The following is a 144179-nucleotide window of genomic DNA, read 5'->3' on the forward strand; positions in this document are numbered from 1 at the left end:
GTAATTACTTTTGTCTCAGAAGCGACTTCCGTAATAAGGACCTACATTCACCTCACTTGGTTTTCACTGTGAAGTGATACCCATAATAAGGGTCACAGTCACTTCACTTGGTTTTCACCGTGTAGTGACATCGGTAATAAGGGCCACTATTTTTCTTGCGTAACTCTCATCTTGTGATTGAAAGAGCTATCAAAAGTATTGGTTTTGTTTTTTAGCCATGCATTGATTGTGGCACAACGAATTAGATGATGATTAGTACAGTTGCTTTGAATACGAAAAATTTTTATAGAAAAAAACATAACGTGGAATTTAAAAGTTGCTTATGTTTCCTTTTTATTTATTTTACTTTCTTTTTCATAAAAATATTGATATTATAAATCCGTCTTCTGAGCTTTGCTTCTGTAATGACTGTTAATGTCCCACTTCAGGAACACTGCAATGAACAGAAATGAATCTGAATAAAAAAAAATATGCAATAAACAGGTTATTCAAGATAATGTTTGGAGTGTTTTGATAGTATGTTTACATACAAAAGAATTAATGCTCTCAAAACACAGAAATTTTGAGGCACTCACTTTAATCGTACTGATGATGGCTGTAGCATTTCATTGGTCTACATCCTCGAGTTGTTCTCAGGAATTCACTGCACTGGCGCAGAGGGAATCAAATTAAAAACTTATGGAACGATTCGACAACTTCCTCAAAATGTTTGTTTATTTATACTTGGGATCCCTGGTAACTAGTTCATAGCAACTTAAGCAGTGTTGCTCGAGTACATTATTTTTATCTTTATCAGGGGGTCGCTATATTTTTGGTAACTGGCGGTAAATCGTTAACGGACAATTTTAATGCAAATTTTTATTCGGAGTGCCTGATCGTGTCGTCGGCTTGTTGATCCACATTCTGCAAGAAATATTCGTTCAGTTTGCTGGAACGGTTTGTTGTTGTTTTTTGTGTGAAAGATAGGTGTTGCCTTCATATAGAAAGAAAATGTGTTGTTATTCTATGTGAAGTAGAAGTATTGTACAGGTATGTAGTGTTAGTTTAAAAAAATAAGTGGAAAAACCTTCGAAAATTCTCCAGTAAACCTAGTCCAACGGGGCTCCAACTCCTCATATTAAAAAATGGGCCTCTGTCTGCCGGATTTCTTGAGCGAAAAATGGCGTTCGGTACAACGGTCTGTTTCAAAATCGGCAAACGAAGGTCCCATGTTGGCCTCCCGTTGAACGATTGATTCGACTTTCATTGGACCAATGATCTAACGTATTGGAGTAACGTAGGACCACTTTTAGCCTTTTTTTGCTAAGAGAGAATCCACAAATATATTATCATGCTTTGAAAATCCACAAGGTAACAAGATCCACACTTGGAAACCGGAGTAACAGGCTGTTGAAAAATGTAAAATGAAAATAACAATTGCAGTGAGTAACGAACGTGACATGTCCGATGAATTTGGATGTCCCATGGCCGACACCGAAATGTCCGCTGGATTTGGTATTCCGATGGTAAACAACGGCGAAAAAACTTCGGCTGATACAATGGGGCTACGAAAACGGACTCGAAAGAAATCCTCACCTTCCTTTGAAAAGTGAAAGCTTAGTCAGTTTCTCTATATATTCAACCCAACAAAAATAATTTCATTGCTGCATAACCAAAGGCGCATTCGATTTCGGTGTACAGTTTTCGTTTATTTCGTATAACCGTCTAGACTTCTAATGTATCGATATCTTGCAGCTTCTCGCTAGCATGCTTGTTAAATGTTAGCACACATAATCGAACATCGTTTTATTCGTCATCTAGTTACTACAGAGCTAACGTGTCTAGCTCACTACGGAACTTGCCATATCTATATCACGCATATGCCTAATTCTAACGTGATTTGTTTTGTGATTCGATCAGTCAGTGTTGGCGCTAATCGCCGTATTCTTCAACATTTCGCTAAACTACTGTATAAAATAAATAAAAAAAAACTTCGCGCTCTCCCAACTGCACATTAAAAACAAGTGACTGGAAGTTCCGCTTCCATTCGATACTCCTTGTCGGGGAACTGAGGCGCTCCTAAATGTTCAGCTGGGACGTGAGAATCGATGCTTTGCTACTCCCGGTTAGCACACTTGACTCTTCGGCTTCGATGTCTCGCATCTGTTGGGAGATTCGCTTGGTTCGCGGCGGTGGCACCGGAGGTTTCTCCACGCTTGGTGCATTTGCTTCCGTGTGTTGAGCGCATTTTTGGTTCTTGTTCCGGTTCCAGCGCATCAGCGCCTTTATCCGACCCCCATGATAGTGGTAAATATAGAGTGCAGCAAATCCACATAGGACCAGAAAAAGCGACAGAATGGCGACCAATGGTCCCATGTACTTGACTCCCGGCTGTAGCTCATCGTCTGCGTTCTGTTCGTCGGTACCATTGCCACCGGATGAACCTTGCTCGGGATTGATAGCGGGTATTCTCGTCGGAAGAGGACGTTGTCCCGGTCGGATCGGAGTACGGTTGCCACCGTCGCTGGTATCGCCAACATAAACATCCGCACAGGCTCTGAATTCCTCCTGTGGCCCACAACCAACGGCTCCGTTCCCATCCGGGCAGACGCCCCAGTTGTTGCCGGCAACGTACTTCCACTGAATAACGCAATTCGAACACTGCAGATCTACAAGTAAACATTTTGTTAGCGATTGTGATAGAGTACTATGGACAAACACTACCTTCTGGAAGTTCTGCCTTCATGTCGTAAATTCGGCTACCGTTGCGAGGATAAAACCGAGTTTTAAGATCATTGGGATTCGTTACACTTGGGGTACCACTGAGAATCTTCATCAAATGTTTGTCCAAACAGTCCTGCTGGGCTTTCACGCTATCGCAGATTCGGAACTCGAAATAGCTGAAATATGTTAGGTTTTTCAATAAATATTTTCCATGATTCATATCCTTTCTAGAAAAAAAAAAAACTACCAGGCACCTGCGCCAGTTCCATGCGCAATGCGGACAAAATATTTATTTTACGTACCCCATGTGACTGGCTGTCAGTTCGACCCTCAACGTAATGACCGATCCTGGCCGGTAGCGTCTAACAATAACACCTTGACCCCATTTGCCACCGTACTCGTGGGGCCGTGGTTTCGGGACATCGTATGCATCGCCACATTCGCCACATTTTCCATCATTCTTTTGCCACTGCCGGTTGAACCCACCGCAGTACAGCTCGTGGTCGTTGTAGTTCGGCGGAGTGGAAAATCCATACCGCCACGCCGAAGCCCGACTGGGTGGTTCGATTAATCTTCCATGGCCGCTACTGGGGGTCACCAAGGAAAGCAACATCACCAGTGTTCCTCCTGTCACGCATTTCACCAACAACCAGGCGTTCGCATTTCGCCGCCTAGTCATTGCTGGTGTTGATTAGACAAGTCAGCTTCTGCAACGAGAGATAACATAATTTGAATTATAATGATCATGTTCATGGGAAAACGAAGCATAACACCTAAACCGAACTGGCAGAACGTTCGTTAGCGAATGAGTAGGGCTAATAATTTAATGATTGGTCTCGGGTTGCGTGGCATGTCGTGGATACCCCTCACTCTCACGAAGAGTATGGTAAAGTAATCAAAGAAGGGAAAGTACGGTGAGAAAGAGCTCGAGGCGTGCGAAGAGGTTTGATGCGGAAGATGCGGCCGGCGTCAAGCCAAAACAATACTTCGTTGCAAAAGTAAGAAAAAGAAAAAAATGGTAATGATACGAGGTGCAACCATTAGGGGACTGAACGAACGATATTGGGGGCGTACTGATAAACAAGCCGTTATGAACAGTGAAAAACTGTTGCTTCATTATACAAGCGGTTGCAACTTGCAATTTGGCATGCGTTTTTCAACGACGGAGTAAGAAATTCAAACACATTCGTTGTGTTCATTAGAATGTGGTCTTGTTACATCTATACACGTAAAACCTAATTTAAATTTCGTTAGAAAAAAGCCCGAGTTCAGCGACATTTCACCAGAAACTAATCCGAAAAAGAATTTGTTTTCCAGAATATTTCAATACTATATTCTCGATAAATAGTTTCGTAAATTACCGTGTATCTTACCGACATCAAAGGGCTGGTGTCTACTAGAGATGGTCGAGTTTCGGGTGTTTATGTTTATCGTACTCGAGTATCCCAATCAGATGTGATTACCGAAGGCAAAGTCTTGGCATTACATTCCTTCTGTGGAATTTGGCCTTTCTGTTTCAACAGATTTCGCAGGCGATTCTTAGCGTACAGAATCAATTAGCATGGCTAGTACTACGATCCTACTGACACTATGAATCCATCCAGATCGGAACTCGAACATATGACAATTGGCATGTACACACTTAAATTTTTTAGCTGAGTCTCGTCAAAAAAATGCCGAGATTCGCACAGCCGAGTAATCAGCAATCATCTCGGCAAAAATAAAATTACTGAGCGTCTCGGCACCCTCAAATTTGACAAACGTCAAATATTGCCGAAATCGTCAGCATAAGATTTACTGTTTGCTCAGTGAAACGTGCACTGGATATTCGGCAATCCAATAAAACGAAAAAATAAATTACCGAATCATCAGTAATTAAAAATCTAGTCAATTAATTTTGTTTGTGATTTCTCAACATTATAAACACGCCATTCAGGATCAAAAATTCATTTTATTAACACTTAAAGGAGGCTTACAAATTTGTTGCCAGTAGTGCTTAAAGCCTCTACCTGAAAACATGTAGCATAAAAAAAATTTAAAAAAAGTTTGTCGGAAGGCTCGCATTTGATACCGAATACTGTAAAAACCATGCAAAGAGTTTTAATTGCTAACAGTATTTCCGGTCCTATGGGAATTATTACATCTCTCCAAACTAATGAGCAGTCTGCTTCGCCAAATTCCTCAGACATCACTACCAATAGCGGCGTTTCCGGATGCGGCCACCTTGAGTCGAGCTGGAAATATGAAAATAAAAACTTACTTTGATCTATTGAATTATTCCATGCATTGGGTTATTTTTTCGCATATACCCCTAAGTTTTGTCTCGAGGACGCTTTGAGTCCCGTGTTGGGTGTTTTTCCCTTATAATCGCGAGTGCTCTGATAAAGTCGCTTTTTATAAAGCGAAACATGTCACTATATTTATTCAATATTTTTACTTGCAAGTGGTTCCACGCTTCTTCGAAGATTATCCATTTTTTTCACTAGAGAATTTCATCAGAAAATAATCACGCAATGCGAAGCGAAAATGTAACGCGGCAATAAATGACAGCTGTCGTGCTGAATCTCGGCAACAGCTAGCGCGTATTCCGAAATCTCGGCAAACGTCTCTGCTGATGTCGGCATATCTGTTGTTTACTGATAAATTCAGCAAGCAATTATGCCAAATTTCGTCAAAGTGAAGCATTTTAACGAAATATCAGTGAATGCATTTAACGAAGTTCAGAAACATGCGTATTGATTACTGAGCAATCAGCAAATTTACGTGTTGCTGATCAGTTTCGGCATTTTATTATGCCGAGCTCAAGAAATGGTTCTAAGTGTGTAAGACCAGCGCCGTCGGCATTGAACCGCCAACCCGGGTTCGTGATTACCGAAGTTGTAATAAATTTTCTTTCAAATTATATTTGATATAAATTCACTTTGGACAGTTGTTAAAATATCAAGATATTATATCGAACATTTGTATTGGTTGAATCTGGTTATAACGTTTGCATTAAAAAAATTTTTTTCGGATGATGCTAAAAAAAGCTAAGACATAATTGCTTTTGACAAATTCCCCCTTGCGAGCGGCCTTCCGGCAGTTAACCGGAACATCCGCCATGGCGAAAAAAAGGATTCGTGTTGTGTTCGTTTTATTTACCAATTCCTCCTCAGATTTCGCGACAAAATTGTTGGAGTAGATCTAATAGAGTAGTGCATCCTTTAGAGCTTCCCTTCAGCTTCTTTCGGAGCTTCTTGTTACTCAGGGTCGCGCGCCATCTGGAACCAGGATTCTTTCGACGCTCTGATTGTTTTCAAAAAATACCAAGATTTGTAGAATACGCCAGAACGGGCGTATCTGTTGTTCACCGAGTGCCGCAAGATGTCTGTTTTCGATGCGGAGAGGTGCCGTTCTTTAAACGCATTCGTTTTTGAACGGAGTTGCTTCACTGTTTTTGCCATCATGGTTGGAGTTTGACTGATAGAGTTTTGTCTGTTCAATCATGGGTTACTATTGCTGCATGGATAGTTTCGTCAGTGCGGGTGAAAAATCGGCAATGTTTGTCAATTTTTTTTTAATACAAACATTAGATTATTTTTATGTAAAATATTATGATTGTATCTTAATTGGTTCAAAATCGTGTGTCGTAAATTGTAGCGCATTTGCATTTTCTTTTAATAAGAAAAAAACAAATTATACTTTCTCCATAATGTTTAAAACACCAAATTAGTCGATCATATTTCTATACAGGGCTTTTTATTTGTCAGTTCTCCGTAAGGGACACGCTAGTACAGGGCAGTTTTTTACCAACTCCAAAATGTTTTACGTAGAAAATTGAAGTCATTTCTTATTTCATTGGTGAAAAACATAATATTTTAGTAAAACCTAATAGCTGCTTATTATACTTTTATTTAGGTTTTATTGTTATAAAATATTAACCTTTGTTCACAATATTCACAGTCAGATAAGGCACGACTTAGAAAAGTAACGAAATGTTCCGATCCGATCTTGAATCTTTTCGAAATTCTAGTTTTGTGAATTGTAGGATGATGGTTGCTAAAAATCCCAATCTCCATATGCATGATGACGCAAAAACTGTGACGGTATCATCAAGATTCCCGAAAGGATGCTGAACAATCTGCTGGTGCCAAAATGCACGGTTAATAAAACATCCAACCCCCGAGAGGATTTAGAGATTTTATAAAAACGATGCCATCCTTCATTAGCGGAAGAATGCAGAACGATTCGCAGTATGTATGAGTAGAAGTAAATTCGGCACCCCATAAAGGATGCCAAACAATCTGCTAAAAACCTATTTAAGGTGAATACAGAAAGGATTCATTCACCCCAGGAAGAACGATGAACCCTTCTGACTACAGCTCCTTACCACACAGGGTGAGAAACGAGAGAATATCCTTTAATTTTAGCTCCGCATACACAGACTCAACCATGTATGAAGAACCAAAAACCCGGATACGTAGTTGCGTCAATGCGGGACAGTCACATATCAGATGATATGAAGTACCGTAATCGCAATCACACAAATCACACGAACAATACTCAGCACGTTGAATAGTAGCCATGTGATAATTGAGTTTGCAATGTCAAGTTAGAGCTCAGACCAGAATACTGCCTTGATGGTTGGAGAATTGCAGTGGATACTTTGACATTTTTAGATTCAAATCTGTTAAAAATGCTTTTATCTGAGCGCAAGTTTGCAAGCTGCGCCAGTTGCTGGCATGTTTGGATGCAGCCCAAGAACGAATCTTGTGCTTTATCTAACTAGTTGAAAGTGGTAAAGCTGATTAAGGACCAACGAAATCATTCGTTGCACCAGCTCTAGTCAACTCATCAGCCCATTCATTTCCAGTAATACCAGAATGGCCGGGTACCCATAAGAAGTAAACAGCATTTGAGATGCTAAGGTCTTCAGTTTGAGTTCGACATACGATCACCAGATTCGACCTTGAATCATTCGAACTGAGTACTTTTAAAGCTGCCTGACTGTCGGAACAAAAATAAAAACGGTTATGTGCCCAAAGCACAAACATAGGATAACCCCTAAATGACCATACCTGAATCGGCCAGTATTAGTCGAAAAAGACGTTTTCGTTCGGCATGTCAAAAAAGACATGGCACTTCGGTGCCAATTTGAAAAAGTGTTTTGCAAGTAGCATTAACTTTACGTCTGCTTAGCGGTTCAAGTTGAATTGTTTAAGTTTGCTCTGAGCAGTTCAATTTGAACTGCTCTGCACTGACGAGTCTAAGACGAAACGTAAAGAAAAGTAAAAACGGTTATGTGCCAAAAGCACAAACATAGGATAACCCCTAAATGAAAAATAAATTCGTTTACCACAGATCCTCTGCTGAAGTGCCGATTGTATTCCACACAGAATCGCGTAGATTGCTGCTTGGAACACAGTACAGTATTTACCAAGTAAATGAGACTGCACTAGCCTCATTTCACGACAGTAGACGCCAGCACCAGCACGACCATTCAACAGAGAACCGTACGTATAACAAACTATGTGTTCATCAAGTTGTCGTTCCAAAGAACCAGTCAACCATTCTTCACGAGGAGGATAGCACACATTGAATGTTTTGAAAGGAAACCTGCATGTGAGAGTTAGGTCACTAGGAGCCATTAAATACTCATCCCAGGTAATCATTTGAGACCACAAGCGACTGTGGCTAGTAGCATAGTCAATAGGGATACTGTTCCAAAGCCCTGTAACCTTAAGATGGTATGCACAAGATAATGCTTCTTGTTTAATAACAACACATGTAGTGGTTTAATGCACAGTAGCGCCTCTATAGCAGCAGTAGGAGTTGTCGTGAATGCTCCTGTCATCGCCATTAGGACCATCCTTGATGATTTAGCTTTGACTGAACTGTCACCACTTCTCCTTTCTGCCACCATACAAGACATCCATGCTAGAATTGGTCTAACAATAGTTGTGTAGATCCAATGAATGTATCTGGGTTTGAGTCCCCACCTTCAAATGAGGTTCATGTAAACATTCAAATTGGTTCGAGATAATAGATGAAAGACAAACCAGATAGCTGAAATATCAATTACAGAATACACATAAATTAATAGTTTCCTCCTTCAGTTTTCAGTTTTAATACCTTACTGCATGTATATTTCTATTCATTCGAGCTTGCTCACTACCAACAGTGAAGAAAGCAGCTAAAGTACTTGGCACTTGAAACTGAGATAAGATATGAATCGATCGTGCAAATTTTTATCAGTGTGTTATTCAATGAAAAATGAAATAAACAACAAACAAATATATCTCGTGTCGTAGTAACTAAATTCCTTCGATGTTGCGTTGCCAGATATTTCGTTTTTCCCGATACATATGGGCAAGGCTAACTTGCTCATTCGGTGAACCAAACATTGGCGATCTCTTTGTATGGGACCTAGGAGTAATTGGGTAACAGAGGTATTTTGGCCCGCTTTAGGATCGATTTTATTTTGACCCACTTTGTAAAAATATCCACCAAATGTTTTAATATCTTTGAAAATCCTTCCGCAATAGGTAATTTAATGTGATTAGCTTCAAACTGATGCAACATGGGTTACCTAAGATCGATTGAATCCATATAGTTTGTTAGGTGGGCCAAAATATATGAAGTGGCCAAAATACCTCTGTTACCCTATTATTTGTATTTGGTTCAAATAGAACCAAATTTTCTTAAAGGTAATAAAGTTGCTAGAAAAAACGGATTCCGAACGGATCCTCGGGAACCCATAGTGTTATGCATCACTTCTGGTTCCAGAGATATAATGGTATAAGTCACGTAAGCGACAAAACGCATTGTTTTTTACCGCTCAATTTTCTCAAGAGATCGCTGAGCCGATTTTAACACACTAAGCTTGTTTGAAAGGTAAAGACTTTTACTTAAAGAAGTATGGACGCACTTTGATTTCGCTGTAAATAATTCACAAGTAATAGATATTCAAATTTTATTCGATAAACTGATAATATCAGACTACAACAACAGAATATTATCCTCAACATTTGCTACTTAGCCATTGTAGACTAGCTGGCGCACCTTCTTACGAACGTTACTCATTAAATTCCGTACAGACTTCTTGGCGACAAGTTTTGACACTTTTCCAATCTTTTTCGAACTGTTGAATGGTTTCGGCTGCCGAGACATGTTTCCTAAGATGTGCCTTCGTTAATGCCCAAAATTCCTCAATTGGTCGAAGTTGTGGGCAATTTGGTGGATTCATGTCTTTTGGGATGAAAGTGACATTTTTGGTAGTATACTATTCTACCGTTGATTTCGAGTAGTGGCAAGAAGCAAGATCTGGCCAGAAGACAACAGGATCCTTGTGGCTTCGAATCATGGGTAGAAGTCGTTTTTGTAAACATTTTTTTATGTATATTTCGCTGTTCATTGAAGCAGTGGTGATGAAGGGTTTCGAAATCTTACCGCAGCTACAAATTGCTTGCCAGACCATAGCTTTTTTACCAAATTTTTCGACTTCAATCGATGTCTCGGACTGGTTTAACACTTGCCTTTCTCGCACCGTATAATATTGTGGTCCCGGCAAGGATTTGTAATCGAGTTTCACGTAGGTTTCGTCGTCCATGATTATGCAGTTCAAATTTCGAGCAAGAATCGTATTGTACAGCTTTCGAACCCTCGGCCTGATCGATGCTCCTTGTTTCGGACTACGTTTTGGGTGTTTCTGCTTCTTATAGGTTCGAAGATTCAAACGTTCTTTAGCACGAAGAACATTTGACTTCGAAGTGCCCACTTTTTTGGCCACATCCCGAACTGAAACCTCCTTCTTTTGCTCGAACGCCTTCAGTATACGTTTATCCAACTGAGGGTTAGTAGGACATTTTTTTCGACCCGTTTTCGGTTTATCCTCAAAGGCATTTCGCACGGCTTTTTCACGTACTCCTTCCATTTTTGCTCAGTGACAGTCCGCGCTCTGTGCACCATTTGTACACAATTTTTCGACGATGTTCTGACGTTGAAGTCCACGCATTTCGAAACAAACTAATGAAAACGAATAAACAACTGCACAAGTGGTTAGAGAAGAGTGTAAACAACAGGACGCAGCCATAAAAATTTACAGATTCTGAACCATTGCGAAATGGCAGCGGTTTCTGGGTGGGTCCATACTTTCTGGGACAGTCTTTATTATAGAATCGGGGATCAAGTTCGAAGATCAAACGGTTGCCACTTCCGGTTCCGGAAATATAATGGTACTTTTTCTTGGGCTAAATTTTCTCGAAGATGACTAAACGAATTTCGATATTATTTTATATTATAGGCTTATTTGAATGTTACAATGGCAAATATTTCCGGTTTGGGATATGGAAGCTTTTAATGCGCCAAATTTTTCTCGGAGATGCCTGAATCGATTTCAAAAAAGTTAGACAGGTTCGAAAGTTTCTATTAGCATATTCAAAAAATCTCACAATAACAATGACCGAGGAGAGGATCTTATAAATATACTAATGAGAGAATTAAAATGGCAAGAAAAAGACATTATCACACTACTAAATGTAATAAGAAGGGTTTCATGTTTTGCACTAACTTCAATCATCAATCTACCGTCTCTGCTCCCATAAAAAAAATATTTGCCCCCTCCAAGATTTTTGGCATTTGCCGCCCCCATAAAAAAGGAAAGGAATGTTAGTTCAAGAGGAGTTTGAGTAGAAAACCCAAGTGAATCGTAAACAAAATGTAACTGCAGGTATATTGAACTATGAGCTTTCGAATGTGAATTTGCGCATAACGTAACTTCAGCTTCATTCACTGTAGGTCGATCTTGACAATACTTGAAATCAATGTAGATTGATTTGAATCGCGTTGGTTCCAGTATCGGGTTATAAAATTTGATTATATTGAAATCTAAGACTTGGTTATATTGAAATCTGAATAAGACACGAATGTTAACCGAATATTCGGATATGTATGAAAGCCTATAAGGCAATTCAGCATGTTGTAATAAAAACAAACAGAGTATTTGATTTTTATTCTTTTATACTGATTTTTAACAACCGAATTTTCATATAATAACACGTACGCTGCACGTAGGTTCAGAAGAAAACCTTTCAAAAATTTTTTCTTTTAAAACCAGCATATAAGTATAATACGAAAATATAAGCCTGATTCAAGGAAGTGATTTCTATCTTTTATACTCTGATTTCTCACTGAATGAATTTACCTGTAAAATGCTGAATGGTGTAGTATATTTCCTTACGGTGAATTATGTTCATAGCCCATGTCATTGTGCGAGCGTTGGGACGGTGAAGATGAGTAAACTCGATCAGGAAGAGAGTCTCAATTGTTGTAAGTCCACGTACATGCCACGCATAACACTTATTTGTTTTTATAATCACGTTAGAAGATCAGTCACACAGTGTTAATCAGTTAACTATTTAACCATTGTTGTTCACCGTATATCTTGACATCACCAAGTAGATTTAATTAGATGCATTTATCGCGTTGTAATTGCATAGGTACAGTCGTTACATAATTTGCATATGCTTCCAACAAGTACAAGACTGCTTCTCCTCACGCAAACCTAAGCATTCATCTTTAGTACGGCCAGGATGGAGAAAGGTAAATTGAGTGTTACGCAAAATCGAAAATCGAACACACAACAAAAACCTGATTGTTATAGCGTCACCAAGCAACCGCTTTTGCTCGAATCGCGTGCCGCCGCCTCGGTTTAAGTGACTCAATTCGGACCGTTAATACACCACATCCAAAGACTACCGTCAATTATGTCTACCTGTCAACATGCCGGTCTGTCTGTTCGTCTGAAAAGAAGCCGCTCAATTTCATTCATGCCATTACCCTGCGTCATTCGGGGTCCGACTGGCGTTAGATTGGTTTTCAAGTTGCAGTGAGACCTCGAGTGGCGTTGAAGTGAAACCAAGTGAAATAGGAATGACCCGATTCCCAGCGGAAAACTGCATCGAGCGTAAACCACTGGCTATTACTGTGAACAGCCTAACCAATCTGGCCTCAAGTGCAGTTCAGTCAAGCCACGGTCAACGTTGGGAAAGGAAAATTGGCATTTTTTCCTCTCTCTCTTTTCGGAAGAGCTCTAATAGCAATGACCAAACAACAATGGCTTGCTGCTGAGGCACTGATTGATGGACGTTGCAGATTAATAAACTTTTGCTCATGGTTTGCTGAGAACATTCGTGACCGGTGGTGCTTCCCAAGGCCGCTGATCATTATCACTATTAGGGCATATTCAGGAGTGTTCTAGTTCTCGATGCATAATTTATGTCAGTTTTAAAATTTAAATCTAGAAATTATAACAAAATAAACTGGCAGCCCCAGCAGCGTTTCATCTGTGTTTCAAATATAGAAAAAATAGAACGGCAATGTATACCAGTTTTAAATTTGACAGTAGAACTGGTCGAATAAATAAAACTAAAACGGATTGCTGGGGATACGTTTGTTTCAGTTTCATTTACATTATAGACCACCCATATGAATCTTGCAGCTGCTGAATTTGCTCTTAGTAGGGTAGGAAATGTAGGACATTGATTTTCAAATTGATCACAAAATCGGCTGTGTCAAAACGGAATATCAAATTCGAAAGAGAAAAGAAACACACTCAAAATGTGTATCGCAAATAGTTAGTTTAATGAACCTGAGCCACGAGTATGGGAGGTTTTTTTTTCAATAAAAGTTGCATTGTTCCGAAGAGTTTACACGAGATTTTTCAATTCGGAACATGTTTGAGCAATTGAATGGAACTTAATTCATAGTCTATCAATTGCGTAATGTATCATTGCTTCTCCTGGCATGAAGTGACATGCGAAACAAAAATTACCGTCATACGAATAAGTACACCCTTTGCAGTAGTACCTAATGAACCGCTATCCATCGAACCCAGGCCCGCCGGTCGAGAACCTTGACCAAGTCAAGACATCGGCATAGCCATTGCATCTATGGTTATGATTGCTTCGCACATAAAGCAAAGTGGCGAAACATGCAAAATAATTGATATGCGTCACAACATATGCGGGGGCGTTTCGGTACAATCTAACACAATAAAAGACAAACTCATGTGACACAGCGCGATACGTGCCGTGTCATACTTACTATCAGGGGTACTTACATTATATGCATTGTAATGCTTTTTATAACGCAGTGATAACGAAAATGACCTTACGATTTCTTAGGAGTTCGAGCTGCTAACCTATTCATGTTCGACATGCACTGAAACATGATTGAATTCGAAATGTTTTAAAAAATATTTGCTTTAAGACCTAAAAATTATCTGATAAAATCCAAGAATTCTCTGAAAAAAGGAATCAATATATGAACGCGTGACTGGTGCTTTTGCATAACATTTGAGTGCAGTATTATATTCAAGAAATTGACTGGAAGTTCTTGTCCATCCATAACTACCTTGGAATATAGGCCTTGAGGTCTACCAACGAAACCGATGACATTAGTGAGTTTCTATTTTGTGGTCCATGCTCGTGGTATCACATTCTATTAATTGGATCATTGTGATGAGTCATGAGGTAGTGCTTTTTCATCCAAAAACTACTTGGAATATAGGCCTTAAGATCTACCAGCGTAACCAAGATCCTTGTATACGGTTCACGATAGTAATAGCACATGCAAATCGTTTGCACATAGTGAATATTCAAGGTCATCCAAAAACTACCTGGAGTTCTGCCCTTAAGATGTACCAGTATAAAAAACGACAATAGAGAACTTATTGATCACGATCTATACTCGTGATTCCACTTACAATTTAGAGGTTTATTGTAGATATTATGGGTCAACCAAAAACTGCATGGAACTCAGACCCTAAGATCTACCAGCACAAGAAATTGTGTTAATGAACTGTGATACCAAATGCAATTAATTGTTAGGCCTATGGTGAATGAACTACGCCAACCAAAAACTGCTTGCAGTTCAGACCGTAAAATTTACCATAATAACAAAGTGCATTAAAAAACTTAATTTTCACACTCTACACGGAGAACCCTTCGATCATAAAATTGCGATATCGCAGTTTTTGATTTTTGCGATAGTTGATTTAACTAATTTGTTTTTGATTCAACCAAAATGGTTTTTGATTTGCATATATTCAAGTAGTTGAAAAATATGTTGTTTTGAATGCTGTCAAATGCCGGAGACAGTTGAAAGCAAAACAATAATCGCAATGCAAAATCAACAACTTTTTTAGTTGAAATCTGTTCGCGTCGCTTCAAAATGTCAATGAAAACAACATCGATGGTTAAAGCGTTTGGTGAAATTGTGTTCATTCGATTTGAGAATTTTATGATGACAAGTGTTTATCTAACAGCGGTGTTGTGATAAAGTTAACCTTGTTTGAGATGAAAAAGATTTGGTGACAAATGAAAATGTTAATGAATGATCATCTCGTAATCTTTCAGGTATGCGCAAAAATTTTATGCTTCAAATTCGATCATTATTTACTTCCAGCAGACTGTTTTACTTCCAGCTGTTTGATACCGATGATGATGTTCATACATTAGCAAAAAAACGCTTTTTGACATGAATTTAATTTATAAAAGTAACAGGAGCGAAGGGTTTCAAACACACAGAACGGTTGAATGGCGCGTTTAAATTGCCGTCGCAAAATTCCAATTCCCAGCAGTTGATGCACTCAAGCTCATATAAATTGACTAAAATTATCAGTGCATAACTTTAGTTCAACCGTTTGAAGGCATCATTTTAGGTAAATTTAATAATTTCGTTAGTTTACTCGCCCCTTTGGGCACTTTTGCTGATTAAAAACGTTTTTCTACACCAATCATTTCCGATCGAATAAGAAGTATTTTTTTAGAATTTAGATCTTTACTGATCTCAAAACAAACAAACAAATAAAACCGATTTATTTTTCAACTAACAGAATTTTGTTTCAATAACAACACCAGTTATTTCAACTAAAATATTTGTTGAAATTGAAAGGTATGTGTCCTCACTAATTGACAGCATTTTTTTTTTTCAAACAGTTGAATTAGTTGTTTCAACCATCGTTTCTGCTAATCGAAAAACAAAAATGACAGTTTAGTTAAAACAACAATCGATTAGTTGTACCAAATTTTAACCAATCGAATTCAGAAAATCAACTAATATTCTGGTTGAAATGGGATCGCGGGTGGTTCCGTGTATACTCGCGATTCACTGAAGTAAGCAATATGTAGTTCCGCGACTATGAACATCATTGAAAAAATATTCATAAGAAGTGTATCGAAAATAAGCTATCCACAATTTTTTTTTCAAATTATGATAAAAAACGATATTTTACTCAAACTAAAAATGTATCCTTTATTGAACGAGATTAAACTTGAGCGTAATGATAACCGGATGAAATTTAAGTTATTCCTTCACGAGTTTTCGAACTTTTGATCGAGCCCAAATTTTTTTTGAACTCCTGCATGTTCCCAGTTGCCTTGCCAGTCTTCTTGAAGACCCTCTTCACGATTGCCCAGTAACGTTCGATGGGTCGAAGCTGAAGCAATTTGGTGGATTGATATGTTTCTCAACGAAATTCATACCCTTTTCCGCAAGCCAATTGAGAGTGGTTTTGGCATAGTGAGCCGACGCTAAATCCTGCCAAAACAGTGGAGGTGTACTATGCTTCTTATATAAAGGCAGCAATCTCTTCTGGAGACACTCAGATCGATAGATTTCTGCATTTATAGTTCCGGTAGTGTAAAAAATGGTTGACTTCAAACCACAGGAACATATTGCTTGCCATACCAGTATCTTTCGACCGAATTTCTTCACTTGAATCGACCTGGCCGCATCGCTCACATCCTCCTCAACGACGACAGTAAAGTATTGTGGACCTGGAAGGATTTTTGAGTCCTCCTCTACATAAGTCTCATCTTCCATCAAAACGCATGCATCCGGACACTGCAAAAGACGCGAATACAATTCCCGGGCCCTTGTTGCTGCTCGCTTCTTTTGTTCTACACTTTGTATCGAGATTTTCTACTTCTTGTAGGCCTTCAGGTGACTTCGCCTCTTGATACGCTGGATCATTCCGACACTCGTTCCTGCTTTTTTGGCGAAATCACGTATTGACATTGATTTGTTCTTCATGATTAGAGATACCACTTTCTGGTCCATTTTCGGATTGGAAGAACCGGGTTTTCTACCTCTTCCTGGTAACTCATTCAAAGAATAGTGTTTACCAAATTTAATCATGATGGTTTTAACACCGGCATGATGAATTCCAAACCATTTCGCCAATTTTCGCATAGTAATACCCTTCTCACTTAGCCATGTGTCCAGAACTTTAATTTTCGTTTCCTTTTCAATACGCGATATTTTGAAAACGCAGAATTTCAACCGCACAAATAAGTAAACAAACGAAAGCTGACAGCCAAACGCACAGCATGCTGTGATCTGAGCATGAAAAATCACCACAAATACATGCGTACAACCCAAATGTACGGGATAGCTTATTTTCGATACACTCCTTAAACTGCTGATTTCTCGTATAGATCTCACAGGTTCACTGAAGTTCGTGGATTACTGAGAATATATCTGGAACAGCAATTAATGGACAAGTGAGCAATGTGAATCTAAAAATATAAACAGCAAACAAAAAATCGATATTAGCCGTTGTAGTTCTTGCTGTGTCACAGTGTAGTCTCTAAGGACAATATTCCAAGTAGATCTTGGATCTTGGAATATCTCTTACGGATTTCCGTAGTCTCAGAATATACTCAGATGGTCCTGGATGATTTTGCATATGAACGTAGTTAGATCCTTTGTAAAGGGTGATTTTTTAAGAGCTTGAGAACTTTTTTAAACAATAAAACGCATAAAATTTGCAAAATCTCATCGGGTCTTTATTTTAAACGTTAGATTGGTACATGACATTTACTTTTTGAAGATAATTTCATTTAAATGTTGACCGCGGCTGTGTCTTAGGTGGTCCATTCGGAAAATCCGCTTTTTTATCGACAAATTTTGTTCAGCGATGAGGCTCATTTCTGGTTGAATGGCTACGTAAATAAGCAAAATTGCCGCATTTGGAGTGAAGAGCAACCAGAAGCCGTTCAAGAACTGCCCATGCATCCCGAAAAATGCACTGTTTGGTGTGGTTTGTACGCTGGTGGAATCATTGGACCGTATTTTTTCAAAGATGCTGTTGGACGCAACGTTACAGTGAATGGCGATCGCTATCGCTCGATGCTAACAAACTTTTTGTTGCCAAAAATGGAAGAACTGAACTTGGTTGACATGTGGTTTCAACAAGATGGCGCTACATGCCACACAGCTCGCGATTCTATGGCCATTTTGAGGGAAAACTTCGGAGAACAATTCATCTCAAGAAATGGACCGGTAAGTTGGCCACCAAGATCATGCGATTTGACGCCTTTAGACTATTTTTTGTGGGGCTACGTCAAGTCTAAAGTCTACAGAAATAAGCCAGTAACTATTCCAGCTTTGGAAGACAACATTTCCGAAGAAATTCGGGCTATTCCGGCCGAAATGCTCGAAAAAGTTGCCCAAAATTGGACTTTCCGAATGGACCACCTAAGACGCAGCCGCGGTCAACATTTAAATGAAATTATCTTCAAAAAGTAAATGTCATGTACCAATCTAACGTTTAAAATAAAGAACCGATGAGATTTTGCAAATTTTATGCGTTTTATTGTTTAAAAAAGTTCTCAAGCTCTTAAAAAATCACCCTTTATTATTTACACTAAAATCGAATGGAATTGAAAAATCTTTTTTATGGGGAAAATGGGAAAGAACGCAATGTTTTATTTAATTTACGCGAAATTTCATATACGCACCCCCGACTTTGCGCGTAAATTGAGGGTTCAGTGTATTGTATTTTTGATTCCTCGCATAATTACTATTACTGGATGACGGCCGAAACGACAGAAACAAAGAACAAAGTGTTGTGAATAAAAATAACCATGTCAAAAAAAACCAACATAACGAACGCTGTTGACTTCAAGTTGCATTCATCCTTCACATCAGGAACTGGAAACGTTGCATGAGGAACAAATGCACATCAATCTAAAGCAAGTACATTTGCTGTCTGAAAAAAAGTGTTTATTGAAAGTTTTTGTTTCGAATTTCACAGATTTTTTACTAGTTGCTGATGCTCATTCTGATGTATTAATTATCTAATGTCGTTTTCGCTTGATGCCAAACCGACGACCAAACCTAACCCTGTTTCCACCCTAACTGCTGTCAAACCATTTGTTGGAAGCAAGTTGCGAACCTAGTTTCAACGTTGTTGAACTAAAAATCGAGTCAGTTTCGAACCTGAGGCCGCATTATGGAACTCAAAACAAAAGGCTTTTTGTACGAGCGTTTGTACGAAAAAGCCGATTCGACTTAGTTACATAATGCCATCCCTGCTTTTTACATCAGGTTTGCTCAAATTGTCCCGGGTTGGCGGTTGCATAGGACACTGGTCTTACAAGCCAGTTGTCGTATGTTCGAGCCCCGACCTGGAAGGATTCTTTGTGTCAGTAGGATCCATAGTACTAGCCATGCAATGATTCTGTACACTAAGAATCGGCTGCGAAGTCTGTTGAAACAGAAAGGCCAAATTCCACAAAAGGAATGTAATGCCAGGACTTTGCTTTGCTCAAATCCCCGTTGCTAAGTGCGAACCCAACACAGTTTCGTGAAAAGTTTTTGTTTGATGAAACTACCCTGGCTCAGTTTCAGTTTTTTAAACGAAAACGACATAAGTAGACTCATTTTGCAGTTCACCACGCAAAATGTGTTTTGTTCGTGTACAAACAGGTTTGAGCTCGAGCATCAGTCCCATCTTAGCAGGCTGTGTTTTAGAGTTCCACATGGAATTCTGAATAAAAAATTTTCGCCAACTCGTTTTGATTCGAAATTTATTCCGAACTGACAATATGGCCCACCTTTTCCAAAATATGGCCAGCTGACTTTCATATGTGACCATCGATTTACATGAAATTCTTGTGTCCTTACAGAGGATTATATAAGAAGCATGAAAATTCATTTGTAAGGATCTCATATTTAACAATTTTATGTTCGACAGTTTTAACTCAGACTAACAGACAGGACACTCAAATTAGATTTTTCAATCATTTTAACGGTCGTTTTCGAATATTCCTTTAGTTGGGACAGTACTCGCATATGGCATGATGGTCAAATCAAAAACTATCAAAAACATCCTGTCTGTCATCTAGACTGTGTTTATTTTTTTCATTTACCAACAGAGTTGCCATTCATACAGAATTACTTGTAGTGTATTGATTTGTATACATCCATGCGAATTTCATGCAAGATACAGATTTAATACATATTGCCAAAACTATATACAGAATTGTGCCAACTTCTCATCCTTCAACGCATTACCAAATCGAACCCGTTCGGTTACAACATTTACTTACTTCTGGTCTGCCGCCACTTAATTTCGGGTGAAAATTACCAACACAATCAAAAATAGTCTAGATGAACAACGTTGAGAAAAATAAATGGTTACCTTCCAACATCGCTAAAAATGTTAAATATATTATCAACGTAATCCAATAATTTATTGTGACGATTCATTTTCAAATATTATGATGAAATCAGGCATCCCTGCTAGCAGCTGATCGGTGTTGACAAACGAGGGGGAATCAACCAGTAAAAAAACTTATACGTAACACAAGGGGTGTGCCGATAGTAAATAGTTCGCGCAGTACAATTGACTTCTAGTCAATTGTGCTGTCTCTTCATGTGTTTCCATATGCAGGGTAGTTTAATGAAAACAAAACAATTTCTCCGGTTAGAAGCTACGTGTTCGAGTTCCGTCTCTGCGGTAACATTTTCGCAGTTTTCATTACATAGTTGCATTCGCATATCATTTTTCCAATCTTTTTTTTTCGTTAGATACTGATCAAATTCAAAAACTAGCTCAAGACGGCTCTACATCTTCACAAGACTAAAACAAATCAACTTTTCTTTACTTTTCGTCTTTGACTAGCGTCTAAGACGAAACGCAAACAAAAGCAAAAACGGTTGTGTGCCCTAAGCACAAACATAGTATAACCAATCAATGAACTTTTAATATGTAAATTTTAGATTTAACCCGATGAAAGACCGTAACTTGGTTAAAGCCGGGTATAAAAAACCAATATTAATAATAATTGTTTCCAAACGATTTTTTCGTTGGGCATACGTTCCTATTCTGTTTTCTACACCCAATGTTTTTATCCGGTGTTTGTATATAAAAATATATAAACATTCCATGTTATAAATTGAAAAGGTTATACCAAATACCAATTATTTGAATGTATTTTCATATGCAGGGTAGTTTAATTGTTAAAACAATTTCCCCGGTTAGGAGTTCGAGCCCCATCTCTGCGGTAACATTTTCGCTGTTTTCATTACATAATTGCATTCGCATGTCAATTTTCCAACCTGCTTCCCCGTTAGATACTGATCATAATTAAAACTAGCTCAAGACGTCTTAACAAAGACTAAAACACAAATCGTTGAACATAATTCATTTGAGCATATTCTAAAGTAAGCTTTGAAGTTTTCGTAGACGATCATAAAAAATATATTACAAATTTTAATTGTAATACTTCAGAAAGCTTCGGTTCGCACTAATCGCTACTTCTCCCCTATCTACTACATCTTTTTGCCTTTCTGATATAGAAAAAGCTATGCAAGCGCTGTAAAAACCGACTTTACAAACGAGGCGTCACCGAGTTTTACCAACTACAAATGAAATTAAAGTTTTACTATAACAATTGCATTCCAATAGTGTGAATGAGTTTACATGATTTTCTCTATGAGTGCATGATGTAAGATTCCCAGGGTTAAATCATGATGTTAATACCACAGACTAACAGACATGACAGTATGAGTAAATTCTTATAAAAATAATTTTTCGTGATGCACTAGTTCCACCCATATTGTACTGCGCGAACTATTTACTATCGGCACACCCCTTGTGTTACGTATAAGTTTTTTTTACTAGTTGATTCCCTTTCGTTTGTCAACACCGATCAGCTGCTAGCAGGGATGCCTGATTTCATCATAATATTTGAAAATGAATCGTCACAATAAATTATTGGATTACGTTGATAATATATTTAACATTTTTAGCGATGTTGGAAGGTAACCATTTATTTTTCTCAACGTTGTTCATCTAGACCAGGGGTTCCCAAAGTGGTCGATATAGACCCCTTGGGGTCGATATCCTTTTTGCGGGGGTCGACGTAAACGAAAACTGACTATGGGGGTCGACGAGGTCTAGAAATCGACCCCCTATTGCTTGATATAAGTTGTTATTTGAAATATTCTCGCTAAAAACTTGTGTTTATTTGACCATCCGCAAAAATTGGTAAGTATTTTATTTTAACATTAAAAATACAAGAAATTGAATTTTCAAAGAAATTTGTTGATGGGGGTCTGAGGCCTAAGTTAATTGTAGTAAAGGGGTCCATAACCCAAAATAGTTTGGGAACCCCTGATCTAGACTATTTTTGATTGTGTTGGTAATTTTCACCCGAAATTAAGTGGCGGCAGACCAGAAGTAAGTAAATATTGTAACAAAACGGGTTCGATTTTGTATTGCGTTGAAGGATGAGAAGTAGGTACAATTCTGTATATAGTTTTGGCAATATGTATTAAATCTGTATCTTGCATGAAATTCGCATGGACGTATACAAATCAATACACTACAGGTAATTCTGTATGAATGGCAACTCTGTTGGTAAATGAAAAAAATAAACACAGTCTAGATGACAGACAGGATGTTTTTGATAGTTTTTGATTTGACCATCATGCCATATGCGAGTACTGTCCCAACTAAAGGAATATTCGAAAACGACCGTTAAAATGATTGAAAAATCTAATTTGAGTGTCCTGTCTGTTAGTCTGTGTTAAAACTGTCGAACATAAAATTGTTAAATATGAGATCCTTACAAATGAATTTTCATGCTTCTTATATAATCCTCTGTAAGGACACAAGAATTTCATGTAAATCGATGGTCACATATGAAAGTCAGCTGGCCATATTTTGGAAAAGGTGGGCCATATTGTCAGTTCGGATTAAATTTCGAATCAAAACGAGTTTTCGAAAATTTTTTATTCAGAATTCCATGTGGAACTCTGAAACACAGCCTGCTAAGATGGGACTGATGCTCGAGCTCAAACCTATTTGTACACGAACAAAACACATTTTGCGTGGTGAACTGCAAAATGAGTCTACTTATGTCGTTTTCGTTTAAAAAACTGAAACTGAGCCAGGGTAGTTTCATCAAACAAAAACTTTTCACGAAGCTGTGTTGGGTTCGCACTTAGCAACGGGGATTTGAGCAAAGCAAAGTCCTGGCATTACATTCCTTTTGTGGAATTTGGCCTTTCTGTTTCAACAGACTTCGCAGCCGATTCTTAGTGTACAGAATCATTGCATGGCTAGTACTATGGATCCTACTGACACAAAGAATCCTTCCAGGTCGGGGCTCGAACATACGACAACTGGCTTGTAAGACCAGTGTCCTATGCATTGAACCGCCAACCCGGGACAATTTGAGCAAACCTGATGTAAAAAGCAGGGATGGCATTATGTAACTAAGTCGAATCGGCTTTTTCGTACAAACGCTCGTACAAAAAGCCTTTTGTTTTGAGTTCCATAATGCGGCCTGCTTCCCCGTTAGATACTGATCATAATTAAAACTAGCTCAAGACGTCTTAACAAAGACTAAAACACAAATCGTTGAACATAATAAATGAACGATTCATTTGAGCATATTCTAAAGTAAGCTTTGAAGTTTTCGTAGACGATCATAAAAAAAATATTACAAATTTTATTTGTAATACTTCAGAAAGCTTCGGTGCGCACTAATCGCTACTTCTCCCCTATCTTCTACATCTTTTTGCCTTTCTGATATAGAAAAAGCTATGCAAGCGCTGTAAAAACCGACTTTACAAACGAGGCCTCGTTTGTAAAGTCGGTTTTCACGGACGGCTCCGTTCGTCGAGATCACAAAATGTCTGTGTGTGTATGTGACAAATAATGAGACTCAATTTTCTCAGAGATGGCGAACCAAACTCAGACTCAAATGCAAAGTCTTAAGGTCCAGGTACAAAGTTCCTAGGTTTCATTTGGATCCGACTTCCTGTTCCGGAATTACAGGGTGATATGCACCAAAAAGGAAAAAAATTGTCACACACGTTTCTCCGAGATGGCTTAACCGATTTTCACCAACTTAGATTCAAATGAAAGGTCTTATAGCCTCATACAATTTTCATGAATTTCATTTGGATCCGACTTCCGGTTCCAGAATTACAAGAAAATATGTGCAAATTTCTTAAAAAATGTGCACTCCATTTTTCGGAAATTTCTTAACCGATTTTCACAAACTAAGAAGCAAATGAAAGGTCTTGAAATTCTTTAAAAAACCTCGAAATGTTGATGCAGATCCGACTTCCGGTTCCGGTATTACAGAGCGAATTGTGAAAATTTCCGATTTCATGAGTATTTTTTCATAAGCGATAGCGAAACAAGGTACACATTTTTATAAATACTGCCAAATTCATCGAGTTGGTAGATCTTGTTAGTTAGTGAATATATAAAACTACTTTGGGACTACTAGTCTTCGGCTTCCGCTTCCGAAAGCACCGACGACAATAATGAGGAAAATCTCCTAAAACGGAACTCATTCCGATTTCTCAGCAACGGTTAAGCCGGTTTTCACGAATCATGATTCAAGTAAAAGCTCTCGTTCTCTTTCAATATACTGTGCAATTTCACCCTAATCGGTTCCGAAATTATAGGGCGTCATTCAAAATGATGATGCAAAACTAGGCAGAAGTACCGGAAATAGTGGTCAAAAAGTTTAAAACGAGACTCACTCAATTTTCTCAGAGATGATTTGATCGATTTCCACAAACAGGTTCAAATAAAAGTTTCTATAGTCCAAGAAGAGGACGCTTAGAACAATGTGCCAGTCACACATTAACATAATGCGTTGGCGCATTTATCAATATTGGCACTTTCGTTTTTATACAGTTGCCCAGTTGCGGCACACAAAGAGCTCAGTTTTGACAAGTAGCTGTGTCATGGGGCAAAGCATGGCACACTAAGACTCACAGTATATCACGTGTTTTTTTAGAGGCACAATATAGTTTGTGTTAAGCGACACTCACCTTGCTATAATCTCATAGTTTGCTGTTTAATTTAATATGAATCCGACTTCCGGTTCCAGAACTTTAAAGAAAAATTCTTATTAACTTGACATAACTGTTTACAAATTGAAAAGATTATGTTAGTTTATACCCAAATAAAATTTTTTTATTTCGTTCAAGATTGAAAAAAAATTTCTCCACAGAATCTTCTAGTGATATTTTTGAAAATATAAGTAATATGAGAAAGGCATCATTACACCACTAGGTGGATTAAAAAAGATTTTAAGAAATCGATCAACCAACCAAAAGCTTATTTTCCAGCAACCTTCATAAATGCATAGCGTTTCCCAGTGTCAGACCGTTCTCGGTTTCCAATATCCGCAATCGAAAGTGAATCCGACGAAATATGGCAAAACGAAAACAAAGTTAATTGCCACAAATAATGGACCAATTCTGTATGGGAAAAAATCCAAATGCAATGCAAACCTCCATACGAGTCTGCGCACGGATCTGCACGGATTTTGTTGTTGTCGAAAATTACTTCAATGTTACCTCAGTTGAACTTTGACGCGCGAAGTCCGTTTTATTCCGCCGCTTTTTCGTCGGATCTCTTGCTTCAAACTGACGGCTCCATCTCGACGGTTCGGAAAATCGTAAGCTCGTGTTGGTCTGTGCATCACGCACGCGGATTGGTCCATCGTTCAGAATGGTGTTGAATTACGATATCGTAGTATGCTGTGCTGAGATGAGAACGCCGCTAAGAGTTGGTCTCGCCTTCGTTGATGCATTTATTGTTTGGACTGTTTTGGTTATCAACCGATGTCGAAATTGATCTTTTACGTTTAAGAGAGCTTTCAATTAAGGGCTGATGTGCATCACTTGTACGTTTAAATTAAATTTTCATGAATGGAAAAAATAATTAGCAAATTTCTTTAGAGCTGTTGATTAATATCTCCAGTGTAATATTTCTGTGAGACACGTACCAAAACACATGATACACGCAATTTTCACCTGTTAATTTAAGATTGAAACTAAATTGTTAGCGTATAATAGATGTAGGTTTTTCTCTTCTTTCAAAGCTACAATTTGTATATTTGCCATTCTAGTGAAGCACAGTAAGTTGTATCATTTACCGTTGACTGACACAGATGAAGGTATTATCTGTGGGAACAGGAAATAGCGGTGTTATGTATAATGGTTTTTTTTCTTTCTTATGCGTGGCTAGCGCTAGGTTGAAAAAAAAACCTTTAATGTTGCTGAGTAACGACAACTTCGTTAGTCATTACCAGACCAACCACAATGTTTGTGGTGAAGCAGTTTTAACCGCAGCTTCCACTCGACAAAAAGTGAAAGGGAAGAACTATAGCTTTCGAGAGGTTAAATAAACCGGTAATTGTGGTTGACCCGATATACAAAATGAAAACCGAGAAGGTTTAGGGTTAGCCATCAATTGAACCTAACTTGTTGTTTTATAAAGGTTTCAAAACAATTTAAACAATTCGAATGTACTAAATAACACTCATCCTTTGCGTTTAGTGGTTTGCATAATCAGCGGGTCACGCATGATTTTCGACGTAGTATATTAATATCTCAAGCACTTCCTATCTTACATCAGCTAACATAACCCGATCCAGCGTAATTTTTAAATTGAAACAATTTCGAACCATTCAAAATGTGATCGCTCTCTATGGCGTCGCTAGAAGACAACCTCATTGTCCAAATTGCTGACCACATAACCTATTGTGCATTCCGAGCTTTAAAGGTATCGACGGTTTTCACTTAACCCATGCCAACGCCACCCGCTCTCAAAAGTCGGCATGTTTTTAAAGCAACCGACTGAACATTCAATCATTCACAGAGTGTTGTCTCCTTGAGCTGACACCAGCAGATGTCGAGTGGTAGCATTTTCGAACGTATGTACATATGTAGGCTATTTAGCATTGAAAATTACGGTCGCACTTTGGTTCAAGTTCGGAAAACGAAAGTCAATTCAGAGCTAATGTCTGTTACATGAAACCTGTCTTCAAATTCATGTTTCGTTTTGTTTTTTCAAGCAAAGTGGCAACTTTTCTTTGGAAAATCTGAATAATAAGATTCATCTACTTCTCGCGTTCACACGTGGCTGTGGGGATAAAATAAGATTTTATTGTTATGGTAATAACAGCTCCATTATTCATTCAGCTTTACTTTCCTTCTGGTGAGAAAAAAATTAGCCAGCGTGTGCATGCTAAATCAACCGGTTTAGCGGTTATCTACTCGAACGGTGAGCGTGAAATAATCGGACCCAACATCCTCTCACGGTCGCTAGCAAGCTTCCGAGCCTGTCTGATCTTAGTTGGCGCTGACACCCACGAAGCGTGCTATGAAATCCTATTGTTACTTCAAAGGTTTGGGTAAAGTGGCGATATGATATCAACATGTTTTGTTTTGAAGTTGAGGTTCCTATTAGTCTCCGCTAGACAAATGTCACAAATGTCAAAAGCGTTTATTTTGGTAAACATTGATAATATCGAATAAAATGCTCCGAGATTCTGTCAACCTTGACTATGGAAAAAAATCGATGACTCAAATTTGTTTATGATTCATACCAAGGAAGTGACGCTTTACTTGGAATTGGGCACACGTTTAGCAGTTCATAATCAGGTTCTAATTCTACCGAACTGTGACTTGTCCCGAATGGATGTTAATTCTAAACTTTTCAATTCAAGAAATTTCCTGCTTAAAACATAGCTGTTAAATCAACGTTTCTTAGAAATGGATGATTGAAAGAGTATTATAGACATTTGATCCTGAAGATATGATTATTTAATACTTGACATGAGTAATTCACTCTATCTCGGGATTGTTTGTAGTTGAGCAGCCAAAATAGCCCCAAATAAATATTAAACATACTTCATTCTGTTGTCTCGGAAGCTGAAGTCGCATCCTAACAAAAGTCCATAGCAGTCTATGAGACCATAAAACATATCATTTGAGTCTAACATTGGGAGTCCGCTTGGCGAAAATGAATGAGAGTTCAGATTTTGAGTTTTTGACAGCTATTCCCGGTACTTTCGAAACCGGAAATTGGGAACTGGCATTACTGAAATCGGTTCGTTTGACCAGAAACTAACACAAGATTTTGAGCCAGATTTAGAATATTTTTTCTTTTTACCTAAATTATATATTCATATATAAAAAATAGGTATAGAATTTACTCAAACTTTAGAAAAAATTTCCGAGATCCTGAGAGCCGAGTGTCATATACCAATCGATTCAGAGTGACGAACTGAGCAAATGTTCAAGTGTGTGTGTTGTTTACGAAGTGGTCGAGATCTCAGAGATGATTGCAACGTTTTTGATGAAATTAATTGCAATTCGAAACCAATTAAATGGTCTCCTCTTCACTCTGAACGCTATTGATTATTTATGAGATCGGACGTTTACTTTCTGAGTTGTACGAAGTTTTATGTCAAAAATTTTTTTTAACTATATATGTCTAAATTGTCCTTGTAAACAAAATTTGTTGTGAAATTTAGATTTCACATGGTAATAGCTATTCATCAAGCCATTGGTTGTTAAAATCCAACAAATTTTACCAGAGATATCGATATTTTTGTGTTAGCGACTTTTCCCACTATTTCAGTAGTAGGACTGGTGAATTTTATCCGACTCCGTCTTCCGATTATAAAATTACAGGATGATGAGTTTTTAAAATTCTAACCATCATAGAAGAAAAAAAAATCTTCAAAGTTTGGCTCAAAACTATACGGAACCCCTCGCGATCGTAAAACAACCAAAATATTAATTGTTTTTCTGAATTTGATTGGTTAAAATTTGGTACAACTAATCGATTGTTGTTTTTTTTTAAACTGTCATTTTTGTTTTTCGATCAAAAGAAACGATGGTTGAAATAGCAAAATTTTTAGCTGAAAAAAAAAGATGCTGTCAGTTAGTCAAGACACACACCTTCCAATTTCAATGAAGATTTTAGTTACAACAACCGACCTTGTTTTTGATTTAACAGTTATGTGAGTTGAAAAACAAATCGGTTTTAGTTGTTTTAGACATTACGATTAGTTATTTCAACTTAAGCAAAATTATTTATTTTGAATGATAATAAAATATTCCTTATTGATATACGATCTGATTTTTTAAATGAAAGTTCGGTATGTTAAGATATATAAAAAATATGTAATATTTCATATAAATAATATATTATATTATGACGTTATAAATAAAAGTTAATGTTGTTGTAGTTCTGCGCGTAGTGCTTCTGCGCACTGAAACCGGCGGTCATGTACAGAAGTAACACATCAAATTAATTGATTTCTATGATTGGTAACTGATTTGCGAACAAACTAGTATATCAATTCAAAGTCTAATGAGATCCTATGTTCCTAAAATTATTTTTAATTTTTAGTTTTCGGTAAAGGATCACACTCATATCCTATCAAGCCAAGTATTATTTTTAATGAAGCTGAGAAATGATATTACCTTCCATCTATCGGTATGATAAAACCTTTCTCAGCCCTTACTTTATATTAAATGAATTATTCACTGAAACCATTTTTATTTTTGTTATTAATATACTGTCTTTTAGTAGTGCTGGTGTCAACGAAACTTTCTAATTGCGACAACTATATTACTTACGAACAAAAAGTCGCACCGAATGCACTGATTTTTATTTTTTGAGCCATTGCAACTTGCAGTGTCAACAGATTATATGAATGAATATTAAACATTTTCAATTTAATCACTTTGTTCATACAATTTTTGTACATGACTTGAAGATAACATGATGCTTATTCATTAACATGCATTTCACGATGGAGAATCAAGTTGATTGTGAAACCAAAATTCAAACGCATACAGTTCACTGGGTTCTAGTTTTGGTTAAACACGTTTTGTCAATTGCAATATCTCTAACGGCTATCAGTTCTGTGCATTGCACTTTTATATCAATCGTTTCTTCTTGTATCACCAGAGCAGTAAAGATATAGATAATTTATCATCACATTAATATTCTGACAACTAGTGTTATGATAAACATTAATTTACTGTCATTCAAAAATTACTCTTCACGAGTTTTACAAACGTATGATAAGCGAATTTCGTTTGCATGGAAATATTTAAGAAACGCTTTCGAATTTCAACTAAAGTAATGGTTGATTTTCCATTATGATTTTTGTTTTGCTTTGTGCTGTTTTTGACATAAGGCAGCATTAAAAACAACATATTTTTCAACTACCTCAATATGTGCAAATCAAATAGCAAATTGGTTGAATCAACTAATTATTAGTTGAAACAACAACTGCAAAAATCAAAAATTGCGAGATCGTAATTTTTTGATTGGAGGGTTTTCCGTGTATTGGAATCTATTCGTCATGTTAATTCATGGCCAAACAAATCGTTTTGGGTCCCTGAATAACGCTTCCAAAAGCGTAGATCTAAGATTTGGCTGAATCGAAATTGAGCAAACTAGTTGCAAATGAAAAGGTCTTCTTGGAAGTGTTTACGCCATTACTTTTGTTTACTTTCTGAGTTATATGTCAAAATTATGAGTTTTTATGTCAAAATTTGCATTATTTTGAAAATATCTGTCACAATTGATCTTGAAAACTAAATGTGGTTTCAAATTTAGATACCTAATCGTAATACCAATTAAACAAGTCATAGATTGTAAAAATCCGTGAACTATTCACGGAGATATTGATATTTTTGTGTACACGGAGATCTTTTTTACGCGTTTTTTTCATTCGGTTTTTTTTCATGCGATTTTTTTATGCGAATTTCCCAAGTTACGTGGTTTTCTTGTTTTGTCTTAGAAATGCATGACACGTCGGGATTTGATGTTATCCCGAAATTCAACTCTCTGACACGATTTTTTTTCGAAAAAATTTTTATTTCAGATTTGCATTTTCATGCATTTCTAAAACATTTGACATGGAAAAAATTTCTTCCATTCGTTTTTTCCTAAAGTAAAATTTCACAAAAAAAAATTGTTTTTGAAATTACACCAGATCTGGACGTTTCATGCATTGCTAAGATATTTGGTATCAGAAAAAGACCTCAGTAGAAAGAGACCTCAGTATAGTCGATTTTTCCGAAAAAATCACAGAAGTAGGGGTTATGAACGAAGTACAATGAAATGACGATTGGAATCAAAATTAGACCCAATTTTCAATACAATCGTTTCTGAGTGATTTGAAGATGGAGCACAGTAGTAGTAGTTCAGCATAGTATTTTGGCTCGATTTATTTTTAGCACGGTTGGTGTTTATATTGAAAATTTTGCATTATTTTCAAATTCAAAGTTATAACCCTTGCGTTTTTATAGCTAAAGAGGCTGCAATTGTCTTCAACTTCAACCACCGAATAAATGAAATCTTTATCTTGCGGTGAATAATTAAAAAAAAAATGAACAGTTGAAATATTAAAATATTTTATAAATTCTTTGCAACAACTTAAGAGCTAGTTTATGTTGATGAAAATGATAACACTGAAAATCAAATTTTTCATTTGAATCTCAGTTCTAGAAAATCGGTTACGCGCTCTCTGGGTTTTTTAATACCTCCTTTCATACTGCGCATCCCTGATGTGAACGACATGTGACTTTTGTATTTAGCATGCGAGAAAAAAGTTGCTGTCAAAATTTTAAGTGCTAGAGTTCAAAAATTTACAGCATTTGCAATATTCTAGAAACAAACATAAACCGTAGACGTAGACTTTAACGAGTCCTCTTCCTTTTCACAACGAGTTCATGTGATTTATTTAAAATTGACAAAACTGCCTAACTGCAAATGACAATCTCTCTTTGTTTACTTTTTCTTTCACGATTTACCGGTTTGATTTTATATTTGACGCCTTACTCCTTGAAAAACTTTCAAGTTAAAACCACAAGCTTTCGAATTATGGTGGAAGCTTTCAAGAAATTCCAGTGATAATCAAAAGAGAGAGTAAACTCATTTTCAGTTTGGCCCTTTTGTAGTGGGACTATCGAATTTATTGTATGAATTCACCGACATATCTGCAAACTGCAACTGTCGAAATTTGGTTCATCCAAGTAGTCTTTTTTTTTCAATACAAAACTGTGCGATGACAATTAGGTTTTGCACGATGACGCCACAAATGAGCTGCCGATGTCATTTTCGTGCAAGAACTAATAAGAGACGTTTTGTAAAATGAAAACAAGTAATGTATTTCATGGTTTCAGTCGACGTGAAAATTCACGACATAATCAGTAAGGATTGATAAATCAATTGCAGGCAACAGAAATAATAAATGTAATATGCTTCTACTATGTTACAAGGAAGCTGCTATTGAACATGTTAACGATTTGCAATGCACTGATTGGATTCGGGCATACAAATTTTCCTAAATGATAAGGTCGTCAAAAGGTGAGATAACTAAGTGCTTACAAGTTCCTATCTCATGCCACCCCGTGTGTCTATGATGAGCTTTTGTCAACAGATCGGCGTCGACTGGGTGCTATCGCCTTCTGCGTTAGTTAGCGATATGAGAAAGTGCGGATTGGTTTGTATGTAATAATTCATTTGAAACGCGAAAATTATTGCAAATCCTCAAATAGGTCAAGTATTCCACTTTGATGTCTTATTGCAGAAGTGTGTTAAACCCCTTAATGTAACTTTCAATTGTCAACTTTTTTTCAAAAAAAAAAACGTCTGAAGCATTCCTTATAATTCAGAAATTAGCACTTTGAATATCATCATTAAAAAATTTGACGCATAAAGCAACATTAAGATGTAAGACGTTTATGTATAAATAATAATTCTATTCTTATGATAAGTGTTTATTGCAGGTGCGTCTATAAAAAAAAATATGCAGAAGTGTGCAATTTCATACCATATTCCAAGGGTGCAATTAGCTGGTTCAGAAGACTGAAGGTTTGTAAGGTTTCGATACGGTAACAAATGAAACATTGAATTCGAGTATTGGTAAGATTAGAAAATGTTAATTATTCATGCAAAACTGTAGAACATAAACTAAATATGCATCGCAAACATTTCATTTAGGCGGAGCTGGTCGATTTAACGGCGACCTCGGAACATGATTTGCTCTTTATACCAAATGGGTCTTCGGAAATCGATTGAATTAACACCTCCCTGAGTTCTGAACTAAAGTTATTCGCATGTATAAACAAAACACATGAAACATCTTTTTTCTGTAAACCGCTGCCAGACAGTAGTGCTTGGAATAGGTTTATCACACACACTCAAATTTACCTAAATGATGAATACCTTATTCATTCTTTAAATATTCAAATTTTATACTATGTACATTTGTTCGATTTTTGTTTGTATATGACGAGTTGAAAAATGTCAAGCATATCGTTTCGTTACGTTAAATCCTGGGTTGTTACGAAAAAATTTAAAATAGAAAGCCACGAAATCCGCGCAAAGTCGAAAACTAAAACGCGCGAAATCCGCGCAAAAGTTGGAATATGCAACGGGCAATATTCTTAAATATAATTCAAACATCTGCATAAGTTTGTCATATAAACACAATAAATAAGTTCGCATACAACACGTCACTTTGAGAAACCCCATGAAAACGAATTTTTATTCTCCATCTTTTTTCGATGTCCTTAGTTAAATTCTACTCTCTGATGTACGAAAATCTTAAAGTCAAAATAAAATTGCTTACAATTGTGATTTTGAAAGAAGTTATACAAATCTACAGACCATTTTTTTTTTGCTGCAACATCTTCTTGCTCGGCAAGTTTTTTCTCTCGGTAAAAAGAACTTTGAGGTAGGTGATTTCGTCTTTTTATTTTCAGCTTCAATTATTTATCGCCTTCTGATTAGCTTTTGTTTTCTGAGACAGCGCCTTCGTTTGTTGTCAGATTTTATGTCTTTCTTTTCTTACTTATCTTTTATTCTTTTCATTGGAGCAAGAAGAAGCCCATTGGAGCAGTGTTGGCATTATCATTCTCAAAATATCAAAAATCAGTTATTATCGCCGATAATAATTGTTGGTGATTATCACTTACAAAATCATCGCCGAACATCATGAAGAAAATCATTTGATATTCTGAGAATGATATTAGAAAACGATTATCACTTAATATCGGTGTGCGAAATTTTCAAAACATCAAATATCACCGCTGAGTATGGGGGAAATCATCACCAGTTCAATCTCACTTTAGCGATGTTTCGTAAACTCACACATGATTATCATTCAAAAGCATTATCACGATTATCACCCATGCGCGATTTTCACTACCACATGGTGATATTCCGTGAGGTGAGTGTGGTATTGAAAATCAATTTCAACCAAATCTTAACATGCAGTATGATTATTTTTGGAACGGGTGGTGTCGAAAATCGTTGTCTGAAGTTATTTGAAATTGATGATAGTGAATTTCGGTTCGTGAAATTTTATCAAAACCCATGCAATATGGGTATTTTTGGAACGGGTATGATGAGTAGATGTTGAATATCGATGTCTGGAGTCATTTTGAAATCCAACATGGCGGCTCTCGGTTCATGAAAATTCAACTAAACCCATGCAATATGGGTATTTTTGGAACGGGTATGATGAGTAGGTGTTGAATATTGATGTCTGGAGTCATTTTGAAATCCAACATGGCGGCTCTCGGTTCATGAAAATTCAACTAAACCCATGCAATATGGGTATTTTTGGAATGGGTATGATGAGTAGATGTTGAATATTGATGTCTGGAGTCATTTTGAAATCCAAGATGGCGGCTCTCGGTTTATGAAAATTCAACTAAACCCATGCAATATGGGTATTTTTGGAACGGGTATGATGAGTAGATGTTGAATATTGGTGTCTGAAGTCATTTTGAAATCCAAGATGGCGGCTTTCGGTTCATGAAAATTCATCTGAAACCATGCAATATGGGTATTTTTGGAACGGGTATGATGAGTAGATGTTGAATATTGGTGTCTGAAGTGATTTTGAAATCCAAGATGGCGGCTTTCGGTTCATGAAAATTCATCTAAACCCATGCAATATGGGTATTTTTGGAACGGGTATGATGAGTAGATGTTGAATATTGGTGTCTGAAGTCATTTTGAAATCCAACATGGCGGCTCTCGGTTCATGAAAATTCAACTAAACCCATGCAATATGGGTATTTTTGGAACGGGTATGATGAGTAGGTGTTGAATATTGATGTCTGGAGTCATTTTGAAATCCAACATGGCGGCTCTCGGTTCATGAAAATTCAACTAAACCCATGCAATATGGGTATTTTTGGAATGGGTATGATGAGTAGATGTTGAATATTGATGTCTGGAGTCATTTTGAAATCCTAGATGGCGGCTTTCGGTTCATGAAAATTCATCTGAAACCATGCAATATGGGTATTTTTGGAACGGGTATGATGAGTAGATGTTGAATATTGGTGTCTGAAGTCATTTTGAAATCCAAGATGGCGGCTCTTGGTTCATGAAAATTCATCTGAAACCATGCAATATGAGTATTTTTGGAACGGGTACGATGAGTAGATGTTGAATATGGGTGTCTAGAGTCATTTTGAAATCCAACATGGTGGCTCTCGGTTCATGAAAATTCAACTAAACCCATGCAATATGGGTATTTTTGGAACCGGTATGATGAGTAGATGTTGAATATGGGTGTCTAGAGTCATTTTGAAATCCAACATGGCGGCTCTCGGTTCATGAAAATTCAACTAAACCCATGCAATATGGGTATTTTTGGAATGGGTATGATGAGTAGATGTTGAATATTGGTGTCTGAAGTGATTTTGAAATCCAAGATGGCGGCTTTCGGTTCATGAAAATTCATCTAAACCCATGCAATATGGGTATTTTTGGAACGGGTATGATGAGTAGATGTTGAATATTGGTGTCTGAAGTCATTTTGAAATCCAAGATGGCGGCTCTTGGTTCATGAAAATTCATCTGAAACCATGCAATATGAGTATTTTTGGAACGGGTACGATGAGTAGATGTTGAATATGGGTGTCTAGAGTCATTTTGAAATCCAACATGGTGGCTCTCGGTTCATGAAAATTCAACTAAACCCATGCAATATGGGTATTTTTGGAACCGGTATGATGAGTAGATGTTGAATATCGATGTCTGGAGTCATTTTGAAATCCAACATGGCGGCTCTCGGTTCATGAAAATTCAACTAAACCCATGCAATATGGGTATTTTTGGAACGGGTATGATGAGTAGATGTTGAATATTGGTGTCTGAAGTTATTTTGAAATCCAAGATGGCGGCTTTCGGTTCATGAAAATTCATCTGAAACCATGCAATATGGGTATTTTTGGAACGGGTCTGATGAGTAGATGTTGAATATTGGTGTCTGAAGTGATTTTGAAATCCAAGATGGCGGCTTTCGGTTCATGAAAATTCATCTAAACCCATGCAATATGGGTTTTTTTTGGAACGGGTATGATGAGTAGATGTGTAATATCGATGTCTAGAGTTCAAGATGGTAGATGTTGCTGTTTAAATGCATTAGAAAATATGGGAAATAATCGTAAATTTAATTTAGAAAATCGCCAATGAGATATTTAGTACAAAAGGCATATGAAATAACTTATTATTAACGTTTTAATTAAACAACACAACGGTCAGGCTCACGAAAAAAATTATAGTTTTAGTAAATGTAGTAAAAAATATTTTAACTTTTATGACACATTTCACAATAAATATGTATGCATTTACATATTAAAATCTTTCAGTTCTAAAGCTATTTTTGGTATAAGATCTGAGTTCAACTTCAACACCATCAAATCTTGTATTTTTTTGTCTCCCAAGCGTTGGCGATGATCGGTAAGTACAAGTTTTAATGCACTGAACGCGCGTTCTACTGTTACCTGAGTAGATGGGGCAGAAAGAACCACCATCGCCAAAAGATACATCTCTGGTCTTCTGAGCTTTTCACCGACCCAAAAGTGCAATACATTGAAAATTTCTTTATGTTGAAGCGCATCATAACACTGGATTGTTGACGAGGACGAAGGTTCATTAGTGCACTGATGATGGTAAATACTCGGAATTGCAATCGGAACCTTTGGACGGAATTCCAATTCTTTGATTAGTTGGAATATTTTGTCATTTTCTGACTTAAGCTCCGGAACTTCAAAATTTGTTGAATCTTTTTGAAAGTATTCGTTTAAATACTCATCAATAAAACTTGTCTTAGGAAGTGGATATTCTTGCTCATATTTTATCTCTGTATGATTGTTCAATTGTTCGAGCCGTTTCCACAGTTCGAGTAGGTAGCACTATAAATGTATAATATGCAATTTAAAATTTTTTACACTTTATTTGTAAACAAATAATACCTGAATGCCAGCTTACATGCCGAATAAAATTGCCATGGACTAGTTTTTCTTGTGAATAAGTACATTCTCGGCTCGCGATACATTTAAATTTACCATCCGTGGTCGATTCAATTGCCTTCATGATTTTATCTTGTAATTTACTCATTTTTATTTAACAATCCAACAATAACTGTCTAGTTCGAAAACTTCCTAATGGTAAAAACAATCATAACAAATTGTTTGCGCTTGTTTCACACAACTACAATATAGAACTACGTAGAAATGATGAAAGCAAAATTTGCCGAGATCAAATGGAAAAGCACACGAATATACATAGCCGATCAACAGCGTTGCCGGGCTTGTTTTATCAATTTAATGTTCAATAAATCGCTTTTAGAGTCGTTGATTTACCAACTTAAAATAACAAAGAATACAGGGAATATTTTCAATTTCCGTTTGAGATGTCAGTGATTACAGTGTGTAACGTCGCTACTTTATAAATACCACTCAATTAGTGTTAAACTTTAAGTCTATGTTGCACTTTAAGATGCACAGATATGCTACTTTAACACATCAATTCGAACTCCTAATGCAGGTCGAAAATGGAACTTTCATTATTAATACATGAGAGATTTTCAGAATTATTCTTTCACTAAAAGCTTAATATTTTTAACTTTTAGCATCACTGTCTCTCAATAAGCCCGATGGCAACTCCAGCAAGTTTTTTGTACCCAACATCTCGGGCGATCGGTGGTCAATCAGAGCGCTCAAAATATAGTAAACAAACAATCGAGCACGAAAAGATGAGCAACAATCTGAATTTCGGTATCATGGCGAATAAATTCGGAAAGGTAATCTGTGAAGGAGTCTCATTAACAGGACTGAATCATTCAGTAATAGCCGTTCAACCGAGAAGGTTGTGTATAGAAGCGTACAGTTTAATAACGCTGGTTAGTTTACACGCGTTAAATACGACAACGGTTGAACTACAGGTAGAGACCTGTTGGCAGCAGCCGTTAAAACGTAAAATCGTGCTGCATAAGAGAGCCCTAGTGCTGGGCCAAGCTGGTGAAGGAAACAACAAAGGGCGTTTCCCAAGCTCTACCCAGGCCACAATATACAGCCACAAGTGCTGAGCAGGAGAGTGCAAAGGCACATTGAAGAAGAAGAGTGCAAAGGCACACAGAAGCAGGAGAGTGCAAAAGCACACCGGTGCGAAGGCACTTCGGTGCAGAAGCATATCGGTGCGGAGCACAAGGAAGAAGGAGACAAGACAACTCGGTCTTTCCACTGCCATACAACACGCAGGTATACACCGGTGACCTGCGCTGGTTGCAGCTGGCGAAGACAAAAGTAAATCGGAAATCGAGTGGTGCTGGATGTCAGGTAGCAGTAGCATCACATCCAACAATCAGCATCCAACAAGAACATCTAGAGCAACGAGGATCTACACGGCAGTGCAACGGAGATAGACAACAATTTCAAGGTAGAAGTTTTTTCTTTTCCTTTTGATTGAGTACTGTGTAGTGTTGGTTTCATTTGTTATTTTAAAGTTTGATTAAAAAATTTTTAATGTGATGGATGAATCCATGGACGTAAATCCTAGCATGAATCCTATACCCCCACGAACGAAAAAATATCAGGAGAGCTCTTCTGGGCCTTGGATAGTCTTTTTTAGACGTATATCAAAGCCATTAAACATTTACCAAATTTCTAAAGGTTTGACATCACGATACTCTTCAATCAAAGAGATCATAAAAGTAAATAACGATAAAATTCGTGTTGTGGTAAATAATTTGAAACACGCGAATGATATTGTCTCTTCGGAACATTTCATTAAAGAGTATAAAGTTTACATACCCTCCAAAGATGTCGAAATTGACGGTGTTGTTACCGAAGCGAGTCTTTCGGTAGATGATTTACTCAAGCATGGTGTTGGTCGTTTCAAGAACTCTATGCTTGAGGGTGTGAAAATACTGGAGTGCAAACAACTGTACTCAGTAGTTTATGAAGAGGGAAAAAAAGTTTATCGCCCATCAGACTCGTTTCGAGTGACATTTGCCGGATCTGCGTTGCCGTCCCATGTCTATGTCGATAAAATTCGCCTCCCTGTTCGGCTTTTTGTTCCAAATGTAATGAATTGTACGAACTGCAAAAAATTCGGACACACAGCTACTTACTGTAGCAATAAACCAAAATGTATTAAGTGTGAAGGACCTCATAAAGATAATGATTGCAACAAGGAAATTGAAAAATGTATTTATTGTGGGAATAGTCCTCTTGATGATATTTCAGTATGCACTGCATTTAAAGTGCACAAAGACAAAATTAAGCTTTCTTTAAAAGCACGATCTAAGCGCACATATGCAGAAATGCTTAAAACGGTCATTGATGTCCCCCCTTTGGAAACCGAAAACGGGTTTTCAAATCTAGAGGAAACAGAGGACTCTGACTCTGACGAAAATAGTGAAGGTAATTCGTTTATCACTACCCAAGGGTCAGTTAAGAGAAAGAAGTCTTCTTCCAAATTACGAAAAAAGACACCTAAAGTTTCATCTTCAAAAAAAGATCCCCGTGTTAAACAAAAAAAAGTCAAAACCAAAGACTGTGCCTCCTGGTTTGTCAAATTCACAAACCAATCCAGGATCTAGCACAGAAAAAGGTAATAATCCTGTGGGCTCCATTTCACAGCCACCAACAGGATTACTGAAGTTTTCGGAAATTGTTGAATGGATTTTCTCAGCATTCAATATATCTGAACCCTTAAAGACCCTCATAATGGCATTCCTTCCAATAGCTAGAAATTTTTTGAAGCAGTTATCAGCTCAATGGCCAATTGTCTCAGGTTTTGTATCTTTTGATGGATAATTTATCACCCGCCGCAAATGATACAATCACTGTCCTGCAGTGGAATTGTCGAAGCATCATGCCAAAACTTGATTCATTTAAAATTTTATTGCAAAGTCAAAAATGTGATGTATTTGCTTTATGCGAAACATGGCTTACTTCAAACATAGCTTTAAATTTCAATGATTTTAACATTATACGTCTCGATAGAGACTCTCCGTATGGTGGAGTGCTTTTGGGAATTAAGAAATGCTATTCCTTTTATAGATTAAACATCCCTTCAACTTCTAGTATAGAAGTTGTTGCTTGCCAAATAAACATTAAAGGCAAAGATATTTGCATAGCTTCGGTTTATATTCCTCCAAAAGCACAAGTTGGACAGCGACAGCTTAATGAAATGGTTGAAGCCCTTCCTGCTCCACGATTGATTCTGGGGGATTTAAATTCGCACGGAATGATGTGGGGTTCCGTTTACAATGATAGCAGATCATCTTTAATACAAAACATTTGTGACAATTTTAGCATGACGGTATTAAATATGGGTAGCATGACACGGATCCCAAGACCTCCTGCACGCCCAAGTGCATTAGATCTATCTCTTTGCTCAACATCAATTCGACTAGATTGCACCTGGAAAATATTGCCTGATTTACACGGTAGCGATCATTTACCAATCATCATCTCAATTAGCTGCAACAAATGTATTGCTAATTCAGCTAGTATTCCATATGATTTGACAAAAAATATCGACTGGATTAAATACCAAAGTAGAATCTCTAGTATTTTGAATTCAATGAAAGAGCTCCCTCCACTTGAAGAATATGACTTCCTCATTTGTTCGATTCTGGAGGCAGCAGAACAATCCCAAACTAAACGCTTTCCTGGGCCAACGACTAACAGAAGGCCTCCCAACCCCTGGTGGGACAAAGAGTGCTCAGAGGCTAAACTCGCAAAACAAAATGCTTGCAAGTCGTTTCTAAAACGGGGAGGAAGAACTCCTCAGAATTTTGAAAAACTTATGGTTTTAGAAACCAAGTACAAGAGCATACTTCGAGCCAAAAAATGTAGCTATTGGAGACATTTTGTCGAAGGTTTGTCAAGAGAAACCTCAATGAGCACTCTTTGGAATACGGCCAGACGAATGAGGAATCGTAACGTGGGCAATGAGAGTGATGAATACTCGAACCGATGGATATTTGACTTTGCTAGGAAAGTTTGCCCAGATTCTGTTCCTACGCAAAGCATTATACGGGAATCTCCTCCAAATAATGGTTTTATTAATAACCCATTTTCAATGATGGAATTTTCTATAGCACTCTTGTCTTGTAACAATAACGCCCCTGGGTTGGACAGAATTAAATTCAACTTGGTGAAGAATCTGCCCGACCTCGCAAAAAGACGTCTGTTGGAATTGTTCAACAAGTTTCTTGAGCAAAATATTGTTCCGCCTGACTGGAGACAAGTGAAAGTTATCGCCATTCAAAAGCCGGGGAAACCAGCTTCCAATCACAACTCATATAGACCCATTGCAATGTTGTCCTGCATCAGAAAATTGTTCGAAAAAATTATTCTACGACGTCTCGACACTTGGGTCGAGACGAACGGTTTGTTGTCAGATACTCAGTTTGGCTTCCGTAGAAATAAAGGGACGAATGATTGCCTTGCATTACTTTCGTCTGACATCCAAATTGCCTTCGCTCAAAAACAACAAATGGCATCTGTATTTTTAGACATTAAAGGAGCATTTGATTCAGTTTCCATTGATGTTCTTTCAGACAAGCTCCACCAACATGGACTTCCAGCGGTTATAAATAATTATTTGCACAACCTTTTTTCAGAGAAGTGCATGTATTTTTCACATGGCGATTTGGCAACATTCAGAATTAGCTACATGGGTCTCCCGCAAGGCTCATGCCTCAGTCCGCTCCTCTATAATTTTTATGTGAATGACATTGACAGCTGTCTACGAACCCCATGTACACTAAGGCAATTGGCAGATGATGGCGTGGTTTCAGTTACTGGGCCCAAAGCTATTGATCTGCATAAACCATTGCAAGATACCTTAGATAACTTGTCCGTTTGGGCTGTTCATCTGGGTATCGAATTCTCTGCGGAGAAAACAGAGTTAGTCGTCTTTTCAAGAAAGCATGATCCCGCGCAGCTTCAGCTCCATATGATGGGAAGAATGATCCAACAGGTTTTAACTTTTAAATACCTCGGGGTGTGGTTTGATTCCAAATGCACGTGGGGAGGACACATTAGGTATCTGATAACGAAATGCCAACAAAGAGTAAATTTTCTTCGAACAATAACAGGATCTTGGTGGGGTTCTCATCCGCAAGATCTAATAAAATTGTATCAAACAACGATACTTTCAGTGATGGAATATGGATGCGTTTGTTTTCGTTCCGCTGCAAACTCTCATTTTATCAAACTTGAGCGAATTCAGTACCGTTGTTTGCGAATTGCCTTAGGCTGGATGCATTCGACACATACAATGAGTCTTGAAGTTCTGGCGGGAGTTCTTCCATTAAAAGATCGATTTTGGGAGCTTTCATCACGCCTGCTAATAAGATGTGAGGTGCTGAATCCCATGGTAATTAATAATTTCGAACGACTAGTCGAGCTTCGATCTCAAACAAAATTTATGACAGTATATTTTAACCATATGTCACAGGAAATCAACCCTTCAAGATATATTCCTATCCGTGTCAGCATCCTAAGTGCCCCTGACTCAACTTTATTTTTCGATACATCCATGCAGCGTGAAGTGCGTGGAATCCCGGATCATCTACGCTCGACGGAAATCCCAAAAATATTTTCAAGTAAGTTCAGGCATATTGACTCTGAGAAAATGTTTTACACGGACGGATCGCGAATTGAAGAAGCGACAGGGTTTGGTATGTTCAACAATAATGTTTCGGCCTCATTTAGGCTTCAAGAACCTGCATCTGTTTATATAGCAGAGCTAGCAGCAGTTCATTATAGTTTGAGTGTAATCGTCACATTATATCCAAACCATTATTTCCTCTTCACAGATAGTCTGAGTGCAATTGAAGCCATTCGCTCAATCGCTGCTGGCAAAAATGAACCGTTTTTCTTGGGTAAAATAAAACAGTGTCTGAACGACATATTGAATAATAATTATCTAATCACTATAGTCTGGGTCCCGGCTCATTGCTCCATTCCAGGCAATGAAAGAGCCGATAATTTAGCCAAACGTGGTGCTATTGAAGGTGAAATTTATGAACGACCGATTGCTTTCAACGAATTCTATAGTTCGTCTCGCCAAAGAACACTTGCCAGCTGGCAAGCATCTTGGGATAGAGATGATCTGGGTCGGTGGATGCACTCAATTATTCCGAAAATATCGACAAAGGCATGGTTCAGGGGACTGGATGTGAGTAGGGATTTCATTCATGTGATGTCCAGACTCATGTCCAATCACTACACGTTAGATGCACATCTCCTTCGAATTGGGCTCTCCGAGACTAATCATTGTGCTTGCGACGAAGGTTATCGGGATATTGATCATGTCGTTTGGACATGCGTGGAGTATCGTGATGTCAGATCTCAACTAATAAATTCTTTGCGTACCCAAGGTAAACTATCCAATATCCCAGTTCGAGACATTCTTGCTTGTCGTGACCTTTCATACATGAAACTTATTTATCATTTCATAAAGAAAATTGGAGTTTCAATTTAATAAAGGCCCCTTTTAAGACTTAGTTCTGATCCCAGCTGCGTCCATGAGTTCAACCAATAGCTAAATTAGAATAAAAATTATGTAATGATACAAACAAACTCGAAACAGTTTATGAAATTGTCAACAAAATGTCTGAAAATAACAGCTTATTTTATAATTTATAGAAGTTAATCGTTTGGTTCAAATAATATTTCCGAGTAGATTTCATAATTAATGACGAGTTACCTAAGATGATATATAAGCTATAAGAGAATATGTTTTAATAAATTCAAAACGTTGTGACCATGTTAGAATTAAATTAGGATAAGAATATTATGTAAAAGTGATGCTACGGCGAAGAAAAACTTATGTAAACTGCCTTAAGAAATAAACGTATTTATGGAAAAAAAACAGGACTGAATAAATAATTGCTCAGTTTACTTAGTCATATAAAAGTTTTGTGTAAGCCACTCTTCTTTATTGTTTTGATTTTTGCCGAAAGATGCAGACCACAGTAACATGGCCTCCCGCCAGGAGGCCGGGTGGCAAGCAGTTTAGTAACATTTCATTTCAAATGAATTTGAATCGATACAGCCAAACAGCCAGCAGTTAAAAGTTTCTCAGTCATCATACACGCATCTCTCGTTCACGCACTGAATGAATAGTACATTCGATCCACTTTAAATTAGAACGCACAATCTGTCATTCGATGGCTTGAATTCAGATATATGCCTATCAATTGAATTAAAGAGCATCTTTCATGGGTGAATATTTTACTTGGCTTATTGGCATTTTACCACAAATTTGATTACCAGCTGTAACACTTATTAAAACGATGATCCTTCTGTAATTTTTCATGTCTGCAGTTGTGATTTGCATTGTTTTTTTCGTTTAATTTATAAAGCAAATATGTATATATATATATATATATATATATATATATATATATATATATATATATATATATATATATATATATATATATATATATATATATATATATATATATCAGCAATAAAAATATACTACGAAAGTAAGAAAATTGTTTGAAGTGATAGATTAAACATAGCAAATCTTCGAAAATATGTATAATTGGATTGTGTTAGTTTTCAATCGCCAAACATTTGGTTGGCAGCAACCAATTTGATGTCAACAATTCGACTACCAGAATGCTCAACAAACGAGTTCCTTACTTTTCCCAAGCTTTAGAACAGTAGTATTGGTTCAAGTGCAATATTTGCAGAACTGTCGATGATAAATTTTTGATAGTGATTTTTAAATAAATGTTTGCTTTCGCACAATGAATTCAAATCTACAATACCGTCTCGAAGTGTTGCAATAATTTTTCAAAGAAAATTGTCCGTTTTTATCCGAAATTTGAAAAAAATTACCTCTATAAACAAACGGTAAGTAATGTCGGAAACATTACTGCAAAATCGACGTTGATGCGCAATAGCCTGCACAGTTGTCTTCTAGTAGACCTACAAGCTTATGAAATTAGAATTTAGAGATGCAGATTATAGCGACAAAATTACAAGGTTGTGTAGCAGATACTACCAATCACGGTGACGTTTAATATTTTCAATTCACACTTAATGCCTTTTAATATATAGTAAATGGTTAATTGATGAGTGTTACTTGCCGCTAGATGACACTCAACTCCTGAAAAAGTTAAAACTCCGTGGTTTTCACTTCAATTTTGGTGGGTAAAACACGGTGATAGATTGCATTCACGAGAATAAAATACCAACACCAAAAAAGAACTTTCATGCACTGTCCACCCTTCTGGCATCAGTTGTAGTTTCTTTCCTCTTTCAAATTCATCATTTCTCCGTTTTAAACAACAAAAATATTGAATGCAACACTGGAACCTGCAGAAAAATCCGACCGAAACACAGCGAAACAACGCAGAGCAACAAAGAAATACAATCGCACGCGACGAGCGTTCTACACAAACTAAGTTCAAATTTTTCGAAAAATTTTCATAAACTAGAAGTTCACATTTTGGATATCAAAATGACTCCAGACATCGATAATCGACACCTACTCATCATACCCGATCCAAAAATACCCGTATTGCATGGGTTTAGATGAATTTTCATGAACCGAGAGCCGCCATCTTGAATTTTAAAAGCTCCAGACATCGATATTCAACATCTACTCATCATACCCTTTCCAAAAATACCCATATTGCATGGGTTTAGTTGAATTTTCATGAACCGAGAGCCGCCATCTTGGATTTCAAAATGACTCCAGACATCAATATTCAACACTTACTTATCATACCCGTTCCAAAAATACCCATATTGCATGAGTTTAGATGAATTTTCATGAATCGAAAGCCGCCATCTTGGATTTCAAAATGACTCCAGACACCAATATTCAACAGCTACTCATCATACCCGTTCCAAAAATACCCATATTGCATGGGTTTAGTTGAATTTTCATGAACCGAGAGCCGCCATCTTGGATTTCAAAATGACTCCAGACATCAATATTCAACACCTACTCATCATACCCGTTCCAAAAATACCCATATTGCATGGGTTTAGATGAGTTTTCATGAACCGAAAGCCGCCATCTTGGACTTCAAAATGGCTCCAGACACCAATATTCAACATCTACTCATCATACCCGTTCCAAAAATACCCATATTGCATGGTTTCAGATAAATTTTCATGATCCGAAAGCCGCCATCTTGGATTTCTAAATTACTCCAGACATCGATATTCAACATCTACTCATCACACCCGTTACAAAAATACCCATATTGCATGGGTTTAGTTGAATTTTCATGAACCGAGAGCCGCCATCTTGGATTTCAAAATGACTCCAGACATCGATATTCAACATCTACTCATCATACCCGTTCCAAAAATACCCATATTGCATGGGTTTAGATGAATTTTCATGATCCGAGAGCCGCCATCTTGGATTTCAAAATGACTCCAGACATCGATATTTAACATCTACTCATCATACCCGTTTCAAAAATATCCATATTGCCATGGGTTTAGATGAATTTTTACGAACCGAATTTCACTATCAACAATTTCAAATGACTTCAGACATCGAGATTCGATACCACCCATTCCAAAAATAATCATACTGCATGATAAGATTTGGTTGAAATTGATTTTCAAAACCTCACTCACCTCATTGAATATCACCATGTGATAGTGAAAATCTTTGCATGGCTGATAATTTTGAGAATGATTTTCAATGATGATAATTTATAATCATGTGTGAGTTTACGAAACATCACTATGGTGATATTGGACTGGGTGTGATATTTTCCATACTCACTTCGAGTGATCACAATTATCATTGATATTGTAGATAGTGATAATCGCTGTCGAAAATCGCGCATGATTTTCTGCAGCGGTGAGATTTGATTATTTGATATTTTCGCAACACTGCATTGGAGTTAATTTCTGTCAAGCTTGCTCTCCAGCAGGTAATGATACATTTCCTTAAATTCTCTTCAAATCAAAGCTCAGTTTAACCACCGTCAGTTGATCTCTTGAAGTAACAAAATATCTCTTTCAAGAGTGTGAGAGCGGCCTTCAAATGAGGTTTATGTAAAAATTGGAATTGGTTTACGATAATGTATTTCTATCGATATGCTGACAGTTAGTGGCCATAAATTTCATTTTCATCTGATATCATTCAATTGAAAATGAAGTTTTACCGCACTGGTAGAGATACAATAAAATTATAAATGGTCCAAGGTGACTTCCTTGAGATAATCCAGATGTTACATCAAATGGTGAGGTTGCACAGTCTCCTATTTTCACTACCACTTCATGACCAGTTAGATATTATTGATGTCAGTTCGAAAGTGATCCGTTAAAACCCAGTCTACTTAACTTGGAGATCGTTATGTGATTATTGATTTTGTCGAACGCAGCAGCCAAATCGGTGTACATTGAATCTACTTTTAGTCGTGTTTGTAAAGAAGGTACGATAAAGGAAATGTAAGTTACTAAGTTTTGGGAAGTTGCACGCTTTGGCATGAATCCATTATGAGTCTCAGATATGTAGTCAGAGCAACTATGTGTTATAAAATCTAGAACTATAATTTCAAACAGCTTCAATGCCGCGTAAAGCAGCAATTCCACGATCCGCGATTTTTATTACACACAACATTTGTGAACATATTATCGAAGAATAACATTCTATTTATTACGTTCTTTGCATTATTGAATGTGTTTTCACTGAGACGATATCTTCCATCAGACATCAATATCTTTGAGTGCAAAAGCGAAACGTTAATTATAGTTTTATCAAGGTGAAAACTCACCAATTCGGCCAGCTTGACCAATTTCTGAAACGTTCGCCCATCTTTAATTTTTTGGTGTTTCATAAAACTCATAAGCTTCAAAAATTTGCAAAGAACTTATTTGATGTTTCTTGAAATTCGCGCAAAATCCGCGCCATCGCATCAAAATCTGAGCCGAAACCGCGCTTAATCCGCGAAATCCGCGATAACCGCGCGACCGTAACAACCCTGTAATTCTGAATAACCCTACGTTTCGTCTTTGACTCGCCAGTACAAAACAGTTTAGCTAATGCAAATGAGCCAATAAGTAACCCAATATATCAAATTTGCTCATGCTACATTTTTATTTTAAAATACCGACCACTTTGAAGCGTTCGGATATTCAAATTACGACCAAATTTTACCAAAAACTAGGACAAAAAATCTAAGCGTGTATACTGTCGATCAATCAAAAACCGCGGTTATGTGGTTATAAGAATGTTCGGTGTAACGAAATAAATCTTTAGGTATAAAACCTTCTTCGTACATTCGGTTACGAACTGGTCCTCCGTTGGTTCTAAGGTGACCGTTTCTAGTAATCACCTCATATACTTTATTCAAAAGTGAGAGTGAAATCTGCTGTCTTTGGCCTGCCTCTAAGGGTAAGATTAAAATATGTGCATTCGCTCCAACTTTTCGTGGGGCTATAACATCAGCATCGCACAATTGGGGAACTATTTTTGCAACGTAAATCTTTCTTAGAGCCGGAGCGAGCACATTATATTCTTTTTCAAGGTTATAGAGGTTTCAACCTTAAGATTATTCGCTTCTTCGGACCAGAAAAACTTTCTGATTATATATGCGGGGTTGGGAATCGAACCCAGGTGGGCTGCGTGAAAGGCGTCGACTTACCCATCACACTATAGCCGGCCCACATTATATTCTATTTTATCAATATTCATCGATTCAAAGTCGACATGGCGACTTTACTAATGAGATGAATATTGGTACAATAACTAGAAGTTTTTCCGGGATTACAATTGTTAAAACTTAGACTACACGGATAAAACTTCATTGACGCTACCATGATTCAAAATCATGAAATCATGAAACATGGCTATCGTGAATAATAAGGTATGACTTCATGCGCAAAATGACTGCTATCACGAACAATTACCAACACCAGCAAAGGATTTTTATCCGTGTATAACCAATAGCCGATGCAATATGAAAATAAAAGATCAACTCAATACAAAATAGTCAATTAAATAGGATAATTAAAGTTGCGCTTATATATAAAACCATTTACAATCTGCGTGATCCATCCAGTTCGCTTTTGTTTCTCGTTCTACACTGTCAAAAGCAGATTTCGGAGAGGGAAACTCTAACAAATAACCGTTGCCTGGGAACAAATTTATTTTATTCTTGATCGCGCTAACGTCAAATGTTCGGTTCAAAAAGAAGCCTAGAAAAGGAAAAATAAAAAAAATGCAATTCTTAAAAAACGCATTCGTTTTTTCTCCGATGCACATTGTTTCTAGAGTGCTTATTCTTGTTCTAAAAAATTCGATCAAGAGTTTCTGTAAGATCGTGTCCCAAACCCGGTTATTACCCATTAATCATACTTCATTCTACGCGGTACAAACAAAACAACTGCGTGAGCAAGTTAACCTTGTCAGCACCGTTATTACATTTGACTCGCAGCTCAGATATTAGCCGGCGCCAACCGTAAGTTTGGTGTGGAGTAAATATGTTTCCGTTTTCATCGTAACACTATAGTTAATCAGGTAACCGAGGGTGTGTGCTTCAATTTCTACGATAATGAAAGAGTTACCTATTCGATTAACATCTTACATCAAAATTGCTATTTTTTAATATTCTCTTTGCTATCTGCTGCGTGGTGAAATCGTATCATAATTAGCAGCACACACCTCCAATTGGCGTGGATCAAAATAAGCTTAAAAAAGTAAACAAAACCATTCCACGAACACCAATCGTTATCTCACTGTAGCGCGATGATGCTAGACCAAAATTCAGTGGGTCATCTCTGCAGAGGAAATAATCATCGATTCGATTGAAATAATAAGATTGACAAACAGCCTACTAGATGAAATTGCATCCGTTACTTTGAAAACAAGGCGGTAGCGGACACTCGCTGCCAATACATTGACATAATACAGTGGGTTAATCATAATCCGTTAAAATTTTTTGAAAAACCTGTTTTAGAAATGCTATGAAACGAGCGAATGTAGATCATTGCATTTGATCTTCGTTTCGCTTCAATGGTATTACGACATTTGACATTTGAATATTGAAACACAGTTTTTTTTGTTTATAACGATTGGTATCAGATATTGTTTGAAACCATTATAAATTACCAAAATTATTTCACTGGATTATTTCAGGAGATATCTGCAATTGATATGTTGGGATTTGTTCCTTTGTTACCCCGAGCCGGTAGATCCGGTTTGGCTAACCAAGATTTACAGCAACTTACTGTACCAACTCTCACAATGACACAACACTCAATCAAAAATTCATCAGGAAACTGTTAATTTTGCTTTCGAAGCTTAACCGGATGGAACGGTTTACTGGCTGGTAGATAATAGTTTGTTGATGAGAGAAAAAACAGACGGTTCGGCACAAGTTTTCACCTTTCATTTACCGCGATGTACATCTTGTAGAAATAATGTCAAGTGGTGTGAGCTGAGATGGACGATTCCTCCGCTTGGCTCAGATTGTGAATATGGCTAACTGATGGTTTCGTTAGTCATTCGGACAACAATTTATGGTGTGATACACCGAAAAGCTTGTACTTTTTACTGCTAAGTCGTTGTTAATGAGGCGAATTCTCAGGCTTGTCCCACAATAGTTGTAGATCAATTCAATTAAAACCACCACTTTTTGTTGATTCATACATTTTGAAACATTTACCCAATACGCGATGAAAATGACGATTACAATCATCAAATTTGACTAATAATTCTTATCTATACCAACGAGACCGATCGTTTCCTCGCTAGTGTTCCATCGTTCAGGTAAACCATCACATTTCACACGAACACAAGACAACCGATCGCACATGCCGACGCGCCGGTTACGACTCGTTGGTTGCGAGGCTCGTTTCGGCTTCGAACCGTACCTCTTTTAATGGGCGCGTAATGGCCGGCTACTTCCGATCTGCATATCAAATTGCAATTTTCGATCCAACCACACATGGATGACGTGATCATCGTCGTGAATTACGGAGCTAGCGTTACCGCGCTAATTCGCTTCTAACGATAAAAAAAGGTAAATATATGCCTATAGCGATAGGAATCAGCCGCAGGTTGGCACATTTCTGATTATGAAATCAGTTTGTGACGGTTAAACTACTTTCGATCTTTGTCTCAAGCCGTGCCTGTTTTATCACGTTCTCAAGACTAATTCATTCAATTATTGAGCAAGTTGTGTTTTTATTAAATCAAGTCAGATTTGAATACTAATAACAAGACAACATAAAGTTTGACAAAATTTTAAGCGGCAGAGAGTATTTAAGACTAGATAAAAAAAAGTACGGGTGTGTAATGTCAGAGACATAACTGGATGTCGTGAATACGAATATGACACGCTTTATTTATGCTTCCGAATTCGAATTGGTAGTTCATCGATTGTTTGAATTGTGCAACTTTCCCCTCTTTCATTACTAGAAATTTACAGATTAGTTACATTCAACGCAATTAAATATTATGAAATAAGCAGTATAGTTCTTTATAATAAAAAAAATGGTGACGATTTGAGTTAGTTCAGCACGCAGACTAAATTCTAAACCCATATTCCAGAATTAAGCTCTAAAACATGAAGACGATTTTTCGCCATGACTACCAGAATGGGTGTTATAGAGTACAGTAAAGTAAATTTCCGCATAATTCTTTAGGAGTATTATTATGGTTCTAAAAAGAACCGAATAGAAGAAGTCTGGAATAAAGAACTGGATCCTGAGTTCAAGAACTAAATTTAGAACCAATAACAGACTCAGAATCCAGTTTCAATCCTAGAATTGCAATTTCGAAACTCAAATTAGTTCCGGAATACAGTTCCAGAATACAGTTTCAGCACGCAGGCTCTGAATTCTAAACCTATATTGCGGAACTAAAATCTGAAAATTGAACTTCTCGTTACGACTACCGAAAACCAAATGATGGCAGGTGCTCTCTCCGTCGCTGCTGGTTTGACTCCCGCGATAGCAGTCTTCTCGCCTTGATGGCCAGCAAGCGAATGAAAGTTGCTACCTGAGCGTTTGAGGTTTTAACCACGCAGAAGGCGCTCTCTCCGTCGCTGCTGGTTGATGGTTTAACTCTCGCGATGGCAGTCTGCTCGCCTTGAAGGCCAGCAAGCGAATGAAAGTTGCTACCTGAGCGTTTGAGGTTTTAACCACGCAGAAGGCGCTCTCTCCGTCGCTGCTGGTTGAAGGTTTAACTCCAACGACGTCTGCTTCTATCGAACGCACGAGAAGAAATGATCGATTTTCACCACGGTTCCCCTTTTATACGCATTCAGTTGAAGATATGTGCCTGACTACCTCAAAATCGTCGTCCTTGCGCGAAAAACCCAAGCGAAAGTAAAGAGTTTTCCGCATTATTTTGAAATTTTGAGAAAACTTAATTTTTGTGTTGTTTGTGGTTATCTCACACTGTTCAAAATATTATCCTAAATTCCTGATCATATTTTTGATGAAATGGTGAAAGAATTATGTTGCTACCATTAATACAAGTCGAGATATTCACGATTAAGTTCTGCCCATTTTTCCATATGGCTAATTTTGAAAAGGCACCCCATAGTAAAGTAAGTCGTATTCACGACAAAAATACTAAACAGATTCGGAGCAATTATCCGACACCGACGAAGCTAGGTGAAAATATCGTTCAAGAAACGAATATTGATTAATTAAAACGCTTTCCTTGTATAAAAAAATTGCGGCACAATTTTAAATTAAATGTCTTAAGATGCCATAAAAAGATCCTGTTTTTCATTCGGATCCAACTTTCGGTTCCGGAGATACAGGGAGGAGTTTTAAATCCAAGATTATTTTGTCTTTCTCTATAAAAAAGATAGTAAAAATGATGGAAAACCTGACATTTGATCGGAGCTCCGAAAAAGCTTAGTGTTATATATCATTCGAATCAGCTCGACGAGATCGGAAAATGTCTGTGTCTGCATCTTTAAAAAATCCTTCTTACCGCTCAATCAATCTCGGAGATGGCCCAACCGATATAAACAAGCTTACGCGGGTAGAAAAGATTTGCAAACTAAAGATTGTCCCAGAAAGTATGGACGCAACCAAAAACCGCTGCCAATTCGCAATAGTTCAGAATCTGTCAATTTTTATGGCTGCGTCCTGTTGTTTACACTCTTCTCTAACCACTTGTGCAGTTGTTTATTCGTTTTCATTAGTTTGTTTCGACTTTCAGCAGAACAACGTCGAAAAATTGTGTACAGAACGCGGACTGTCACTGAGAAATATAGCAGAAATGGAAGGAGTAAGTGAAAAGGCCGTGCGAAACGCAATCAGGAAGTTCGGTAAGGATAACACCTTTGAGGATAAACCGAAAACGGATTGAAAAAAAGGTCCTGCTAACCCTCAGTTGGATAAACGTATACTGAAGGCGTTCGAGCAAATGGAGTAGGTTTCAGTTCGGGATGTGGCCAAAAAAGTGGGCACTTCGAAGTCAAAAGTTCTTCGTGCTAAAGAACGTTTGAATCTTCGAACCTATAAGAAGCAGAAAAAACCAAAACGTAGTCCGAAACAAGAAGCATCGATCAGGCCGAGGGTTCGAAATCTGTACAATACGATTCTTGCTGGAAATTTGAATTGCATAATCATGGACGACGAAGCCTACGTGAAACTCGAATACAAATCCTTGCCGGGACCACAATATTATACGGTGCGAGAAGGGCAAGTGTTAAACCAGTCCGAGACATCGATTGAAGTCGAAAAATTTGGTAAGAAAGCTAGCAATTTGTAGCTGCGGTAAGATTTCGAAACCCTTCATCACCACTGCTTCAATGAACAGCGAAATATACATCAAGGAATGTTTACAAAAACGACTTCTACCCATGAATCGAAGCCACAATGATCCTGTTGTCTTCTGGCCAGATCTTGCTTCTTGCCACTACTCGAGATCAACGGTAGAATGGTATACTACCAAAAATGTGACTTTCGTCCCAAAAGACATGAATCCACCAAATTGCCCACAACTTCGACCAATTGAGGAATTTTGAGCATTAACGAAGGCACATCTTAGGAAACATGTCTCGGCAGCCGAAACCATTCAACAGTTCGAAAAAGATTGGAAAAAAGTGTCAAAACTTGTCGCAAAGAAGTCTGTATGAAATTCAATGAGGAATTGAGGATTGGCCGCCCCATCGTTGTTTTAGTGAGCAAAAAAAAGTTAACTCCATCTCCGGAGAAATTGGTTAGGTGAGGGAAAAAGACGGGTGGGTAATGTCACAGATACAACTGGAGGACGTGAATATGAATAAAACTAACATAATTATTGTTATTACACTTCCGTATATCGATAATCGTTCATATTAGTTGATTGATTGTGAAAATTCCGCAACTTTGACTGCTTCGCTTCCGGAATTGTGACGGTGCAGATATACTAAATTATGACTTATTGATGACAAACAGATTCTACCACACCACTGAATAAAAAAGAATAAAAAAGCACAACAAACAATGTTATTTTTTGACGATTTGCATACTCAGTACAGTAAAACTTCGCATAATTCTTTGATAATATTCAAATTGATCTAAAAAAACGAATTTATCCAGTATTTACAATTTATTTAGGAACTGGGACTGGGTTCAATTAAATTCGGAACCTGAGAATGGATCAGAATTCTGTAGCCAATTCAGGTTCAAAATCCAGATGAAGAATTCACTTCATGAATTTAGTTCTAGACCTTTGCTGAATTGCTTTCAGGACTCATGTTCCGAATTTAATTCTAGAACTGAATTATGAGTTTGTATTCCGAACCTGAATTCAGTTTCAAAATCTATTTCCATAATTCAAATTCTGAATTTGTATTCTGGAAATGAATTCTAAAACTGAGTTCTGTAAACGGATCAGCCATTTCGCCGAATGCCATTTCGCCGAAAGTGTCATTTAGCCGAAAGTCATTTCGCCGAAAGGGTCATTTCGCCGAAAATCATTTCGCCGAAAGCTATTTCGCCGAAAGGGTAATTTTGCCGAATTCGTCATTAGTCTTAATATCGTGATTGGAATTGATAAAAAAAGACAATTAAAAAATGATTATTTTTACTCCCGTTTTGTTGACCTATAATCGTACTTCTGATATGATCCAGAGACTTGAACAATTTTTGTAGGTTTATTCATGATCCTCAGAATGGAATTCCCAAAATAACTTGTTGACTTTATTAGTGTAGCTATTAGGCAATTGTTTGCGGAATTTTCCGATAACTGAGTGCAGATGGAAAAATATCTAATGCGGCTTCGCCACATCGTTTTCGCTTGTTCGGACCTAACTGAAGCAAATAAACCCAGCTTTGAGTAGACCGGGCAAACGAGGCGGTTAGAGGTTTGTATGCAAGAGGCCGCCGCTTCCGACGGCGGGTCGGCGGCCAACTCAGCTGGTGTCGCCTCGGCGGCTTTGTGCCGCCGAGCCATCTTGACATCGTTTATGTGGCTGCGCCACATGCGGAGATATAAAAGCAAAAACATTTTTTTGACCCAAAAAAAATGTTACCTTTTCGGTGAAATGGCTTTTCGGCGAAATGACCCTTTCGGCGAAACGATTTTCGGCAAAATGATCGATTCGGCAAAACGACTTTCGTCGAAATGGCATTCGGCGAAACGACTTTCGGCGAAATGACCCGCTCCCCTGGAAAACTGAAACTCAGAACTCAGGTTCGGAGTCGAGATTTCAATTTCGAGCCAGAACCCTGAATTTTGTTCCTGTGTTCTGGAATTGAATTCCTGAATCCGAATGAATTCCGTTCAGTTAAACATCAGTTGCCTGACTACCTCAAAACCGTCGTACGTGTGCGAAAACGGCAAGCAAGCAAAAGTTTTACCCATTGTTTTCAAGAGTTTGAGTGAACCTAATTTTTGACATATATATGGTTATCTCACATTGTTGAAAATTGAATAATAAATTGCTGATCATCATGATTAAAAAATCACTTTTTATGCTCTAACTTTTTTGAGAGTGGTTTTATGAGAAAATTGTTCTCCGAAGAGTTGTTAAGCTAATTATTGAGCTCAATTTTGATTTTCAATATAAGCTACCATTCAAAAGTTATGACTGTTTTTTTAATCAAAAACTAGTCAACCTTCAAATATCGATATTCAACAGATGCCAGATCGATGAAAATTTATCCTATACGGTTTCTGAAAGAATTTTTTCGATTTTTTATGAGACAATTTTAACACTAATTTAAATGAGTAACACCCTCTTAGATTACTCTACAAACTTTATTCGTATTGTATAACCTTTCATACACCGTTTAGGATAAATTTTTACAAATTTGGATCTATTGAAAATTGATCTTAGAATTAGTTGAGCAAAATTGTGCGCAATAATTAGCTTGACAACTCTTCGGAAAACGATTTTCTCATAAAACTGCAGAGTTTTTAAGAGTCACCCTACTTGCGCTCCGAAAAATTGATGTAGCTCGATCAAATGGAGAGCTAGGAAGGTGGTTTTTTCAGCAAAGTTGCTCAATATAAAATTTACTGCAACCTTGCAGTAAAGTGCAATAATTTTAAAATTCGAATAAGAACATTAGATTCCAGTTTTCACTCCAAACATGGACCACCCTAATGATTCGATTCGATAACAAACAAATTGTGTGTAGACACCAATTACAAAAACATAATATTTACTAGCGAAAATATTGCAATGAACTGTGCAATGAATGAAAGAAATCGTGTTTTTCACTTTTCATATTCTATATCATTCAGCTCATGAGGAACTTACTTTCTAACCTTCCAAGTTTGTCCCATGACGAGTATACGAACAAAGTAATATTCAATACTTCGCAAATACTCTGAATTTGGCAAGAATTTCGACATCGTCACTACAGTTAATGCATGAGACACTAGCTTTCAATTGACAAAACAGTTATAGTTTTATGAAACCAGATGCTACAGCAACAAAAAAACGACAAAAGTTTCGACGGTGAACTTATCATTGTTTGCAATTCCCTCATTCTTAACTGACACACCTGGTACTTTCCGAACACTTTCTTAGCGATTCGTTTTCGACCCATCAGTGCATTATCAGCTCAAATTGAACTGTCATTGCCATCAACAAGTTTAACTTGAACCGCTAAACAGACGCAAAGCCTACTCTACTTTGATAATATTGTACTAAGGTGCAATACCGTTTCTGATGCCTGATGACTGGCCACCGCAAATAGCAAATATTCAGAGGAATGCTAGATACCAATTGCAGTTCAATATGAACTCTGTAATTAGAGAAGCCCTAAATGTGATTTTCGATCATTACTCACATTCGATTTCCCTAAATACAAACATAAACGTCACACAGCAATATTTGCGCTTTCCGAAAGAAAAAACCGGCGTTCAATGACTTCACTCATCACGAAGATCTCAGACAGAACAACAAACAAGTTGGCGCTGACCATACAAGGCAGCCGTTGTCAGGTGGGTGTCCGGAATGAATTATTAATAATACATCTATAGCAACGTTCGGAAGTATGCCGTATGTTTTCTAATTTTACTGATAAACAAAGCATTCATTGCTTCCTAGTTGGTTTGGTTATTCATCGGTGACAGACATCTGGGCTTCTGAACTGCTCCAGAATGATGAAAAAGAAACCACAATTTTTCGTTCCGAAGCACGATTGCATTTGTTTCAAGTCTTAGGCGTAGAACATCAACATTTGTCCGGACAGTGACCTGAGAGCTGAAGGAAGACAGGAATTACGCCGTATCTTTGGCTTCTAACTAAGCTGTGGGAAACGAGCTTGTTTTGTATTGCAAAAGGAGGAATTAAATTAAATTTAATGGATCTATGTAAAGCGTGGAAGTCACTTATCCAATGTGAAGATCAAACCGAAGTAAACGACGTCCAAATTAGTTCAACTTTCTTTCGAGCAGCGTACATCTGTAATAATCGTATTTCATCTTGACCTAAATCTAGCAACCATTGAAGTAAACATCCCACAACTAGCACACATTGCGCTCCGGTTGGTGGATTGCAATTTTCCTTCTGGTCACACGACATCTTCGAATCCGGTTGGAGTCACGGGGAAAGTTGACTTTTTCCGCATATTTTATAGCCTCGTATCGAATGACCACATACGACAGTTTTAGTCCAGCATACGGTACAAGCTAGGAGTGGAATGGCAAAAACCATTTTCAAGGCCAGCTAACCAAATGAGGGTTATTAAACTGGAAATCCAGGTCGGTATGGTCTATGGCACATCAACGTTGCTTTCACTGACCGTTAACAATCTGGCCAGATGGGACAATTTCTCTTTCGCATAGACCATAACAAGATACGGGTTGGGTACATGCAGATCGCAATGTGTCAGTACAGTTCAACATCTTTTTTGATGGTCATGTAAAACCATGATACTTTTCACCTATTAGGGCTTCTAAATAAGCAGTAGATTGAAAATAATCTTCTAATATTTTAAACTACATTTCAACCAAAGTATCAATAGTAAAATTTGGCATTAATACCATGTGATCATGTGAATCAGAAGAACCTACAGACACAGCTATCACTTCAGCGAAATTTATTAGACCGGTAATGGTCCACAGGAGGCGATAATTGTTTGACTCACGTCAGTCCTAATTAGACATTTAGTGCTAATAACATGCGTGACTTGCTACACTCTTTCAAGGCATTGCCTTTAGTGGAGTTGATCTCATTAATCCCACTACAAATAAACCTGTTTCATAGCTTCTGGTGGTGTAATAATGAATTTCGAATTTCTATGGAATTTTCCAAAGAACTTGTTCTTGGCTCTTGTACGAAAAAATAAATAAACTATTTGCCAACTTTTTTTCACAACAGTATAGATGAATTTGTTTAGTAAAATTAGGTTGTAAAACTGTGGTTTGTGATTCAGTTTACAATTTAAAAAAAAATGGGTTTCATTTCGAACCTTTTAGAAACTAGCTCTGGAACTTTCCGAACAAAATTCAATTGTCTACTCGGCAACTTTCAAAAATTTGTGAAAATGCGCTCCCGGATGAAAACGAATGATATTTTTTGACACAAACAGAGAAAAAAAAGAGATTACTCAACTCCACGAACTGAGTCGAATGGTATTTAATTTAATACAAAACCAATTTTCACTTGTCATGTTCTAGAATGATTTCATAACCTTTTGGTTAGACAAAGACAAGAGAACAAAAAGACGGATGGGTAATGTCAGAGACAAAACTGGAGGTCGTGAACACGAATAAAACTGACATGCACACGTCCGAATATCAATAATCGTTCGAATTCGTTGAAACTGATTTCTGCGCCTGGAACTGTAACGCTGGATCTCAACCAATAGCAATGAGGTGCTTGAGATTCACTTACTTTACACTGCATAGTCAAATGCGCAGGTTAGAAAGAACGAAATATATCAAATGTTAAGTTTTTATGCCTCCATATATTATATATCAATATGGATCACTCTTGCGATTCACGAGGGACATCACAGTAAAGTGCGGTGGCAAAAAAGGTTACTAATACACTACAAATTTTTTAATGCACATAGTTTTCCCAATCAGTACACTAAACCGAACAATTCCAAATATATGGAATATTTCTCGATATACACTGCATGAAAAAATAAGCTGTAAATACGGTTTAGAATTGAAATCTGAAACTAGTTCGGATAAGACATTTTGTTTTTATAAAAATCTCTATTTATATAAATATGTGTGAAATGTGCACGCAGAACTAAACAAATTAATCTTAATGTTAGTTCCAGAATTTTACCAACATTCTCGAATTACGTACTACAATTTCTTGATTTGAAAAATTACGGTTACGGTGATAGAAATATACTATATGAGATTGTTTAATAAATAAATAAATGCTTCAAAACAAAACAATTTAGTATATGAATAAACAGTAATTCGCCTCAACGAAAACTATCAAATGAAGTAAAAGTAATAAGTAGATCTTGTTTTTTTTTTTTTTTTTTTTTTTTTTCAAATAAAATTTTTATTAGGCTCATTTGCTTTAGCTTAACGTGGCCGATTGTCTTGTTGTTAGGGGGAGAGAAAGGGATGCCGTATTACGGGGCGGCATACTCCCCAGTTAGTAAGGGGACATAGGGAGGGTGGGACCTACACAGTATTGAATTGAAATTTGAATACATCATTGGTTTGTGGCATACATCTTTTAGACACATTTTGCGTTCGATGAATCTTCATGTTTTTCAGCTTGTAGCAATGAAGAGATTATTCTGGATTGGGATGCTTCGTTGGTGTGTTCTGACGTTGATGTGACGTTTTTGGGTAGCTTCCAGCAACTCAGTCAGTTCAAGGCAGGTGCATGCTCCGAAGCATCGTTTACACAGGCCATACTTCCAGCAACGTAAAGAAGAGTGCGGTAGAGCTGTAGACGAGAAAGAGATAGGGAGAGCACTAAATTTGAGCATTGATAGTTTTCAAGAAGTTATAGATGAGAGTCATATAAGGAAGATTTCGAGTTGCCAAGACGTCGCGGACTGGTACGAAGGGTGGTATACCTCGGGCCCGAAGGGAACCTATGAGTTGGGACCTGGCATCACAATACTCGACACATGTCCAAACAAAATGTTCGATGTCATGATAACCCTCACCGCAAACGCAGACACCACTCTCAGCGAGCCCCACACGACGGAGATGCGCGCTGAACATATAATGATTAGACATGAGCCTTGACATTACACGAATAAAGTCTCGACTCACGTCTAACCCCCGGAACCAAGCTTTCGTCGATACCTGTGGGACTATTGAGTGTAACCATCGTCCCAGAGTTCCACTATTCCATGTATTCTGCCAGCTAGCTAGAGTTTTCTGACGACAGCAACTGAAAAATTCATTGAAGCAGATTGGTCTTTCATAGATATCACCTTCTAGTGCGCCCACCTTGGCTAACGAGTCCGCCCTCTCATTGCCCCGTATGGAACAATGTGAGGGGACCCAAACCAAGGTAATCTGGTATGATTTTGCAGATAAAGCACTCAATTGTTCCCGTATTCTCCCCAGGAAATACGGTGAGTGCTTTCCAGGCTTCACTGTACGGAGAGCCTCAATGGAACTGAGACTGTCCGATACAATGAAGTAGTGATCTGTGGGCAGAGTGTCAATGATCTCAAGGGTATACTGAATTGCAGCTAGTTCTGCGACGTAAACTGAAGCTGGATCACTGAGTTTATAGGAAGCGGTGAAATTTACATTGAATATACCGAAGCCAGTGGACCCGTCTAGATATGATCCGTCAGTGTAAAACATTTTATTACAGTCGACTTCTTTAAATTTATTATTAAAAATTTTTGGGATCTCTTGAGGGCGTACAGGATCCGGGATTCCACGAATTTCCTCTTTCATGGATGTGTCGAAAAACACAGTAGAATTAGAAGTATCCACAAAATGAACACGATTGGGAACAAACGAAGAAGGATTTATATTCTGAGCCATGTAGTCAAAATACAAGGACATAAAACGGGTTTGTGAATTAAGCTCGACGAGCTTTTCAAAGTTTTCTATCACCATCGGATTCAAAATGTCGCATCGGATTAGCAGTCGATATGAGAGATCCCAGAACCTGTTTTTCAACGGTAAGACGCCCGCCAGCACTTCAAGACTCATCGTATGGGTTGATTGCATGCAACCCAAGGCAATACGTAAACAACGATACTGAATTCTTTCCAGTTTAATGAAATGAATATTCGTAGCGGAGCGGAAACAGAAACATCCATATTCCATTACTGACAATATCGTCGTTTTGTACAACCTGATCAGGTCTCCTGGGTGAGAGCCCCACCAAGTTCCGGTTATTGTACGAAGGAAATTGATTCTCTGTAGGCATTTTCGTTTCAAATACCTAATGTGACATCCCCAGGTACCTTTGGAATCGAACCAGACCCCGAGATATTTAAATGTGAAAACCTGAGCTATTGTTTCACCCCCTAGTTGAAGCTGTAATTGCGCAGGTTCTCGCTTCCTTGAAAATACAACCAGCTCAGTTTTCTCCGTAGAGAACTCGATACCCATTTGAAAAGCCCATGTCGACAAGTTGTCGAGGGTATCTTGCAATGGTCCTTGGAGATCGGCAGCTTTGGGTCCTATAATAGACACAACACTGTCGTCGGCAAGTTGTCTTAGCGTGCAAGATGTGTTGATACATTCATCAATGTTATTTACGTAAAAGTTGTATAAAAGGGGGCTTAAGCATGAGCCCTGAGGAAGACCCATGTAACTGAATCGCTTTGTCGTCAATTCACCATGCTCAAAATGCATGTGTTTCTCGGACAATAGATTATATAAAAAGTTGTTCAAAACTGGTGAAAGACCATGCTGATGCAACTTCTCAGATAGAACGTTAATGGAAACTGAATCGAATGCCCCCTTGATGTCGAGGAAAACTGATGCCATTTGTTCTTTACGAGCAAATGCCATTTGAATTTCTGTTGAGAGCAACGCTAGACAATCGTTCGTTCCTTTGCCCCTGCGGAACCCAAATTGTGTACCTGAAAGCAATCCATTTGTTTCGACCCAATTGTCTAGACGGAAGAGAATCATTTTCTCCAACAATTTCCGGATACAGGAAAGCATAGCAATCGGCCGATACGAATTGTGATCGGAGGCTGGTTTTCCAGGTTTTTGAATAGTAATAACTCTCACTTCTCTCCATTCGTGTGGGACAATATTACCCTCGAGGAACTTGTTGAATAAATTCAACAAGCGCCTTTTGGCAGAGTCGGGCAGATTTTTCAACAAGTTGAATTTAATTCTGTCTAACCCCGGGGCTCTATTGTTACACGACAAGAGCGCAAGTGAGAACTCTACCATCGAAAACGGTGTTTCGTTTGTATTCAATGTCGCGACGCGGGATATCTTCTGTTCCGGAACAGAATCAGGACATACTTTCTTAGCGAAATCAAATATCCAGCGGTTAGAATATTCCTCGCTTTCGTTCGCGTGATTTCGATTGCGCATGCGACGGGCCGTATTCCAAAGAGTGCTCATTGCTGTTTCTCTCGTTAATCCGTCAACAAACCTTCGCCAGTAACCGCGTTTCTTAGCTTTAATAAGACTTTTCATTTGAAATTCTAACGCCGCGTATTTCCGATAATTATCTGGAGTTCCGTTCTTTCTAAACGAGATGAAGGCTGAAGCTTTTTTCGTTTTCAGCTCTGAGCACTCTTTGTCCCACCATGGGTTGGGAGAACGCATACTAGTTTGCACGCTAGGTACTCGTTTCGTCTGAGCTTGAATTGCGGTGTCAAGAATCAAGCCAGCCAAAAATGTATACTCTTCCTCCGGAGGAAGCTCCTGTGATGTTTCTAGTTTCTCAGATATCGAGCTCGCGTAACGTTTCCAATCAATGTTTCGTGTGAAATCGTACGAAACATTGATTGTTTCCGATGGTCTTCCACGGTTGGTGATAGAAACTATGATCGGCAAGTGATCGCTACCGTGAGGATCACAGATTACCTTCCACTTGCAATCTAACTGTAGCGAAGTCGAGCAAAGGGATAAATCCAGCGCACTTGGTTGTGCTGGCGGTCTAGGGTTCCGTGTCATTTCTCCCGTGTTTAGAATTGTCAAATTGAAGTTGTCACACAGATCTTGGATTAACGAAGAACGATTATCATCATATAAGCAGCCCCATCCTGTACCATGCGAGTTAAAGTCCCCTAAAACCAGCCGCGGTGAAGGAAGAAGTTCTATGATGTCTGCAAGCCGACGATGCCCTATCGAGACTCTGGGAGGAATGTAGATAGAAGCTATACATAGATCTTTGCCTTTAATATTAATTTGGCAAGCAACAACTTCAATTCCCGGTGTCGAGGGGAGGTTAATACGATAAAATGAATAGCACTTTTTAATCCCTAAAAGTACCCCTCCATAAGAGTCTTCTCGGTCCAGGCGGATTATGTTAAAATTATGGAAGTCGAGGTTGATGTTAGAAGTAAGCCAAGTTTCACTCAAGGAGAATACATCGCAATTATGAGTATGTATTAAGTGTTTGAAAGAATCAAGTTTTGGGATGATACTTCTGCAATTCCACTGAAGCACAATGATCATATCTTCGATTCTCAGTGGTAAATTATCCATCAAAAGATACGATCGCTGCAAGGAGGGGCCATTGTTCAGTCAACTGTTTTAAAAATGTCCTTACTGTTGGCAGTAGAGCAGTTAGGAAGCTTTTCAGAGGATCAGTAATATTGAAGGCTGTTAATATCCAGTCCACGATATCAGAAAATTTCAATAATCCAGCGTTTGTTGGATTTTCTGGTTGTGCTTTGGGGTCATTCGGGTTTTTTGATGCCCCAGGAAGTGCTGGGTACTCCTTATCATCCCTAAGTTTTTTTAACCCAGGAGGTGTTTGCTTCGGTTTTGAGTCAGCACTTTTTGTTTCCGTTTGGTTCTTTTGTGACGAAGAGGACAGTCTGAGGCCTTTACGAGGAAGCTTGGGAGAAGCCAGATGTTGTCTTTTCCTGCTTCCTTCAACCTGTGTGTAGGAAGGTCCTTCGCCTGGGTCGTCAGAGGTATCCTCTTCAACTGGCAAGATTGCAAACGGGTTCTCAGGGGTCGATGGAGTGGTTCTTTTTAAGATTTCCGCATAAGAACGTTTGGAACGTTCTTTCACGGATCGCTTCAATTTCTCCGCACGCTGTATGTACGTAGGGCACACCGAAAGATCATGAGGATTCTCCCCGCAGTAGCAACACTTTTCCACTGCTCTTCTGCAGAGATCGTCCTCATGGGCCTCTCCGCATTTGCCGCATCGCAGTTTGTTGCAACAATAGGTTGCCGTATGACCTAGCTGTTTGCAGCTTGTACAATGCATTACCCGCGGTACATACAGCCGAACAGGTAGACGAACTCCACTCACTACCAAATAATTTGGAAGTGCAGATCCGGCAAAAGTCACGCGAAATGAGTCCGATTGGTAAAATTTACCATCTATCGATTTGGAGTGCAATTGCTTGCACTCCAAAATTTTCACTGGTTGAAGGTCGGGGTTTTTGAAACGGCCTACCCCGTCCTTCATCAGATCTTCGATTGTCAGACTTTCGTCACGGACCACACCGTCGATCTCCACCACATGAGACGGGACGTACACGCGGTACTCCTTCGTGAACAACTCGTTGGTAGCAATCCCGTTTGCTTGCTTCAGGTCGGACACAACAACGCGTAACTTGTTTGGCGAAACCTTATCTATTGTTTTTATTGCCGAGTAATGTTTTTCCAGGTCCCGAGCAATATTTAAAACTCTGAGAGACTTTAATTTGGGCCGGAAGTATACCACCCACGGACCCCCCGAGCCATCGTCTTGGTAAACTTTTTGGCGGGCAGGCAATATCTTAGAGGGAGATGGAGGCATCGGAGAGGGAGATGGCATCGGAGAGGGAGATGGTATCGGAGGGGGAGATGGTATAGGAGGGGTAGATGGCATCTCGGAATCAAACTCAGCCTCTAAATGTTCTTCGTTCATTCGTTCAGCTTCGCCCTCCTCCGAGACACCCCCACTGTCATCAATATTCATATTTAAAGTGCGGGAGTAAAGAAGTCTCCCGCACTTGAAATGAGAAAGAAAGAAATAAAATGAAAAGAAAATATATAAATAGTAAAAGTTGAAAGAAAAAGTTTGAGAAAATACTTAACAGTATGTCACGGTAAGCTGTTAGGTGAGTTGCTCCTTCACTCCTTCGTTGTGCTTCAGCGTGACCTTGACTCAGGATTTGGCTGCTGCGATGCGGGTAGCAAACAATAGAAATAACTGCTGCCCGAGGATAGCACAATAGCGTCTACTGTTGATACCGATACAAAACCGGTGCACAGACAGAACTCACTTGCGGGGATGCTACTTTTTATCACTTTTATTTAATGCCTATACTACAGCCTCTGCTGTGATAGGCACCTTCGTCTTACCGATGTCGATTGTTAAAAAACGCGTGTGCTCACTTCGAACATTCGGTTACGAATGATCTTGTTTTTTTTGATAACTGTATTGCACTTATCATACTATTTATTAACTTTTTTCCAGTGCTAAACAAACTTACTTTTTAGAAAATAAATATCGAAATTTCAAATTTTGACTAAAAGTTTAAACTGTTCGCAAAACAGTTCACAACAAGGGGCAGATCGCTTAGTATATGCACTTTAAATTCATAGACAACTTATAAAAATTACATATTTTTTTACATTCTAACTTTCCCTGAGAGAAAAGATAATGTCCAGCTAATTTGAATTCGATGTCATGAACGCAATGAAAAAAATATTGCAATCGAAGTAACTTGTTATACACCGTTCATTTCATTGTAATTTTGTTCTATATATCAGAAGTGATCTGCCAAACATTGCCTTCACAGGCAATAAGTTCCGTTTTTTCAGCACTATTCATAACATTCATGAGCAAAGTTAAATACTACTTTATAACTTATGAAAGTAAAGATGATAGGTCTAAAAGAGCGTAATACTACATTATTTATAGGCGATATTAACTTTCGTCAGAAAAAAAAACAAATTTAAATATGAAAATGTTCACACCTCTATGTGGGCATCATGCTCAATTATGTTTGACATTTCACGTCTGGGTGCACGCTAGACGCAAACTATTAAACATGACTGAACTAGTAGCCTTTTCCGTCGCGAGATGGCGTTACTGTGATGTCTTCTTCGGTTTGTATTGAATTCGTTAAAATGATCCATATTGATAAATAATATATTTGATGCCTCTGTGAAATGAAATGTCGCTTACATTTCAAAACCGTGCGGGTGCGAGAATGGCAAACCCTCGCCATGATATTATGTTTTGATACTCGTTTGTAGCATACATTTCAGGAAATTGTAGTTTCGAATTATTTATGGTTATGTGATATAACTGAAATTTTTATCATAAATTGCTGATCATTTTTCCAATGCACAGTGGTCCGAAACGGGAAATTAGCGTGACAAAAAATATTTTCACTATTAAATATTAGTTTTTTGTAGTTGGTGTCTTCACAAAAGTTGTTTGTAATCAAATGGCGCTCCTTTTGATGAAAAATGTCCCGGGTGGGCGGTTCAATGTATAGGGCGCTGGTCTAACATACCAGTTGTCGTATGTTCGAGCCCCGACCTGGAAGGATTCGTAGTGTCAGTAGAATCGTAGCACTAGCCATGCACTAGTTCTGTACACTCTGAATCGGCTGCGAAGTCTGTTGAAACAGAAGGTCAAATTCCACTACTGGAATGTAATACCAAAGCTTTGCTTTGGCTTTTGATGAAAAAAGTTACAAGGGCGGTCCTCATTTAGATTGAAATCTGAAATCTAACTTTAAAAATAGCACCTCTCTAGCTCTTCATTTGATCGAGTTACATAAATTATCGCGAGTAAAAGTAGGATGGCTCCTGAAAGATCACTTTTTTTGTTCTAACTTTTTTATGAAACGTTCTACGGAAAAGTTGTCTTCAGAATAGTTGTTGAACTAATTACTGCGCACAATTTAAGAGTTTAAGAGTTATGCAATATTTTTGAAATTTTTTAAGGTATTGTTAAGACTACTTTAAATAAGTTAAAAAGATAGCACCTTTCAAATTTTCCGTTTAAATTTTACTTATATTATGACCTTTCAGGAACCGCATAGGATACATTTTTATCGATCTGGCATCTAATGAATAATGATATTTGAAGCTTGACTAGTTTTTGATTAAAAAAACACTCATTATTTTGTACTGGTAGCTCATATGAAAAAGCTTGGTTGAGCAAAATTGTGCGCAGTAATTAGTTCAACAACTATTCTGAAGACAACCTTTCCGTAGAACGTTTCATAAAAAAGTTAGAACAAAAAAAGTGATTTTTTTACTTTTACTCGGGAAAATTGATTTAACTCGATCAAACAAAGAAGAGGTGCTATTTTCAACAAAGTTGCTCACGCTAATTTCCCGTTTCGTACCATAGTGCAATGGCATGTAGTAAAAATTATGTTGATATGTTAGAATCAACAAGAGATATTCACGATCAATAACTAATCACTCTACCATAGGGGTGAATTAAAAAAAAGCTGCTACTAAAAGCTAAAACATTGTTGTATTTGTTGTTGTATATATTCAGTCGAGAAAAAAGCAAAGTTCTTTGGGAATATTGTATTGGATTATAATGAACCGATTCGTGAAATTGACCCGATATTTACAATCGATGTTTATTTATCTACAGCAGAGTATGAATTCTGGACATTCAAGAACTGTAACTGAATTAAAGCACCGAATTCGGAATCTGGACCCGAATTCAGTTGCAAAATTCAAGTTCGGATTCTCGATCAAGAATTCAGTTCATGAATTTAGATCTAGAATTCTGGAACTTAAGTCATTTTCAGAATCACGGTTCCGAATTCAATTCTAGAACTGAATTAAATTAAACGACATAAATTAAATTAAATTAAAACTGAATGCTGAACTTGAGCTCCGAAACTGAATTTTGCTCCAAAGTCTAGTTCCAGAACCTAAGCGGCAAATCAAATCATGCCCGGGCGCCAATCTGTATGAAGAATGACTGAATGATAGTATCTACCTGTATGAATAGTGAACTAACGATTTCTTAGGAGAACATATTACTGGATAATGGACAACAATTGACATATCTGAAAACGTTGGTTCAGACACAGAAAGCAGATATACAGGCTCACATATGAACTGGGTGTAAAATTTACTCAATCAGCATGGCGAACACTTGCAGATGTCACCATGATCGACACGAGGTGCCAGATTTGGGTGCCGCTTTCATATGAGACACAGTTTTGGGTGCAACATTCACTTCACGCTAGATATTTGTTTTGCTGTTGGTTAAAATGATAAGTTTGTTTTAGTTTTATTCCGAGAGAATTCTCGTGTGATTTATGCGGCATGGAAAAAAGTTACCTTCAACACTTAGGGAAATCGTGTGATAAGTGTTAAAATTGCTGTAGTTGGATTATTTTTATAACAGGCATCAGAATTTTGTTATCGTTCCGGAACGTAGTTTTGAAAGATCGCGGCGAATAGTCGAGTAGGTGGCAGTAGTGTTCCCAACGTATAGCAAATTTCAAATTTACTATTATCTGTGGTTCAGATCTTCAATTTTGTTTCAAAATGCCGATCTGAAATTTGCTTCCAGAATTCTGAAGTTGAATTCCTCAATCAGAATCTGGATAATAATTCCGAATAAACTAAGACACTAAGTTCAATTTCAAAATATAGTCAAGAAACCAGTTGGAGAAATCTAGTTCCGTTAAGAATTAGGACTAATTTCCAGAGTGTTTGTTTAAACTTTTGAACCTGTTTTTTGGAACTGAATTCTGCTACTAAATTCTAAACCAGTGGTTCGAAACTTTTTTCGCGGAGGCCATAATAGTTTTCTGAGGACCCCCACGTTTAAAATTGAAACACCTACTGGTAGAAATAACTGCTAACTGCTGAAATCGATTTCAAAATTTCCAGTGATTTTGAATCAGTAATCTGGATCCAGAACTAATTGGCTCAAGTAGCACGTTCCCCTGGTTATTTGGAGATTTGTGCCTTGCCGTTGATTCTCATCAATTTTCTGGATGGATAAAAAGAACATGGAAGGGAGTTGGGTACAAAACATAAAGAAACAATTCGTTCTGCATCCCCGGAAGGATGCTGAACGATCTGAAGGTGCCAAAATGCACGGTTCATAAAACCTCCAACTCCCGAGAGGATTTAGAGATTTTACAAAAATGACACCATTCTGGATTTCCGGAAGAATGCAGAACGATTCACAGTATGTATGAGCAGAAGTAAATTCGTCACCCCAGAAGGAATGCCAAACAATCCTATTAAGGTTAATATAGAAAGGATTCATTCACTCCAGGAAGAACAAGAACCCCTCTGACTACTGCTCCTTACCACATTGGGTGAGAATCGATAGAATATCCCTTAATTTTAGTTCCGCATACACAAACTCAACCTTGAACAAACTTGAACTTTGTTTGTTTCGTACGACAAAGACAACATTTTTGCGTAAAAATCTAGAATTTAGCCTTTTTATTCGTGTTTTTCCTATTTTGATGGCATAACAGTCAGTTGGCATAACAGATCAACATGCTGCTTAATAGAATAGAATTTGTACTATTTTGGAAGGTCTAATGCGGCTACGCTGCCGCTTGTTCGGACTTAACTGAGGGAATACCCCTCTGCCCCTCTGTAAAAACGACCCTGCAATGGTAACGGAATTTTTCTAGGTGTGAGTGAAGTTGTCATATATTTTTGGAAAAACAGAAACAGATGCGAAAGAAAAATGTAAACAAGTGGCGACGCAGGCTTGAGATCTGTGAAAAATTGTGCAATTTTAGTTTTATTTGCGATAATATTGTCAGTAATAATCGACAAATTCGAGGAAATGATCTATTCATCGTTTCGCGGATGTCCAGACTACCCAACGTACTTGACTGTGGTAAATGCCAGAGGCAGCTAAGAACTGCAAAAACTGAAATTGGGCAGACTAATAGACCAGAATAGCCACAGACCGCAAACTGAAGCAAGTTCATAAAATTACTGCAGCAACACTACTCCTAAACAAAACTAGTCATAGCGGTACACAATTAGCTCAATCACGCACGAGCTGACCAGGTTCGTTAATAATACAATTTCTCAGATCTGTTTTATATGCTAATGTCAAGGTTACACAGATCAAGGGCCCAATGCGTGACTCTACAGTCACGGAAATCGGTGCCATACGCATTGTTACACCACATACAATGCCCTTTCATTTCATTAGCTTTGTTTCCTATTCAGGCAACTAGAATGGAATGAGCATTGGATACTGCAGGTAAATACCTACCGTAAATATGTATAGGGTAACAGAGGTATTTTGGCCACTTCATATATTTTGGCCCACCTAACAAACTTTATCGATTTTATCGGATTTAATTGATGTGAAGTAACTCATGTTACATAAATTTGAAGGTAAACACATTAAATTACCTATTGCGGAAGGGTTTTTCAAAGATATTACAACATTTGGTGGATATTTATTCAAAGTGGGCCAAAATAAAATCAATCCTAAAGTGGGCCAAAATACCTCTGTTACCCTAATTGTGTAATAGACTGAACTTTTCGGGATTGTTGCTGCGGACATGATTTAGTAGGCGCTGATTCATAGCAAAATGGGCTGTTCGGAACACGATCGACGATTTATTTCCGTGTGGCAGAGCCTACTTCGTAGTGCATGTACTACTTTCAATAATTCTAGTTCAACCAGTTTGCATGTTTGTGTGTATGGCCCAAACCCGAACGACCGTATTTTCCAGGTTTGTCAGTTGAGAAACGATTGAGCCCGATCCACAATCTACACATTGCGAACAACTGAAAGAACAAGTTTCGAGTGTTACACTTTCTTCTTGCATCGCTGGAACGGCTACTTGGAAAGTAATTGGATCACTATACGGCTGATTGCCTTATGCAAAAACGTTTGTACAACCGGTCATATCATTCCCTCTCTAATGGCGGCGAGCTTTGACGTTTTACAAATGCTTGGCGAATCTTAAAATATATGCATGTGTTCGATGTATGAGATGAGAAAACACAGGTGAGAGGTGAAAAAGTAGATGGGATCAAGTCGGTGTTGAACAGTCGTTCGCACCGCACGCGTATAGCTCTTGGCTCCTGGAATTTTTTTTCTGGCTACCTAGAGTTTCATTGATTCAAGGCTTCAGTCTTTTTCAAGGCTACCTGAATCACTAACTAAGTGACTAAGTGATACAAAGAGTGATATTAGAGTGACTAAGAAATTAAGCTAGCTAGGAGTCTAATCGAAGACTAATTTAGCCTAGTTAATTTAATTTAAAATTTCATTAATTTCAAAAATGCCTGCGTCCAACCGGAAAGGCAACAAGCCTAAGGCTAAAAATAATTCAATACGGAATAAATCACAATCCGTTATTCAACATTTTTCTAATAACATTCATGATCTTATAGAATCTGAATGTAAAAATAAAAGACAACGGACGGATTTCCCTTCCGTTGATCCTATGCCGTCTAACAATATTTACGAGATTCTTCCTGAATCCGATTGTAGCGACATAGAAGAAAATTCTTCAAAAATTCCCAAAATGGACGCTTGTCGTTCTGGGAAGAAACATCAATCTATGCCACCAGTGACGGTGATGATTTCCGACTTCAAAGCATTCCGTACTGAGCTTTCTACTTTTCTCCCGGAAGTAAAAGTCTCATTTCAAATCGGACGAAGAGGAGAATGTCGAGTCTTGGTGGATGGATTGGAAGATTACGAAAGTCTTATTCGATATTTGTCCGAAAAACTTCATAAATTTTATTCATATGATATAAAATCAGACAGACCTTTCAAGGCTGTCTTGAAAGGATTATCAAATGATCAAAGTATTGATGAAATTAAAAATGAACTAAAAGAATTGCTTGGTTTTGCCCCTTCCCAAGTAATACTTATGAAAAAAAGAGCGAATGGTACTTCTAAACCACGCTCTGGAATTTCCCATGAACTTTACCTAATACACTTCAATCGAAGTGATGTAAACAATTTGAAAACTTTAGAAAAAGTACGTTTCATTTCCCACATTAAAATTCATTGGGAACATTATAAACGGCATAATCGTATTGCAAACTTAACGCAATGTCGTCGTTGCCAAGGCTTCGGTCATGGAACCAAAAATTGTCATATGGATATACGGTGTTTGAATTGTGGTAAATCGCATTCGAAAGACGCTTGTCCAATGAATGAAACCACTGATAAATTTTCATGTTCAAATTGCAATGGAAATCATAAATCCAATTATTTGAAATGTCCTGTCAGGGAAAAAATTTTAAACGCTCGTTCGCTTAGACAACAAGTCAAATCAACGACCTTAAATTTACAGAACATACCTGAAAATTCTTCTAAGGCACCTGCCAATTCGTCTTCTAACGAAAACAATTTATTGACAGGTAGATCGACCTCGTCATCATCTTCTTCTAATGTCAGTTATGCTGGTATATTAGGTAGAAATCTATCTCCTATTTCTTCTAATGTAAATAATCAAAACACAGGACCGCCTTGCAGTTCTTCTTCTAACGAAAACAATTTATTAATAGGTAGACCGACCAAATCATCTTCTTCTAATGGCAGTCTACCTACAAATATTCCTTCAATGCCATTCGCTTCTTTAAATGAAGTCGATTTAGGCGATATAACTGAAAATAAAATGATCTACCTACAAGATCAACTTTTTCAAATGATCATCCAAATGAATTCGACTTCATCACTTTTTGAAGCATTTCAAATCGGATGGAAATTTGCAAATAATATTATAATGAATTTAAAATTTAACAGTGATGTTAAATAATTATTTGAATATTTTAAATTGGAATGCTCGATCTTTGAAATCGAGTGAAGATGAATTTTATAATTTTCTCAAAGTTCACAAAATTCATATTGCCATTGTGACAGAAACTTTTCTTAAACCAAATGTAAAATTGAAAAGTAATCCACATTATGTGGTTCATCGATTTGACAGGTTTACTGGAATTGGTGGTGGAGTTGCCATTTTTGTCCAACGGCAAATTAAACATCGAATTTTACCTTCTTTCAATACTAAAGTTATTGAAAGCTTGGGAATCGAAGTTGAAACCATTCATGGAATTTATTTCATCGCTGGAGCATATTTGCCATTCCAATGCACCGGCGAACAATTAAATTTCTTTAAAGGCGATTTGCAAAAACTTACAAGATATCGATCGAAATTTTTCGTAATAGGGGACTTAAATGCTAAGCATGTCCAGTGGAATTGTAGGCAAAATAACAGTAATGGTAAAATACTTCATAATCAACTCTCAGCTGGTTACTTTACAGTTCTTCATCCCAGTAATCCTACTTGTTTCTCTTCCGTGAAAAACCCGTCTACAATTGATCTGGTTCTAACAGATCAAAGTCACATTTGTAGTGAACCGATTACTCATGCTGATTTTGACTCAGATCATCTTCCTGTAACATTCAGACTTTCCAACGAAGCTATAATTAATCCAATTAGTTCTATTTTCAACTATCATAGAGCAAATTGGTTGGATTACAGATCTCACATTGAAAATCATGTGGATCATGAAACTATTTTAGAAAATTCTGCGGATATCGACACAGCAATTGATAATTTGAATCATTATATTATCGAAGCTAGAAATCTTTCAGTTCCCAAAGCTCAAACTAAATTAAATTCTCCTATCATCGATGACAATCTTCAACTGCTCATTCGGTTGAAGAATGTTCGTCGACGACAATATCAACGTTCTCGTGATCCTGCTATGAAAAACATAGTTAAGGATTTACAAAAAGAAATTAAACATAGATTTACTCTTTTGCGAAATGAAAATTTCGCTAAAGAAGTTGAACAAATTAAACCATATTCTAAACCTTTCTGGAAACTTTCTAAGGTTCTTAAGAAACCTCAGAAACCTATTCCTGCTCTCAAGGAAGGAAATCAAATACTTCTTACAAATGGCGAAAAAGCTCAAAAACTTGCTCAGCAGTTCGAGAGTGTCCACAATTTTAATTTGAACGTTGTGAGTCCTATTGAAAATGAAGTCTCACTGAAATATGATCATATTTCAACCCAAGTGTTATCACACGATGACATTATTGAGACGAATTTTGATGAAATTAAATCAATTATTAGAAAACTTAAAAACATGAAGGCTCCTGGTAATGATGGAATTTTTAATATTCTTATTAAAAATCTTCCCGATGTTGCCTTGAGACTCCTGGTTAAAATTTTCAACAAGTGTTTTTCATTAGCTTACTTCCCAAAAAGATGGAAAAACGCTAAAGTAATTCCTATCCTAAAACCTGATAAAAACCCAGCAGAAACATCAAGTTATCGCCCAATTAGCTTACTTTCTTCTATCAGTAAACTTTTTGAAAAAATTATCTTGTTAAGAATGATGACTCATATAAATGAGAATACAATTTTTTTACCAGAGCAGTTTGGATTTCGTCATGAACATTCAACTACTCATCAACTTGTCAGAGTAACGAACATGATAAAATCAAATAAATCTTCTGGGTTATCCACTGGAGTTGCTCTTCTAGACATAGAAAAAGCATTCGACAGTGTTTGGCACAAAGGTTTAATAGCAAAAATGTCTGATTTCCAGTTTCCTATTTATTTGATCAAAATGATTCAAAATTATTTAACTGATCGTACTCTTCAGGTTAGCTATCAGAATTGTAAATCTGAATTGCTACCCGTACGAGCCGGTGTTCCGCAGGGTTCGAGTGTAGCTCCAATCTTGTATAATATTTTCACTTCTGATCTTCCAAATCTACCCGTTGGTTGTCAGAAATCGCTATTCTGTGACGACACAAGTCTGTTAGCCACAGGTAGAAATCTAAGAGTGATCTGCAGTCGCCTACAAAGAAGTTTAAATATTTTCAGTGATTATCTGTCAAAATGGAAAATTAAACCAAATGCAGCAAAAACGCAATTAATTATCTTTCCTCACAAGCCAAGAGCTTCTTTTCTTAAACCAAACAATAATCACATTCTCAAATTGAATGGCTTGGAATTGACATGGTCTGATCAAGCTAAATACTTAGGTTTAACGTATGACAAAAAACTCACTTTCAAGGATCACATTGAAGGAATCCAGGCAAAGTGTAATAAATATATTAAATGTTTATATCCTCTTATAAACAGAAATTCTAAGCTCTGTCTAAAAAACAAATTGTTAATTTATAAACAAATTTTCAGACCAGCCATGCTTTATGCGGTACCAATTTGGTCAAGCTGTTGTTCCACCAGGAAGAAAACGCTTCAAAGGATTCAGAATAAAATTCTGAAAATGATTCTGAAGCGTCCTCCCTGGTTTAGTACAAATGAGTTACACAGACTCACAAATATAGAACCATTAGATGTAATGTCACATAATATTATAAGCAAATTCCGACAAAAATCGATGCAATCTTCAATTGAATCGATTCGCTCTCTGTATTAGTTAGTAAGTTAGTATATAAGTTCCTTTTCCCCATTACACAATACAAGTAGGTTTAGAATTTTCCCTACACAAAAATCTCAGAATTGCGGAAGCAAATGATGTCTTCATGGTAATAACCAAATCATATATATATATATATATATATATATATATATATATATATATATATATATATATATATATATATATATATATATATATATATATATATATATATATATATATATATATATATATATATATATATATATATATAACAGGGCTGAAAAGTCACCACTTGTGGCTGAACACCCAATTTAAATCTTAATAATTTAATTTTAACTCATATTCCAATAAATAGTTATTTAAAAAAAAAAAAAAAAAAAATAGATGGGATGTTGTTGTTTTTTGTCAGTGTTATAACGGATCAGCTTCAACTGTTCGACCCACGTAAAATGTTCGCGTTGGTAAGTTTGACGCACGTCCGCGAAACGGTGCTAGCCAACGCAACTGTTGAGGAACTGAGTGTTACCGTCGCGTACATCAATAGATTATATTTGGAACGTCTCTTATGGAATATTAAGGTAAACCTATTTATATTAGTTTGAAGAATTTAGTTCGAATCACTCACGAAATGGTCTGATAGAATACAATTCATAATTGTACAATAAAGAATATGGTTCTACAGCTGAAGAGTAATAAATTGGCTCCATGTGATGTTTTTCATAGAGGTAGTCAATCTAGAAAAATTTAGACATGAATTTTAAAGAACCTCGATGCTTGTTGAATGGCGTCGTTTTGAAATCCACACGAATATGAGCAGTTATTCTTCAGTTATTCAACAAAATTTGTGTTCAATAAATCTCATGTCGAATATGATTAATTCTAGGAGAAACGTCAATACAAACAAATGTATTGATATTGATCTACAGAATCATATTCCACTATTGACTAGTTTCTATCAAGAACTTGTTAATTTCAAAATGCCTACCATTGTTTGGTTCAGAGAATACCCTAATCAAATTAACGGCAGATGTTGGTTGAAAAAAAAAGAAAAATTTTCAATTTATTTACAAAGTCTACTAGCGACTGCACTTGAAAAAATGGCAACACTTTCTTCTGATTGATTAAATGTTTGGTAAAATTAGTTTAGAGAGTAATGTTTACACCAGCAAAATTTCACAACAATCCGTTGAAAGGTCATCAAGATGACTTCCTGGAAAGAAGTGCCTCGACAGTAAATTATGGGTGCGGTCATTGAAAATCCCAACCAGTCTCACAGGTGGATCGAGCAACAGTTGGAAATCGATAACTCGACCGCATTTTGTGTGGTAAAATCGATCAAGGACGACCCAGCGGCTACTTCAAGCGAAGTCCGAACCTTTCGATTCGGAACGTGGCTAAGAATATCAATTCTTTCGTCTGGTTTATCGAGCAGTAAAAGAAGTGGACCTAACTTCATGTCCTCAAGATAAAGTAGACGTCTAATCAAACCGATAATCGGAATACGGTGGCAAAATCCCACACTAGGGAGCGGTACCGTGAGTAGTTGGTACAGCTGAAATGCATCGTATTAGACGACTAGACGTACATTACGTCGGAGTTTTTTATCGACCAATTCTGCCAGTATGTTCCGGAAGACGAAGCTCGATAAATTTGACAAAAAATACGGGGTGTGTCAGGCAATCTGTGGTTGCGACAAATTGAGCAAGCCATGCATAACTACCGGAACAGTCAACGGTCATATAAAAAATGTGTTCAGAAGGGCCTACTGCTCTTCCTCCGATCCCACGTACGAGTATGTCATTCCAAGTGTAGCTATTCTCAGCAGTTCTTCATTCAGAATAAAATACAACATTAGCGGACCCCTAAATCAATTATTCTGAAAATTTCACAGAATATTCTCAACTAAATTTCGAAGACATATATATTGCTTTAGCCACTCTAAAACTCGAAACAGACATAGTAGCAACGTACATCGAACATGGTCTACATCATGGCCGTCACCCGACCGATACCTTACATCCAAAGCGATTATAAATACACTCTCCTACTCAATGCTTGATCGGAGAAAGAGGTATAAAGCGAGAGGACTAGTGTTTGATGGACAGAGAAGATGTTTGGATGTAATTTATCGGTCGGGTGACGGCCAGGATGTAGACCATGTTCGATGTACGTTGCTACTATGTCTGTTTCGAGTTTTAGAGTGGCTAAAGCAAGATCAGAGTGGCGCAATGGTAGCGCGTATGCACGGAATGCATAAGAACGCAGGTTCGAGTCCTGTCTCTGAGCGTATCTTTTTCCAAAAATTCATCTTTTCTGTTAGTTTTTCTTTCACTTGGCTTCTCCAATATATATTTCCGCTCAGTCATTGCAAAAACCTTCCTATCTCATGCCTCCTCGTGTGTGGCATTTGGTTAATAGAACGATATCGATTAAGAGCTATCGCCTTTTGTGATAGTAGCAGAATGAGAGGATGTGAATTGTTTTGTATGTAATAGCTCATTTGGAATGCAAAAATTATGAAAAACGATTTAGGCTTATCGTCTTATTCTTATCTTTTTATTAGTGTTTCATATTAAGGTAAAATATTCAGATGAGTGTAACATCATACTTTGTCCCAAGGGTTTAGTTTGCTTGTACCGAAGACAGAAGATTTTGAAACGATTGGGAAAAAATAGGGCATTGGATGCAAACTGGAGTTATGGTAAGATCGGAAAATGTAAATTTTTTATACGAAATTGAAAAAGATGATCTAAATAGGCGTCGATTGTTTGTCATTTCCAAGGGATCTAAAGTCTTTCTGTCACGTTTGATTCCATTTGATGCACACATTTCATTTAGGTGGGGCTGGTCGATGGAACGGTGACCTCGGAACCCGATTTGCTCTGTATACGAAACGGGTAATCGGAATTTGATTGAGTTAACACCTCCTTGAGTCCTAGGCTAAAGTTGTTTTCATGAATGAACAAAACACATGGAAATATCTTTTTGACGTGAAAACGTCTCACTTCACTATGAGCCGCCTTTTCAATACTCGCCCTGTGAAAAAATGGATAGAAGTTAATCGAGAATATCTCGAGTTGTTCTAAACGCAACAACATAATTCATTCTCCATCCCATCAGAAATATGATCAGCAATTTATGATTAAATTGTCAACAGTGTTAGATAACCTTAAAAATGACGTTTTCCAAAATATTTGGAAACAATGAGGAAAACTCATCACGCTTGCTTGCCTTTTTTGCACTCGGACGCCGGTTTTTTTGAGGTAGTCAGGCACATATCAGTCTTGACAATCAACTGGATGAATATAAAAAGGTCGAATTCTGATCATTTCGTCTCGTGCGTTAGACGGAACTGGAGGTCGTGGTGAGGACCTTCCGCCAACTACAGCAATAACAGGCCTTCATTTGCTTGTCGGATGTCGTTACGAGCAGTTCTTCTCAGCCAGCAACAATAAATTATCAATAATCGCATTTTGCTTTTGAATCAGGATTCGAAAAACGAATATTGGATTGGGCTCTGGAACTGAATTTCTAGAACTGCATTCAGAACCTGGATTCTGTTCCATCTGAATTGAGAACTTAATTTCAGGTTTTGAATTTATTGTTAGAACTCAGTTCCAGAATACAGGTTCAGACTTTGAAACTTACACTCTGGAACTGAATTCTAATTCTGGATTCTAGAACTAGATTTTTGAAACTGGTTTCTTAACCAGATTTTGGAACTGAATTTAGTTCCTTAATTTATGTTCGGAATCCGAATGCAGAAGTTCTGATTCAGAAATTCAACTTCAGAGTTCTGACTGGAAATTCGGATCTGGATTCTGAAACTAAATTCTAGATCTGAACTCCGAGTATTTAATTAATAGATTCAGAATTTAGAATATGCATGCTGGAACTAAATTCGAAACTTGAATTCAGTTTCCTAATTGAAATTCGGAATTCAAGTTCAGAATTTGTTCTAGAACTAAGTTTGGAACCTGAAAATAAGTTCAGTTCCAAAATTATAGAACTGAATTCATGAACTGAATTCATGAACCGAATTCTTGATCTGGATTCCAAAGTTGAACGTGCCAACTGATTTATAAGCCTGCCACAGGTTTCAAATTTAGTTCTTGAATTCAGTTCCTGAATCCTGGTCAAGAATTTTGATTCTGATGTAGATAAATCAATGATGGAAAAGTGGAATCAACAGTTGTAAACATCGGATAAATTCCACAAATTGGTTATTTTTAGAATCAGCAATTAATTATTTCCAAAAAACTATGCGAAGCTTACCTTGATTGGGTATGTAAATCTACAAAAGACAACTACAACTTTTTCTACTGCATTTTGACGTTAGTTGTGGAATTCTTTAAATCTGAAATGGGGGATTACGGTGTGTTGATATTCATCCAAATCGCTATATTATTATCATATTTATTTCTAACTTTAATTTAGAAATGCTGGATGATGACAAGTGCATTGATGCGAATTTTTAAATTTGAATGTATTTGTGATAAAATTTACAGATTTCATATCATCGTAACCGGTCGTATCTCGTGCACAGCCCTGAAACTTTTTGCTCCCGTTTCGACACTTGAAGAGATCAGATTACTTTTTGCTCCCATTTGTTCCGCCTTATTTGATTGTGCGGTAGGATATGTTTGTCGTTTGTACTTAAGTATAAAGACTGTCCCAGAAAGTATGGACACAACCAAAAACCGCTGCCATTTCGCAATGGTTCATAATTTGTCAATTTCTATGGCTGCGTCCTGTTGTTTACACTCTTCTCTAACCACTTGTACAGTTGTTTATTCGTTTTCATTAGTTTGTTTCGAAATGCGTGGACTTTCAGCAGAACAACGTCGAAAAATCGTGTACAAATGGTGCACAGAACGCGAACTGTCACTGAGAAAGATAGCAGAAATGGAAGGATAAACCAAAAACGTCGTCGACTAAAAGGTCCTGCTAACCCTTAGTTGGATAAACGTATACTGAAGGCGTTCGAGCAAAAGAAGTAGGTTTCAGTTCGGGATGTGGCCAAAAAGGTGGGCACTTCGACGTCAAATGTTCTTCGTGCTAAAGAACGTTTAAATCTTCGAACCTATAAGAGCAAATTCAGCAGCTAGAAGTTCTATATGGAAGATCTATAATAGAGCAGAAACTGGAACAAACGTATCTCCAGCAAGCCGTTCTAGTTTTATTCATTCAACCAGTTCTTCTGTCAAATTTAAAACTGGTCCACGATGCCGTTCTATTTTTTGTATATTTGAAACACGAGTAAACACTGCTGGGGCTGCCAGTTTTTCTTGTTAAAAAATTCAGATTTAAATTTTGTAACTGGCATAAATTATGCATCTAGAACTAGAACACTACTGAATACGCCCTAAGTAGCTGGAACAACCAAAACGTAGTCCGAAGCTAGAAGCATCGATCAGGCCGAGGGTTCGAAAGCTGTACAATACGATTCTTGCTGGAAATTTGAACTGCATAATCATGGACGACGAAACCTACGTGAAACTCGATTACAAATCCTTGCCGGGACCACAATATTATACGGTGCGAGAAGGGCAAGTATTAAACCAGTCCGAGACATCGATTGAAGTCGAAAAATTTGGTAAGAAAGCTATGGTCTGGCAAGCAATTTGTAGCTGCGGTAAGATTTCGAAACCCTTCATCACCACTGCTTCAATGAACAGCGAAATATACATCAAGAAATGTTCACAAAAACGACTTCTACCCATGATTCAAAGCCACAAGGATCCTGTTGTCTTCTGGCCAGATCTTGCATCTTGCCACTACTCGAAATCAACGGTAGAATGGTACACTACCAAAAATGTCACTTTCGTCCCAAAAGACATGAATCCACCAAATTGCCCACAACTTCGACCAATTGAGGCATTTTGGGCATTAACGAAGGCACGTCTTAGGAAACATATCTCGGCAGCCGAAACCATTCAACAGTTCGAAAAAGTTTGGAAAAAAGTGTCAAAACTTGTCGCCAAGAAGTCTGTACGGAATTTAATGAGGAACGTTCGCAAGAAGGTGCGCCAGCTAGTCTGCAATGGCTAAGTAGCAAATGTTGAGAATAATATTCTGTTGTTGTAGTCTAATATTATCAGTATATCGAATAAAATTTTAATATCTGACACTTGTGAATTATTAACAGCGAAATCAAAGTGCTTTCATACTTTCTGGGACAGTTTTAGATGCACCGTTACAACTCTGGAAGCGAAGCAGTAATAGTTACAAAATTGAATCAACTAATGCGAACGAATAATGAATGCGCCGAATTACAAGAAAAGTCTTGTTGTACTTTTTCTTCTGTTTCTTCAATCTTGTTCGAGTCACCTCACTTGAGATGACGCCAATTGATGGCACCTCCTTTTCACTGATTAACAGCGAAAACCTCACTCATCTTCCGAGTCGCAAAAGTACGATTAAAGATTCTTTCTTTCTCGCGAAAAACTTTAATTTTCACCTCACAAACACAAGACGGCATGCTCACTCATTGCGAGTTCCACCGGAAGTCTGGGTGCACTTCAAGTTTCTCAAATACCTCTTCAACAAAGCATGCGTATTATTTACACTGCAGTATCTTCGTTCAAACAAAGATAAACTCAAGATTACAATGTTCCATACAATCCATCGAAAAATATCGGACCAGTAATCGTGAACCAGTGAACTTATGTCGTTTTCGTTTTTAAACTGCACTACACCGGTGGAGTGCTACACCATGGCATGAATAAACGAACAAAAATGATGAAAACATAAACAGTAACCATTGACTACAATAAACGATTCCATTGCACAGAGCTACACCAAACTTTTGATGAGTGCTACACTAGTGGTATCGGTGCAGAAAAAGTGTAGCACTGGTGTAGTGCAATTGGTAAAAACGAACGGTTTCAGTGCAGCTTTCGCTACACCTGTGTAGTGCAATTTAAAAACGAAAACGACATTAGTAATAGTGTAATTTTGTTGACCCTTCGTAAATAAGCGTCGATTAACATTTGAAAATGACGGTAAAATTCCATAGCAACAATACAAGTTTGAAAAGAAGTAAACATACCGCACAAAATATGTTGTAACATCCATTCACTTTAATGCATCGTAAGATAAGAATATTGCAAATTGAACAGATTCTTAGCAATAATTCTTATTGATTTTTGTTTTCCTGTTTCAAAACCACTCGATATGCAGCAAAATACTACGATTTCTATCATATTGCAATTTAAAATTAATTCTACATAAACAAAAAATGTCATAGCTACGACGCATGTAGCGATTCGACGCTTGTTGTTTTGTTTTAAATAAGAATTGTACTGCAACTGACGGTGAACCGATTTCATCGAGGGGTCCTATTTGAATGGTATATGAAAAATCATAGAGTATTCCATCTTGAGTTTATCTTTGGTTCAAATGTGAAAATTCGTTCCGGCCTGAGTGAGTAATGAGAGGGATTTGACAGGTCATTTGTTCGTTTGACAAAGAATGTTTCTTTCAAACGAACATCTGTATCGTCACTCTCACCATCCACTTAGGTTACGATTGTGTTGATAGTGTTATTGAACCGCGGTTGCTGGTTTTTGACTATCACCATCCTGCGAATATAAAGGAATCAATCACAAAGTATTGTACAAATCATCCGAACACGGATCATTTGTATTGAAATCTGTCACCAGCGGTTGCAGTTTGCGGCGGAATATAAAACAGTTTGAATTGCATTTTTACTATCGAAACTCCAATTCCAAGTTGTTTACCGCGTGAGCACTGATCGCTTTCTTTTCTCGCAGGGAATAATAAAACTTCGGACGGTCCACAGAAGAGTTTTCAGCGAAGAAGCAGGCACCTACCACGGAGTGTGAAGAGTGAAGAAAATGTAAATAACCGTCTTATCGGCACATTGCTTTGACCACGATGCGATGAGGATTCCCGCCCGCACCCATCACTGCTGGTAGCTGACGAGCAGAGAGGACAGCGCGGGGATCTCTTTCACTTTCAATTAGAAAATGTTCAGCGTGGTTCGGGGTCTGACTGGGCAGTGTATGCAAAACAATTGGAGTCAATTGAGAGAGCTATGTTCTACTTACGGGTTTGTTTTGCTACTACCGTTGATGTTGTTTTGCTTTCGCTATCGATTTACTTTGCAAACGCGCACCTAAAATTTAGATGAGACAAATGCTTCACAAACTGTGGCAATGCTGGAGCTCCTATTATGTATTGTAGTGTTCTTCACAGCTCGATAAATTGAGACCAATGATCACTTTACACTATTATTTAAATAAGCACTTCGGTCGATAATTAATGCTTGCTCAGTTAGACTCTTTCCAGTGTCTCTGCGATGATGAAAAATTACGACTGGTTAATTACTTCGATAACCTGCACTACACAGAAAATATGCACCGAAAAAAACGGCGCAATGCAAACACCAATTTCCGAAGCAGTGCACACCGATATCGGTCAGAGCTGGTCAAATCGAACTGCACCTCTCGTTTCCTATCAACATGAATAAAACCATTAAAAAAACCACTTACACGATTATTGTTCAAACACTTTCTGCTTCTTTCACGCCAGTAACAGCAGGTTGCGAAATGTACGCGCCACGATTCGGAACCCGGCAAAACAACCCACGCTGCCGCAACATACACTGCAAACACGTCGTATTTCGCCAGCGTCCCAGGTATAACTGCAGAAATAAACGCACTCGAAGTTCACCGGTAGGTAGAGTAGGAAAAAACGCCAAAACTCCACTCGGAAAGTCGCACTGCGCCGCGCTAAGTAAAATGCCGTCGCGGTGGTGGAGCACGAACCGATGATGGCGATGGCAAAAAGTAGCTCCGCTCAACGACGCTACGATCGTATGCAGAAGTAAAGGTGAATGGTTCCGATGGGGATACGGTTTTTGAGAACAGCACGGACTAGTATTGTTATTAGTTAATTTGTTTAGTTGTTTATTGTGGAGCAGGGAAAAGTTCTTGGTAAAGAACTCAGAACCTTAATTCATGAAATGTACACATTGATATACTACATTTAAATTTAAGTTAGTGAAAATCTATTCAATCACATGTGAGAAAGTGAAGTGAGCGTCATTTTATCACATTTGTTTTCTATTGTCGGTACTTCCGGTACCGAATGCTGGATATCGTCATTAGACGTTGCACAAACATGAACTAACCTCACAAAAATGAACAAAATGACATTTTTACGATAAGCACCCTACCTTCGGAACCAGGGATTTGATTCGAATAAAAATTGGAATATTCTTATCGACGACACGACCAAGATACTCAGAAGAAAAATTGGAATAAAAAGTGTCCGTGAGCGATTTACCACCAGTTACCACAAATATAGCGACCCCTTGATAATGATGAAAATAATCTTCTTGAGCAACACTGTTGTGGTTGTTACGAGCTTGTTACCATGGTATCCCAATAGTACAAATAAACATAAACAAATGGAAAACTTATATATTCAGCGAGATACTATTCTCGAGAATACAGGCTCATGTCGTTTTCGCTTGATACCAAACCTAACCCAGTTTCCACCCTAACTGCTGTCAAACCGTTTGTTTGAAGCTAGTTTCGAACCTAGTTTTAACGTTGTTGAACTGAAAATCGAGTCAGTTTCGAACCTGGTTGTTATATCAGGTTTGCTCAAACCGCCGTTGCTAAGCGCGAAAACAACACAGTTTCGTGAAAAGTGTTTGTTTGAAGAAACTACCCTGGGTCAGTTTCAGTGTTCTCAAGCGAAAACGACATCAGTTTAACAAATTGTTTCTGTATGACTTAGGATGACTTAGATAAAGACAATCACCTAGCCGGATAACGAAGCCCAAAATCTAATTTATTGAAAAACATTTTCGATTTCAGGTTTCATATTACCGGTACTAGAAGTATTAGACGAAGAAATCAAAAAAAATTGCAAGAAGGTTTGAGAAAACATATTACGAATCAATGGTATTGGCACACCTGATTATATGAGTTGATATCACGACTGGAACTATCTCTAGATGCATACGAGCAACAACACATTATACATTGAAAAAATTTTACTTCGTAGCTAACGAAATATTGCTTTTATAGAGAACTGGAAAAAGAAATTTCGCCAATAAATGAAATCACGCCAGAGAAGAACTGTTATCAACCTCACCAATCCTTGGAATTGTGTATGCTCATCATGTGAATCAAAGATTAGTAACATTGAGGAAATAAAATTTTATATTAATTAAAACAAAGTTAGTTAGCCGTTCTACTCAGTTTTTGAGTGACTGAGAATGTTTTATTTGAATCAAGATAACGAAGGCAAACGATGCTACCTTTGAACTGCAGCGAATTTTTAATTGAATTTTTAAATATATTTTATGAAACTATCATAGAGAACACGCGAGTTGATTTTTTATATAGATATATAAATATGCAAATAATTGATCCCAATTTATTCATACGCTATCTTCTGTTAAGTTTTAAGTTAAGTTAAGTTGCTCTCGTGCAACATTTACAATTGTTGTTTGCTTATTATGCTTATTGAAACAATCAGAATTAAAAGTTATGAATATTTCCAGTATGTCCAATATGTCGTTTTCAAAGAGAACGCCTTAAAAGCTTCAAACATAAGTGTTCTCCGGCGCTTATGTACATATTTTTAAATATCTGAAGCATATGAAAAACATACAATAACTTCTTATCCTCAAATTTTTCTACTTGGGTTCAGTCGTGGCATCCCAATAAAAAACTGACGATGTTTGTCTAAGATAATCACTACCATTGTATCAGTATCGTTCTCATTATCCAGGTTTTACGACGTATTGTTCGAACATCAAAACATTTTATTTTGTCTATTGAACGTTCATGGTTTTTTTTTTTTTTTTCATAAATACGTTTATTTCATAGGCAATATACATAAGTTTTTCTTCGCCGTGGCATCCACAATACATAGTAGTTTAAACCTAATACATTTCGAATATCATATTAGTATGTTGGTACTCATTAGTTAATCTAAACACTGTTTTTATCAAGCGAGTTGCTATTTTAAATTACATTAAATAAAATACATTTATTTTGTACATGATCTTATAACTATTTCAGGATTGTTTGTATCAGTTCACCACTTATATTCAATATCCTATAGTTGCCTATTGGTTGAACTCATGGAAGAGAAAACAGTCTAACATAAAATAAAATTTAAATTGAAACTCCAATGGATTTAATGAAATGATAAAGAAGTTTCATGTATGGAAGGTCACGACAAGCAAGAATGTCGCGAACTGGGACATTGGATAGTCTACCTTGGGTACGCAAGGAATTTATTAGTTGAGATCTGACATCACGAAACTCCACGCATGTCCAAACAACATGGTCAATATCGCGGTAACCTTCGCCGCAAGCACAATGATTAGTCTCGGAAAGTCCAATTCGAAGGAGATGTGCATCTAACGTGTAGTGATTGGACATGAGTCTGGACATCACACGAATGAAATCTCTACTCACATCCAGTCGCCTGAACCATGCCTTTGTCGATATTTTAGGAATAATTGAGTGCATCCACCGACCCAGATCATCTTTATCCCAAGAAGCTTGCCAGCTGGCAAGTGTTCATGGTTTATCTCAACAAAACTATTATTCGAATTTTGACAAAATTAATTTGATTTGATAATAAACACCGGTTTCTACGGTGAAGGTAACTGTTATTAGAAGTACAGTTGTTTATTCTTAGTAGCCTGTTTTTAATAGTTTTCGAACGATTCAGTTTTGACATTACGAGTTACTGAGGGGTAGTTAAATTTGCGATACAGTTTTGATAGCCGAGTGCAGGTCGTGTCATCGTTCTTATGGCATCTTAAGACCTTTCAGTAGAATCTAAGATGGTTAAAATCAATTCAGCTATCTCCGAGAAAAGTGAGTGACATTATTTTCATATTTTTCGTTTATCACGTAGCACGCTGTAATTCCAGAACCGGAAGTCGGATCCAAATGCTATTCATGAGCTTTGTATGACATCATAAGACCATTAGTTTTAATGTAAGTTTGTGAAAATCGGCTCAGCCATCTACGAGAACACACACACACACGCACGCACGCACACACACACACACACACACACACACACACACGTCAATTTCCACTTCTAAGGTCAAACAATGGTACTAAGCTTTTATAGCTGGATTTAGCTCGTGCCACTACTCGAATGATGGTTTGGAGTGGTACAAGGTCAATGATAACTGCAGCCAATTGGAATGTACTGGTGCATCATGAAGTAGGTATCTCGGAAACTTTCAAAAGAAGTAAAATCGGAGGAAGATATGAAGGAAAAAATTGATTTTCACGAAAAAAAAAATGTTCAAACGGATAAGTTTGCAAATTTATAATAATTCAGAGACAAATTTGACCATGATAAGTAAGATGGACTTTCTTTGGTGTAAATTTGTCAATAGCATAGAATACGATATGCATCCACAACGAATCAGCCAAATTACAGTCTCTATCGGTTAGAAAGAATTTCCAATTTAAAATGGAGTTTGAATAGAATGAACTTTAGCTCACATGTTTCATTTACTTTAGCAATAGAATCAGGAACAATTTTTTTTTTCGTGTAGCGTCAAATTCTAATCAAACACGAAGAATTGTTGTTGTTGGAGTAAGAAACTATTCACACAAGATCGAAAGTCTTCCGGGAATGTTTAAATCCATTTGATGCACATATTGCAGTGAGGCAGAGTAGGACGATGGAATGGTGATTTTAGAGAATTATTTGCACTGAATACAAATTGGATCATCGGAATTTGATTGAACTAACATCTACCTGAATCCAGAAAAACTCCATAATATTTTCCTTTATTATGCGTTTGGAATCGAAAAGTCTTATCCAGTTTTGATATAATACCCAAAGCACTGCAACGTGACTTGATCCTAAAAGTTTTTCACCTTCTTTTTCAATGCGGTTTGGTAAAACCGCTAGTTGTTATTTTTTTCTGCTGGATATCTAACTGGTTCACAAGAGAGCCACGAACGTCTCCAAGCTAAGATGCTTGTGTGCGAAACAATGTTCAGCGTCAGACCAATGGAACTGGTATTCAACATTCAGCAAGTCAGAAACATAATCAACTCTGCAGCGCATGTGCTGCTAAAACGAAGCCAGAATGTCGAGTTATCGAGTTGAACAACCATTGTCACCTGACGTTCTTAGGTAAGGCTGGCTGGACCAAATTAAATAGTGTACTGGCTGGTACCAAGAACGATGTAAAAAAGTGGTTCGTGATCTTTCAATGGAGTTGTCCAAATATGGCAGGAGTAATAGCGTCCAGTTTCATCGTTTCCAGTACGAAGTTGCGCTCTATGGCAAGAATTAAATTTGTTTTGAACTCTGCAAAGTTGAATCTAGGATTTCGAAGAAAAAAAATCAGTTACTTATACAAAGTGGAAACGATACAGTCAAACAAAAACTTAAATCTGGATTCTGAGTGTTAGGCTTTACCCGAGATTTATTTGAATTGAACATAGAAAGACCACAGTAATTAAATATTACTCGATTGAATCTCAATAACGATCAATCCTAGGAATATTTTGCAACTTTGTGGACTCGTAATGGTTGAGACGAAGAAAATCACAGACTTTCATACGTCTATTACACAACTCCAAATTGTTCTGGATGCTCTACCAACCTGTAATTAAGGGTTTTCCAATTAGAGGAGTTATTTTGATTTTCAAAGAAAAATGGCATTTTTATGAGGTAAATGATTGGATAGTAAATCAATACGTCGTTATTCAGAATAAGGGTGATTAATTAATTAGGGTAAACCCGCCACGCTCTTTGTAGAGTAAAGACCGCTTGGTGTTTGACTTATTTGATGGTCCTGATTATGACTGAATCCTTTCAAGATATGCCACGGAACTGCAAAATATAAACTAGCGGTGGAATCAATCCTAAGACGCAAAATGTAAGAATTCGCGGTATACACACGGAACCACCCGCGATCCCATTTCAACCAGAATATTAGTTGATTTTCTGAATTCGATTGGTTAAAATTTGGTACAACTAATCGATTGTTGTTTTAACTAAACTGTCATTTTTGTTTTTCGATTAGCAGAAACGATGGTTGAAACAACTAATTTAACTGTTTGAAAAAAAAATGCTGTCAATTAGTGAGGACACATACCTTTCAATTTCAACAAATATTTTAGTTGAAAGAACTGGTGTTTGAAGCATAAAATTTTGCGCATACCTGAAAGATTACGAGATGATCTTTCATTAACATTTTCTAATTTGTCATCAAATCTTTTTCATCCTAAACAAGGTTAACTTTATCACAACACCGCTGTTAGATAAACATTTGTTATCATAAATTTCTCAAATCGAATGAACACAATTTCACCAAACGCTTTAACCATCGATGTTGTTTTCATTGACATTTTGAAGCGACGCGAACAGATTTCAACTAGAAAAGTTGTTGATTTTGCATTGCAATTATTGTTTTGCTTTCAACTGTCTCCGGTATTTGACAGCATTCAAAACAACATATTTTTCAACTACTTGAATATATGCAAATCAAAAACTATTTTGGTTGAATCAAAAAGAAATTTGTTAAATCAACTATCGCAAAAATCAAATACAGCGATATCGCAATTTTATGTTCGAAGGGTTCTCCGTGCAAGTTTTATAGGCCGCCGAAGGTATGGCCTTTAGTTCACGCAGCGAATTCTCTTTTATGGTCTCTATGGTCTCAAAACGCGTTTACCGCAATGGCAATTTGAGTCTGGGGAAGAGGAAAAAGTCACACGGGGCCATATCTGGAGAGTACGGTGCTTGGTTGATGATATTGGTTGAGAATTTGGCCAAAAACTGCGACACAACCAACGCTGTGTGAGCCGGCGCATTATCGTGAAATTCAGCTTTTTTGGCACCAGCCGAGAAGCGACGCGTTTCAAACCCAAAACATCAGTTAAAATGTGTTCGGCTGATCCATAAGAGATGCCCAACAACACAGCAATCTCTCTAATCGGTACAGAACGATCTTGCAACACGATTTGCTTCGCCGATTCAATGTTTTCTTCAGTAACAGATGTTGTTGGGCGGCCAGGGATCTCATCATGATCCAAGCTTGTACGACCACCTTTGAAGCGTTTATACCACTCGTATGCCTGTGTTTTTTCCTAGACACGATTCACCAAAGGCCTTTTCTAACATTTTTACCGTTTCGGAACACTTAAATCCATTTGCAACACAAAATTTGATGCACGCACGTTGTTCTAAATTTTCATCCATTGTAAAAATCGCCACACGAAAATTTTTCAACTTCTTTGTAAAGACGCCAAACAAAAACTAATCGTACGATATGCCTCAAAATATGACAGAATGTGTATAAAAGTGTTGCCAACGTTGAGAGAATAAAACTTTACCGATTGGACAAGCGCGGGAATTTTAAAATGAAAATTCCGGTCATTTTTTGATCATAAGGTATGACACTCGGTTTTTCCAGCAATTCTAATACCTTTCTATAGAGAAAGGCAAAAGCCATGAAATATCTTTAAAGGAAGGATCGCAGACAGGACACTCAAATTAGATTCTTCAATCATTTTAACGGTCATTTCGAATATTCTTTTAGTTGGGACAGTACACGCATATGTCATGATGTCGCCACGTTACCCTATCAAAAACATCCTGTCTGTCATCTAGACTGTGTTTATTTTTTTCATTTGCCAACAGAGTTGCCATTTATACAGAATTACCTGTAATGTATTGATTTGTATACGTCCATGCGAATTTCATGCAGAATACAGATTTAATACATACTGCCAAAACTATATACATAATTGTGCTACTTCTCATCCTCCAACGCAATACAAAACCGAACCCGTTTTGTTACAATATTTACTTGCTTCTGGTCTACCGCCACCTAATTTCGGATGAAAATTACCAACACAATAAAAAATAATCTAGATGAGCAACGTTTAGAAAAATAAATGGTTACCTTCCAACATCGCTAAAAAAGTTAAATATATAACCAACGTAATCCAATAATTTATTGTGATGATTCATTTTCAAATATTATGATGAAATCAGGCATCCCTGCAAGCAGCTGATCGGTGTTGACAAACGAGGGGAAACCAACTAGTAAAAAAACTTTCACATAACACAAGGGGTGTGCCGATAGTAAATAGTTCGCACAGTACAATATAGGTGGAACTAGTGCATCACGAAAAATTATTTTTATATGAATTTACTCATACTGTCATGTCTGTTAGTTTGTGCTAGTATCCTGTGTTTCCCTTAGCAGTTCGTCTGACATAACAATGAATCTGAGAACGCCGACTATGATGTGCAGATGTCGCTTCGATCGATCATAATCGTTTACTTTTGGGTGGTAAATTCACAACAATGGGCGCTTGAAAATTCTTATGTTTCTCAAAATTATACATGAAATCGCACATTTAACACTTCTAGCGCCAATCAACAACGTGTCTCTGCTGTAAAACAATATCCTACCAATTTCTGTTACCAAAAATCTACTCCGACACTTAAAACTTTGTGAATTCGAGGGGCAAAGTCCGAGCACAATACGAAGCGATCAAACAAAACACAACAAACCAGTACAACTGCTTCACATTTTTTCACCCCAATTCTGTATTCCGATCGAGTCGGTGTATTTCGATTGAATGCAAAAATTTGTATTCTGTAATTCGATCGATCAATGCTTTTGTATGGAAGACTCGATCTCGATCGAGATACAGAATGCAAAATTTCGTATTCGATCGAAATAATCCGATTCGAACGAAATATAGAATTATGGTGTTTATAATAAAATGGCACCAGAAATACTTAATTCACTAATAAAAACATCGATTAAACAAGTGCAAATCTTGTTTGGGTAAACTTTGTCGTGAGCGAAGTGTATTCGCGACCGACACGCTATAATTTTTAAAGTAAATATTTTACACAATATTTTATTGCTTCGAAAATGAGATGAGTTCAAAGATATTGAATGTTTTTATTAGCGGTGAAACATGTTGTGTACACAATGACAGTTCAATTATGTCGTTTTCGTTTTTAAATTGCACTACACCGGTGTAGCGAAAGCTGCACCTAAACCGTTCGTTTTTACCGTTTTTACCAATATCACTACACCAGTGCTACACTTTTTCTGCACCGATACCACTGGTGTAGCACTCATCAAAAGTTTGGTGTAGCTCTGTGCAATGGAATCGTTAATTGTAGTCAATGGTTACTGTTTATGTTTTCGTCATAATGCACCGGTGTAGTGCAAATTAAAAACGAAAACGCCATTAGTTTTCGATTTTTTTCAAGGTAACCGGCTACCCTGATAAATATATTTGAATATAGACGAATTTCGCGCTAACTCGAACAAATGTGGGTATCACCCTCTTAGATTTCATTGAAGCTTACTGTACATGAAGACTTTGTCACAAAAAAACACTCATTCGGCCAATTACGAAGTGCAACTACGGGTGGTTCACTTCAATTCAGCTCATTTGAATGTATCAGAGATCAATTTTGAATTTTTATCGTCAAAAACAATTTTTTTTCTTGCCTTCAAGCTCGACAATCAACAGTCCGGTCGACTAAAGTTTGGCATAATATTATGCTGAACTTGCCGAAGTATGCTGAACTTTGCCGAACAACAAATATACCGAAATCAGCATATCCATTTGCCGGGATTTCGAAAAATGAAATAGTTTTTACTGAATCTCGGTGAGATACTTGTCATCTAATGTCTCTTTTCGATTTTGCAAAGCACGACGTCGCCATTCCTCGTGGAGCTGGGAAACATCGGAAAAAGGAAAACAGATTAATTTTTATATTTCGTGACAAGATAAGTGAAATAAGAAAACTATCTGCTTCGCAAATATAATTACTAATATCTACCTATTTCCAGGTAGGTGCGTTGAGGAGCACTAGAAAAAATTGACTATAGGCGTGATGTTTTATTTTGTGTGTGCTGGATTCAAATGAACATAATAAAACACCATCTTTCTCCAACATTTGCTTTTGTGACTTATTTTACATACAATAATAAAGCAAAATCCATTCCACCTTCGGTTACTGATGACTCGGCAATTCATGATTCAATCCTGATCGTTTCTGCCAAACTAACAGTAAAATTGCTGCTAATTGACAGTTAATAAATTTAGGATTGCCGAGATTCTTATTAATTATGCAAATTTCGGCATTTTTTGCCGAGATTCAGCAAGAAAATTTAAGTGTGTAAATAAATTAATAAATCTGCCTAGTATGAGTATTGAGAGATGATGCATTCAAACGTTCGAGCTAAAGTTATTCATCAATTGTTTTGATCAATTTATATGAGCTTGGATGCACAAATCGCTTGGAATTATCAATTTTCTAACTTTCGCAAAGGTAAGTACACACATAAAACCGATTCTCGAGCTCGGCATAATGAAATTTTACTGATTGTTTAGTAATTCACATGCTCATTGCCGAAATTCGTTAATGTAAATTCGGTAAAGTGCATTTTATTGCCGAAGTTTGGCGTATTATGTTGCTGAACTTGTCCGTAAACAACATTGTGGAGGATGTAATATACGTAGAATAAAATATATAAATATAAATCTTAGGTCAGCTTTACAAAAAAAAATAGATGAATAAATTAATAATTTACCCCAATTTATTTCATCAGTCGTTTTTCTGGTTAAGCGTTCTTCTGCATACCGTAAGCAGGCTGATTGCGGTTGATGAAAATCGATTGATATTACAAAGAAAGCCCTAAAAACAAGATTACAGATGGATTCAATGGCCGCATGAATCTTGTTATACCGTTTTACCCCAATTTATCCTTTAACTCAGTCGTAAGATTCTGCTCCACATTTGGAAAATAGTTCGTAATATAAATCGATTTTCATCAACCACAATCAGCCTGTTTAGGGTATGCAGAAAAACGTTTAACCAGAAATACGACTTATGAAATAAACTGGGGTAAAACGGTATAACAAGATTCGTGCGGTCATTGAATACATTTGTAATCCTATTTTTAGGGCTTTCTTCGTAATATCAATCGATTTCCATCAATCGCAATCATCCTGCTTTCGGTATGCGAAAGAAAGTTTAACCAGAAATACGACTTATGAAATAAATTGGGGTAAAACGGTATAACAAGATTCGTGCGGTCATTGAATTCATTTGTAATCCTATTTTTAGGGCTTTCTTCGTAATATCAATCGATTTTCATCAACCGCAATCATCCTGCTTTCCGTATGCGAAAGAAAGTTTTTGTTTTTCTTATTTCCTTCATTACACACTGGATAAGTCCGTTCGACTATTGTGGTGTGATTACAATATCAGTCGATATGAATACAGCATCTGTGTGGCTTATTTCGTCAACAGGATTTGATGTTTTTTATATACAATTATATCTTCTGCGTTGATGGTACATCACAGAGCAAAAGTTTTGGGACATATGTGCGCAAGTTCGGTATCATTTGTCTGCTGGTTGTTCTTGTGTAGTACAATTCTTCCTCACACAATACTATCAATACTAGTATCATCTAGCGTTAACTGCTAGCATACAGTTGGAATAAAGCCTTAGCCTATTGATGAGAAATCTTCCCATTTCTCTCATTACACGATTTTACTAGCAAAACTAGTTGCTTCCAAATGGATTCGTCTGTTACATAGTGTACCAATACACTGATTCTACATTAGGGTAGTTTTTCACTACAACCGTAAAGAACATTAGTAGTGAAATTTAATACTACACTCAGAAAAATATTATGGTAACAGTTACTATATAGAGGGCCAACCTGACCATGCGAGTATAGTGGTTTTCAGCCGACTATTAAATCAGATGATTTCAACAATAGTCAAGTTCATGTTTACTATAAATGATATCGGCTCTAGAATAGTAATATTGAACAGTATATTGTATGAATAACTAATACGATTGAGATGGTTAGGCTAACCATGACCGAATCTTTATTTACATTGTAGTTTTCGCTATAACCAGAGCCATGGTATTTTTGACATTTCACTTCTAGTTATTTCGAAACTGAAGGCAGTGGTTGATTCAACAATGCTGAAGATCAGCAAAACATGAGCTAATGTTAAAAAGTTTTATGAATTTGAATTCTAGAACAAGAACAACAAAATAGTTTCATTGAATTCTGTTTTATTTTTGCATCAAATCAAATGATGATGTGCCTGGTGAAATATTGATTATCAACGTAGACACGGAGCAGCATTGCTTGGTTGCAACTGTTGATCCCAGGCTCTGTTCGGTGAAGTTTTTCCTGAAGCAGGAATGGGCAGCATGGAAGAAATTAATAGCCAAGTCCAGATGCAAACCTCAATACCCATCTGCCATATATTGTTATTTTTTTCGTCGGATTCGAGCGATTTGAATCCGGGAATCGGCTGATGTTCGTCGTTTTCATCAATCGCTTGATATTGTTTCTACAGCGACCGATAACGAATAATAAAAATTATACAGGACGTCGATTTCACTAGAAAACAGCCGTTACCGTCAAAATTGTTGAAAAATTTAATTTCAACGACGGAAACTAGTAAGGCTACAAAATTTACTCACCTGCAAGACCTTCCAAATTGCACAATATAAGTCACAATATTCATTTTTTTTTTCAAATCAATCCCTGATGTGTTACGAAATTGTCTGCTGTATTGTAACTTTATGTGACAATAACAAAGTACACCCGTTTATTGACAATTTGTATAGTCAGCACAAATGAAAAACATAGTCGGTTAAAAAACACTATACGATAATGTGCTTACTATATAAATTCTGTTGATATGGACTACATGAATAGTGTTTTCAAACTTCATAATTTCTTTTAAACCATGTATCTATTTATGGTAACATTATTATACTGTAGACATATTTACATGGTAGCAATAACTATTTAGCTCCTCATATATATCAAGGCTTGAGAGCAATTTCACCTTACTAGAAATTGTGATTTTAACTATTTGTTCTTATATTTGAGATGACTACCATTGTCAGGATGACCATGCCAGAAAAGTCATAAATACAAATAGTTTAGTCAAGTCGTAGTCTTTGTTGTCTAGTAATTTATACAATACAGATGGTGTATAGTCATATATCATGATTGTTGCTACTATTTAAGCGTATAGTTGAAATGACAATGGAAAACAGGCTACGGTTACTATGGTATTTTGCTCAGTGTATTAAAGATTATATCAGTGACTTATCCCAAATCGCTGTATATCTTTTACTTTGAACCGCCATAGCGAGTAGTTGGTAATCCAAGCTATTTTTTCTAAAAATTACCATTCCGTACCATCTGAAGATTTCTTTTTAAATTCAAGATGGAAACGAAATCAGTCCTGGCCTTTGGAAATTCTGGCGCTACATCACCTGCAAGTCGGAAACCCGAAAACTACGAGTCTGACTCTCGGAGTGATAGGATCACGGCACCTGGCGATGCTAGTTCTGGATATCCTTCAGGGAAACGTATGCCTAAGTCTCCAGCCATTCCGGATGGAAATCCGAATGCGAAGAAGACAAAAAGCAAAAGTTTCGAACGGAATCAAAACAAAAGACTCCATAAGAAACCATCTGGGCGTACAAAACCTCATTCCGAGGAAAATAAACCCAGTTCAACAGAGCGTTTTCAGGTTCGTATGTTAAATGGATTGTTTACAACGGATCTGAAGGACAATCTGATGAGGATTTTAAATAATTTCCTCTTTACTACGCCTCCTACGTCTTTCATACCGAGCTTCAATGGGTGCGGACTCAGGTTCGGGGTTGTCTGGTTTCATCCGGACAACGAGGACAGCTCGACCTGGCTCAGACAGAGGCCTCGAAATTATAAACGAACAAGCGGGCGAAAATAGGTTCGTGATAGAACCTTACTGTCTGCATCAGAACAGGATTTCTTTCGTTATTCCATGGGATCCCGAGGAAAAATTGACGGAGAATGATGTTCTGAAGCGGATATATCTGCAAAACCCAGTTGTTCAGACGGTGAGATGGAAGGTTTTGAAAGCGGCTCCGGCAGTTGCAGGAAAACGACTGTTTTTCAGCAGTATTGACGATGGCTCTCTAAATCTTCTTAATAAACAGAAATTAAACCTGAACTACGGTTTTCAGAAGATTTCTGTTCGAACTATTCGGCAGGAATAATCAAGACCATTGAGTCTACACCTGTAAAGGTTAAAACAGATTGTTCAGCATCCTATGGGTGCAGAATTTACTTCTGGTTATATGTTTTTCTTTGTGCAGTCCAACAGAATGTTCAGCACCCCTAGGGGTGCAGAATTAACTTCTGTTTACATGTATTGTGTCGTCATTTTCTCCTAAATTACCCAGCTCCTAAACTACCCTGCTCCTTCCTTTCAGTCTTTCCTATCCCTTCAGGAAAATGATGATAATACAGATCTTGCGGCAAGGCACAAATCTCCATACAACAAGGGGAACGTGCCATTCGAGCCAATCTGTTCTGATTCCTGATTCGGTATGCGAAAGAAAGTTTAACCAGAAATACGACTTATGAAATAAATTGGGGTAAAACGGTATAACATGATTCGTGCGGTCATTGAATACATTTGTAATCCTATTTTTAGGGCTTTCTTCGTAATATCAATCGATTTTCATCAACCGCAATCATCCTGATTTCGGTATGCGAAAGAAAGTTTAACCATAAATACGACTTATGAAATAAATTGGGGTTAAACGGTATAACAAGATTCGTGCGCATCCTAAGTGCCCCTGACTCAACTTTATTTTTCGATACATCCATGCAGCGTGAAGTGCGTGGAATCCCGGATCATCTACGCTCGACGGAAATCCCGAAAATATTTTCAAGTAAGTTCAGGCATATTGACTCTGAGAAAATGTTTTATACGGACGGATCGCGAATTGAAGAAGCGACAGGGTTTGGTATGTTCAACAGTAATGTTTCGGCCTCATTTAGGCTTCAAGAACCTGCATCTGTTTATATAGCAGAGCTAGCAGCAGTTCATTATAGTTTGAGTGTAATCGTCACATTATCTCCAAACCATTATTTCCTCTTCACAGATAGTCTGAGTGCAATTGAAGCCATTCGCTCAAACGCTGCTGGCAAAAATGAACCGTTTTTCCTGGGCAAAATAAAACAGTGCCTGAACGACATACTGAACAATAATTATCTAATCACTATAGTCTGGGTCCCGGCTCATTGCTCCATTCCTGGCAATGAAAGAGCCGATATTTTAGCCAAACGTGGTGCTATTGAGGGTGAAATTTATGAGCGACCGATTGCTTTCAACGAATTTTATAGCTCGTGTCGCCAAAGAACACTTGCCAGCTGGCAAGCATCTTGGGATAGAGATGATCTGGGTCGGTGGATGCACTCAATTATTCCGAAAATATCGACAAATGCATGGTTCAGGGGACTGGATGTGAGTAGGGATTTCATTCGTGTGATGTCCAGACTCATGTCCAATCACTACACGTTAGATGCACATCTCCTTCGAATTGGGCTCTCCGAGACTAATCATTGTGCTTGCGGAGAAGGTTATCGGGATATTGATCATGTAGTTTGGACATGCGTGGAGTATCGTGATGTCAGATCTCAACTAATAAATTCTTTGCGTACCCAAGGTAGACTATCCAATATCCCAGTTCGAGACATTCTTGCTTGTCGTGACCTTTCATACATGAAACTTATTTATCATTTCATAAAGAAAATTGGAGTTTCAATTTAATAAAGGCCCCTTTTAAGACTTAGTTCTGATCCCAGCTGCGTCCATGAGTTCAACCAATAGCTAAATTAGAATAAAAATTATGTAATGATACAAACAAACTCGAAACAGTTTATGAAATTATCAACAAAATGTCTGAAAATAACAGCTTATTTTATAATTTATAGAAGTTAATCGTTTGGTTCAAATAATATTTCCGAGTAGATTTCATAATTAATGACGAGTTACCTAAGATGATATTTAAGCTATAAGAGAATATGTTTTAATAAATTCAAAACGTTGTGACTATGTTAGAATTAAATTAGGATAAGAATATTATGTAAAAGTGATGCTACGGCGAAGAAAAACTTATGTAAACTGCCTTAAGAAATAAACGTATTTATGGAAAAAAAAAGATTCGTGCGGTCATTGAATACATTTGTAATCCTATTTTTAGGGCTTTCTTCGTAATATCAATAAATTTTCATCAACCGCAATCATCCTGCTTTCGGTATGCGAAAGAAAGTTTCACCAGAAATACGACTTATGATATAAATTTTGGTAAAACGGGGTAAACAGGCTAGTACTGTCATTTGCATTGTGTTTAATTGGATCACAGATGTTTTGCACGTAATATGAACCAATATTGATAGATCGTATTGGATCTGCTTCTGGATTGTAGATCATATTTCAACTGAGTATTATTACTAGAAAAGAAATGGGGTAAAACGGTACAATGAGTTTTCTGCTGTCAATAAAACTATTTGCAATCGATTTGTTAGACTTTTTTACATAGGAAACACTCTGGTCGCTCGGAAGCTCGGAAGCTTTGTGGTCAGCTGTATCATGCCTCCAAAAAAAATCGTCGTGTTTTTGGTCTATTTTTCCCCACTGTGCATCGGCACGGAAATACACCTTGACTTAGGAGTTCCTATTTTTGTGGCCTATTACGACATGGAACAGGAAACCAGTGGATCAATTCTTGGTAAAAAATAATTCCGCCGGATGCACACGGCTTACCTGTTTGGTGGACTTATACCACCGGTACAGGTGGACCGTAGCGTTATTCTTAGCCAGTTGGGAAACCGCTACCGACACTACACGGCTATCTAGGCTGCTCAGAGAGGGAAGTTGACATTGATGGTCAACTTCCATGGATGGCCGAGCAGCCGGACAAACAACATTAATATAGATGCTGTGATGAATAATGACTATATTAATTAGAAAAACGCTCAATCACAAATCATGCAGCTAGGTGATTAATTTGCCTTATTAAGCTTGAATACCAAACACAGAAGTAGCAGGAGTGCAGGTTTTTTGCAAATCGAATTTAAATTTTCAAAATCAATTTCTTCAATATTTTTATTCAAAAACTAAAAGTTAAAAAAAAGTTTGGCCTTTTTCAAAAGACAGTATATATAATTTTTGGGAGAAAAAAAGTATGTAAAGTGGTTTTCTGTGACAAAGTCGTCATGTACAGCAAGTTTCATTAAAATCAGAGTGGGTGCTGCCAACTCTGAATATGATTTAGCGAAGCGACTATTTTGAAAAAGCTGTCATTTCCATGTTTGAATACATTTCTTATGAAATAATTGCTTTGATTTCGCGTTTCCAGGTACGATTGAAGATTCGGTTGGTTTCAAATCGATTGATTACTGTCCTAAGTATTTGAACTTGGTCCGTTGCTTGTCACTTAAAAATTGAAATATTACTTCATTACAATATCGCGGAGTTAGTCGTTGTCATGAATCATGCTTTTTTTAATTTATTTAGAAATTTATTCATTTTGAGGTCGATTACTCTAGGCTATAGTTCATCGAATATGACTGCCAAATTTCATCGAATCAGTCAATTTTCTTAAATAATTCCCGGCCAATGCATTCAAAAGTTATAATTTTATTATTTCCTGACACGATTGAATCTATTGACAATATTGACCCAAAACATCGTACCAAAAATCACTAAATAGATTTCAATGCCTTCGTGTAAATAATCTTAACATTGTTTTCAACATTTTCGATTTGAACGATTAACCTTTTTATCAAAGTCATGCCATCGAAAAATTCACCAGAATTTATTTGGCTAACAACACTGATGATGATTATCAATCGTTCAAAACCGGAAACCCCAGATTGCATGAAACCAAATAATATATTTCCGATACATTTGTTTATTACTCTCATGACGAAGATCAAATTGAAGCTAGGCAGGATGTAAATCATCAAGTTGAATCAATACAACAGCAAAAGTTCGACGCGAGACATTTACATTTGATCAAGTCAATTGGTATCGAGATGGTCATTCCGATGAACCGCCCAATGTTTTACTGACTGACTCACACACTTTTCGTTGGCGGACTCGTTCCAACGTTCGAAGAAACAACAACAATGTGATGCGGTCTGAGGTGGTTCGGCGTTGGTTATGAATGACGAAGAAATTTTCCTTTTTGTTACATTGCATGTGTTTTTTGTTGGTTCAACAGCGCTATTTGAGGTGGAACGCGGGCCAAGCGTTCGGTCATTTTTTTACTTCGTTATAACTCACCTCAGACCGACCAGCTCTGACTGTTTCTGATAACGACGAATGCCTTGGATGCGTAATGCGTGCGTAGGAAGGTAGAAGCAATCCATCGGTTGTACGCGTCGCTAAGGCCGTGGCAAAAATCGTCCATTTAGTTGGGTCCGTCTTTGTTCGCGCGCGAAATGTAACAGGAAATTAGTTCAATCACGGAAGTATACGAACCTCTGAAAAATATGGAACAGACAATGCACTACACTCTACTAGCTCATTCCAGACAAGTTTGTGTAACGCAGAGTCAGTATGCCGCATTACGATTCACCTACTAAACTAGTATACCAACTGACAGCCGAACACCGGTTTGCGTGAAATGTTAAATAATTAAGATCGACACTAAAACCGAATTAAACATTATCGGCTCTTGACGTGAAATTTATGTTTCTATCGTTTAGTAGTACAGGTACTGGTCATCCAAGTTGAAAAGGAAACGTTTTCTATTTTCATATCAATGAAACATACCTATTTACTTTTGGTTATACCAAATATTTTCCGGTACAGTTTTAATATTTACTAGACACTAATGCTAGTGAAAAAAAACTTAATCATAACTTTGCCCTTATCACCCTGTAGACGAGAACGAGACAATTCAAAAACCGCTATAATTATGAAATTCTCAATCAGGCCCCCTAAGAAATGTGATATTGCTTCTGTTGGTTATGTACTGGCCACCATTGAACGTGAACCTGTTGCTGTTTTTGGTTACTTAAAAACGTTCAATTTCATCCAGATTCTCGTACTTTTTCAGCCGATGAAGATTGTCCCACCAGAGCTTCAACCGATTGGCCAAAATCAATCGAAACCATGGAGTCAGCGGTGCCTGCAGATCGGCGATTTGTCGTTCCAAGCTGTCCCGTCGAATGTACCGAATTTCGCTGACTTCACTCTCGTTTGGCTTCAGATCCACGTCCTTCTGAAGAAACAGAATGTAGTCGATTTCGTGCTCACCCCACACACCGTCACCCCGGTCGGCATAGTGGATCCGCGTCAGGAAGTGGAAGTTCTCCGGACGGACCTGAATCAAGAATGAAGGGAACTCGGTTAGAAAAAAAATTGATTTAATGGTTTCATATGTATATTGAGTTGTTGAACGAATTTGTCCCTGAACAACAATTGGTAAGCACAAACAATCGTGTTTTTATTTTGAGAGATTAAGATGCTTTTATTATACCTGGTAGTGAAAAAGCAAGCACTTGCTTGCCATAGGAAAAATGGGAAAAAATCAAAACGATCTTTCATGGCAACGATTATTCTGGAACTCAGAGTAATGAGCTCTCACTAGAGTATTTGTAACCGAAAACCGAACCAGACCAGGTAATGGTCGGTGATAATATGGGTCGGAATGAATGGTAAATCAAACGTGGCGAACAGTTTTCATTCAAAATTCCATGTGAAATTCAGTGTGTAATCCGAATGAATTTGCTCACCAACCAATTGGTTCGAAATTTGTTGGAATGTAGTAAAAAAAAGGCGAGCTTTCTTCTTCTTCTCTGATTTTTCATGTTTAGGTGATGTTTTTTAGTTAAATTCGAAACAAAAATTCAGCGTAACGGCTCCCTATTTCAACTGAGCTTCTATTTCCATCTCATCCCTTCATCTCATAACTTTGAACATGAATCGTATCATTCAACGCGCCTGAACCAAACAGTGAAATGTTCTAAAATGTTTACTTGAGTTTTTGTCATACTTTCCCATTAAAATATGATTTTAAATCTTTCAGCGATCGTTTTCCATTAAAAAATAACATCACGCTGCAATTTAGGAAACAGTTTTGTCTCAAGTTTTACAGTTATGTTTCTGATTATCTACTAATTGATTCGTCTCAAAACATGATCACTAGTTCACGTAATTACACCACTATTAAATGTTGAATGACTTTCTCATTAGTAATGTTCACTTCTCACTTATTTAATCAACGATTGAAAGCTTGTAAGATTACCCGCCAAGCAATAAAAATCTTCAAAAATATGAGACAAAAATTTACACTTCATTCACTTGATTGCGCTTTGTTTCCTTCTCATTTCGTATCGCAAGGTTATTAAGTTTTCTCATAATGTTATGAGAAATGTGTTGAAAAAAAATTCGAGTCTTATGGAATTTTCGTTTTCAATTTGCACTACACCGGTGCAGTGCTACACGGAAGCATGAACAAACGAACAAAAATGACTTAAAAACAAAAACAGTAACCATTGACTACAATAAACAATTCCATTGCACAGAGCTACTCCAAATTTTTGATGAGTGCTACACCAGTGGTATCGTTGTAGCACTGATGTAGTGCAATTGGCAAAAACGAACGGTTTCAGTGCAACCTTACCTACACCGGTATACTGCAATTTAAAAACGAAAGCGAAATTAGTTAGTCGGATTAGAGTGACTATAATCAGAGTGACGACAGCTGTTCGTTTGGAATGACAGCTACCAGTTCCAAACGTCCAAACGACCTGTCAATGCAATGTAAAGCGATCCTTACACGAGACAATATTATTGTCAATACAAGGAGTATTGACAATACTTTTGATTGTGTAATGGAAACTTCATTGGATTGACGAAAATATTGTCAAAAAATCAAAACTGCTCATCAATCCGACAATACTTCTCTCCATAGAAGAAACGGTCAAATATGTGCAATGAACTCTACTCTCAATGTTTCAATGTTCAGTTGCAATATTTGAAGCTTCAAACGCTTGATTTGTTCGAAAAATGCGGACTCAATTTACCAAGTCAATTGGATTAACGGTATTGACAATACTTTGGATTGACAATAATATTGTCACGTGTAAGGGCTGCTTAAAGCTAATGGAATGTTTTGAATTGTTGCCAACATTACGGATGAGAAGTCGTCACTCTGGTTATAGGCACTCTAAGTCGGATATATAGAACTAGCAAATGATCAGTTTTCCTATAGTTGCAGCTTAAACTGGAAACCAACGAAAAGGCCTACCTTGATTTGCATTGTGCATTCCTCGATTTCGATATATTTGTAAAGAGAGTAAACTTTCAACACGCTTAAGGAGCAAGACTCTTTGCAAGCGTATGAGTAATGCCAACAATGTGTGCGTAAAACAAATTCCGGCGCTTCTTTTCCTGATTTTGTTCAATAAATTTTCCATATGGTTGAAAAATAAACCAATCGGTTCATACTGCTTAAAATTGCAATTCAAGAAAAGCGAAAATCTTAGTCTAAAACTCTTCCGTTTTCCTTAAAACTGCTCGATCAGAATTATTTCAGTTTCAGCTTACTTCCACTGACACATTTGATTAGCAACAAACACACTCCTATATGGATTTCCTCTTGCAGAAATTATTGCGATATAAAGATTTACGTACCTTCTATAAGTAATCCCGCAAAAAAAAGCTTTAATTTAACACGCGAAAGGCAATGGATATGGAATGTTGTCGTAAAACTATTTATTTTTCCGGAAAACTGCTTTTGTAACAGAAAATATCTAGTTTTGTTTATTTTGTGTAGCGCAATCTAATACAAATGCATTGAAGCCGAGTTGCTAACTTTTTTATTAAAGAATTAAAATCTACATTCATAAAATGTAAGCAATTTTCCACCAAACGTTGGTGAAAAATTGATCAAAACTAATATTTCATCCAAAATGTCAGGCTTAACCTTCATTTGAGAATAAATTATTGTTTAAAAAGATTGTTTGAAACTCAATCGTGCAAGCCACTTTGATAAACTCGTTGCACTGCATATATGAATACATAGATCTACGACATACGTACCAAATAAAATGTACGTAATACACAAATTACCAACACAAGTTAACTTGGTTTACTCTTGATCCTTAAGAATAGTTACTCAAAAATGAGTAAGATCCCACTTATCTACAGAAAAAGTGGAACAACCCTAATTTAAAGTAACTCCTTAGTTACTCAAGTTTGAGTTCTTCCACTGGAAACGATTTTTGGGTAAAATCTACTGATTTACTGGGTAATGTTTTATTTGTACATGTGCCAAAAATAGACTAATTAGCACTCAGATTTTGAGTGAAATTTTATTCCACATATACAAAATTTCAACACGTTTTTGCAAGAGATGTAAAATCTATATAAAAATGGATGTAAGTTTGTATGTTTGTAACGCCATAACTTTGGAACTACTGAACGGATTGAAACCAAACTTGGCACATGTACTTGAATTACAAAGATGGTTTAAGGAGTATTATTATAGGGGAGGGAGCGTAGCAAGTATCATAAACAAGGGGAGGTCATGGAAAAATTCATATAACTTGACAAAAATCGATACGTTTTAAAGACCAATGTTGTAATGGCATAACTAATATTATGTTTGTAATGGCATAACTCCGGAATTACTAAACGGATTGCTATCAAACTTGGCAAATGTACTTCTTGCTCTTCAGAGATGGTCATAAACGTATTTCTATGGCGGGGGGGTGTGAGCGTAGCAAGTGTCATTAACAAGGGGGGGGGGGGGGGGGGGGGGAATAAGTATTCTCAACATTGATCTGAATTGACGAAATCATACAATCAATGTGCATTTTATTATGTAAATTGAGAAAACTGTCAACTCAAGGTGATTGAAATAAGATTACAACAACATTTGTATTACTGAATCATTATTCTATAGGTTTTCCTCCCCGATGAACTACCAAAACGGTTAAAGCCTTGGTAAAATAAATTATATAAAAACGTTATTCTATAGTACGAATGTAGTTATGATGTCAAAAAGTCTATCATTATAAAATAATCATGATCAGATCGAAAATTTTGAGCAATTAATAATGTCATAAAAAATTTTATAAAGAGGAGGGAGTAGCAAGTATTCATAGCCATGGAAGCCAAAGGTATTGCAGATCGAATGTGACGAGGAAGTACGGAAGTACGTTACAAACACATATACATAATAATTCAAGTACGTTACAAGCGCATATACATATGAAACTCTAAGATCACTAAGAAGGTATTTATAGATAGAAAGGTGTTTTGAATGTTTCTAACAAAAGGGTTCAAATATAAAACTAACCCAATTTGTCGAGAATACCATGAAAATTATGATTATTGTGATATCTGAGATGGGACACTGATCATTCGCAATCTGATCATGAACGGAGTGTTGTTCATTCGGGATGCCGTTTAAGTTATGTTTCACTACAATCAGAGTATTTCACTAAGCAGGACGAGAATTTTTTCGGCCTTCACTTCACGAAACATCTCCGAGCAACGCCGGGTAATTCAGCTAGTTAATTCATATTACTGCTTATGAAACCAACTCAAAAACCTGAACGGATTAAGTTCCACATCCGGGTTTTCAACTGACTGTACGACAAGCTTATTTGAGCAGTTTCAATTCCGGTTTCCAAGTAGCAAATATTACTGTTGTGAAACATATGAAACAAGAAACTTGTTGCACATCATACAAGCAAAGTGCGCTTTTCCAATCGCATAATCGTTGCGAGAAGAGGTAATAAATTCAGTACTAGAACAATGTTTGCTACTTGGGAAGTAATTGATACGCACTACTTAAAACAAGCCTACTGTGTTCATTTATTATTCCATTTACAATCGAGTTTTTAACTCCAAGACATCATATCAAGTGGCGGTCGCTTGGAGTAGTGTGTCAATGCTCAGGTACTAATCAGACACTTATTCCTCAAAAATGACATTTGAGCATATTCGTTTCCATTCTGAACAACAATACCGAGCACTCCTGGAGACAACATCTGCGTCGATTGCACAATCAAGAGCACAGTTTATCATTCCGGTTTTTGCAGACACAACACCGTTTGTTTTAATCGACTCACCCTTGAAATACGCGATCTCACTAACAAAGTAACAAAATTGAACCTGTTGCTAGAAATTACACCTTTTAGATTGATCTTGCGAATAGTAACATAAAAACGAGTTCTTGCGTTAAACTCAAATTTAGAGTAAGAGTTACTCATTATCATTGATGGTAACTACTCAATTTTTGACTTTTCTATGTCTCATTTGAAAATGAGTAACTAGTACTCAAACTCTGAATAACTTTTTCTAAGCGTGAATGGCATTTTTACTGTCACTGTCAAAAGAGTTAATCGAGCGAATAAGCAGAGAAGCAGATTCGCTTTTCGGACGTCGTGTCGAGCAGTTGATTTCAACCAGCAGCAGCAACAACATATTGTCTGTAATCACGTTCAGCAACTGAATACTGGATTCTGTAACAAAATCCTTAACTGAATTTTGGAACTTAGTCTGGATTCTGGTCTTTTTTGTTTCAGAATTCAGTTCCAGAGAATTGATTCAGAAATTAAAACTTTGACTCTGAAACTGATTTATTGACTAGATTTTGCAACTGAACTTAGGATATGGATTTTAGACCCGGATACTGGAACTAAATGTTAGATCTGAACTTCAAACCTGAATTTTGAAAATGACATCTGAACCAGAATTCAATTCCTGATTTCATTTTCAAAATCTAATTTCTAAACTCAGTTTTAGAACTTAGTTCTTCAATCAAGTTTCAGAATTTTATTTCCATAACTTAATTCCTGAAATTAGTTTCAGAATTAAAATTCTAAATTAATTTCCAGAATTCAGAAACTGCACTAAATTTTAGAACTTCAGAACTCAAATTTAGAATTCAGTTCTAAACCTGAATTCTGGATTCTGAAAATGAGTTCAGTTTCATGAACGCCGTCTCGGGTTGGCGGTTCAATGCATAGGACGCTGGTCTTACAAGCCAGTTGTCGTATGTTCAAGCACCGACCTGGAAGGGTTCTTAGTGTCAGTATGACCCATATAGTATTAGCCATGCAATGATTCTGTACACTAAGAATCGGCTGCGAAGTCTGTTGAAACAGAAAGGCCAAATTCCACAAAAGGAATGTAATGCCAAGACTTGGTTTCATGGACTGAAAGGTCTTGATCTGGATTCCGAACCAGAAGTGAATTCTGAGCCTTCAGTTTTGGTTCCTGAATTCTGGTCCAGAATTTCGGTTCTGGTGTAGAGAAATATATGATGAAAAAAGTACTCAAAAGTTGTAAACATTGGATAAATTCAGCAAATCGGTTCTTTTTAGAATCGTTGAAATATTCCCATAGGATTATGCGATGTTTCCCTCTAATGGGTATTAACGTCAACAAAAAACTACTATAACATTGTTAGTTGTATTTTTTAATTCTCATTTGTTACGTATTATGTAATTGTATGGTACAATATGTTTATCGTCTATAAGTCATGCTCTAGCATAGATGCAAAATTCACACAATCAACTGATACGACCTATAATCTATATTATGCCTGTGACATTACCCACCCGTCTCTTTTTTGTATCTTTTGTGTGATGCATTTATTGCTTATTGGTGACAAATATCATTGTTGGGTGAACGATAGAAAAAAAATCGATTATAGTTGAATCAGTAAAACAGGGATTGGAGAAGATTAACGATTCCAAATATTGCCTCTGATGAAAACATTCTTATGTTAGTAATAACACAAGAAGAACCCGCAGATCACAAAATTACAATATTGCAATTGTTGTTTTACGCCCTGGTTGTTTCAACTAAAACGTTGTTGATGTAACTAACATATCTGTTGATTTTTTCATAATCATTCAGGTAAACGAAATTGCTGTATTCAAATGCTGTCGCTCGGCGGAGAACGAAGACAGCAAAACGCAGAACAAGAACCCTCTTCATTTCACCAGAAACGTTTCATATTTAAAATTTTCCGTGGTTGTTTCATGAAATGCTTATGACAGACATGTGATATCGGAATCACTGTACACCGTGAAATCACATGTCTGTCTCCCTAAATCACGGTGGTATCACGCGAGCATCATGATACAACGGTGATTTTCGTACTACGGTCATTTATCGTTGTACTGTGCAAAATCACATCACTGTTTACTGCTACCAGCGCCATTGACGAGCGATGGTGAACTCACGAAACAATATTTCCTTCTTCAGAGTATCAAATAATAAACAACCTTTGTTTTATTTTGAAAAAAAAAAATCTCTGTAAAATGCTAACCGGTAGCATAAAACGTGTACATTTTATCAACGTTGTAGCTTATTTTAAAAAACAGTCAAACCAAGAAATGTTCATAAATTTGGTGAAGTTTTTAAATACAAATAAGGAAAACAATATATTCATATTTGTACATAAAATCAATACTATTGAGTTATTGTTTTCTGTTCAATATCATGTAAATTTATTGTTGAAATGGATTTAGAACACATAATGATTCAAATTTTGAATGCACATGTGGTAATTATAAACGATAAATATACACAACATCAATAAACCAATTGTGTAGTCACAATTTTAAACTCCTCAAAATCCTAATAAAACCATTATGAGATTATATTCCAGCCTAGGAGGCCTTTTTTCATAAGCGTTATGAAGTAAAACGAAGCATCAAACCTATGTCAAATCTATTTCGGAATGATTTCGAATTCAAGAAGGTTTTAAAATCAGCTTTATGATAAACGTCATCTTTTTTATGAAAATTTCGTAATGAATAAAATGTTTCGTTGAAAGCATTTTTTTTTTTGAATATGTGTGTGCCATGTCGTTTTTGTTGTTGTCGTTTATTAGCGGCTTTAACCACGATTGGGTCGTTCACCGCCATGTCGTTTTTATTGGTTACATAATAAGAATATCTTAGATTTATTTACTATTTTGAGTAGTTGCACCATTTATGTACCATTTAATTCCACTATTTCACTGTCACGTTATTACACTTTCACAAAGTCACTATACTTTAATGAAGCATAACAAACGTTACAATACATACACGCGTATTTCGGAATGTTATTTACATCCTTCTTCAGTGCATCGGTTTTATATTTTTGTTTTTTTTTTTGTTTTCAAAAACCGATACACTGAAGAAGGATGTAAATAACATTCCGAAATACGCGTATCTGTATTGTAACGTTTATTATGCTTCATTAAAGTATAGTGACTCTGTGAAAGTGTAATAACATGACAGTGAAATAGTGTAATTAAATGGTACATAAATAGTGCAACTATTGAATATATTCCGCTAACAGCCAGGTAAAAATAGGTAATGTTTTGAGGCTCAATGTTAAAAGTTTATGCGCTCTTATTTTTATTGTAAATATTCGGGTAAAAAAGGAATTATAACTGAACAATTTGAAATTTTTGCGGATTTTGCAAAAGTCGGCATGATTTACAAACAAAATTAGGTGATTAATCACCTTTTCGGTACAAATCAGCATCGTTGCATAAAAAATAGTGCTAGTGTTCCGAAAATTAGTTGTGAAAGCCTTTCATACTTCCTCCATTTTCTATTTTTATTTGGTTTTACGGTAGAACATCAAAATTGTGGACATCAAATTTTCCCTAATGCTAATTACATTTAAATAGTGAAGGTAAAAATCATGTATCCCAGAACAAACGTGACAAAAATGTACCTTAAAACCATAAAATTTGATATGAGTGAAATTGTCATCCGAAGAACAGTCACACACAAAATTAGTTTTAATTCAGAGAGGCATTGATTATATCTGTTATAAATCAGTTACTAGGAATACATTTCAAACCGCAAAAATTATTGGTTTCTATATTATCGATCATCAGAGCTGGGAAATTAAGTAAAGTTTTGAGTTGTTTCGTTTCACTGTATCTGTGCGTAAAACATGTCTGTCACCTCATCGTTGTACGCGTACAGCGTTGTACAGAAATCATTGTACGGAAATCACATGTTTTTTTTTTGTTTCCGATTATAGAGGTTTTAACCTTAAGGTCATTCGCCTCTTCGGGCCAGAAAAACTTTCTGACCCTATGCGCGGGGCGAGCTGCGTGAAAGGCATCGACTTACCCATCACACTATACCCGTCCCCCAAAATCACATGTCTGTCAGTGGTATTAAACGTTTCATTTTCCGATTAGGGTGCATGTCATTGATTAACTGTAACGTTTCATTGCTCGTTTGTGGTGCGTGTCTTTGCTGGGTGTCATTGCTAATCTGCCAGCACGATAAATAAAAAATGACAGTTTAGTTAAAACAACAATCGAATAATATTTTAGTTGTTCTTCTACACGTTAAATTGGATGCACCCAGAAATAAGTAGTTTTGTAGTATTCAGGTTAGTAGAAAAATTATCTTAAATTTGATGAAAATAGCTAAAAAATAAGAGCAAACAAAGCCTTCCGCGTTAAATTTCGGAAAACAAAATATTAGCTGGAATCAAAATTTCAAAATAATTCAACAAAACCGATTGTTTATTTCAGAATGTTCCAGTTATATGTACAGGATCCTTAGATACGCTCGCGGTGACAATTCTCCATCTTGAAATCAATGGTACCGATGATGCTTTCTTTAAAGTTGCCCTACTCTTCACTGGACTGGATGTCGATTAAATGAATTCAAAACTAGTCGCTTTAGATTTTTCTGTCTTAGTTTTGAGTCCCATGTTTCAATGATTTTTAATCTTATTACGAAACTATTCGGAAACATTTCACTTAAACACGCATTGCAACGTCGTTTTAGTTTTTCCATAGTACACCATTGGAAAAAATGGGTCGGTAAAGGCAGAGACATAACTAAATGACGTGAATACGAATAAAGCTAACACGAATCTTCACACTTCGCAATATCTAAAATCGTTCTCAAAAGTTGATGTATTGTGTGAATTATGCAAGATTTCATTTCTTTACGTTCAAAATTCTAACGGTAAAGTACAACGAATTCACGACACACTTATTAAACACATAAATTAATAAACCAGGACAAGAGTAAACAAAATTTCGCCTGCAGAAGTACAACAGAAGATTTTCACGATGGAGTTCTACCCATTCTTGTACAAGGCAAATTTTGAAAAGGCGCCCCTTGGTAAAGTAAGTTGGGTTCATGACAAAACGGATTGAATTGACCTATGTTTGCACGATCATAGAATGCTCCAATTATGTCACCCTCTTGATTTCTTTAGCACGGCCAACGGGTTTGGCCACTGCTTTGCACTTCGCATTTCATTCAGTAGCAGTTTCACTTCGGTCGATGTAAAGTGGCTTGCGTCCTGCTCTGCAAAAATACCGCAACGTTCTGCACAGTATGAATTTTCATTCAAAAAAATCTTTAAACGTATACTTTGTCATATTTTATACATGCCACTATGTATCCTCGTTGAGCCTGTTTTTCAAAATCAATAATTTACAAACTTGTGTTGCCAATTTCAATGTTTTTAAAGAGTTTTGACATTTAAAAAAAAGGCCTTGAAATTACATTCCTTTTGAGGAATTAGACCAATTCTGTTACAACAGACTTTGCAGTCGATTCATAGCGTTTAGATCTATTGCATGGCTGATACTGCGATCTTACTGACTCTAAAAGTTCTTGCACGTTGGGGTTCAAACGTACAACAACTGGCTTGTTAGACCTGTGCCCTACGCATTGCTCTGTCTATCCGGGACTTACCAATCACTAGAGGGTAGTTAAACAATCCTTCATTCCTAGTTTTCAGAGTGTGACTGTTATTTTGCCACATTAGCGATACCTCGTTTCCTGTACTATCTGTTAGATGAGCTCCCAGAACATTTCGCTTACAATTTAGGACGCTTGAGCTAGATTTGAGATTCAACCGAATCTCTAAGACTGTGGGATCACTTAGTTCAACAACGAATATCCTCACTCATTCATCCACTAAATTTTACCCACCTGTCTAAGTGGTATTCCCAGCTCATAGTTTAATCTTCTTTGGGCGGCACGTCGAATTCCCAGCGCATTCAGCTCCTCGCGCTCACCGTCGATGTCGTGCAAAGGATGACTGCAGCAAGCATTCGTGTAACAATCCGGAAAAGTAATCTGGAAATATCAACATAATTTATTCTACCGCATTTATTTCAATAGCAGGATAAAATGAAAACATGTCTCCTCAAAGAAATCGTACTACCAAGAAATCGTAAATCTAACTCATAATTAGGTTGTGCGGCGATCGGCTGCCAAATGTGCTAAAATAGAACAACCGGTTCTGCTCTGGAAGACAGTAGCTAGGCTTCGCTTTGAAATTAGCATTTTCTTCACATCTTACCGATACAATCAAGTTCATTATTCCTTAAATTATTCAACATCAAAATTCCTTAAACTACGCAACGTGACAAACGGAGCTCTCGTCTGCTCGCTTATTGCTTCAAACCACAACGTGCTATCGTGCTATCATCCGTCGTGTACTGACGTAAGAGAAAACATTATTTTTTTGCGCCTGAGAGAAAGCACACCCGTTCCGTTGTGGATGCAATGTTGTACAAACCTTCATTTTTATTTCTGTTGCCGCCCGACTTCAATGTTTATAGGAATGCAAATAAAAATCCGGCTCACCTTGTGCGTAGATCTTCGTTGCAGCAGCATTTCGCCCTTGGAGTTAAAAAGAAATACACTGAACGCCCTGTGTAATCGTATATCTCCATTCGGATTCACTCGATGACAATCGCGTTTAGAGGCATTCCCTAAAGGCTGATCATTCTCGTTGACCAGAATGCAGTTTTCCTCCAGAGCAAGCTCTTGCAGTTTAGCAGCAGTTAATGGTGCCGTACTGGTATACCTTGCCGTGCCACTTGGTTTCATTAGTACACTAGGAAAACCCCGAAAAAGTCGTGTCATTAAAGCCATTATCGATTTAAAAAGCTCCAGATATATTTGATCACTCTTAAACGGATAGTAGACTAATTTTATGCTAATTTATGTCTGGATATTTTCGAAATTTATCATATGCTTGTCCTCGAAATGAAACCACATTCCACAGAAAGTAAGACTTTCCGTTTTCGTTCGTCTACTACGTATTCGCTCGTTGTTTCTTTCAATACTGACCTGCACTGTTAAATAAATATTTAGAGTTGGGATTTGTTTACGTATGTGACATTTCTAACTATCCGAGAAACGTCACACCTCGTAACGCTTGTAACGCTCGCTATACGTGTCGATGCCAAGCTGAGCCTTTTTTTTATCTCGCATTCCATTCCAGTTCAGTTTGTATTGATTTTGTGATACACGCTCGTTCTATGTTACTCTAAAGTGAGTACAATTTCACTAACTTTCGCCAAAAATGGAACTACTATTATTTGTCAAAATATGAGTAACAGTGCTAGGAAAAAACTTAATTTTTCAACTTAAATATATGTTTATTGAATTATTTATTCTTTACACAATATGGTCCTAATGGTAATTCCTAATAGTATTTAAACATAATCAAACATATTTACAATTTCCGTCAAACAACCTCAAAATTACCTTTGACGGAACAGAATCTACCCTCAGAACTACGATGAGAAAGCCAGGACCCGGTCCAATACTTACAAGAAGTTCTTTAAATATTCGTCGATAATTACTGTAACTTGTAATTGCTACTACGATCTAGTTTTCCAACATTTTCTCGCACAACGTTTTCAAAACACAATGAGTAATTTTTTGTTTGTCAATAGAGAAACAGAGTAGAAGTTACTAAATTTTTTAAATCAATACTACTCACATTTTCACATTTGAACTAAATAAGCAAAAGTGAGTACAAATTGCTCAGTTGAGAGTAGAGTTGAACGAGCGTGTAAAAAAACTTTCCACAATTCCGAAGCCAGCAATCAAATGAAATCTGTGATTTAAAATGAAAAATCATTATACTATATGTAAACTATGCATAAAATAAATAAATTATATATCTGTTAAATTTTCGGAACATTCTGCAAAAATCTAGAAATTTGAGACATTTTTATTAGTTAGGGTAACTGTACCAATAATCATCTCTTTTGTCGAGCAGCAGCGTTGCTTTACAAATTACGTAACATACAATTAGTAGAATGCAATTTAATCGGTATTAATATCAAACATTCAAACAAAATTCGATTCACTGTGGATTTACCAACTCCAAACATATTTGCAATTGTCCTATACTCAGCCGACGAGCCCAAGGCATACATAACAATTGCAACTCTTTTACGGAGAGGAATGCATTTTCAGAATTTGGAATCATATTTTTGTATATGTTTAAATCTATCACATAACACGTCGAACGTATGCAGCAGCCTCCTAAATTTTTTCCTAAAAAATCAGCCCCGTTATTGAAGCGTCCTTTTCCCAAAACTAGCAGGCTCTTTTCTGAAAACGGCAAACACGAAAATTAATTACCTTTCAATATAAAAACTTTATGTTATTTATGTCAATTGTGCCTTTGTCCATATTCTCCGTGTTGACTCAAGCTGTTTTATCTGACCTAATATCAAAATGTTTTTTCTTTGCCACTTCAAAATATTTAATAAATGTCGCTGACGTTTTTACTGTAAAATCCTTTCACGCACAGAAAACATTTTAGTTGCGGCATTGATATTATCTAAAATGTTTAAAAATGTTGAAATCATATCTGATGCCGTTTCACCCATTTTTAATTTCGATGTTTTTTCTCAATATGCACATGACGGATCTAAGGGCATATTCAGGAGTGTTCTAGTTCTAGATGCATAACTTATGTCAGTTTTAAAATTTGAATCTAGAAATTAGAACAAAATAAACTGGCCGCCCCTGCAGCGTTTTATCTGTGTTTCAAATATAGCAAAAATAGAACGGCAATGTATATCAGTTTTAAATTTGACAGTAGAACTTAACAGGATACGTTTGTTTCAGTTTCATTTACATTTTAGACCACCCATATGAATCTTGCAGCTGCTGTATTTGCTCTAATGATACTAAAAGAAGTCAAAAATGTCAAATGATATTACCTTGTTCACTTCGACGGGTGATATCAGCGCTAATGTGAACATACTATAACATAACTTTCAAATGTATAACACAGATAAATCTGTATAAATGGCATCTCTTCCCTCGAACAACGCGAGATTCCTACTAACAGATTTGCCAGGTTATTTTTTCACTAAACTGTCTTTGACTCAAAAATTTATCTGGATTTGTCTGGGCAACTATATACAAGAAAAAATTTGACCGAGCTTCTTCATTTTCAGTGAGCAAAAAAAATGGTCTCACCACCTATTGTATAGAATCCAAAATTCGTAAAGAATTTGATATCTGGTTAGTTAGAATGTCTGGCGAAGCGAGAAAAATCTGGCATTTGCCAGATAAATCTGGAAACCTGGCAACGTTGCCTACTAACGAATTCCGACTGTAAGGCAGAGATGCCAGATATTTTCATAGGAAATCTGTATTACTCTCTATAAAAAATCTGTATTTATCTGTATTCACTAACAAAATTAATTTTCAACAATAAAATGATGTTAAAAGATGTTATTCCAACACATTATGGCTATAGAATGGTAGATTCAATGAGACCAAGACTTCTCGTCACTGCAATCAAATACTAATAGATTGCTCATACAAAAAAGTTTTTATTTCGCTTCTTGGGAGATTCGTATTACATTTAGGCAATTTGTATCAAATCTGTATTTTGTATGCGTATGTAAAAATCTGTATAATACATATAAATCTGTATAAATGGCATCTCTGGTTTATCATTTTTTTAAAAAAATTTCACAATATAGACAATCGGTATGTTTCGAAAGTAAAACATTTTTTTATTCAACACAATTTATTCACTATGCAGACTTACAATTCTCTTTAAACCCAATGTTCACCTCCATGGCTTAGGAGTTTTCCCAATCGTTTTACTCAGCCCGCTTAAATTTGTATTTGAACATAACTCTACCTTATGTTTATCTGTAACGGGCGCAAGTGAAGGTCGTTCGTTAGGTTGGTTCGAATGTTTTTTACAATCAGATAGTAAACTCTCCAAATCCTTCAAATCGTTCGGTGATTTCTCTAACAACAGTTCAATATAGTTGTGGAGTAAATCTCGTGGTAGTGTGCTTTTCTCCGTTAAACCACCCGTCATTCTCTGATGCCGACTGCTAAGTGGAGTCTGAAACGTTTCATTTTCAGCAACGCTCTTAAGCGTTCGCACTCCATCTAGTTGATCTTTGTCAATGTGATCAACTCGTAGTTTGCTAAAACGATTGTGTGTATCTTCGTTCAATGCAACTGAAGAGGGTGATGTCAGTACTTCCAGAGCTTTTTGCCACTGCACTTCCATTATAGAGTGCAGCTGTTCGGCAATGTCAGCTCTTCGATTTTGATAGCAAGCTAGTTTGTCTTCCAGCTCGTGTATGGTTTTGGACGAATTGGTTAATTGCAAACGATAGAGTGCCTCTTGCTCATTATACTTCTCGTTGAGAAGTTTTATCTCTTGCTCATTAGTCTGACTAATCAATTCAATTTGTTTGAAGGCTCGCTCTGCGAGTAGTCGTTCCTTTCGGTTTGCTTCTGCTTTCAGTTGTTGCTCAACAGTGGTCAGCTGTTTCTGGAATTCTCTCAATTTATCTGCTACGACATCTTCCAGCTGCGATTGGTAGTATTTTTTCAAAGACAACCGTTGAACGTCTAGTTCCTTCAGAAGATTCTTTTTTTCCTCCAAATGAGTGTGATTTTGAACTTTCAGATCATTGATTTGCTCCTTGTATGATTCGTTTTGCGTATTGGAATCGTTGAGCTTCCGGTTCAAGTTATCAATCTTTACTTTAAACGAAGCAACATCTGCTCTCAATTTGTTTGCTTCTTCGGACCGTTTACGTTCCAGTTCAAGTTCATCCTTCAATTGTTCGTTGGATTTCTTCAACCTGCTGCACTGCTCCTTTAGGTTTCGTTCACTCTCTCTGCTGTTGGACAATCGGATTTCCAGATCTTTGAGTTGATTTTTGTGAACTTCGGTTACGTCCTGATTAGCAGTGGTTAAACTTTCTACCTTGCTCTCAAGCACTTCATTACGATCCTGAAGCTTACGAACTACGGTGTTCGTTTCTCCTAGTATCTTCTCTAGGTGGAGACTTTTGTTTTTAATATCTATATTTTCTTGTAGAAGCTTTTCATGCTGCTCGTTGTATTTGTGTTCTAGGTCCCGGATGCGTTGATTTGAACTAAAAAAATCGGAACATTAGAATACTTAGTTGCATTAAGAATTCAAAATACTTACTTCATTGAACTCTCCTGTAATTGCAGAATCACATTTTCTTTCTCTTTATCCACATCGACGGCCACGGCGATTTTTTGTTCGTACTCGAGTAGTTTCGCCTGCAGCATTTGAATGTTCCGTTCACAGTGCTGTCTTCGTAACCGTTCTTCCTGCACTTTTGAGCTTTCCTGATTGATTGCATTGTTGCTCCAAATTTCATTCAAACTTAAAAGTGGAGCCCTGCTGCTAAACGATAATCTAGAGCTAATGGAAGCCGGTGGGTCTTTCCGTGGAGGTTTCTGAGGTACCGCTATTCGACTGAAAGTGTTGAAATCACTTGTAGTGAGGGAAGGTACCTCAGTTAATGAAACATTGTTGACATCAATCAGGGAATTTTCAGGGCTTTTATTCATTTCCTGTAAAGTGCCATAAACTGGATTCGGTTTCATATTTCTTTCTTGAAAAAATTGATCGATTTCGCTGAGCAAATAGTGATTGCTTGCTTCCGGCTGTTTCGTTTCGTTTTCCAAGTGCCCTTTGAGCGGTGTTGAGTAAAAAACGTTGGTTCCGTCTACTTGGGTTTGACAATCATAACTTTGTCCAGTAGGACAGAAACCTCCCTTCGTTGTGCTCATTGTCATGAGAGAGCTTTTATATGATTGTGCTTCCGAGGATTCGTTATTATTGGCCATTAATGTCATCGAACCAAAGCTGCTGAATATGTCCGAGGGACGATAAAATTCTGTCAAATTGCTGATACTTCCACCGGACCGACGCGGTTGCGGAGTAACTGAATTTGCTTCGATGTTGAAGAAATCTGGTGGAATCAACAAAAGTACATCCGTATCGTCGGAATCACTCATTACATACTCAGGTTTGATTTAATTTTGAAGATAATAAAAACAGCGAAGGATTCAATAAAATTGTGTAAAACAGCACCCTTCGTTCGGTTGATGACCAAAACAAACAAGCCACAACAATCGGGGTTACCGTTATGCTTGTAACGTACGTTACGTAAGGCATATCCAATTATTGAGCACTTTTTCGATGCCCGCCTCCTGCTGTCAATTTGAATCAATGGGGAAATGTCAAAAATTTACCTGCAAAAGTGCGAAGCAGATGGCCAGCAAAGGTAAAAGTGAAAACATTTGCAAAATAACCGAAAAGTTCGTTTAGAAATGGTACACGGAAACCTGCTACAGCTATCCCGTCTAGTCAAAGTTCACAAACCACAAGTGTGCTCCCTGGCGACAGCTTTCGTACGCCGATTTTCCTTCAATCAGAATGGTCAACATCTGTGGTTCCGTCAACAGGAACAAGTCAGCGATGCCGGTTGTAAATCCGCACGTTTTCTACATTTGTCCGCCTTAGGTAAGACTACCAGAATGTTGTGTAACACATTGATTGCCGCAGAAGAAACATTAATTCGTGTTCTTTTGTTATGAAAGTGGCATCCCAAAGCAATAGTGATTCAAAAGCTAGCGTGCAAGCAGCGGCACCGCAGATATTGTCAAAACTGTTCCCTCAAACCGCAGTTGAGGATGCCGCAGCTGAACGTGTACAGGAGCAAACGCGAAAGGAAGAAGAGGAAGCTAAAAAAGAGAAAGAGTCATCCTGGAAACGAATGAAGCTGGGGTAAAATTATCCTTCTTTTTTATAAGAATTCGGATAACATTTCATTTGTTTCAGCCTCGTTATTTTCGGCGTATCGGTGACGGCTTTTTCCGTTTACACAGTTTTTATTTTTGGAGCTCCTGATAGAGATCCGGAAGGAAATGATATTGAGGACGAGTTCAGCCAACTGCCAACCATTCAACAATACTTCAAACGACTCTGGAAATCAATGACATACTACCAGAAGATGATCCAAGAACCATCTCGTGAAAAATTACTTCCGGATCCGCTCAAATACCCTTACATTCAGCCACCCTATACTCTGGTATTGGAAATGAAAGACGTTCTCGTCCATCCGGATTGGACCTATCAGACTGGTTGGCGTTTCAAAAAGCGTCCGGGAATCGATCAGTTTCTCGAACAACTGGCAAGACATTTTGAAATAGTCATTTTCACTGCTGACCAGGGTATGACTGTTTTTCCCATATTGGACGCGCTCGATCCGCACGGTTATATCATGTATCGGTTGGTCCGCGATGCGACACACTTCGTCGACGGACATCACGTTAAAAACCTAGACAACCTGAACCGCGATCTGAATAGAGTGGTCGTCGTCGATTGGGATCCAAACTCGACCAAACTACATCCTGAAAATACGTTCAACATTCCGCGTTGGAGTGGAAATGATGACGATACGACATTGTTCGATTTATTGTCATTCCTGTTGACGATTGCAACCAGCGAAGTCGATGACGTGCGGGAAGTGATGAACTACTACAAGCAATTCCCGAATCCGCTGATGCAATTTCGCGAAAACCAGAGGCGACTAGCCGAGCAGTTGGCGGAAAAAGAGCAGGAGGACAAACAGCGAGGAAAACCAGCGGTGCAAAAGTGGAGACCAAGCTTTCTGGGCGGAGGACGCTAGGTCATGCGTACTGGTGTAGATTTTAGGTTCTTGTACATTTTCAGTATAACATTATAAAATCCGTGACCATTTGAAAGTGATCATCCGTTATTGGTAATGTAATGACTTTGACATTTAGCATTCTAGCGTCATTTGGCTAGCTGATCATTGATCACACGTTAACCAAATTAAACCGATTCAAATGGATTTTGGAGCGTAGTTTAAATGCAAAAGAAAATGCCTTGTCCTATTCTTTTCCCTAGTTTGTGATTCCGAGTATAAAACGCTGGTCTAGGTCGTTAGGGTATCTTTTAATATATGCTACTGATAGGATAATTAAATATACCTTTTGTCTCGATCAAAAACCTCCAAATGTTCAGATTCTGCGACGGCCAGTAGTTGCTCGTCACTTGTTTTTGCCCGAGACGTCAGATAGGATATGGCACCTAGTGAGATATCCTTAAAGTGTCACATAAATTGTGTGAACTTGCGTTTGCATAGCGGTTCAACCTATCGATCACCTCACATTCATTAGTTAGAAGCTTACCGACTTTCATAAACTTAGATTCAAACGAAAATTCTTACGGTTCCAAAGCTCGCTATTAATTTTTAACCTTATCTGACTTTCAGTTCCGGATTTACAAGCCAATATGTGCAAATCTATGCGAAAATGGGCACTAAGTTTTCTCGGAAATTACAAACTACAAAACCCCAAAACCGGAACTCACTTCGATTTCTCAGCAACGGTTAAACCAATTTTCATAAATCACGATTCAAATAAAAGCTCTCAGTGTCTTAAAATATACTGTGCAATTTCATTCAGATGCGACTTCCGATTCCAAAATTTTAGGACGATGCGTGTCAATACTTTCGAACTGTCATAAAAAACCGGTACGCATCGGTACGTGCTGGTACGGAAGAAGAAAACGCCACCGCCAAGCCCACACCGTGCTTTGTTCAATTTCGTATAGCGTGCAGTGTTGCCACATTTAAATCTATATTAACTTGACATAACTGTTAACAAATTGAGAAGGTTATGGTAGTTTATACCCAAAGAAAGTTTCGAACTGTTTCGAACAATTACACGCAGAGAAAAAAATGTAAAGATAACCAAATTTAGGTTTCTCACAACAATTTTTTTTTATTGATATAGCGACAAATGAAAATTTGGTTTAATATAGAAAATATCGTTGCTTTCAACTACAAAACAGGATATTTATTTTTTCTCAGTGGAATCGTTTGTTTCTATCAATATTTCGATGAAAATAACAAGTATTTTACTTGTGTGTTCCTGTCAATTTCTTGACAAACAATTTTACAGTAAATTCAATTCGAAAATTTCTTTCTACATGAACGAGCTCTAGATAAAGTTGATAATTGTAGCGCTTTTAATTTACAAACTTTTATTGAACTTAAATTTAGTTTTTACAACAAACAATCTTGTTTTTCTATAATCATATATTTTTGTTTGTTTTTAAGAATGACACGATTTCTTTCAAACTAATTTGCAAATTATTTCTGGAAGCTACCTTTTTTCCAATTATGTTCATTTAAAAATTCGTTTTAAAATTCTTAAAAACCAAGCTTTTGATTGATATTGCCAATTTCCAAAATATTAGCGATCAAATTAAGCACATATCACAATCAAGCTCTGATGTTTTGATGAGTATTCAATGAGTCAAGATCTCTGCAACAAATATTTTTTCGCGGGAGATAAAAAATGTTCTGAATTATTCGCGCGGCAGTAAAATCGCTCTGGTTTATAAGAAATAGAACTAATATAATTAATTTTAAACAGTATGCATTTTTGTATCATCACACAAATAAGGCCAAAGATAAATTGAACAAAATCTTTTTTCGATGCAAAGGTATAGCAGGATTGAATCAACATAGACATTGCTGATAACTTCAAGTCAACTTTGGTCGACATGTAATAAAAAGTTAGATTATTTCAATAATAAAATCAGCTGTAACAAATATTTGTTTTAGACTAGACCAAAATTTATATTCAAATCAGACAAGGAACATTGTTAATGTTGAAGGGAAAATTAAGTTCAAAACAATCATATTCTAGTAAGAAATCCGGCTGCTGTCAAAATTGTTCAGGCGAAATTGCGTCATTATCTCGCCGTACGTGTCTTGTTTATTTCTTTCTTCCTTCGTTTATTTTTATTCAACATTCGTCAATTCCGCATTTACATGCAAAAAAAAACGAATCTTGAGACGAGCTAAATGAGATTTAAATATGGATACGTTTTTAGTGAGAAAGCAATGTTGTTGGCAATAACATTTTCCATAACTAGTATATATGAAGGGTAATAACTTATGTACTTTTTATTGAAAAAATAAAACCAAGACGCTAAAAATGTAGAACCGATTCAAAACCAATCTTATATGGCAAGAATCCGACAGAAACAGAACCGTTAATAAAAGCTAGGCGAATTTCTCTGCCGGAAACGGTTGTTGCATTGTTGCCAGACTTTTGCGGGAATTCTGGCAAAAATCCGGCAAAAATAGCTGGCAGACATAGCCAGCCGGCTGGGGGGAAATCTGCCCGCCGTGTACAAGTGGGAAGTTGTTTGATACACAGTGAAATAAGTAATGCCAACTTTCCTGGCGACTTAATTCTAAATGATGATGAAAAAAACCTTTGTCTGTCAAATGTTCAAAATATCGTTGACAATGTTGTCACGAAGGTAGGCTACAGACTAACAGACAGGACACTCAAATTAGATTCTTTAATCATTTTAACGGTCATTTCGAATATTCCTTTAGTTTGGACAGTACTCGCATATGGCATGATGGCGCCACGTTACCCTATAAAAAACATCATGTCTGTCATCTAGACTGTGTTTATTTTTTCATTTGCCAACAGAGTTGCCATTCATGCAGAATTATCTCTAATTTGTCGATTTGTATACGTCCATGCGAATTTCATTGAGGATGCAGATTTAATACATATTTCCAAAACTATATACAGAATTGTGCCTACTTCTCATCCTCCAACGCAATACAAAATCGAACCCGTTTTGTTACAATATTTACTTGCTTCTGGTCTGCCGCCACATAATTTCGGGTGAAAACTACCAACACAATAAAAAATAGTCTAGATGAACAACGTTGAGTCAAATAAATGGTTACCTTTCAACATCGCGAAAAAGTTAAATATATTATCAACGTAATCCAATAATTTATTGTAACGATTCATTTTCAAATATTATGATGAAATCAGGCATCCCTGCAAGCAGCTGATCGGTGTTGACAAACGAGTGGAAACCAACTAGTAAAAAAAACTTTTACATAACACACGGGCTGTACCGATAGTAAATAGTTCGCGCAGTACAATATAGATGGAACTAATGCATCACGAAAAATTATTTTTATAAGAATTTACTCATACTGTCATGTCTGTTAGTCTGTGGATAGGTTATGTTACGATTTTGAGATGGATGACTAATGAAATACGCGGCACGAAATGAATGTTTCGATCACTAAAACGGAGCTAGCAATATACTATCGGTTACAAATATGTACAGATTAAAGATAGCTCGTTACTTTTTCTAACATTTTTTTCGTCGTCTCACGAGGTGAATTTACACTGACGCTTACAAGTCTGAAGCACTTCTATAGCTACAAACTCGGAAATGCAACAACACTACCGGAGTGGAACTTCATCCCACTTTACCCTATAGAATTCAGCCAAATAAATAATTAAAAATAAAAATTGTTGAAGAAATTATCTCTGAGGCAGGCTGGTTCATGTTCTGAAGAAGCCAACAAGTAGTAAACGAAATACGTAGAATACGAGGGATAAAAGTATAATTAAAAGGAAAGAGGTAAATCCCAAATTTAAATGGCTTTGGACCAGTTTTGAAAAGTTGTGTATGGAACAATAAAAGTTTGCTCAACAGTACAATAAATCAACATACACTACAACTTCGTATGACCGAAATATTGCATAAAATTAAAAAGTAGGAAAGCAACATTCAAAAGTAGAGAGATTTAGTAATAAAAAGTAAATCACTTTCAATTTCAAAATTGATGGAATCTTCTTAATGCCATGGAATTTCAACGCATTTTTTTCTGTTGTTAATTATAGCACATTTGAGCAGACGTGTTTCAACAGGGCGGTGTCAAATAACTTTAGGAAATTACCAAACTTTCCTGGACACCTTAGTTATGTATACACTGAATCGTTACATTATTTCACTTTCTTTCTTCGCTGGCTGCGCCCAAAATGCACCTTTCCACAGTCACACTGCGCTCATGGTTAATTATCATAAACGAACACAAAAATTGCATCCGATTCAGTTCGTCTCAGCGGATCAATAAAGCCAGAAAGTATAACGACCCCGACAGGAAAGTGAAAGAATCGAAATTAAATTACGAGCTCAACGCGCGTGTGAATCCACTGGCACCGCCACTGTCATTCCACTGCCCCGTTGCGTTGAAATTCCGCGCAGATTTGCCCTGTCAGGTAGGTAGACGCAACCGAACGCATTCGACAGGCGGATATCTATAAGCTCATGCAGCTCACACTGCACCACACCGCCGTATTATCATTGATCATAAAATTAAATTGCTTTGTTTTCACTTTGCAAAACTTTTCCTTTTTTTTTGGGTTTGGTACTGTAGCTCCATCACCGGATTATTGCTTTAAGGTTGTGAGCAATTTTTGTCTGATAGGTACAGGACTAGGTTGGAATCATTTTGTAATTATGGAAGGATATTTCACAGTAGAGAATTGTAATAGCACACTAAACCGAAAATGTTTTTACGACAATTGATTAACTTCATTCGGAAGTAAGATCGTTGAACCATTCAGACTACAGTTGATCGGCGAGTGAATCTGTCAGTCGGGATTCCTTTTTTGTTATGACATGAACTGTCAATGATTCTTTAAAAGTTGAAAGCTTTAAAAACATTTACATACTGTACCACTGTGATGGAACACATGAGCGTCTTAATTTATTGTTTGTGTACTACATGAACCATGAATATGATCAAGCTATTCAGTTAATTAAAAACTGTGTTTGGTTCGAATAATTCTTAAACTCGTTTAGAATTGGAAATAAACAATACTCCGGGGGAGCCAAATTGAGTGAATAAGATGGATAAGGATGTAATTAGAGCCCTGAAGTTTCGATTTTAGTCTTGGCTGTGATGCGCTTAAGAGCAAATTAAGCAGCTGCAATATTAATATGGGTGGTCTATAATATAACTGAAACTGAAACAAACGTATCCCCAGCAAGCCGTTTAAGTTTTATTTTTTCGAAGATCAGTTCTGCTGTCAAATTTAAAACTGGTATACACTGCCGTTCTATTTTTCTATATTTGAAACACAGATAAAACGCTGCTGGGGCTGCCAGTTTATTTTGTTATAATTTCGAGATTTAAATTTTAAGACTTACATAAATTGTGCATCTAGAACTAGAACACGCCGGAACATGCCCTAAGTGTCGGCACATTGTCATGTGAAAACCAAATTTGGTTTCGCTTCATACAAGGCCGTTTCGAAGCGATTTTGGGCTTCAATCGCTCCAATCATTTAACGCAGTAATATTAATATTCAATTTCCACGATTTGAAAGCGTGGCTCTGGAGTTAACCTATTCATGATGATTTGCCAAACAATACTGAGTAGAGACGTCACTTTACACTGTCAAAACAACTTTCAGACAATAGAGTAATCCCTATTGAAAAAACTAATCTCCTAAAAAATATCCGTTAGTTACCCACACATTTTTACTATCTTTATCGTAGCAGAAATTAATAGTAGTAGGAATTTCATTTGAAATTCAGTATGAATTTCGAAACAATGCGAAATCTAGTTAACCCACCCGTTTCGATTGAATTTCGTCGCCAACCGATTGATTTTGAAATTTGACGGAATAGATTAAGAAAAAGCAAACTGAATTATCAATTCAATTTCGTCTTCATTGGTTCTGTTCATTTTCTTGTCGATTTGGATTTAAAATTTGAATGAAAATTTTGTTTTTTAAAATATTCGCATTTCATACCTTACATGACACGAAAACGCTGTGGATGCTGCGCCAAAGTCTTCCCTGAATCCAACCAATAACAAAATTACCAGCGCAAAACGGTGTTTATTTTACCGCCTTTGGTAAAAAGCGAAAAACGTTACTTCGTCATAAATTTGTCAGGCTCGATCAGTTAAACGGTATCAGCAAATATAATAATTGCGAAGTGCCACTGTATTACAGCAGAAATGACAACCGGATAAATTACGATTTGGCCTGGTGGGTAAAAGGAAAACGGGAAAAAAATAAAAAGGAGCGCCAAGCATTCATCAATAAATTCGCAAAATCGATTCGGACATAATTGGCGAGATTGTTTACGATTATTGGAAATGTCTGATAGCAGTTGAGAAAACGGATTGAAAGTTGTTGACCTGAATTGGAGTAAACTTTGGATGTTTTTTGTGATTGGTTTGAGAATCGCGGGCAAAAACCGGATGTAATGTTTAAATCTATGAAACATTCGTAACACAAATCATTGCCATAATTTGCAAGCATGATTGTTTGTTTAATGACCTTAAAAAAAGAATTGCACTGAGCAAGAAACTCGACGAGTAAGCATCAGATGGATCCGGCATTACGGATTCAATCGCGTGGGTATGTGCAATCTTTCACTTTCTAAATTTAAAACGCGGAATGACAAAATCTCCTACACTTTCGTCTTGTTCACTCAAAGAAGCGTTTATACTGTTTGCAAAATAAGCAAGTTTACTCGATAAATTAAGACCACCAGCGGATCGCGATCTACCAGACTGTGGTCATCATTGCTTATGATAATGGCCAATGATCAGATTTAAGTGTGGGATTGAATTTCACACCTTTCACGCGATGATGAGGTGCGTGCGGTGAATAAATATGTCTGGTTGTCGTCTTCGTTCGAGTTGCGGAAGCTATGGCACTAAATCCTTGACCTATAAACTAAAAAAATAGGAATTCAAATCGCATGTTGATAAAAATAAGTCACTTATTCATTATCAAATTAAGTCGTAAATAAGAGAATTTATCAGTGCATTAGCAGTTTTTGTTGAGCCGCTGACGCCTTTTTGTAATCTATTTTGATGACCAGAAAGCCGTCATTAAGTTTCGTTCTTTCGGCACTTCAGTGAAGACATGGTACTTTGATGCAAAGTGTGTTTTGCAAATAGCATTAACTTTAAGTCTGCTTTGCGATTTATATTGAGCCTTTAGGTGGCGTGAGCAGTTCAACATAAACTGCCAATGCACTGATGAGTCGAAAATAAAACGTAAAAATCATAAAATAGTTTTGTGCCTTTAGCACAAACCGGTTCCCATGCGGTACCCAAACCCCTAAATAACTGTTTTGATTTCAATTTAATTTAATAGCATTATGCGCTTATACATTGTTCAAATTGTCAAAAATAAAATGAAAAAAAAAATTTCTTCATTGCCATGTATTTTATGATAACCTAAAAATATTTGTATGTGTTATGAATCACGTTTCTGCTTAATTAGATTTCTCTAACGAAACTGTTAAGATCTACTCTTTTACATCATCTTCTCTCAGTGGTCTTACAAAATTCTCATGGAGCTGTTATTGGAACAGTTCCCAATGCTGCACACTAATCAGGATTGCTCATTGATATCAGATTGAATATCTCATCTGCATGTTAGCTACCACAGTCATCCACCCCGATCCACATCGTGTACAGGAATGGAAGAGAGGAAACGCTTAACCTACTTTAGGGAAAGAAGACGACTCATTCGTACTATTCTTTACATTTAAACCTTTTCAAATAACAATTTGTGAACGAAGATCTAATCTAGAAAATTTATATTCTTTCCGTTTTCATCTGTATCCCATCTGTTGAAAAACTAGGTTTTTGTCGAAAACATTTTTCTTTAATTTTAGAGTCGACAGATGAATAAGGCATATTCGTCACAAAATCTGCACAGATTAAATTTGGAATAAAACAAAATCGCTGTTAGTTCCATCCACGATGCATTTTTTATTCGTTTAATTGTACATTATTAGTTATCTTAAAACTAATTACAGCTACTGAATTAGGTTACGTGCAGAAACTACAAACTTTTAACTTTACTCCAGCCATTAGGGTCTAAACAGAAAAATTCCAGAAATGCTTAGCAGATCATCAGACTCGACCTTCTCCGATTTGGATGAAACTTTGCACATGGCTTCAGTATGGCAAATCATAAGTTTTGAACCAACGGAAAGGTCAATCCGACTCACGACTGATTTTTAAAAAGGGCGTATGTATTTTGGCATTTCACAAAAATTGCCTTTTTCAAATCGTTGTAACTCGGAAACCGTTAATTGTACAAAAATGGCGTTCAGGAAGAAGTTGTAGAGAATCGATTAGGCACTCTAAAAAATATACACTATATACAAAAAAAATAAACAATATATACAACATTTTTTTTTCTCAATAATTACAAAATAATCCGACAAAGTTGAATAAAAAAATCAGGGTTTTAATTCTTTTTTATAATTTTTATTTTAAAGCTGTTATTAAAATCTACAGATTGATGGCTATCACTTCCGTTCCTTTTGAAAAATGAAGCAGTTACAGTTAAAACAGTTTACTGGTGCATGCAAATGATCAAGTTCTTCTCTTTGTAATTCGGAAACCGTTAATCGTACAAAAATGACGTCCAGGAAGAAGTTGTAGGGAGTCAGTAGAACACTCAAAAGAAATATACACTGAAAAAAAATTGATTTTTTTCTCAATAATTTCAAAATGAACCAAAAAAAACTTACAGATTACCTATCCCATCCGTACCTTTTGAAAAATGAAGAAGTTACAGCTAAAACAATTGACAGATATATTCGAAATTTCAAGTTCTCGTAGATCAAGTACCGGTGAATTGCTTACCTTAATTCTACCTGTTTCACATACAAATAGCTATACATCGTAGAACAGATATCAGTGTGTTCCGGAAAATATCAAAAAATAAATCCAAACCCTGATTTTTGTATATTTAGTTTTGAACCAATTTTGAAAATATCGAGAAAAAAAATTTTTTTTCGGTGTATATTTTTTTTGAGTGCCCTATTGATTCCCTACACTGAAATGAAAATCTTATTTATATTCATTAGATTTGTCATATGCAGAATATAATTCATAGAAATTATATGGAAACTTATAATCTTTATTTAATGTGTACGTCAAATATAAATGGACGTTATCATAATGAAAGTTATAAAAATATCCCATATAATTTATATGGAAATCCGATGGAAGTCGTGAATCGTACTGCTTGAAGCTGAAGAAATAGTTGTGTCTCCGATATTCATCAACTGCTCCAGACCATTTTTTTCAGGAAGTTCCGCATCTCAATGTAATTTTAAAGCTCATCCAACTTCGTTCAAGGATATGCGTTAACGGACCATGAAATATATATCCGGTACATTTCATTCTCTATCTGTCTAGTAAGATTCATTTTTATTTTCAGTCTCGGGATCTCACTTCTCTTTCGCAAATATCATGAGGTGCTCCCTTACCGAACAGAATACTAGTAAAGCTTGAATCCTCAAAGAAAAGTAGTAGTTGGCGATTATCTGCTATTCGTATGAGCTCCATTGAAAGTTATATATATATATATATATATATATATATATATATATATATATATATATATATATATATATATATATATATATATATATATATATATATATATATATATATATATATATATATATATATATATATATATATATATATATATATATATATATTATATACACTGAGGTCTTTTTTTATGCGGTTTTTTTTACGCGACTTTTTTTATGCGAATTTTCAGAGCTATGCGGTTTTTTTTTATGCGAAGTTTCAGAGTTACGCGGTTTTTTTTATGCGAATTTTCAGAGTTATGCGGTTTGCCCTTCTGCGGTCTTTTTTTATGCGAAGTTTCAGAGTTATGCGGTTTTTTTTATGCGAATTTTCAGAGTTATGCGGTTTTTTTTTATGCGAATTTTCAGAGTTATGCGGTTTTTTTTTATGCGGTACGTAAATTCGCATAAAAAAATACTTCAGTGTATATATATATATATATATATATATATATATATATATATATATATATATATATATATATATATATATATATATATATATATATATATATATATATATATATATATATATATATATATATATATATATATATATATATATATATATATATATATATATATATATATATATATATATATATATATATATATATATATATATATATATATATATATATATATATATATATATATATATATATTATAAAAAAATAAAATCGAAGTGAATATAATATGCGCTCGCTGGAATTGCTCAACAGGCTTCTCTGCCACCGATCTAGCTACCTTTGTCCAACGTTATTGAGATTTTTCTATATTTGTACCTTGTTTTTATACTGAGAGCGTTCTCTATTCACGAGAGCCCAAAACCGCTCGATAGGTCGTAGCTCCAGGCAGCTAGGTGGATTCACCTCTTTCGGTATATCATGGACTCCGTTCCCTTTATACAATTCCGAAACATCTTTGGTGAAGCGACAAGATGCCAAATCAAGCCGGAATACTGAGGGAATGCTTTATTTTTATTTAACGATATATTTTATAAGGTACATTACCTTAGCTCTAAGAACAGTATTTAAAAGTACTTAAGAGTAGGATAATTTCTTGTTTTATTTGGTTCAGATTGTCGTATGCTGATCACCGCAACGCTGGAAGATCCAGTCTCCAGTCGATAGTCGGCAGTGGTTAATGGGATAGATCTTACATGGGGATTGTCCAGATGTCGTGGGTACTTATCGATGATGGCCGTATTATTTTGTTCCTATGGGTCCGCGTAAATATCCCCACTTCTTTAGTCACTATTCACGGTATATTTTCTGGTTAACCGTTCCGAATGATGCTTCAGCTTGCTTGATCACAGCTGCATATTGCCGGCCAGAGCAAACTTTTTTTGGGAAACTTGACCTTTCATGTCAGTGTAAAAAGATATTCCGGAAAGCTGATTAAGTTTTCCAGCACATAAGTTTCATCGGCCATTGGTACTCAGGAAAACTTCGTCAAATATACGGCTTGGTACCATTTTCACCTTGAACGACCTCTTACCTTTCCGGTGCTTGGAGGTATGCACGAAAGTTGGAGACATTTATAGTTTTCTAGTCACAGTACGTACCGAAAGATCCGGTCTCTTCTGCAATACTCGCTTCACCTATCGCGTTCTTCTACTGGTTCATGAGATCCGTTTTTGTTCCGCTTATACACTCAAAATAATAATCATATTATAGTTACGTGAAAAGTTATGTGAATATTTTCCACCCTACTTTTCACGTAGGTTTTAATGGACTGGCATTTAAAAGCTGTTTAATGCGTAATCCAGTAAAAGTTACGTGTTTCATAGGTAAAATGTAATGTACTGTTCATATCACATTTATCTATCAGTTGATATCAAATTTAGATACCAGAAAATTACTATTTTATATATTGGTTGAAGTCAAAAGATTCCAGATTTTGATATACATCTATGAAATGAAAAATGCCATGAAATATAAAACATTTATTTCAGAAAATTGTCATATAATTCCAATGGCTTAAAAAGCAACTAATAACGTCGTGGTATCTCAAATCGACAAGCCTCCAGAAATCGTTTATGTTGTCACTGCCATCCAACCGAAGCCGAAGTCGAGATCCAAGAACTCCCACAACACTACCGATGCAGGTTGAAGTCGCATTACATGGTTCCAGTGTCTCTAGCTTCATACCGACGGCCTGTTTAAAGCATTCGGCAGGAGCGGGTAAACTTCCGGTCTCACGCAGGCACTCGGTCCAGTTGAACACATGGAAACTTTCATACTGGAATGGTCCGGTCGATGGAGTAAAAAATTGTAATTAAATAACTTTTCTCGCAAATATTTACACTACTTACACTTCGAGGGCCACTGCTCGCCATTTTCAAAATCGAGTTTTTCACACTGGAAGCTTACGTAGATTGTTTGACGTTTGGTCAATTCACGTAAACCTTATGTGATGACTCTATTCATTTTAGGGGATGTTCGTAAAACATTCATTTTCGTCACGTAAAATATTCAATTTGACATTTGAAACCATTCTACGTGATTTTTCAAGTGAATCGAACGTGAATTTTTATTTGAGTGCAGGCTTCCTGGCTATTGCCAAACATGTATTGAAAGATTTAAGAACGTTATGGACAGTGCCAGCAGGGAAACCAAGCTTTTTTCTTACTGACAAATCCGGATTTTCATTGCGACCGCAATGAAATGCTTTCCGCACTTGATATTTTTTCGACGCCATCTTTGATCTGAAAGCTTGTAGCACAGGGTGTGCCACGAAAAATGTCGAATTTGCAACGGTTTGATGGATTTCCATGATTATACATTTATTTGAAAGGTCTGATCCGCAGGAACTTTTCTTGAAAATTTTACGTTTTGATAGACTCATTTCATTGTCACTTCGATTTAGGTTCCACACGAATAAACTAGTATTCAAATATTGGTATTTTTTAAATGTATTCTTCTAGAAGAGCAAGCCACCTTCATATCACGATTTCTACTTAGCCCCAAAAGAACCAGCTTCAGCGATGACTTCATCATTCGATGCAAATCACTTTTTTCATCTTTAAATCGGAACGGATAATACTGACTGCTAAATATGGCGAATATGGTGGATGCGATAGATATTAAAATTTCAATTTATGGAATTTAACCATCGTAACAATAAATTATTTTATTCAGCTGTGATAAAACGTAGCTTCCACTTTGCAAACAATTTTTTTTTACTTTAGAGACTTTTCGACGAAAGGTACATTTCGCCAAAAGGGGAAATTTCGAATTCATCACATTATTAATTAGAAACCTTCAAATTCTGGCTATTCATCCAAAATATTTATTTGTTTTTATATCTCCTGGATACTTGATGTGATGCAGTCACAAAACTGAATCCAAGATGACTCGGTGGCTCAAAGTCGCCGAGGCAACGCCAGCTGAGTTGGCCGCCGACCTACCTTCGGAAGCGGCGGCCACTTGCGTACAAACCTGTAACCGCCTAGTTTGCCAGGTATAGTCAGAATAATTTATCAGTTATTTAAAGTAAGGGATATTTCAGAAACACGATTGTAGATCAACAAAACTTGCGTAAGCACTATCATCTTTCATTTGTCTTTATCTTGAATCAATTCCAATTACGATATTAAAACTATTGAAAAATCCTGCGAAATTCCTCTTTCGGCGGAATGTCCTTTGGCAAAATATCCCTTTCGGCGGAATGGCTTTACATGAAACGGCTTTCGGCAAGATGACCCTGACTCTCAAAAACAATGTTTTTACCAAAAGATTAGCTGCTATAAGTTATATAAAAATATTTATTTTTGTATATTCTGTTCATGATAATAATAAAATAAAGTAAAGCATTGACCAATTACGACGTTCTTTAAGTGTTTGAATATTGATGAATATACAGCGTGCTTCATATGATGGCAGAGAAAATGCTGTCCAGTTTAATTTACAAAGTGCATATATAAGAAATTGTTTCTGGATCGATTCAATGGGTTCTTCGTGAGTAATACTATATGGACTCCATACTAGGCTGCAATATCCAAAATATTTCCGACATATGAACGGCTGAAAGCAAAAATCGGATAAGTGCAACTTAGTTTGAAAAACCCGTTTAAATATTTTTGAATGCAAAAATCGGATAAAAACAATGAGAGCAAAAACCGGACATGGATTTTGCAATGCAAGAATCGTTTAAAAAATTTTCGCTGCAAGAACCGGACAAAATAACTTTGAATGCAAAACCGGACAAAAACTAAACCGGTTCTTCCAAAACAAATATATTTATCCGGTTTTTCATTCAAAGTTTCTACCGACTGTCGCTAAATATCGTACAATTTTACATTTTTCTACACATTGGTTTCCTAGATGTATGTCTATATAAATAGTTTCATTTTTTCTACTGCATGATATTGAGCTACGTTTTTTCACATTGAGCTTGAGTAGACTTTTGCAGCACCAATTGTGAAATAGATTGATTTCGTTCAGGAATATTGCGACGTCGCTGGTGTTTCTAATTTCAATAAAGAGTTTCATCTCGTCTACATATATAAGCACTTTTAAGTATAAAGGTAATCTCGTCTACATACAGTATGAAAAGAAGAGGCCCTAGATGAGAGCCCTGAGGTACACCCGATGTTACATCAATTGGTTCAGACAGAAGTTTTGAAAGCGAACTACTTGTACACGATTCGTAATCGAGATCCGGAGGGCCTAGTTTCATGTGCGTGTGTCCGTGTGTGTAAATGTGACAAAAATATGCACTTGGTTTTCTCAGAAATGGCTGAACCGAGTTTCAACAAACTTTGATTCGTATGAAAGTTTATACTTTCCCAAGAAACGCTACTGAATTGTATTTGGATTGGACTTGTAAACCGTCATTTAGAGCGACAATGCAAAAAAATCTTCTAAATCTGTCTCGAAACTGTTTCAATTGGTAGTGTTAGTTTTTTGCTAAACGACTCGAATTCGGCTTCGGTTCCCAGTTCCCGGAGCACCGGAAATACTGGTCGAAAACTCCAAAACGGAACTTGCTTGATTTTCTCAGAGATGACAAAACCGATTTCAACAAACTTAATTTTAAATGTAAGCTCTAGGTTGCTGTTGTTTTTTTTTCGAATCCGACTCGCGGTTTCGGAGCTAGCGAATGAAGTATGTTTAATACTGCAAATCATCACTTAGAGCGAGGTTGCAAAAAAACACGGGAAAATTTTTCTTTTCTAAACCTACTTGTATTGTGTAATGGGGAAAAGGAACTTATATACTAACTTACTAACTAATACAGAGAGCGAATCGATTCAATTGAAGATTGCATCGATTTTTGTCGGAATTTGCTTATAATATTATGTGACATTACATCTAATGGTTCTATATTTGTGAGTCTGTGTAACTCATTTGTACTAAACCAGGGAGGACGCTTCAGAATCATTTTCAGAATTTTATTCTGAATCCTTTGAAGCGTTTTCTTCCTGGTGGAACAACAGCTTGACCAAATTGGTACCGCATAAAGCATGGCTGGTCTGAAAATTTGTTTATAAATTAACAATTTGTTTTTTAGACAGAGCTTAGAATTTCTGTTTATAAGAGGATATAAACATTTAATATATTTATTACACTTTGCCTGGATTCCTTCAATGTGATCCTTGAAAGTGAGTTTTTTGTCATACGTTAAACCTAAGTATTTAGCTTGATCAGACCATGTCAATTCCAAGCCATTCAATTTGAGAATGTGATTATTGTTTGGTTTTAGAAAAGAAGCTCTTGGCTTGTGAGGAAAGATAATTAATTGCGTTTTTGCTGCATTTGGTTTAATTTTCCATTTTGACAGATAATCACTGAAAATATTTAAACTTCTTTGTAGGCGACTGCCGATCACTCTTAGATTTCTACCTGTGGCTAACAGACTTGTGTCGTCACAGAATAGCGATTTCTGACAACCAACGGGTAGATTTGGAAGATCAGAAGTGAAAATATTATACAAGATTGGAGCTACACTCGAACCCTGCGGAACACCGGCTCGTACGGGTAGCAATTCAGATTTACAATTCTGATAGCTAACCTGAAGAGTACGATCAGTTAAATAATTTTGAATCATTTTGATCAAATAAATAGGAAACTGGAAATCAGACATTTTTGCTATTAAACCTTTGTGCCAAACACTGTCGAATGCTTTTTCTATGTGTAGAAAAGCAACTCCAGTGGATAACCCAGAAGATTTATTTGATTTTATCATGTTCGTTACTCTGACAAGTTGATGAGTAGTTGAATGTTCATGACGAAATCCAAACTGCTCTGGTAAAAAAATTGAATTCTCATTTATATGAGTCATCATTCTTAACAAGATAATTTTTTCAAAAAGTTTACTGATAGAAGAAAGTAAACTAATTGGGCGATAACTTGATGTTTCTGCTGGGTTTTTATCAGGTTTTAGGATAGGAATTACTTTAGCGTTTTTCCATCTTTTTGGGAAGTAAGCTAATGAAAAACACTTGTTGAAAATTTTAACCAGGAGTCTCAAGGCAACATCGGGAAGATTTTTAATAAGAATATTAAAAATTCCATCATTACCAGGAGCCTTCATGTTTTTGAGATTCCTAATAATTGATTTAATTTCATCAAAATTCGTCTCAATAATGTCATCGTGTGATAACACTTGGGTTGAAATATGATCATACTTCAGTGAGACTTCATTTTCAATAGGACTCACAACGTTTAAATTAAAATTGTGGACACTCTCGAACTGCTGAGCAAGTTTTTGAGCTTTTTCACCATTTGTAAGAAGTATTTGATTTCCTTCCTTGAGAGCAGGAATTGGTTTCTGAGGTTTCTTAAGAACCTTAGAAAGTTTCCAGAAAGGTTTAGAATATGGTTTAATTTGTTCAACTTCTTTAGCGAAATTTTCATTTCGCAAAAGAGTAAATCTATGTTTAATTTCTTTTTGTAAATCCTTAACTATGTTTTTCATAGCAGGATCACGAGAACGTTGATATTGTCGTCGACGAACATTCTTCAACCGAATGAGCAGTTGAAGATTGTCATCGATGATAGGAGAATTTAATTTAGTTTGAGCTTTGGGAACTGAAAGATTTCTAGCTTCGATAATATAATGATTCAAATTATCAATTGCTGTGTCGATGTCCGCAGAATTTTCTAAAATAGTTTCATGATCCACATGATTTTCAATGTGAGATCTGTAATCCAACCAATTTGCTCTATGATAGTTGAAAATAGAACTAATTGGATTAATTATAGCTTCGTTGGAAAGTCTGAATGTTACAGGAAGATGATCTGAGTCAAAATCAGCATGAGTAATCGGTTCACTACAAATGTGACTTTGATCTGTTAGAACCAGATCAATTGTAGACGGGTTTTTCACGGAAGAGAAACAAGTAGGATTACTGGGATGAAGAACTGTAAAGTAACCAGCTGAGAGTTGATTATGAAGTATTTTACCATTACTGTTATTTTGCCTACAATTCCACTGGACATGCTTAGCATTTAAGTCCCCTATTACGAAAAATTTCGATCGATATCTTGTAAGTTTTTGCAAATCGCCTTTAAAGAAATTTAATTGTTCGCCGGTGCATTGGAATGGCAAATATGCTCCAGCGATGAAATAAATTCCATGAATGGTTTCAACTTCGATTCCCAAGCTTTCAATAACTTTAGTATTGAAAGAAGGTAAAATTCGATGTTTAATTTGCCGTTGGACAAAAATGGCAACTCCACCACCAATTCCAGTAAACCTGTCAAATCGATGAACCACATAATGTGGATTACTTTTCAATTTTACATTTGGTTTAAGAAAAGTTTCTGTCACAATGGCAATATGAATTTTGTGAACTTTGAGAAAATTATAAAATTCATCTTCACTCGATTTCAAAGATCGAGCATTCCAATTTAAAATATTCAAATAATTATTTAACATCACTGTTAAATTTTAAATTCATTATAATATTATTTGCAAATTTCCATCCGATTTGAAATGCTTCAAAAAGTGATGAAGTCGAATTCATTTGGATGATCATTTGAAAAAGTTGATCTTGTAGGTAGATCATTTTATTTTCAGTTATATCGCCTAAATCGACTTCATTTAAAGAAGCGAATGGCATTGAAGGAATATTTGTAGGTAGACTGCCATTAGAAGAAGATGATTTGGCCGGTCTACCTATTAATAAATTGTTTTCGTTAGAAGAAGAACTGCAAGGCGGTCGTGTGTTTTGATTATTTACATTAGAAGAAATAGGAGATAGATTTCTACCTAATATACCAGCATAACTGACCTTAGAAGAAGATGATGACGAGGTCGATCTACCTGTCAATAAATTGTTTTCGTTAGAAGACGAATTGGCAGGTGCCTTAGAAGAATTTTCAGGTATATTCTGTAAATTTAAGGTCGTTGATTTGACTTGTTGTCTAAGCGAACGAGCGTTTAAAATTTTTTCCCTGACAGGACATTTCAAATAATTGGATTTATGATTTCCATTGCAATTTGAACATGAAAATTTATCAGTGGTTTCATTCATTGGACAAACGTCTTTCGAATGCGATTTACCACAATTCAAACACCGTATATCCATATGACAATTTTTGGTTCCATGACCGAAGCCTTGGCAACGACGACATTGCGTTAAGTTAGCAATACGATTATGCCGTTTATAATGTTCCCAATGAATTTTAATGTGGGAAATGAAACGTACTTTTTCTAAAGTTTTCAAATTGTTTACATCACTTCGATTGAAGTGTATTAGGTAAAGTTCATGGGAAATTCCAGAGCGTGGTTTAGAAGTACCATTCGCTCTTTTTTTCATAAGTATTACTTGGGAAGGGGCAAAACCAAGCAATTCTTTTAGTTCATTTTTAATTTCATCAATACTTTGATCATTTGATAATCCTTTCAAGACAGCCTTGAAGGGTCTGTCTGATTTTATATCATATGAATAAAATTTATGAAGTTTTTCGGACAAATATCGAATAAGACGTTCGTAATCTTCCAATCCATCCACCAAGACTCGACATTCTCCTCTTCGTCCGATTTGAAATGAGACTTTTACTTCCGGGAGAAAAGTAGAAAGCTCAGTACGGAATGCTTTGAAGTCGGAAATCATCACCGTCACTGGTGGCATAGATTGATGTTTCTTCCCAGAACGACAAGCGTCCATTTTGGGAATTTTTGAAGAATTTTCTTCTATGTCGCTACAATCGGATTCAGGAAGAATCTCGTAAATATTGTTAGACGGCATAGGATCAGCGGAAGGGAAATCCGTCCGTTGTCTTTTATTTTTACATTCAGATTCTATAAGATCGTGAATGTTATTAGAAAAATGTTGAATAACGGATTGTGATTTATTCCGTATTGAATTATTTTTAGCCTTAGGCTTGTTGCCTTTCCGGTTGGACGCAGGCATTTTTGAAATTAATGAAATTTTAAATTAAATTAACTAGGCTAAATTAGTCTTCGATTAGACTCCTAGCTAGCCTTAAAAAAGGCTGATTAATTTCTTAGTCACTCTAATATCACTCTTTGTATCACTTAGTCACTCTAATATCACTCTTTGTATCACTTAGTTAGTGATTCAGGTAGCCTTGAAAAAGACTGAAGCCTTGAATCAATGAAACTCTAGGTAGCCAGAAAAAAATTCCAGGAGCCAAGAGCTATACGCGTGCGGTGCGAACGACTGTTCAACACCGACTGGGGAAAATTTTTCTTAATTTTGCATGCAAATGACGTAATTGCTCACAAATTGAAAAGGTTATGTTAGTTGGTAATCAAATAAACTTTCTATTTTTTTTTATACTAATTTCATATACATTTTTTGTGAAGCACCGTCTAATGATATTTATGATAAGATAAGCAATATGAGAAAGGCATCATTACATCACTGAGAACAAATTCAATAAAGTTTTCTTCACTTTCTGTTTTTTGTGATTAATATATCATTCCAATACGTTTGGAGCGAAGTGACAGGATGCCAGATCAGACCAAAACTGAGTTTATTCTTGGTGTTTTTTTTACAAATAACAAGAGACGATTATTGAGACATTCTTTCGTGTAAATCGTAATGAAGAGAGCACTTATTCGACCACACTCACAAATCGTCACAGAAATATGTTTTCCTTCGAAGTTGACGGAGGTCGGCCTGGCCGTAAGTTTCGTCATTCTTTACGATGCAACACGATTTGATGAGCAACACCGTATAAACTTTCCCGATCCAGACTCCGGTTTTTGCAAGCATGTAACCCAGCATGCTTCATGTCTTTTTTTTTTGCAAGAAAGCGATTTGGATACCTTGAACTTTTTGGAAACATCTTAAATTGTTCTGTTTTGCAAATGAAACTCATCCTACTGAACTAACCTACCATTTTTTTGCAACTTCTAATAGTATGTTAGAGATAGACTTCATCCATCAAGCTAGCTCAAAGTATATCTTTGGTTCTTGTATGTTTCACTTATAGCAGACCCTTCACGGTACCAGCTCGAATACAATTCCCAACCTTCGCACAAATCATTTCTGACGCGAGAAATGGATGACAACAAAGTAAAAACCCGTATAATCGAAATAAAACAATATTTATTGCTCGAAACTCGATCGGTACATTAAAAGTGACAAAATAGTACTAATTTATTGCGACAATCTCCTATCGAACCGATGCACACCAGCCATCCAAGACAAGACAAGAAGCTACCCCGAGATGAAAGCGAAATTGTTCAATCGCCGAACGCCACCAACCGGTAGCCGGAGCAAACCAGAATAAAAACCCAGCTCCCATGTCTGCTAAATGATGGTTTTTCTTTAATTATAATTCATATTGTTTTCAACTCGAAATTGCTTCATTTCATCCCGATAATCGTCTTCTTTGCACGTCGACTTTCACACTTTCCATTAGGTTAATGGGTTTTATGTTAATTATTTATGATTGTTATCTTGCCGGAGTTTGTATTGGATTTTATTTGCCACCAAAGTGAACAACCTCAACTTTGTCCGTGGACATTTGAGGCCTTTCCCTAAACTAACTGGATTTGCAGTAATCATTTGATGTTGTCTAAAACAAATCCAATTTGCATGCAAATTTCAATATTCGTTCCGTAAAACATCGTTAGAAAGTTGCACCCGCGTCTTGCGCCAGTGCCACTGATAGTTGTTTGCCAGGGCTTCTCATTTACCAACTATTTATGCTAATGAACCGGCGACAACCTTGCACTGAATATTTGCTGTAGCTTCCGAGAGTTGGTATTTTCCACACTCTTTCTGTGTGTCTTTACCAAGGTCGGTATGCGGAAAACGAGTTTCATGACCTGATGATCAAGTTGTGGAGTTAGGAATTTGATGGGGCCTTGAAACGGATTGGAATATTTTGGTTTGTGCTGATAGTGAATTTATGTAAAATACTTCTCTTAAACAATACTTTAATTAGAGTAAAGTGTTATTATGACAGTCGGGCAGTATTTTTATTACTGAAGACCTGCGTGGTTTGACGGTTTGGTTTGGCGGTTTGGTTTGACGCTGGTCTTACAGAGTAGGTGGCGTATGTTCTTGCCATAATCTGGAATAATTCTAGTGTCCCTTTCACTATCTCTGGTGGCCTTTAATGCAAGTAAGCCTTCACAAACTTTTTTTTGATTACCTTTTCATTTTCTTGATGTTTAAAAGCTTCGAATGAAACAAGTCTTCTCAGATTACTAATAGCTTTTCTTTGGACCGTGTTCCAGTTCCAGAGTTATGGGCTGAAAAGATCATCACGATTCGAAGCACTAGTTGTAATTTTGTGTACTCTATATTGATATTTTAGAACCTAAGAAAAATCTTCTATCAGTAATCAATATCATAGTTTGGCCAAAAATAAACTCAAGATCACGAAGTATCATAAAAGCCTATGAAGCATTTTGGTTCACTATTCGTGAACCGATGAACTGTTTCAGAATATCTGTTGATTGACCCCTCAGTCTGTACGGTTCAATGATAATGCTGGTATCCATGAAAACCTATTTATTATTTACAAATAAAACTAGTTAAATATGGAAATAGCAAAACATGGGTCGTCGCTGTTTTGTTAACGGCTGTAAAAGCCGACAAAGTGATTTAGTGCCATTTTGAAAATTTCCCGGCAATTCAAAACTGTGAGCGCTGATATATGGACCACATTTCGTAACTCGCCTGAGTTACTTTCTACAGCAAGACACTCCAAAAAGATTTGTTCAGGACATTTCCCGATATCGAGTTTCAAGAATCCCAATAATCCTTCAAAAGGGTGGGTATAGTATGCACTCAAATATACTAATAAGGAGCATTATCTAACATAATCAAGCGTTGCCATAAAAGAAGTTTTTCATTCCATTGCAGACTTAAAACAAATTCCGTATCAACGGTACCTACCAGTGATTGCGATAATTCAGTGCTCGGCACTCAAGAAACTGAATTTCTGGATAGTGACGAAAATGAAGTTCGCCTTTGTCTTGAATCGAAACACTCATTCGACGAATTTCAACCAAATAATGAAAGTGATACCAGACAAGATAATCACAAAATTCTGTTAACCGAAAGTAAGAAGTTCTATAACAATTTTTGTTGAATGAAATGCAATCCGAATATTATATCAATAAGAAAAACAGAAAAACAGAAAAACGATATCCTTTAAGACGAACTACAGATTGAGAAAAACGACAATCGAAGACTTCAACGTATATGTAATCGACGATTGAAATCATTGGAACTAAAAAAAATAACAACTGCGAACAATTTATCAAAAATTCATAAAAATAACATCTTCCAGAATTTAAAACGATCAAATCATCGAAGCTGTTTGAAACAATTCGTTATTGAAGGAATGTTTAGGAAAATTTACTAGTCACATTTTCAAGCAAATCGGAAAAAAAACTCTGGAAGTTATGGGCCTTTATC

General features: G+C 36.8%; 4 protein-coding genes across 7 annotated transcripts; 1 reads left to right on the forward strand and 3 right to left on the reverse strand.

Annotated features, from left to right (window-relative positions):
* Positions 1-1667: 1667 nt before the first annotated feature.
* Positions 1668-84719, reverse strand: LOC131428200 (uncharacterized). Of its 4 annotated transcripts, none has more exons than XM_058591933.1 (5): positions 84550-84719; positions 84106-84173; positions 3006-3410; positions 2704-2879; positions 1668-2648 (listed from the first exon to the last, which is right to left on the reverse strand). In XM_058591933.1, exons 3-5 carry the CDS (start codon positions 3380-3382, stop codon positions 2059-2061), a joined length of 1143 nt encoding a protein of 380 aa, XP_058447916.1. In that variant the 5' UTR covers positions 3383-3410; positions 84106-84173; positions 84550-84719; the 3' UTR covers positions 1668-2058. The 4 variants fall into 4 exon arrangements, with proteins under 4 accessions (XP_058447916.1, XP_058447918.1, XP_058447919.1 ...); XM_058591935.1 differs by having other exon boundaries at positions 84106-84351; XM_058591936.1 differs by lacking the exon at positions 84106-84173.
* A 17982-nt stretch (positions 84720-102701) lies between these two features.
* Positions 102702-115058, reverse strand: LOC131428808 (isopentenyl-diphosphate Delta-isomerase 1). The gene is made up of 3 exons (XM_058592848.1): positions 114553-115058; positions 113893-114039; positions 102702-103271 (listed from the first exon to the last, which is right to left on the reverse strand). The coding sequence occupies exons 1-3, from the start codon at positions 114841-114843 to the stop codon at positions 102963-102965; spliced, it is 747 nt and encodes a 248-aa protein (XP_058448831.1). The 5' UTR covers positions 114844-115058; the 3' UTR covers positions 102702-102962.
* Positions 115059-117760: 2702 nt separating this feature from the next.
* LOC131428805 (coiled-coil domain-containing protein 18) lies at positions 117761-120152 on the reverse strand. The gene is made up of 2 exons (XM_058592846.1): positions 119195-120152; positions 117761-119138 (listed from the first exon to the last, which is right to left on the reverse strand). Exons 1-2 carry the CDS (start codon positions 120034-120036, stop codon positions 117800-117802), a joined length of 2181 nt encoding a protein of 726 aa, XP_058448829.1. The 5' UTR covers positions 120037-120152; the 3' UTR covers positions 117761-117799.
* Positions 120153-120259: 107 nt separating this feature from the next.
* LOC131428807 (mitochondrial import inner membrane translocase subunit TIM50-C-like) lies at positions 120260-121898 on the forward strand. Its single transcript, XM_058592847.1, has 3 exons — positions 120260-120544; positions 120622-120808; positions 120863-121898. Exons 1-3 carry the CDS (start codon positions 120352-120354, stop codon positions 121710-121712), a joined length of 1230 nt encoding a protein of 409 aa, XP_058448830.1. The 5' UTR covers positions 120260-120351; the 3' UTR covers positions 121713-121898.
* Positions 121899-144179: the final 22281 nt, after the last annotated feature.

Source organism: Malaya genurostris, chromosome 2 (assembly GCF_030247185.1).
Source record: "Malaya genurostris strain Urasoe2022 chromosome 2, Malgen_1.1, whole genome shotgun sequence".
NCBI lineage: Eukaryota > Metazoa > Arthropoda > Insecta > Diptera > Culicidae > Malaya > Malaya genurostris.

Bases quoted from the DNA above. Each gene is read 5' to 3' on its own strand.
- LOC131428200 (XM_058591936.1), bottom strand. From the start codon at position 3,382: ATGACTAGGCGGCGAAATGCGAACGCCTGGTTGTTGGTGAAATGCGTG. The intron at 2,880-3,005 runs GTACGTAAAATA...AACATATTTCAG, and splicing joins CTGACAGCCAGTCACATGGG to CTATTTCGAGTTCCGAATCT. The intron at 2,649-2,703 runs GTAGTGTTTGTC...GTTTACTTGTAG, and splicing joins GAAGGCAGAACTTCCAGAAG to ATCTGCAGTGTTCGAATTGC.
- LOC131428808 (XM_058592848.1), bottom strand. From the start codon at position 114,843: ATGGCTTTAATGACACGACTTTTTCGGGGTTTTCCTAGTGTACTAATG. The intron at 114,040-114,552 runs GTGAGCCGGATT...TGATATTTCCAG, and splicing joins AACGAAGATCTACGCACAAG to ATTACTTTTCCGGATTGTTA. The intron at 103,272-113,892 runs GTGGGTAAAATT...TTCTTGATTCAG, and splicing joins TGGGAATACCACTTAGACAG to GTCCGTCCGGAGAACTTCCA.
- LOC131428805 (XM_058592846.1), bottom strand. From the start codon at position 120,036: ATGAGTGATTCCGACGATACGGATGTACTTTTGTTGATTCCACCAGAT. The intron at 119,139-119,194 runs GTAAGTATTTTG...CGATTTTTTTAG, and splicing joins TTACAGGAGAGTTCAATGAA to TTCAAATCAACGCATCCGGG.
- LOC131428807 (XM_058592847.1), top strand. From the start codon at position 120,352: ATGGTACACGGAAACCTGCTACAGCTATCCCGTCTAGTCAAAGTTCAC. The intron at 120,545-120,621 runs GTAAGACTACCA...TTGTTATGAAAG, and splicing joins TCTACATTTGTCCGCCTTAG to TGGCATCCCAAAGCAATAGT. The intron at 120,809-120,862 runs GTAAAATTATCC...CATTTGTTTCAG, and splicing joins TGGAAACGAATGAAGCTGGG to CCTCGTTATTTTCGGCGTAT.